Source organism: Corticium candelabrum, chromosome 10 (genome assembly GCF_963422355.1).
Source record: "Corticium candelabrum chromosome 10, ooCorCand1.1, whole genome shotgun sequence".
In the NCBI taxonomy this organism is placed as follows: Eukaryota; Metazoa; Porifera; class Homoscleromorpha; order Homosclerophorida; family Plakinidae; genus Corticium; species Corticium candelabrum.
Genome location: NC_085094.1, coordinates 3,717,502 through 3,828,271, shown reverse-complemented (window position 1 = coordinate 3,828,271; position 110,770 = coordinate 3,717,502). Strand labels below are relative to the sequence as shown.

General features: G+C 42.6%; 19 protein-coding genes and 2 long non-coding RNA genes across 23 annotated transcripts; 12 read left to right on the top strand and 9 right to left on the bottom strand.

The window, feature by feature from the left end:
• Window positions 1-10,658: 10,658 nt before the first annotated feature.
• On the bottom strand, window positions 10,659-14,297 carry LOC134185248 (uncharacterized). Its single transcript, XM_062653029.1, has 5 exons — window positions 14,040-14,297; window positions 13,758-13,971; window positions 12,099-12,436; window positions 11,883-12,032; window positions 10,659-10,763 (listed from the first exon to the last, which is right to left on the bottom strand). Exons 1-5 carry the CDS (start codon window positions 14,295-14,297, stop codon window positions 10,659-10,661), a joined length of 1,065 nt encoding a protein of 354 aa, XP_062509013.1.
• Window positions 14,298-14,966: 669 nt separating this feature from the next.
• Window positions 14,967-16,617, bottom strand: LOC134186072 (uncharacterized). The gene is made up of 3 exons (XM_062653981.1): window positions 15,614-16,617; window positions 15,282-15,540; window positions 14,967-15,216 (listed from the first exon to the last, which is right to left on the bottom strand). The coding sequence occupies exons 1-3, from the start codon at window positions 15,697-15,699 to the stop codon at window positions 15,004-15,006; spliced, it is 558 nt and encodes a 185-aa protein (XP_062509965.1). The 5' UTR covers window positions 15,700-16,617; the 3' UTR covers window positions 14,967-15,003.
• Window positions 16,618-28,947: 12,330 nt separating this feature from the next.
• LOC134185507 (RNA-binding protein pno1-like) lies at window positions 28,948-31,344 on the top strand. The gene is made up of 7 exons (XM_062653309.1): window positions 28,948-29,121; window positions 29,213-29,362; window positions 29,438-29,521; window positions 29,699-29,759; window positions 30,878-30,995; window positions 31,059-31,129; window positions 31,185-31,344. Exons 1-7 carry the CDS (start codon window positions 28,987-28,989, stop codon window positions 31,250-31,252), a joined length of 687 nt encoding a protein of 228 aa, XP_062509293.1. The 5' UTR covers window positions 28,948-28,986; the 3' UTR covers window positions 31,253-31,344.
• A 60-nt stretch (window positions 31,345-31,404) lies between these two features.
• On the top strand, window positions 31,405-34,802 carry LOC134185506 (uncharacterized). Its single transcript, XM_062653307.1, has 2 exons — window positions 31,405-31,612; window positions 34,032-34,802. The coding sequence occupies exons 1-2, from the start codon at window positions 31,598-31,600 to the stop codon at window positions 34,785-34,787; spliced, it is 771 nt and encodes a 256-aa protein (XP_062509291.1). The 5' UTR covers window positions 31,405-31,597; the 3' UTR covers window positions 34,788-34,802.
• Window positions 34,803-43,638: 8,836 nt separating this feature from the next.
• On the bottom strand, window positions 43,639-53,436 carry LOC134185755 (uncharacterized). Its single transcript, XM_062653622.1, has 7 exons — window positions 52,774-53,436; window positions 51,410-52,711; window positions 51,199-51,348; window positions 45,998-46,326; window positions 44,785-45,939; window positions 44,462-44,720; window positions 43,639-44,402 (listed from the first exon to the last, which is right to left on the bottom strand). The coding sequence occupies exons 2-7, from the start codon at window positions 51,599-51,601 to the stop codon at window positions 43,947-43,949; spliced, it is 2,541 nt and encodes an 846-aa protein (XP_062509606.1). The 5' UTR covers window positions 51,602-52,711; window positions 52,774-53,436; the 3' UTR covers window positions 43,639-43,946.
• Window positions 53,437-53,948: 512 nt separating this feature from the next.
• Window positions 53,949-56,703, top strand: LOC134185247 (52 kDa repressor of the inhibitor of the protein kinase-like). Its single transcript, XM_062653028.1, has 2 exons — window positions 53,949-54,280; window positions 54,341-56,703. The coding sequence occupies exons 1-2, from the start codon at window positions 53,989-53,991 to the stop codon at window positions 56,701-56,703; spliced, it is 2,655 nt and encodes an 884-aa protein (XP_062509012.1). The 5' UTR covers window positions 53,949-53,988.
• Window positions 56,704-57,935: 1,232 nt separating this feature from the next.
• LOC134186191 (uncharacterized) lies at window positions 57,936-58,377 on the top strand. Its single transcript, XM_062654110.1, has one exon. It carries the CDS (start codon window positions 57,967-57,969, stop codon window positions 58,363-58,365), a length of 399 nt encoding a protein of 132 aa, XP_062510094.1. The 5' UTR covers window positions 57,936-57,966; the 3' UTR covers window positions 58,366-58,377.
• Window positions 58,378-59,375: 998 nt separating this feature from the next.
• Window positions 59,376-61,092, top strand: LOC134185246 (uncharacterized). The gene is made up of 2 exons (XM_062653027.1): window positions 59,376-59,790; window positions 60,111-61,092. The coding sequence occupies exons 1-2, from the start codon at window positions 59,492-59,494 to the stop codon at window positions 61,090-61,092; spliced, it is 1,281 nt and encodes a 426-aa protein (XP_062509011.1). The 5' UTR covers window positions 59,376-59,491.
• A 453-nt stretch (window positions 61,093-61,545) lies between these two features.
• Window positions 61,546-62,437, bottom strand: LOC134185245 (transcription factor Adf-1-like). The gene is made up of 3 exons (XM_062653026.1): window positions 62,183-62,437; window positions 61,984-62,120; window positions 61,546-61,927 (listed from the first exon to the last, which is right to left on the bottom strand). The coding sequence occupies exons 1-3, from the start codon at window positions 62,435-62,437 to the stop codon at window positions 61,546-61,548; spliced, it is 774 nt and encodes a 257-aa protein (XP_062509010.1).
• A 1,359-nt stretch (window positions 62,438-63,796) lies between these two features.
• Window positions 63,797-64,619, bottom strand: LOC134185244 (uncharacterized). Its single transcript, XM_062653025.1, has 2 exons — window positions 64,139-64,619; window positions 63,797-64,060 (listed from the first exon to the last, which is right to left on the bottom strand). The coding sequence occupies exons 1-2, from the start codon at window positions 64,382-64,384 to the stop codon at window positions 63,797-63,799; spliced, it is 510 nt and encodes a 169-aa protein (XP_062509009.1). The 5' UTR covers window positions 64,385-64,619.
• A 182-nt stretch (window positions 64,620-64,801) lies between these two features.
• LOC134186015 (uncharacterized) lies at window positions 64,802-66,239 on the top strand. The gene is made up of 2 exons (XR_009970890.1): window positions 64,802-65,746; window positions 65,805-66,239. It is a non-coding gene; the product is annotated as an uncharacterized LOC134186015 (long non-coding RNA).
• A 1,557-nt stretch (window positions 66,240-67,796) lies between these two features.
• On the top strand, window positions 67,797-68,202 carry LOC134185243 (RNA-binding protein PNO1-like). The gene is made up of 2 exons (XM_062653024.1): window positions 67,797-68,000; window positions 68,047-68,202. The coding sequence occupies exons 1-2, from the start codon at window positions 67,797-67,799 to the stop codon at window positions 68,200-68,202; spliced, it is 360 nt and encodes a 119-aa protein (XP_062509008.1).
• Window positions 67,835-70,347, top strand: LOC134185518 (RNA-binding protein pno1-like). 2 transcript variants are annotated; one of them, XM_062653321.1, is made up of 7 exons: window positions 67,835-67,954; window positions 68,047-68,196; window positions 68,271-68,347; window positions 68,486-68,546; window positions 69,833-69,950; window positions 70,015-70,085; window positions 70,142-70,347. In XM_062653321.1, exons 3-7 carry the CDS (start codon window positions 68,333-68,335, stop codon window positions 70,207-70,209), a joined length of 333 nt encoding a protein of 110 aa, XP_062509305.1. In that variant the 5' UTR covers window positions 67,835-67,954; window positions 68,047-68,196; window positions 68,271-68,332; the 3' UTR covers window positions 70,210-70,347. The 2 variants fall into 2 exon arrangements, with proteins under 2 accessions (XP_062509305.1, XP_062509304.1); XM_062653320.1 differs by having other exon boundaries at window positions 67,838-68,004; window positions 68,067-68,196.
• Window positions 70,340-73,767, top strand: LOC134185517 (transmembrane protein 104-like). Its single transcript, XM_062653319.1, has 3 exons — window positions 70,340-70,570; window positions 72,133-72,951; window positions 73,015-73,767. Exons 1-3 carry the CDS (start codon window positions 70,340-70,342, stop codon window positions 73,558-73,560), a joined length of 1,596 nt encoding a protein of 531 aa, XP_062509303.1. The 3' UTR covers window positions 73,561-73,767.
• An 836-nt stretch (window positions 73,768-74,603) lies between these two features.
• On the bottom strand, window positions 74,604-81,097 carry LOC134185912 (uncharacterized). Its single transcript, XM_062653794.1, has 7 exons — window positions 80,987-81,097; window positions 80,745-80,876; window positions 80,552-80,622; window positions 78,999-79,219; window positions 78,687-78,932; window positions 77,940-78,185; window positions 74,604-77,879 (listed from the first exon to the last, which is right to left on the bottom strand). Exons 1-7 carry the CDS (start codon window positions 81,088-81,090, stop codon window positions 74,775-74,777), a joined length of 4,125 nt encoding a protein of 1,374 aa, XP_062509778.1. The 5' UTR covers window positions 81,091-81,097; the 3' UTR covers window positions 74,604-74,774.
• A 1,067-nt stretch (window positions 81,098-82,164) lies between these two features.
• On the bottom strand, window positions 82,165-84,002 carry LOC134185843 (uncharacterized protein C19orf44 homolog). The gene has a single exon (XM_062653725.1). It carries the CDS (start codon window positions 83,969-83,971, stop codon window positions 82,334-82,336), a length of 1,638 nt encoding a protein of 545 aa, XP_062509709.1. The 5' UTR covers window positions 83,972-84,002; the 3' UTR covers window positions 82,165-82,333.
• Window positions 84,003-84,041: 39 nt separating this feature from the next.
• LOC134185242 (uncharacterized) lies at window positions 84,042-91,046 on the top strand. Its single transcript, XM_062653022.1, has 4 exons — window positions 84,042-84,242; window positions 84,794-86,002; window positions 86,544-86,795; window positions 89,657-91,046. Exons 1-4 carry the CDS (start codon window positions 84,051-84,053, stop codon window positions 90,872-90,874), a joined length of 2,871 nt encoding a protein of 956 aa, XP_062509006.1. The 5' UTR covers window positions 84,042-84,050; the 3' UTR covers window positions 90,875-91,046.
• Window positions 91,047-91,707: 661 nt separating this feature from the next.
• On the bottom strand, window positions 91,708-92,147 carry LOC134186247 (uncharacterized). Its single transcript, XR_009970937.1, has 2 exons — window positions 91,915-92,147; window positions 91,708-91,815 (listed from the first exon to the last, which is right to left on the bottom strand). It is a non-coding gene; the product is annotated as an uncharacterized LOC134186247 (long non-coding RNA).
• A 1,423-nt stretch (window positions 92,148-93,570) lies between these two features.
• Window positions 93,571-94,935, top strand: LOC134185241 (uncharacterized). The gene is made up of 2 exons (XM_062653021.1): window positions 93,571-93,776; window positions 94,320-94,935. Exons 1-2 carry the CDS (start codon window positions 93,571-93,573, stop codon window positions 94,564-94,566), a joined length of 453 nt encoding a protein of 150 aa, XP_062509005.1. The 3' UTR covers window positions 94,567-94,935.
• Window positions 94,936-97,463: 2,528 nt separating this feature from the next.
• LOC134185951 (uncharacterized) lies at window positions 97,464-101,636 on the bottom strand. 2 transcript variants are annotated; one of them, XM_062653844.1, is made up of 15 exons: window positions 101,529-101,636; window positions 101,279-101,456; window positions 101,091-101,206; window positions 100,989-101,026; window positions 100,751-100,846; window positions 100,410-100,475; window positions 100,283-100,349; window positions 100,155-100,225; window positions 99,998-100,049; window positions 99,889-99,938; window positions 99,765-99,827; window positions 98,441-98,565; window positions 98,329-98,376; window positions 98,081-98,261; window positions 97,464-97,702 (listed from the first exon to the last, which is right to left on the bottom strand). In XM_062653844.1, the coding sequence occupies exons 11-15, from the start codon at window positions 99,811-99,813 to the stop codon at window positions 97,530-97,532; spliced, it is 576 nt and encodes a 191-aa protein (XP_062509828.1). In that variant the 5' UTR covers window positions 99,814-99,827; window positions 99,889-99,938; window positions 99,998-100,049; window positions 100,155-100,225; window positions 100,283-100,349; window positions 100,410-100,475; window positions 100,751-100,846; window positions 100,989-101,026; window positions 101,091-101,206; window positions 101,279-101,456; window positions 101,529-101,636; the 3' UTR covers window positions 97,464-97,529. The 2 variants fall into 2 exon arrangements, with proteins under 2 accessions (XP_062509828.1, XP_062509827.1); XM_062653843.1 differs by having other exon boundaries at window positions 100,155-100,222; window positions 101,279-101,634.
• A 2,899-nt stretch (window positions 101,637-104,535) lies between these two features.
• On the top strand, window positions 104,536-106,917 carry LOC134185240 (uncharacterized). Its single transcript, XM_062653020.1, has 5 exons — window positions 104,536-104,594; window positions 104,684-104,815; window positions 105,249-105,319; window positions 105,508-105,728; window positions 106,302-106,917. The coding sequence occupies exons 1-5, from the start codon at window positions 104,536-104,538 to the stop codon at window positions 106,653-106,655; spliced, it is 837 nt and encodes a 278-aa protein (XP_062509004.1). The 3' UTR covers window positions 106,656-106,917.
• Window positions 106,918-110,770: the final 3,853 nt, after the last annotated feature.

Below are 110,770 nucleotides of genomic sequence, written 5' to 3'. Positions count from 1 at the left end.
CGATTGGTTTCACTACAGAGAATGGATGACGTGCTATTTTGACGTTATATTTCTATATGATTACGAATGACGAACAGAAACGAGCGATATTCTTGACGGCATTAGAAGCGGCAACTGAAATTGCCTAGATGAGAGAAAATCCAGCAATTAAAGTGGGAAGAACACAAGAGTTTGGGAATAGTGTTAATGAACGTGCAAAACCAGCAACAAAGATCAACCCAAACTCGGAGCGGTATATCGTCGAAAGTCAGTGATCAAGCTTAATGAGCATGAATTGGTTAAAACATATCCCTTAGATTGGAAGGAGATGTTCCAGCTACATAGACGTGAAAGACTAAAAAAATACTAGCAGGCACGGCAATAGTATTTAGTGAAGAAGTGGGGACACCCAGAGGGATGACAGCTAAGATCACAGCAGACCCTCAATCCACACCCGGCACTGCGAAACAAGGTGGAAGAACAATTATTTAAACTTCAAGAGAGAGGAATAATATTCCTTGTGCGTTTTCAGACTTGGCTGCGTCCATCGTTTCAGCTCTAAAAAAGACAGGACCATACGTATTTGCGGTGGTTACAAACTGACAGTAAATAGAGCATCGAAGGTGGATACTTCTTTTATCCAGACATCGAAGACTTGTCGGCACAGCTAGCAGGAAAAAAGTTATTTACCAAACTGTACATGAGTAGGGTCTACCACCAGTTAGTCCTGGACGACGCTTTTCGAAACTATGTTAACATTAATACCCTCATGGGACTCTTGAGATACAACCGGCTACCTTTACATGATGCACCCGCGTGCCCGGGGTATTTCAGCAAGGATACTAGGAATGGTCGTGTATTTGGATAACGTCTTAGTAACTGGGGGCTCCTGGCAGGAACGCCTGACACGGCTGGCGACAGTGTTGGAGAAATTGCGCCTGTCTGGATTACACTTTCGAAAGGACAAGTGTGAGTTTATGACGTCTGCGGTCACATACCTGGGGTACACAATTGACTCAGAGAAATTCACCCTAAAGAGAAAGTTTAAGCCATACTCCAAGCACACAGACATTAAGGACCTACTGAATTGAAAGCATATTTTAGTATTCTCACTACAACAATTTCCCAAGAGTCCAGCAACAGTCTAATCCCCCTTGTACCTCTTACAAAGAAAGGAGACACCCTAGGAGTAGAGCAAAGAACACAACAAAGCTCAAGGGTCGAAACAGCTACTCACTACTGCGCCAATGTTAGCACACTACAATTCCAAACTACCACCACTCATTGTTGCTTGCGATTCTGGAAATAAGAGCAGTACTGTCACACCAATTGGAGAATAGCAATAAACTACCAGTAGCGTTTGCATATTTGTCGTTGACCACCGCGGAACGAACTACTTGCACATTGATGGGGAAGGATTGGCGGTTCAGTTTAGAGTTAAAAGATTTTGCAGGTTTATTTATGAACGACACTTTACATTGATTTCTAGCCATAAATTACTGATTGGGTTATTCGGAGAGGATAGGCACATAACATCGGCGATCTCTGCTCGCGTAGTACAGAGGTTGGCCCTCTCCAACTGGCCGGACGGAATGAATGCTCATACAGATGCTTAAAGCAGACTTCCATTACCAAGGACGCCAGAAAGTGACGGTTCCCCGCTTGAGGTAGTACATGTCTTATTAAATCAGTTGGGAGCCACACCGATATCAGCTAAACAAATTAGAGGTTGGACGATAGAAGACCCGGTCCTTCAGCTAGTCAAAGACAACAAAAGTCAGGGTTGCCCAGCAGAGTCCCAGAGGGGCTCGAGCCGTATGCAAAAATGAGACTGGAGATGGACACGGAAAAGGGATGTTTGATGCTAGGCAACAGAATGATTGTACCACCACCAGCTTTATTAAGCGACCACTTTGGACGAGTTATCAATCAGTCCAGCCTAAAATATCCCGTATAAAGGGCTGGCTAGAGGGGTGGTTTGGTGGCCAAAGATAGACAATGACATTGAACAAGTGGTGAAACATGGTGAAACATATCAAAGACACAGGCCCGACCACCTCTGGCTTCATTGCACACTTGGGAGTGGATCGGAAAATCCTGGTTCCAGGTACATGTAGACTACGCCGGTCCATTCTTGGACCACGTGTTTTTATCTTGTTTGATGTTCATTCTACATGGATAGATGTATACAATACGGTTAAACTGTCAACAAAGAAGATCACCATTTTGAGTGCAGGGAAGCGATCGTAACACAGTCTGCCGTACGCCATTGTTTCAGAAGCAAACTGTGGTCCATTATCAGAAATAAATTTTTCTGATATTCCGTACCGAGGAAAATTGACTTCAGATGGCTGATTACTGCTGGGGATGTAGTATTGGATAGAAGAGCGATTTCTATATCTCTCGAATAGTAATCAACTACAAGCAAGTATGATCGACTGTGAATTCAAACAAGTCCATAGCCACTTGTTGCCACGAATATTCCGGAAAGGTGTATATATCAGTGGCTCGGCTGGAATTCTCCGTTTCCTTGCACACGTCTCGCAAATAGCAACTAAAGCTTCAATCTACGAACTTTTGCCCGGCCACCAAACCGCCTGTTTAGCCCTCTCTCGACATTTGGAGATCCACTGGTGGCTGCAGTGAATTGCATCTAATCACTGTCTCTCAGTGCAGGAGGGATGACTATCCTGGATCCCTTGAGCAGTGGGTTGTCATAAATATGCAATTCTTCGCGACGGTTCCAATACGGTTTGAGCTCCACTTGAAGTATGTGAAGTTTTGGCCAAACAGTTGAAACGTATTTGTTCACCCTGCTAGTAACTACGTCGTCGTCCTGCAATGTTTTGATTTGTTCAAGTCTTTCTTCTAATGCAGCTAATGATTCAAATGATGTATGTGTAAAGTCTTCTACAGCGTCCTGTAAAATCTGGTCTACTGTACTAGGGAATTCTCCGGGTTGAAGCATCTGCGGTAACAAGCTCTTTTCCAGGCACATGGATCATGGAAAAGGAAAATCTGAAGAGTCGCACGGAGAACCTTTGAATACTGTGTGGCAGATCACCTAAGCCCTTCGATCCCAACGTCGGTACTAGAGGCTTGTGATCGGTTTCGATTGTGAAGTTCTTCCCAATCAAGTGATGTTGAAATCTTTCTGTGGCCAGGTGACGGCCAGTGCCTTTTTCTCGATTTGTGCGTAGCGGCGCCGTTCGGTATCCGACAACAACCGTGATGCATAAGCAGCGGCTTATAACCACCATCTGGATGCTGTTGACGCAGTACCGCCCCAAGTTAGTACGATGAAGCATCTGCTGATACAACCGTACCTTTGTTTGGGTCGTACAAAGCAGGAACCCGTACTTCGGTGATCTCCTTTTTGATTCTTTTCAATGCCTCTTGTTGTTGTGTGTCCCAGTGCCAGTGGCTGTTTCGTTGTAACAGAGTACGGAGAGGTTTGGTCTTCTCCGCTAAATCATTTGTGTACTTGGCTTGTTGATTGAGCAACCCTAGAAAGCGACGCAGTTCTCCGATATTTGTCGGAGCATCCATCTTAATGATGGCACTCACATTGTCCGGGTCCGGGCGAATTCCTTCTTGTCCCACTATCGGCCTAATAAACTTGACCGATGGGACTGAAAAGACACATTTCTGTCTATTTAGAGAAACCTCTCTGCTGCACGAATTCTTGTAAGAACTCGGCGAAGACATCGATCATGTTGTTCTGGTCATCACCAAACACCAGAATGTTGTCACCGATACAAACGACCCCGTCCAGACCTTCTACTCTCTGTTCGCGTTGACTTTGCGCTTTGAAAATCTGTAATAACTTCTACGCAATAGGGCAGACAGTGACGATCTTGGTATCGTTCGAAACCGCAACTTCCCAGATTTTGTATAGTTAGGGTAACGACACCGTATGTATTACACAGACGGTTTGTTAAGGCTTTTGCATATCAAGAGTCCTAAGGGTTCTTAACTTATTAAGAAGGTATGACCTTACAACAAGAATGCTGCTAATAGAGAAAGCAGCCAATTAACAAGGTCACTAAACCGTCCGCTGCCTTGACATCAACTCTCAGTTGCTCTTGTTTCGCAAGTAGTTGCTTGATATGTCTGACTCCTCTTCTCTTTCTGCTGTATGACCTCTAGAATGCATAGCTAATGAGATATCACTTAACATCTGTGTGTGGTAAGCAAATACAGATGCGTCATTAGTCACTTCCGAACGCAAAGTCAACGCGAACAGAGAGTAATATCTTGGACATTCGTTTTTGAAGTGTTCTGGTGCCGAAGTAATTCCAAATGGCAACCAATGAAAACAGTATCAGCCAAATGGTGTCATAGGGGTAGTTAGCGGTGATGACTTTTTGGATAAACGCACTGGCCAAACCCCGAATTAGCATCCAGTTTTGTGAAAAATCTGGGCATTTCCTAGCTGAGTCAAAGTGTCTTTCACAGATGGAAGAATCTGACCCTCTTTCGTAACGCTCGGATTTAGCTTAGTAAGATCCACGCAGATGCGTACTGTGCCGTTAGCCTTGGGGACGACCACCACCGGCGCGCCCCAATATGTTGGTTCCTTCTCTTTGGAGATAACTCCAAATGACTTCATTCTAGACAACTCCTGCTTTACTTTTGGTAAGACAGGTACTGCAATTAGCTTTCTCTTTCAGGCATATTTGATAGTCCCTTTGAAGAATTTCTAATCCCTCGAAGACATCTAACTATTTGACAGCAATACGTAACATCGAACCACTTAAGCTAATAGATTCGATTCTGGAGTGAAGGCCTAACTTCTAAATGACAGTTCGTCCAAAAAGAGGGTGGCTTAGATCCGCACCACATACACTCTATCCTTTATTGTGCGATCGCCCTTTCTCAACTGACAAACGACATAACCAGCAACGTCCAAGATACTCTGATTGGGATCTTTCAAGGTTCTGTCGGAGGGTATCAGAGTTGTAGAGTAATGGCTATAGAACAGTGAGGCCGACACAACAGAAACATCAGCTCCCGTGCATATTTTGAATTCTACTGGAATTTGTTCCATCAACAGTGAAACCGTTTTCAGGAACGACTACAGGGCTTCGTAACGGCTCCGAGGAAAAGACTATCCTCTATGTTGCCCTAATCTGAACCAATGTAACTGACGTACTTGCTACTTCTTACTGCTCCGTAATGCCCTGTCATATGACATTTTGAGCATTTCCCTTCTCGCGCTGGACAACTAGCTCTGTTATGACCTGGTGATCGTCCACATCTTCTACACGTCACCTTGTAATTGGGTACATACTTGCCCTTTCCTGCCTTATGCTTGGGTCCTACGCGTATAGTAGGGTAGAGTACCGGTTCTAGGGCACTTCTGGTCTGCGCTACTCGCTGCGCTCGTAGCACATCCCGTAAGTTTGCCAGAATGCGGTACTCTACCCTAATACCTATAGGGCAATCCTTTAATACATCTATTTGCGCCAGCTTTGGAAAATAGTGTTTTTTATTAGAGAGGTGGTAGCCGAAAAAGTTGTCAAGTCGATGGTTGCAAAAACAGTTTTCCACTCCTATAACATATTTTCTATCTCATATTGAACGTCCTATTAGACTAATAACATTATAGTATATACACAACGGAAGCATAAAATCCGTTCCGAGATCTCCTTCGGCTCCAGCTACTTTGGTGCAAGTTGTGACTACCATCATTTTCAATACAAATGGCTATTTTTTCAGACCTTGGGCTACCACCTCCCGAAGTTTCGACTGCAATCCCCCCAATACAACGGCTATTTGCCGGACCAGCACACTCCAACGAGCCGTTGCACTGCACTCCCACCACTCGTCGCACTTCGACGACCCATGCATTGCACTGCGATTGCTCGCTTCCAACCCATCTCACGATACTGACCAATCGCACTGGCACACGATCTTCCCACCCTCGAGCCGATGTGCACCACCCACCCTCTACGGCCATCATGGAATGTCTAGACAAATGGCTACAGCCTATAGTAGCCGGAGCCGAAGCATTCGACCTCGACATGGCAAAGATTTCCAGTCGTATATATAGTAACTTGGGAAGGCATTTTTATGTAGACCTAGATAAACAGTATCTGAGAATGGAGTTTGTTACAGGTGCTAAAAACGCCGTGTAAAACATGGCTTTTGGCTACCAGGCCACCGAGCAATACACCAACTCGAAAGATCTGGATCTCCGCACTGCCGGCGAGCGTATGGACCGCCACGTCGTACTACAAACTCTGTACAAGAACAACCTGGCGAGCAATATCGCAAAAGTGGAATATCTACCAGTTGGGTGCCAGGATGCTCTACGAACAAATCTGGAATCAGTATCCGACGTCTTTGTAGAGGACCTCTTCGTATGGCGTCTGCACTCTAAAGACTAGGTCTCTAGAACCAGAGTTGGAGGAACGTCCGTGTCCCACTGCGGTTGCAGTCGCAAGAGCAATCCTCGCCCAGATTCAAGCACACGCGGACATGGTAGGACTTTCAGAACGTCTACACGTGCAGATTGTGGCCACCTGTCCATACGAGGGACACGGACACTCCATATATCGGAACACGGTAAGATCCTTGCCGACGACGACAAGGTGCTACTTCTGTACAATGGGAAGTATCTAAACACCACACCGACTGCGATTATGTTATGCAGGATTGATGTGGCGGACATTCCGATCGAAGAGCTCTCTAGGCGACTCGGCCAGATTTTCTGGAAGGACTACAACGCAACGGAATCGGGTTGTACTACATAGAATGTACTCGAGACTACTCTTGCTGTCTGGATAGGAAAGCACTCCTAACTCAACTCGTCTTTGAGCGCTTCCTACCACCGGGAGGTATAGGAGACAACCAGAATAGGATTCTATTGAACAAAGAGGTTGTGGGCACAACTGCTTGTCATTCCAATGCAGAGAACCACCCTGTGGATCGCTATGAAGAGGTAAGTTCTACAACCAGTTCGTATGCTAGATCGAGTTTGCAGGCGTCCAAGAGAATCTGGAGAACGACGTGGCCAACTACTGCAAGTTCTCCGACAAGAGGCTCGACGAGGCGATCGCCCACACGGACGTACAAGCTCGTGGGATATTTTGCGTCGATGTGTTCGTTGTACTGAAACGACAGGAGGAGACGTGCTTGGAAACAGCGGAAGAAGCCGTCTCGCGTGTACACTCTCTAACGATGGATGCTCCACTATCTTGGGTGCAACATCTACGCAAACAATGGAAGGCCCTAGCGTCGGCCATACATTGCACATGGCTCTCCTGTCGAAGCAGACCAAAACGCTCTACGCTGTCTACTGGGGCCACACGACCACCGACCGTATCTTCGAGGTGTTAGAGGACTACACAGATCGAGAAGTCAAGATTCTTGAGAAGGGCTACCTTTCGTTGTGGATATCCGCATTCGGGTTTGTAGGTGTATCCATCCATGCCGTGGTTCTTGAAAAAGACAACGAGGGAGTCCACACTACGCTACGCACCTATCGAAAACAGGCAGGTGGAACGTACCTAGCTTGCAGCAAAGCCCCGTTTGCCCGACATCCTCAGGAATATTCAGAGCCGACACAGGGCCTCTCTACTAGACACCGAATTTGTTCGATGGAAGTAGAATCGCAAGATTGGGCACGGCGATCGCGGCTTACATCCATTCCCCTTGAGGAGGATTCTAACACCCAAACGGTTTGTCTGTTCTCTACTCGAAAGCGTAGGGACATGTTGGTAGAGGAAGCTCTGCTACTCCAGGAGTACAACTGGCGAAGGGCCGTGGCCGGGAGGCGAGAAGCAGCTCTGCAAGCCGAAGAGGTCGAGCAAGCCACGATAGTGGCCAGGCGGAAGGAAGTCCGACGGCTATTCCAAGAAGCACAAACCCAAAAAGCTGAGATCGACGCCAGGTGGGAGAAAACCGAGAGGCCATCAATGCGGAAAGTCGAGAATTTCAATTTCAACAAAAGACGAAAAAGCTGCTCGATCTATGGACTTACAGAGTCCAACCGTTTGTGCCGGCACACCTTGAGATATATTGGGCTTCCAGAATTTGCTCAAGACCAACCACAGGCGTACGAATCCACTCATCTCGTCGCACATATTTCTCGGACAGACGTTGGTACACACTGGAGGACGATCCGATGGTCTGTTGGGTTCCAACAAGCATATCCAGACTTTTGTTTGATTCTTGAACGAGTCGATACTACCGATGCGAAACCAACCGCCGACCTCCATTCCATATCTGCAACGAACGCTATGCACCATTTGCTTTCGACATCAAAGGATTCGACGCTCCTTTCGGTCCGTATCGCAATCGGAAGTCATACTATGCAGAGTACGCGTACCAAACGAAGTGGGCGAGAGGATGGAAGCTATTCTACGTGAATAAATAGAGTTAGAAAATACCGAGCAGAAGCTCGACTACGCAATGGCACGACACGACCGCCGCGGCAAGATGTGGATACTACCCGAAACAAAACAGATTGAATTTTTCAAACTGGAAGTGCTTACGGAAGACACCGAATTCCGCGTCGAGGACTATGCCGAATGCAACTTTTGTGGTGCACGGAAGTACGCCTTCCAGATCCAAGGGTGCATGTACATGTCCAACACCTTCGTGGAGGACCTGGTCCAAGCCGATTCAAGCCTCTTGAAAGCCCATTTACTTTGCGTCGAGGCCTATGCCGAATGCAACTTTCGTGGTGCACGGAATACGCCTTCCAGATCCAAGGTCGCATGTTCATGTCCAACACCTTCATGGAGGAACATATCCAAGCCGTTCCAAGCCTCTTGAAAGATCCTTTACTGTTGCGGGTTCTACAACCGGCGACGACACAATACAAGCACAAGGTCATGCGCGTTGCACTCGAGTCCGCTCCGTACGAGCAACCCGCCGCACTCAACGAGCAACTCGGACCGATGCGGGTATTGTGGACACCCAAAAGAAAGCAGAGCAAACGACGCGCACATTAGACGTTCCCCACGAGTACTACGTAGAGTCCTACGGCACGTACATCTGCCTGGGTGTCGCAAAGTATGCACTGGAGATCGAAGGAGAGGTGTAGGCTTCAAACGAATTCATCGAAGTAATACTGCAAGGCGATCCATCCTTGCCAGCATATCCCATGGTGTTGCGAACGCTCTATGTTTGGACGACAAAAGCAAAAACAAGGCCTTGTGCGTCGAATTCGTTCCGGCTCCTATAGATAGACCCCACGGAAGAGCGAGGATGCCACAACGAGTTGTACAGAGAGTGCTACGGCGAGCACCACAGAGGACGTTGCAGAGGTTGCCAAAGAGAACCTCGTAGAGGGAGCCGTAGAGGGTGCCACAGTGAGTGCTGGCGAGAGTACCACAGAGAGCGCCACAGAGTCCTCCACATCCCCACCAAACGAAAGGCGACTTCTGGACCCAGACTGCGAGCAGTGTATGGGGCTCGAGACACTCCCAACCGGCGGTCCATACAGAATTGAAGCTAGGAGGATACGTACAGGTACGCACTCGAGATCCATTTCAGGCCGTACAAGTCCAATACTAGTATCGAACACAATATACGGTGCAAACCGAAGCTCTTGGAGAACCACATGGAGATGGGCATTCACAACAACAGATACTCGAAATAACGCAAAAGGCTCCATCTCCTCTCCAAGGCAAGACCTTGCCAAGAGGAAAGCCAAAAAAGATAGAACACACTTCTAGACAAATGGGACAAATTTGTATACCAAGGTCTGGGTGCCTACAATATGTCGAGATACCAAGTTGTATGGGACGAGGAGGACGTACAACATGGAGCCCCAAGAGAGCTATTTTCGGATAGGGAGACGTGGAGGAGAATGTTGGAGAGAGCGGCCAAAAGCCCAGAACAACCTTTCCAGCGCAGGATTCGTCCTCCGGATGTTGCAGCGATCTACCAATTTCCGCATGAATACGGGTCGGAACTCGTTGGCTACGTTTCCTCAGAAGATATACAAGATCGGATCGCGCTCGACGAGATGGAAGGAAAGAATGCGTATATAGTACGGCAACGTCTCTACCCCGGCGAAGAATCCGAATTCCCCTAAGGACCCGTGTACTATGCCACTGTTGGGGTTTCGTTCTAGCTTGGACCTGGGACAAGTATAGAAAATCCAAAAATATAACAGACAGGACAGAGAAAATTCAAAAGTACAGACAGTAGGCAGGCAGACAGAGAAAATTTAAAAATACAGACAGACAAAGAAAATCCAAAATGCAGGCAAACAGAGAAAATCCAAAAATACAGATAGGCAAAGAAAATCCAAAAATACAGGCAACATTTTCGGCTCTCCAATACAAAAAAAAATTATTTTTCCAAAGCTGGCACACTCCCGATCTCTCCAATACAAAAGACTATTTTTTCAAAGCTTGCAAAAATGAATGTATTATAGGATTGTGCTATAGGTAGTAGTGTAGAGACCGCGTTCTGGCGAACTTACGGGATGTGCTACGAGCGCAGCGAGTATCGCAGACCGGAAGTGCGCCGGAACCGGTACTCTACCTTACTACTCTTACGGTGGGTTTTTTGTATTGTTTCTTCTTGCCTTTCTCCACAGCACTGATGGTCCTTTTCGAGTGTGACAGCTGATTCCTCTAGGAGATGGCTACGTAATGTCTTGTATTGTTGTTTGACCACTTCCGTTTGTGTAGCTGTTGTTACTGCATTCTCCAGAATTAATTCCTGGTCGATTTGTATCTTTCTGACAACCGATTGTCCTTCAATCCAATTACGATCCGATATCGTATCAAATCATCATGCAGTGTGCCAAACTGACAATCCTTAGCCAAACTAAACAGCGACGTTATAAAAGCGTCCACGGACTCACCCTCGTCTTGTTGTCGTTGGTTAAACCGAGGCCGTTCATAAATAATGTTCTTTCTTTTGATGAAAATGGCCCTCAAACTTCTTCGACAGTTTCATAGTTCTTCATTTGGTCTGCGGACAAGGAAAGCGCTGTCAGAATATCTCCAGCTTTGTCTCACATTGCGTAGACTAATGTTGAGACTTGTGCTGGACCTTCCTTTCTAATTCAGCTCATTTACCTTACGATAGCGCTCAAATCTTTTTATCCATCTGATCCATTCTTCTGAATGGCTGAAGTCGAATGGTTTAGGTAGTTGAAACGTCTCGTTCGCCATGATTAACTCGCCTGACTATTTCTGTCACCATGTAGTGTTAGCAATTGGACCAGAATGAGTCGATGCAATTCCACGTGCTCTATTGTACGGACTCTAAGCGCATGCGTGCCACAAGTGTTGTATACGGGAACTACTACTACACGAAGGCAATGCAATTACGACCTGGTATTACATCCAAGCAAGCACAACAAAAAGCAACAGCATGATCGGACAGCACAAGAGCTACATGTCGACGTAGCTACAGGAGATTCCGTAAACATAGGTTCCAGGCCAGTAAAGTTGAGGCGCTCTGCAAGAACCGTCAAGGCGCCAGACAGACTGAACCTCTACACTAGAAGTAGTGATTTTTGTATTTTTGCTGTTGCTGTTTGGGGAAGAAGTATAGTAGATACGGGGTTTTGGTTCGATCCGGGAAACTACCGTAGTTGATAACCTGCGTGAAACAATTAAGTTGCAGTCACTACAAGCATCAAGAAAACGGTGCATCAACCGTGCACAGACAAAATTACGTGGTAGTGATGAACCAAGACTTGTCCATTGTCTATACTTCTATCTATACTATGGCGTTGTACAGCACAGCTGGTCAGCAAGCAGAGGTAAAAACAGCACGAAGATGTACATATATACAGACTATTTATTATATTACAAGAATTTAATTAGGATTTTATATTCTTGATGTCTTTTGGAAATGTGTTTTGAAGTTAGAAAAACGTAAAGTTTAGAAACAAAACAACACATTTGGAAATGCATTAATAGTACCTGTGCTGTCTCTTCTGCTGCTCGGGTAGCATCCAGCATGTAGATAAAGCCACATGCAGCACTACGTTGACAATTCTCAGTAATTTCTCGTGTTGTGGAGCTTTCTGCATCATCTTCTGTCACACCAGGGCTGTCAACCAACGTAAAATTCTACAAATATTATTAGATCTTTTATCTATTTATAAAATTCTACTAAAGATCAATATCGATGTATACCTGCAAATACTCATTGGGCCAGAAAATTGAAACGCGTGAACACTGAGTTGCTCTGCTTGAAGTCTTTGGGCTTTCTTTGCCAGAGAGATCTGCTTGGAATAATCTATTGCTGACGTGTTCCTTTTTGTGACTTACAACTTTTCTAAGTCTTTCCCGTCCTTCATAAGTCGTTAGATTAATCCATTCTTTAATTGTCATTTCATTATGAATGACAGCTTCTTTCTTCGTGCCAAAGTTGATGTCACAAAGCACTTTTGTAGCTGCACTGTAATCCATTGGAAGGATTTCTTCTCCAAGCAGAGCATTAAGCAAAGTACTCTTGCCAACAGAACTGCTACCTAGTTTACAGAAAAAGATGAAAAGCAGTATTGTATTGGGTTATAGTGCTAGTAAGGCTATAGGCTTATGGTAGGGTCACATGACAATTAACGTGTGCTCTGATTGACAAGCAAGTAACTGTGCTGTACAAGTAATGACGTTGAAGACGTTTAATTACAAATATGGACAGTGATTAACTAAATGTTAAGCGTAATTAATGTGGTTTTGTCACATTTTATAGTAGCAGTTTTTCTGCTCATGTACAATTTTAGATTTAGAAAAGCAGCCAGCTATCTGTTATGCAATCAGTAGTTATATAGGTTAGACGCTATTTGTTTTCCTGTAGACTCTACATGTAATTGTTTTCACAGCATTTAATGTTGTAAGAAGCTCAGTTCAGTACGTTGCTTATTTTGGGTAAATTTTAAAAAACTAGATTTACGTACAAGCCACAAATTTTATTGACTCCAAACACAGCGACTGTGCTGCAAACCTCACCGTAAGGTTTTCACTAGGTTTAGACCACTAGCAATAAGGTAGACTTACTGAGTCACTAACCCCTGTTAATTTAGTTAAACCTTATATATTTAAAACCATGCTTGGGTTTGTGGCACAGTGAATGAGTAAAACTGAACGTTTTCTGATTTTTGATCAAGTTCTAAATTTTGTGACCCGTGAGTGCAGACACCAGTGTGTGCATGTGTAGCCTCGCCCCAGATGCAGTGTGGACTGCAGCTACGGATGTGCTGCCATCACCACTAGTGATGATAAGTAGTGGTGATGGCAGCGCATCCTGGGCTGCAATACACTCTGCGTCCCGGGCGAGGCTACTGTGGATGTACGTGTACTCAACTTGCATTGCTAGTCATTTAATTAATTATTAACTTAGGATACTTTTAGCAAAATCTGTGTTTTCAAAAGCATTAACTTTAAGTTATCGTTAAGTTTGGTCGAATTTTGTAATCGAGTTTTTGCCTCGTATAAGTCACGTGGCAGAATAATAATGTGAAGTCGTGGCATGAGCGACATGGGCCTCTAATTAGGACAATTGAGAGTTACGTAAGATTTCATCATGACAGCTAGCCAGGGTAGAATGTGCTAGACTATAACGTTGGTAGGTCAACAGAAAGCAGAGAAGTTACAGTCCGTTAAACCACTGCAGTGTACTACATACGATATGTAAGTTGATACATAATTGCTATAGAAACGCGTCGCCATTGGTACTATCGGTCCACTTGTTATCAGTTATTCTGATTGGTCGCAACAACTAATTAGTGACATTCCTGCATGGTTAAGATATAAAATACCAACACATAACACTTTGACAAATGACCAAATTACCTGCAACTAGCAGCATTGGTTTCTTCTCACATTCTTCTCTAATTTTTTGAAAATCCGCTCGCTTCACCCAAAGTTTGTCGTTAGTGATGCGAAGTTTATCAAACCACTCGTGATCATCTCCATAAACGAAGTCTTCTGTCTTGTTGACTAGCTCTACGAATTGTGCTTTTGTATCTTTGTTTTGTTTGAGTAGCGATTGAGCTACGGCGATAGGCTATAGATGGGACAAAATATTCTCGTTACTTGTCTAGATTGGTGACACTATACATCGTAGTAACCTACCGGAGCCTCTGCTCTGTCTACGCGATACGATTTTTTGACATGTTTGAGAAGGATTTCTCGCATCTCCTCCACATTCGTACAGTTTCTCAGTTCCTCTTGCTCAACGTTTAGTGGTTTGGACAAGTGTTCCATGTCATACATCGACTTTGCGTTCAAGATTGCTTCAACAGGCACAGGACATGATGGCCGAAGACGGGGGCGCGTTCTTGGAGCTGGCATCGGTGTTCTCTTTGACGCTTCATGTAGCTGCCTAGACATTGTTGGTTGAACTCTTGAAGCAAAGAAAGCAGTACAACTTCAAGATTGAATGCGTCGTAAATATGAACAAGCTGTGACTTCTGCTAATTTTAAATTAGCTCTTAGAAAAGCTAATTAGCGTTTTGGGACAAGGTGGTCTTTGGGTCTCGAGGGAATACCAAACGACGCGGTTGTTTTTAGAAGAAACGCGGAGCCACATATTACTACATAACAGTAAAACGTTCCAACATATAGCTAGGGTGTTCCCACCTTTTAGGTATTGTACGTACATCTCTCTAGATTATACTATTGTTGTTACGTAGGAGTGCAAAATGTGGGCGGAAACCCCAGTACGAAAGCTTTGCCTCCGTTTCGCGACGAAATCGGGCTGTTAATGCAGTCAACCCAACACGTATGCGCAACTGCATGGAACGCGCCGTTTTCGGTTAGTACACAATTTCCGCAAATCGGCGATGGCACGTGTTCACTGGTATACTTTACAGGATTTGCATATATAGAATTCACATACAACACAATCTTAACTGAATTAAGGTGTGTGTGTGTGTGTGTGTGTGTGTGTGTGTGTGTGTGTGTGTGTGTGTGTGTGTGTGTGTGTGTGTGTGTGTGTGTGTGTGTGTGTGTGTGTGTGTGTGTGTGTGTGTGTGTGTGTGTGTGTGTGACACTCGCAGCGTATGATACTGCCACATTTGGTTTTCAAGACTACACATTACATGTCAAATTTCCCGTTTTGTAGCACAGGCTTGAACACTGACCACATGATGATTCCAAAACTGAACAGATCCACTGACCGCGTGTAGGGCTTTCCGCTCATTATCTCAGGTGCCATATGTGCATAGATTTCACACACAGTACTCTTTGCTTGCCTTATGTGATTGGCCAGACCAATATCTGCACGCTTGACTTCGTTTCGAGCAGTAATCTATGACATTACATAACAACAATACAATGACATTGCTGACTGTTTGAGCCCTTTAAATTGCTTACCAGAATATTTTCTGGTTTTAGATTTCGATGAATGACATTGTTTCCATGCAAATAGTCTAGACTTTTCACTATATTTAGTGCAAGATCTTGAGCATATGAGAATCCTGTTACTGTATACGCAGGTTCTCGTTTGACATCTGTAATGACGTTTGCCAGGCTTCTGCTGTCACACAATTCATAAAGCAATCCCAGTTTTAGTGGGTTTGCTAAGACCTGTATTGTTCCATAAAACTTCACAATGTTTGTGTGACTGCACTTGCTGCCAGACAAAACAAAGCAAACAAATCATAATTGATAAACACTATATATTGATTCCAATTAAAGGTTATTACCTAGAAGTGTCCAGTTCTCTCTTGAACTCAGGAGCTTTTGCATTTGTAGTGACATCATCTGGAAATTTTAGTGCAGCTTGCTTCATGCCAGGAAGAATGACTTTATAGACTGCACCAAAACTGCAAGAACCTATTGGTTTATCATGCTGGGACCATGTGAGATCGCTTGCGGTATAGCGGTGAACATAAAATTGCAAGTTAAACTTTGCCAACTCAAATTTTTGCTCTTGACACTTGCACTGCAACGCCTTGTACCTTGGAATATGAACTTCCTGTTGCTTCTCAAGCGCAGTCAACTGTCCGCGAATTCTGCGTAGTTGATCAGGAATGTCTTTTCTGACAATTTCACAGAAGCACAGGAATGTTCTAGTAAAATCAAAATGAGGTCATGGAGATTTTTCGAGTCTTTTGCTTAGCATTGGTTTAGGAACTCATCATATGTGTCACTGCTGCTTTGAAGGACTTCTGCTTTACAGACTGAGCTAGCTTTATCAGTGCATAGAAAGGAGTGGCAATGACCCCAACAGCAAGTGCAACTGGAGCGGCTGCAAGTAACAATGGCGCAGCTCCAACAGCTGCAGCTATTTCTTAGTAGTCCATCTTACATCATTATAATCATCATTGATGAAGATGGCATCAGCAAATGTAACTGTTTTGTTAGATGTGTTTCCACCACTTACATCTAAGTTCAGAAAGTTCAATATTCTCTGTGCTTTCTGGACATCTTGAACAAAGCTGCCATTTGTCCACTGACAAAGATTCTGGTAGCCTTCACTGCCGACTATTTCTTGAGAAAGTCGAAGAACTAAAAACTCGTGTACGTTTTGTCTATCGTAGCTCTGTTGCTGCTCATGTTGTAACATGGATGTTTTTCATTTCAGGACGTTATTACGCCCATTTTCTGACCTGAAATGATGAACAAGATCAGTCGTCAACTTACGAGACCTTCCTATCAATTTGTTTGTCAATTCGTGACAGGTACTCGCAGCTGCTGATTGCTGTGTCCAAAGCATGCTCTGCATAACTTATGAGGCTGCACGGTTTGCTGTAAAATGCAAAACACAGAAGTAAAAACAAATTCCTGTAATTGCAGTTTTGTTAACATGCCTTGGCAATTGTTTTGTCCTGTTCTCAAGAGCTTTGGGAAGCATTCTTTGATTAATTCACAAAGCTTGTTGAAATTTGGAGAAATTTTGCCAAAATCCTGAAACAGCAGTGCTTGCTTTGAGTTCATCTTCAGAAGTTGTCGTCTTTGGAATCCTGGCCAGTGAGTCTTGATCTCTTTGGCTGCAAGAAGTAGTCCTATTGGTCTAGGCTAGATAATGCAAACTGTTCTCGTTACGTGTCTAGACGGCACTAGATGATGTTAGCATACCGGGGACCCGTTCCGTCTATGTGATATACGATCTCTTGATATGTTTGAGAAGTACTTCTCTCAACTGGTATACAGTTGTACACTTGTTTACTTCCCCTTTTCAACAATTAGTTTCATAGACAAGTCTGCCATCTCCATCAGCGATTCCGCGTTCAAGACTTTCTCAACGGGCACAGGACTCAGTGGCCTACGAGGAAAGAAGCGTACCCTTGGAATTGGCTTCGCTTTTATCTTCGACGTCGACGCTTCATGAAGCTGCCTAGACATTGCTAGTCGAGCTCTCGCAGACAAAACAGCGATAGAACTGTCTGGGTCATAAATACGTGCCAGCTGTTATCCGATCGCGATTAAATTAATGTACGGATGCGTGTCTAGTTACAGAGAGGCGTGGGTCTCGACGGAATATCAAACGACATAGTTGCCTTTTGTTAGAAGGGAGACAAAGCCACACATCACAACTCGAAGAAAGTTAAGGTGCTTTCAACAGTGGGCACTCAAAATAGTCACATTTCGGTTACTTTATCGTACGTGGGCGGAAACAGACTCTACAGCACCGCCCATGCACTGCAACTAAACTACAAAGTAGCTAACGTTAGCTATTGCGCACGCTGCATGCCACTAACACTGCCTTCTCTAGTGTAATTGGATTTGAGCATCTTGACAAGACACGTCTAGCTAGTTGAGTTACTCCTAAAGATAGGGCGTGGTTTTAAATTTCCTTTACACAACTGAATAGAAGCTAGAGCTCAGAGCTTAGTATAATAAAATTGCAGAACTCCGTATAGATCTAAAAGTTCAAACTTTACTAACTACTCGATCAAAGTGCCAAATTCTAGGTGGCAGACCGTCTGTCGGTGAAGATCGCCAATTACGTACTGTACAGTGTATGTAATTTTACGTCTTGCGAGATTGCTGGTTTTACTTGCCAAAAGCAATGAAAGCACCGCGAGTGCGCCCAATGGCATGCCTCGGTACCGAGTAGCCCAAGCCGACGCGGCGATAAGGTCTGGCTACGCGAGACTCTTGTCCCGGATCGCATTTCGCATCGCCTTATCTCGAACACCTGTACGCCTTTTTTGCTCGCTGCAATCTGCATTTGTTCTTTTGCTGTATCGCTAGCTCCAGTGTTGACCAACTTCGTGACTGAGAAATGTCGGTAACTATTGTACCGTTGTTCCAACAAACCTCTCAGAGTGCTTTCTTTTACACTCGAACGCGCGGTATCTAATCTCGGACGACTGCTCCCATGTGGGGAGGACTAACGGTATCAAATCACCGGTTAGTTCGCGTTTGAGAGGTACACGTCTCTTCTTTCTTCGACCGTCATATCTTTACTCTATTGCTTTTCTTTCGTTTCTCAGACTCGCCGGCAGGATGCTGGCTCACGTAATTCAATCTCGGACACAACTTCACTGAACCAGTGTAATAGTGTTCTGCTAGGAGGAGGACTGGGTACGAGTCTAGTGTTCTGCGACTGTGGAATGACAACACTGAATATTCTAGTGATTCGATGGGTTTATTCAAGTTGGTAGGAGCTTGTTGTGAACAGTTAGACCGAAGCGTGGGCAATAATGTACGGGAACTTGAGGATAGACAGAGACTTGTGTGGGCGCAGAAAGCTTGAAGCGCGAGATCAGGCTATTTTTGAGACTGAAATACTAAGATCGAATTGTCACTGTTAGCCGGTCACTTGGATTGCCTCAGTCCACTAGGGAATGACTGCATCTAGCAACAGAACTTCTAATTAATTAAATTAATTATATTTTAACTATTGTACTTGCACTATCTGGTGACGTTATGTGGGCACGCCAATGAATACATGTTGTTGTTAGCAGTGAAAATACCATAGGTATCCTTGTAGGTACATGTACTGCATGTACATGTACAGCTAGTCAGCAAACAGTGTAGACAGACTTTGATAGTCTGCTGTAATCAGTTGTCAGTTGGATGTCATAAATATACTCCTAGTGATCCTGTGATACATAAAGATACACCAATGATGCTGTGCTTGTCCATTTGTACATTCCTATTTTAAGAGGGAGGTGACTATTTTTAGACATGATGTGAAAGAAAATTCAATAATAATAATAATAATAATAATAATAATAATAATAATAATAATAATAATACGGATCTCAGCAGCTCGATCGGCAGACCAGAAAGCTCCTGTCTATGGACGGTGCATAATAATAATAGTCACCGCCATGGCTTAGTGGTTAGCGACAATGTCTACCACTCCATGGTTTGGGGGTCCAAACCACAGTGACAACAGCAAATTATGAACGTTGTCTGTCTGTCTGTCTTTCTTTCTCATGTTTCTCTAGCTTTATCCATGAGACTATGACTCGTTTCAGTCGTTGGAGAGTTCCTGTGGTCTGCCGAACGGTCCGTTGACGATGACGTCCAGTGCTTTCCTGGTGGTCACTGATATTCACTAGGCGTGCTGTATCGAGTTTGCATTCACCGTAATGCATGCAATCTATATTGAATTGGCTAGTCATTGATCACCGTGTGGACTACACGGAAACATGTACCCTGCTGGGCTCACCTGCCGGGTTGGTGGGCGCCCAGATGGGGGTAAGACCCCACTTGCCCATCATAGAGGGGCATAGCGACACATAATGGATCTACTCGAATCCTTCGTAAAGTCATGTCTTCTTTCTAGACAGCCGTGATAGTCTAAGTACTTCTGAAGCAGGGTTTGCTTCCGGTACTTGTAATAGACTTTACAAGCCAGACTGATCTGATTGACCATGACATAATAGCAGGTACAAGGAGATTTCAATCTTAACTAACTTAAATTCTTTCAGTATGTTCCTTTGTGTTGGTTGTCTTGTCCATTATTGTTGCATACTAAAGTACTGTATAGTATCTGGTAAACTGTGATAAATTAGGCATGATGTGACAGCAGAACAAGATATTGTCTGGTTGAGACGACCTACTCATTGTCAACCCACACGATGTGGTACATGTATCTCAATATACACAGCCCTAGCACACTGAAACATGCTTCCCGTAGAATACGGATACTCTATGGCACTGGTAACGGATGTTCAATTTTCTGTTAGTAAGGTCTGTCAGGAGGAATTGAGACAGTCTACATTCTACTAAGCAACCCACTTTTCACCTTCCATGCATTCCAGAGGTTGTTCACAAGGCTGCAAATACACCAGAAACTAAAGAACATCTTGACCAGTGAGGACAACTTGGCAAATAAGATTACAGAAAAAGCAAGAGAAAAGCAAAAGCAAAAGAGTAAATGTGAAAAGAAGAGAGACAGGCAAAGGAGCAAAAGGAAGAACCTAGAAAGCTGTCAAAGGAACAAGTCGAATATTTCACACAAGAACAAAAGCAAAGCCACAGCCACTGAATGGCACAAAGAGAAAACTGACTGTTCCTCCAATATGGATTATTGTTCTTCTAGAATTATTTTTGTATATGGTGTTTGCTGAGTTAATGACCAGCTGCCAAATATTTCAGAATTTCATCACACAAACGGAGCAAGGTAACTGCTGTAGAAAGCACCTGATGTGAGTTACCCAACACTTTGGTTGTTTCATTGAATGACGGTGGTAGGTTAGACGTATATAGCACTCTCCATGTGCATAGGAAATCTGCAGCCGACCAACAGCTGATGATTGGGATATTTGCAGAAAGTGTCGCCATCTTGGCATGGAAAATGTACTACTGACATAAAAGAGCCCTTTTGTTGTTCAATCTGTAACTATAATTAATTAGCTATGTAAATCTTATTCATTTCGAGCACCTTATAGTTAATTAATATTTTTAATTACCTGGCACTTTAATTATGAGTTAATTAAGGACTACAGAGCTAGACACTAAGTTATTAGTGTTTACAAATAAAATTTAAAAAACACATTAATTAATTCAATTTATTACCTGCAGCTGGAAACAGACCGAAATAAAAGAGAATACGGTATAGGTTAGAAATGGCATTCCAACATTTACCAGGTATAGTAGCCTAGCAATCAGTTTTGGCACTAAAACAAACCACAACAAGGCTCCTGGAGAATCCCATCAATTGGCATGAACCCATCGAGTCACTCAGACACTGTGTGTTGCAATTTTGTAGTTGCAACTCATCAGAATGATTCAATCAAGGTGTCCAAGATTAGGTCACTTGTGTAACATGCAGGCCGAGGTCTGTATACGTACACCGGCTTGTGTATAGCAAATCTATTATATAATTGAGTATCATCTTTGTATATGTAGGCATACTTAGACTCCACCCCTTACATCCCCTTTCCTCTAAAAAACAGGTTTGAAACAATGAAACGTCTCTCAGCTGCAACTCTAGATTTACCGTTCTAAGTAGACCACAAATTAGCTAGTAATTGCACACATAGTCTTCCAAGTACTTTGGCTTAGTGCTAACTCGTCCACTTCTAGTAGTTTTCCTCATTGCTGGTATCTGTTTCTTCATTGCTGAGGTTGTTTGCTGAGTTTGATCTTGACTCTTGGGTTGTTTTGGTTCTTTAGTAATTGATGGCTTCCTGGTCGATGGTGTCTTCACTGGCTGACCCACTGATATTTTCAAAATTGTTTCCTTGGATGGAATTAGATGTATTCTGTTTCGTCTGTACGTTTGACCTGGTGTAGTTGTCACTTCGTACGGTCTATTTGGGAGAACTTTGCTTACTATTCCTTGTTCCCATTCATCGGTGCCTGGCAGTGGTTGTATTTCTCACTGTATCATTTGTCTGCAATTGTTGTTTGTCCTTAGCTTTCTTGTCATAGTAGTACGCTTGTCGTCTTTTGACTACTTCTAGTTGTTTGTAGTCGTCAGTCACTTTGGGTTTCAAAAGTTGAGTTGTTGTAGGCAGCAAGACTCTTGTCCGCCTGCTCATTAGTCTCTGTGCTGGGCTCGTATTTGTTTCTTGAGTTGGTGTATTTCTAAAATCTAGCATCGCCAGGTACGGGTCTGCTTTGCTTTGATGGCTTTCCTCATTAATTGTTTAGCTGTTTTCACTGAGTTCTCAGCTTTACCATTCGATTTCGCATAGCCAGGGCTGCTATTGTGGTGTTGAATTCCCAGTTCCTTGTAAAAGATCTGAATTCATGTGATGTGAACTGTGGCCCATTGTCTGTCATCAAAATATCAGGGATACCATATTGGGCAAAATGTTGTTTGAGTATTTTGATTGTTGATTTTGTTGTCGTATCTGTCATTGCATCTACTTCCCAAAAGTTACTATAGTAATCTGTTGTTAGCAGATAGTCTCTTCCTCTGAAGTGAAAAAATCAGTTCCCACTTTGGCCCATGGTTGGTTGGGTACTTCATGACTCTGAAGTGTTTCTTGTTGCTGTGAACATCCGTATGTGCAACAAATTTCACACTTGCTGACATAATCTTTATTTTAGACGTGATTCCTGGCCAATATACACATTCTCTTGCTCGAAGAATACAGCTGTTGGTTCCAAGATGTGAGCTATGGATTCTAGACATGAATTTAGCTCTCATGGAGGTTGGTATTAGAAGTCGATTTCCTTTGTAGATTACTCCATCTTGGCATACTGGCTCATCTCTAGCATGAAAATATTGTCTGCTGTTCCATGGTACTTGTTGTTTATAGTCTGGCCATCCTGTCTTGATGGTCTGCAGTAGCTGCTGTAATGTTTCATCTTCCTTAGTAGCTACTTTGATTTCTGAAATTTTCTCTGTTGTCAATGGTATGTGCTGGCTCAGGTCAACTTGCTCGAATGTTTTCTCTATCTGATTGATACTTGTTGAATGATCAGTTATGTATGCTCTTGAAAGAGTATCTGCTAAAAGCATTTGTTTCCCCTGCTTGTATTGAATATTGATGTCATATTGCTGAACTCTCATGAGCATTCGTTGAAGTCGTTTTGGGGCAGTATGTAACGGCTTCCTATGAATCGTTTCGATTGGTTTGTGGTCGGTCTCCACAGTAATTCTTCGTCCGTAGGTGTAGTTGTGAAACTTGTCTAATCCATATGCAATCGCTAACATCTCTTTCTCAATTTGTGCATATTGCTGCTCTGTTTCTGTAAGGGCTCTGCTTGCATATGATACTGGCTGGCCATTCTGCATAAGCGCTGCTCCTAATCCACATTGTGAAGAATCACATTGCAGTGTTGTCTCATCTTTCGCGCTGAGATACTTCAGTACTGGCGTTTGTGTCACTGCATTCTTGATTTTCTGCATGGCGTCATCATGTTCTGCAGTCCATATGCATGTCCACTTATCTTATCTTGTCAGTTGACGTAATGGTTCACATAGAGCTGATAAGTTTTCTAGAAATTTGGATAGGTATGTTACCTTTCCAATGATTCATCTCACACCAGCTTTATCTGTTGGTCTAGGCATCTTCTTGATTGCTTCCACCTTGTCCGGATCTGGTTTCAGTCTACTGGATGTCAATACTTGACTCATGTATGTAACTTTGTCAGTTGCAATCTTACACTTGGCTGCAGTTAGTAGTACGCCTTTTTCTTTGCATCGATTTAGTAGCGCGATCAAAGTAGCATCGTGATCTTTTCTGGCATCAGTGTCTGTTGTACCTTTTCCAATCACTAGAATATCGTCCGCTACTGTACATACTCCAGGTATGCCTTGCACTGCTGTGTCGAACCATCTCTGAAAAATTTCTGGTGCGTGTGCAATACCGAACGGCATCCTGTTCCACCTGTACCTACCATAAGGCGTTCCAAATGTTGTGAGCTTGCTCGAGCTCTAATCTAATTCGATATGCCAGAACCCATTTTTGACACTGAATATCTTTGCCTCAGTCAGTTCTGGTAGAAAGTCATCCAGGGTTGGCATCAAATATCGGCTTCGCTTCAATGCTTTATTCAATGGCTTCGGGTCAATACACACTCGCAATTTACCATTTGGTTTCTGAACGAGTGTCAAAATAGACTGTCAATCGGTTGGTTCATCCTCTCTCTGTATGATCTGCAGTCGTTCCAATCGTTCCAGTTCATCTTTCAGTCTGGTTTGCATTGCTAGTGGTATGCGTCTCAATGGCTGTCGTGTCGGTTCTACTGTAGGGTCTACCTGTAGGTGTAGTGTTCCTGATAGTTTACCAACAGTTCCTTCAAAGACAGAAGGATAGATCTTGACAAGTCTGTTTTTTGTCAGTTGATTTGTCATATCAGTATAAGTTTGTTGAGTGCTACCTGAGGTAGACTCGAGTACAGCTATGTTTTCGAATTGAACCTTCAGTAGATCCATCGCCTGAGATGCTGCTGTGCCAAGGATAGACGTTGCTGCGTCTTTCACTACAATGCTTGTTCTTGGGTTTGTCACTTTCACAATCGTCTTCCCAAGGGGCGTCATCTTCGTTCCGTTGAACAATGTGAGTACTTGCCTTGTTTGCTTTATTGTTGCTTTCTGTGGCAAGTCAGAATGTTTCAGTACATTGGATGTTGTGCCCGTGTCTATCTGAAATTTGACTAGTTTCCTGCCCAACTTTCATTACAGCGTACAGCTTCCCTTCATATGTCATGCTATTTCTGACTATTGACTTCCTCTGTCTGGGGTGTCAATGTCATGGTACTAACGACATAGTCATCATGACTGTCAAACTCATCACTGTCTGTATCAGTCTCAGTCTGTGACTCTATCACATGCAACTTACGCACTGTACCTTTCAGCTTTCTTTTACTGCTGGACTTGCACATGCAGGAGAAGTGATGCATCTTCAAGCATTCCCTGCATGGCTTCCCGTAAGCTGGAGAGTAATCTTCCCCACTGGTGGTCTTTCCCACAGTATTTGCACTTTCTTTGTTGAGGCTGGTACCTCGCTGTCTCTTTAACTTTGCATGTCTCGTTTCCCTGGGGGAGTTGAAGCGTCTTCTTGCAAGCTCCCAAAGAGTGTACAGTGGCATCCTTCATTTTGGTATCTCTCATCTGATTAATTCATACACTGGGTAGGTGTCGATGCATTCTCTGAATGACTGGTCTTTCTTCTGCAGTAGTTGTTTACGTAGACCGTCGTCTCGAATGCAAACAACTACTCTGTCTCTCAGCATGTCATCCTGCATTGGACCATACTAGCACGTTTTCGCTAGCTCCTTTAGGGCAGTAACATATTGATTGAACGTCTCACATTCCGCTTGTGCACGCGATTGAGCATGAACCTCTCATAGATAACATTCGTTTCACCCAAACAGTGATGCTCCATTAGTCGCTCTTTCTCGAATGGGAGTGCATTGTAAATCCTCAAGGCTTCCTGTCCCACACATGTGATGAATGTTGCAATCCGAACTTGTGCCGGCTGTTGTTCAGATTGGAAAGTACTTCATACGATTCCCACAGTCGTTTCCACTCTCGCCACGTCTGTCCCACATTTCCAGTAAGGCATAACGGTCTGGGAAGTGGTATTCTTCCAAGCATTCGCATCGGTTGATACTGCTGATCGATACCCATTCGTGCATCCACAGGTATGAACATGTAACATGCAGGCCGAGGTCTGTATACGTACCTAGACCGGCTTGTGTATAGCAAATCTATTATCTAATTGAGTATCATCTTATTTACGTAGGCATACTTAGACTCCACCCCTTCCAACGTGAGTCTGACGTCTACTGAGGAAAGAAACATTACAGTACAAAGAGCATAATTTAAAGTAAAGAAGAAGAGACGTGTAGCTATCAAATAAGACAACTTGCGTCTGTAACCAGTTTGTAGTTCCAGCACTGGAGTCGACGTCTGAGATTACATACCCAGCGTCCGGCCGACTAGAGACGTTGTTCCTGCTGGAACAACCGTGTAGCAGCTGCCCACAGTTCTCATATATGTGGTAGCTAAGCACCAGGGCTAGCGATACAAAATCAAATCAAAAGTAAATCACAACGAAAATAGGCAAACAGGGTGTCCGAGTTATGAAAGATATTTGATCCGGTGTCACAGGACATAGTATCCCCCGGACAGAGTATCCGGGGGATAGTCTAGACTATCCGAGGGATAGTCTAGATTATCCGGGGGATAGTCTAGACTATCCGGCCGGATATTGTAGCCTAGGACAAAGTATCCGGTACCAGTCCATACTATCCGTGTTGATATAAAGTAAACCGCAATAGTGTTTCCCCGCCGTTTTCGAACAGTGACATGAGCAAGTCTTCCGAACTCTCTGAAAGTCGTTTTCAAGTGCTAGTAGATTACCTACGCAGTCATAAACGCGGACAACCGCAGTATCCACCTGAATTTACAGCAAACGATAAAAGAGGTCTTCGTCAGCAAGCAGACTTTTTCAAAGAGCAGGATGGAGTGCTCTACCACAAGCAAGTAGACTCTACGTCAAACACTATCAACCTTCAGCGGGTAATAGTGTCAAAAGAAGAAAAACTGCGCGTCATTCAAGCTTGCCATGATGGTATTGATGGTTGTCACTTTGGTCGAGACAAAACCCTCAGCAAGGTAGTCTTTATTTTATGTAATTACAATCAATAATTAATTTACCTTGTGCAAGTTTCAGCTTACTTATTCATATAATATTCCACAACATAAAATGCAATGTGTTCTCTGTTCTATTGAACGAAAACTTCACACATGATATTCATAAACAAACAAACATTACAATGTGTCTGCTAAATAAATATCTTTAAGACTTTTCGCAAGGCTGATCGACTCAGTCAATTGATTCTAAAAAATTCAATGGCAACCATTAACTAAATAGAATTGCAAGTCAGAGTATATGACAATACAACTTTCAAAACGGTAACAAAATGTAAACATGCACTTGCTGTACTTGGTTTGACAGAAACAACACTCCATAGAGAGAGGCAATTACATGTGAATTCCTTGCCTACTGTACATACTGTACATACATACATACAGTACATACGTACATACATACCTATATATACCAATACATGTATATATGATAATGGAATGAATAGTTGCCACAACTGAGCTCAGTTATATTTAATGAGTAGTCAATACAAATGAGCTCAATTATGACTTTGTACATGATGTATCCATAAATTTGTGCTGTGCAGAAGCAACCACATTAGTCACAATGCAATTGCAAAGGAAATTTTTAGTTTGTCCTTGTTTCACCTCTTTCAACTAAATTCAGCCATCTCACACAAGTAACCAACGTGCAAAAGCATGGATAATGGCTTCCAGTGCACATACATACATACATACATACATATATACATATATACATACATACATACATACATTTTTTTGTTGTAAGGACCCTTAGGGCCGAGGTTACTGCAAACACTACTAAGTACTTGCTACGATACTTTCTACCAGACTTTCTACGATACTTGCTACGATACTAGTATACAATTGAACACACTATCAGCAGTCACTGTCTATATGTAACTTCTTCTTTGCTTCTTGGACAGAACCTGACACTCCGGAGAGCGAGGCAATTGTATACATACATACATACATACATACATACATACATACCATCATACGTACATACCGTGATACGTATATACCTGTATACATACATGCATGCAATCTACACAATAGCAATAATAATAATAATAATAACAATATATTTTTATCACACAAAATCTGGTGTAGTTCCCTCATAGGGGCAACATAAAACACACACACACACACACACACACACACACACACACACACACACACACACACACACACACACACACACACACACACACACACACACAGCTATACACTTCCTAATTGTAATGCTTGGACAACGTAACTGACATGTGCTAAAGTTAGTTGAAGTAAGTATACAAGTAACACTAAAATGTTCCAAACAGACAAATGGCACTGTATCCATTTGACATAGATCGAATCGAGACTTTAATGTGACTTTTCAAATTTGATATGGCACATAACAGATTTGATATGACTGCAGAGCATGAAATAATGGCCGGCCATTTTTCAGGATGAGTGTCTGGCTGTGACAGACAACCGTTAGTACATACACAATACAGGGCATTTGTACAATTACGCAGGCAGCCGATGGGCATCACACAACAATAGTGAATATCGGATATATAGGTGAACTGATTAAATATTCCTTTTTAATCACACTGTTTAGCATAAATATATCCAGCTTAGGAAACACAAATCACATCACTCTACCAGTTATGACATGGATCAGACTCAACGAAGGGTTATGTAATTAGTCATTCATTTCTCAAAATGGCGGCTACAGCTCTGAGTAAATGGCCGATCAATTTGAAATCCTTATTTCAGGGTCTGTGACTGTAAATAAATTCGATTCGACACATCAATTCCGATTCACATAATTTGATTAATATATAAATTTGATCTCACATTATGTAAATATAAAATAAGACTTGTGCTTAAAATAAATTTGACATAACAAAAATATGAAATAACAAAGTACGTGTGTATAAATGTAATTTGTCATAACAATTGGGAACTCCATTACTGTGGTGATGCAATAGAAATAAATATTATATAATAATAACAACAACAACAACAATAATAATAATAATATATTTTGTTTCATACCGCTACAGGTACAGTGCTCAAGGCCAGACAAGATACATACACTAACAAGTAAAAATAGATAGTCACAGAAGAATATATAACGAAACATAATTAATTAAATGTCTAATTCGCACGCACACGCACGCACGCAAGCACGCACGCACGCACACACACACACACACACACGCACACACACACACACACACCACACTCACAAGCTCGCGCGCGCGTCTCAGACTGTTTGTAAATGTACGTACCTAGATAGTTGCCATGTTGAAGTCATCGCATCCAGCTGCCTAGCTCAAAGCATCCTTCTAGAAACACAAAAACGTCCAAAAAAAGAGCGACGTTTGTGTTTGTTGACCGTTTGTTGACCGCCTTTCTTGTCCATGAAATTCTCTAGCACGCATTCACGATCTGTACCCGGATAGTTTGTCCGGATAGAGGATAGTGTAGCCTAGGACGAAGTACCCGGCCGGATAGTCTAGACTATCCGGGTAGGATACTTTAGACCCGGATAGTTTGGACTGGGACACCGGGACCCTACCCTCTATCATGGAAGAATCGGAGGCGATGAGAGTTGTCACGCGGAAGCGTAGAAAGGACCCCGAAGTGGCCATGGAAGCGAGCGAATCGGCGAGCTCAGCAAAAAGACCGCAATATCCACCGGTCGACGTCTCGAAAACGACAGTAGGTTCTCGACTGGAGTCATGCATGCACTCTTCCTACTGTCCATTATTGTGTAGTCCACGCGTTGTCATTTCTGTGTATGTGTATTTAGAATAGCAAGTCTGAATTTAGAAGAATAACCGTACCACCACATCGATTTTCTCCCCTCAAAGAGAGCTGGATGAAGATCTTCACCCCTGTTGTGGAGCATTTGAAACTTCAAATCAGACTCAATTTGAAGACGAAAAATGTGGAACTGAAAGTATGAAATGTGATGAATACAGCACAGAGTAGTCTAACCGAAAATATTTAATTTTTTAATTGTGTGTTCATGTAGACTTCAGAGGTGACAACTGATCCTAGTGCATTGCAGAAAGGAGCAGATTTTGTTAAAGCATTTATGTTGGGATTTGAAGTTGATGTGTGTGTGTGTGTGTGTGTGTGTGTGTGTGTGTGTGTGTGTGTGTGTGTGTGTGTGTGTGTGTGTGTGTGTGTGTGTGTGTGTGTGTGTGTGTGTGTGTGTGTGTGTGTGTGTGTGTGTGTGTGTGTGATCTATATATTTGAGGGGTTAAACTCTAACGTATTTTGGTGTTTTCAGGATTCATTAGCTTTAGTTCGCTTAGATGATCTTTATCTCGATTCTTTTGAGATTCAAGATGGTGAGTTTTAATTGTTATAGATGTACGTCATTTAGGCGGCAACTTGTTTTACTGGGCAGTTTTGTTTCTTTGGTGTGTTACAACTGCCTTTCCAAGTTTAGCAATGCTGACATTATTGATGATCTTCGGCATTGTTGTGTCATATGAGAACCGGGCACGACAGTGCGAGAGGGTCCGGTACGAGGCTATATAGCCCAGTCTAGCCCATGCCACGCTATGCCCGTTATAATTATTAATTATGTGACATAGTTAATTTATTTGCATCTACCGTTTGTCAGCTTAGCTATTTTATAATTACAGGAGCAGCTGAATGTCTTGCTTGCTTGTTGTTTCTTACTAAAAAGTGCTTGTGCTAGATACCTACTTTCGTATGCACATATATTATGTAATTTTATTTATTACCAGTGTTCGACCAATACTTGTACATGTATCGGTATTGGTATCGGCACTGACACTGGGATTGGACAGTAGTATTGGTATCAGTACAACTTTGCTTACCAATGGGCCTACCTCGCACATGGGTTTAGGCTGCTGGAGGATTCAGAAAAGGGGTGTAGACAAGACAAGCAGCAGTCAACGATACAAAGCGATGCAAACAGGACAGCAGTATGTCTTCAATCATCCTCGGGCTCGGCAACTTCATCATCTTATTGGGAAGATGGTTGCCGTAGATAAGCAAAGTACTAATGTTGAGGTGAAGACAAGGCTTTTATTTTGAGTCAATGCTCTTTCTGATTTAATTAACAGTTATTGGTATTAGTATCAGTATCTGCTGATACTGGGAAACCGAGGTATTGGCGGTTGGCAAAACTTGGTATTGGTGGAAGACCTTTCTAGAGTGCATGCAGTTTATGGTCACTTTATCAGGTTACAGAAGTTGTTCGTAGCATTGCGTAGTATCCCTTTATTTTATTAGGGATACCCATTGAATTGTCTTGTCAGTTGATGTCTGGCAGACACATAGGTGCATGGTGTTGGAAATACATGCTGCATATGTTTAGATTTGCCTTCATGTGAGCAATTGATTTGTTGTTGTTGTTGTTGTTGTTGTATTAACAGTATCATGTGGGTTCTGTTTGTGTCTAAGTACATGTATACATAGGATGTCCTCTTTGTAGTGAAGCCTTTGAAGGGTGAACATTTATCAAGAGCTATCGGTCGAATAGCTGGCTCGGGTGGAAAGACAAAGTTCACAATCGAAAATGTGACCAAGACTAGAATAGTACTAGCCGACAGGTACAGACTTCTTCAGACACTGATTTGCCTTTAAATTAACAAAATATTACGTCACCTTTACAGCAAAATTCACATTCTTGGAGCATTCCAGAATATCAAGATTGCTAGACGAGCTGTCTGCAGTCTTATCTTAGGTTTGTGATGTTGTCATTTTTAATATTAATGATATGATTTATCTATTTCTGTTAGGGAGTCCACCTTCGAAAGTTTATGGTGCGATGCGGACAGTGGCAAGTCGGTCATCAGAGAGATTTTAATGTCTTTTCTATTGCAACGACATTGCTTGCTAGAAATCTGGAGATACATGCTACTATAGTGTCATTTGTGATTAAGATCATTAATTGCCGAGCGCCGGTCTTGCCACGCGAGGCGAATAAATCACAGTATGGATGATATGAGTGTTAGCAGAGAGCCAACTGGGCGAGGGATAGGCACACACGGCCTTGCGATTGGTTTCTTCAACACCGTCAATTTTAGCGTCGGTAATTGGCTTCCTCAATCTACCGCGTTCTTTCTACAATGCCGGCGTGCTGGTCTCGTGCATAACTCTGGCCGTTATCGCTTTCTTCAACGTTGTTACGACCATTTGGCTTGTAGAAACTATGTCCAGAGCTCAGGTGAGTAGGTGTGTGGGTTGCACAGCTACAGATGTAATTTGTCAGGTCGTTTTCGACACTTGGTTAGCTGCATAGTCAGGAGCATTGTTTTTGGGGGCCATGGAAGTAGCCTACCACGGGCGAGTTTGAGCCATGGGAGAGTCATGGACCCCCAAACCTTTGGGGCGTATTGTATGTCTTGCGAGCCATATATTTTATTCATTAATTGTGAAACTGATACTACACTAGAGTACATGCATGCGCGTGCGTGCACGTGTATGTGTATCTCTACTTGGTTGCTGCTGCATGCGCGTACAACTGTACTTATATAATTATGGGGGGGGGTTTGGAGGGGTGGAACGACCCAATTGACCCACTTCACTGTTCAGTCCAAGGTCCGTTCCGTACCTCTGTATAAGACCAATCTGCATGCAATATATATATATATATATATATATATATATATATATATATATATATATATATATATATATATATATATACAGTGGGTAAATCTCACCACTCTACATCTGCTGCTAAATCTAATCTATCATTTAATATTCTAGCATTAAACTGTCAAATACGAACAGATAATTGTTCTAACAAATTACTAAACGCTTGACTAAATGAAAGTCTGGTTTTTGTCATCGTTTTAGAGGCAATTATTCTTAGTGTAGCTAAACTAGCAGGTGTCCAAAAACCAAACGTTTCAACTATCAAAGGGTAGAAACATCCGCCTGCAGCTTCCACGTCTGCCATATGATGAGCATCTTTTTTCTTCCTCTCCAGCAAATGCAGCAGCTCCAGCCAAAGTTGAAGATGATATAATGTACGAAGGCTGCATCGTATTCCAAATGGAAACATCAAAATAAGCTGACTATATATATATATATATATATATATATATATATATATATATACCCTCTTGTGGTGGAATCATACGGAGTGTGGGCTGCACATATGTAGTCTGGAGGTGTTGAGATCAATCGTAAAGAAGTCTCTTCTATCATCTGGCTTGTCTCTGAGCCAAGCTTCCAGGCAATTTCACGAACAGTTATCTGTTCGTTTGTGGCAGTATAACTCAAGAATGATTAGTGACAGATTGGACCTTGTGATTGTTGACTATCTACTTAGTTATTACGATATTGCGACTTAGACTCTTTGTGCTTCCATCCTTAGGGCGGATATGTGTTATCTGTATATATATACCAACTATATATATATATATATATATATATATATATATATATATATTTTTTTTTTTTTTATATATATAATATATATATATATATATATATATATATATATATATATATATTTTTTTTTTTTTTAATATTATACATATATATTATATTATAGGTCCCATAGGGGACTAGCAGTACCATCTATATATATATATATATATATATATATATATATATATATATATATATATATATATATATATATATATATATATATATTTGCTCCAGCTATAGAAGCTATAGCTGCGAAGTGCTGGCCTGGGTCCCATGTTCAAGTATATAGCTAGATCGATGTAAGCAGATTTAGACTCCAAGACTGCAAGGCGTGAAATGTGCAGTGTACATCACATTCAGTACTACATTATGCTGTACTATGCATATTTACCAATGTCTTTCAATAGAACTGGTAATTAATATATACATTACTGATTAGAATAGAGCATTTTGAACTGACTGGGAGGTCCAGCGACTAGAGCACTGAAGAACCAACCCACAAAATGCCCCAGGTAATGAGGGGAATGTCTTGGCAGGCGTTTGCTATCACCTATGGAACAGATTTTTTAGTAATATGACAAAGTCTGTCTTGAAATTGCTTTAGCTGGTTAACCTAAGGCACACGTGTGCTAGGGTTACAGTAATACTGCTGTAGACCAATAACCTGCCAATTGGATTGCATAGCATGCTGCATGCCCTCATTGTTAGCACTGGTGGTAATTAGCATGCCAGGTGATGTGATAATGTGGCTGGTAGTTAATTAGCAGCTGTTCTGTGCTGTTACTGTAGAAATCAGTCCTAGCAGCCAGGGTTTAGCACTTTACTGCTTCTTCATTTTGAATTTTGTACTACAATACAGTAATAGCAACAGTTCTGATTTGATTATACAACATGACAGTAGGAAAGGAAACAGTGTGTTCCTATTGATTATTATTTAATTAAAATTTAATTATTGAGACAGCAAATTGCATTGATAGAGTCTAAACAATTGAAGAGAAACATTTCAATACAAAATTACAAAACATTTGTTAATTGTCATATTGAATATTTCTTGTGCAATTTATATACTATTATAATATGGTACGCTACACTGTGATCGAGGCACTCTCTGCATGTCAGATCATTGTCTTTGTGATGCAAAAATATTGTCTACAATCTGTATCTGAAAGCGGAGTACATTGTCTAAATGATGTTTTGCTTAGGCACTAGAATACAGTGGAAAGATGATCACACATAGTTTTTTGGACGACTCAGATAATCAGAAGTTGCTGGAAGAAATCAATGATGAGGGACAGGAAGATGACGAAATCAGCTTACCTACTATGCCTGAATATATTATTAGATCAGACAGGAAGTTTGATGGTCCGGAAATGTGCGAAAGCTTTCATGGCAAAATAGCGAAGTACATATACTTAGGTATTATGGTTTTGGGAGTCTTTGGATTTGTGGATCCAGGGCACTGTGGCTGCGACTGCATGGACATACCTCTTAATGTGGAAATATTTGAAAAGTGTACAAGGGACAATCTAGAGAACATTTCTCTTCATCCTGAGGGAATGTGTTGGAATACCTACAGCCTGTGTATTCTGCTGTATGCACTGATTGTTGTGCCGCTGTCATGTCTCGAGCTGAGTGAGCAGAAGTGGTTTCAAGTCGTTCTCAGTGTTATGCGACTGTTTCTTATTTTTAGTATAATAATATACTGTGTGGTGATGAAACTGATGGGATCAAGTCCTGTTCAAGACGAATCCGTTTCTGACAAGACTATTTCATCGAATAACTGGATTGGTGGATCATCGGCAGGATGGTTGGCTGCCATTCCTGTCTTTGCATTTACTCAATCAATTCAGGTCAACATTCCGACTCTCACTCAACCGATCGAGCCCAAAAGGAAACTGAGAGAATTCTACACTCGTGCATTGTTGACATTGACGGTACTGTATGTGGTTCTGGGTTAAATGTAGATAAAAGTCTTGCTACACACAGCTTCAGTATTAATTTGTTCAATTAATACATCAACTTTAAATATACAAACTGTGAACTAAGTCAGAATCTAGAACCTTAAATATTTGACAACAACGATACCTTCTATATTAGTCTCGCGTAGCCAGGCCTTCTATACTTACCTTAAATTGCCGGCTGTGTTAAGATTTCCGTCCGTCCGTGCGTGCACGTGACCAGGTCGTCCATAAGTCTCTAGTTGGCATGCACGTGCACATCAATGCACCTACAGCGATATCTCAAGTTGCTAGTTCAGAACTGCAGGCTCGTAGACTAGCCTGCAGCTGAGTCTGCAATCGTCTCCAACTAATGTTGAAGTGAATCTCCTTCGTACATCAACAACGTCAGGCTGGTCAACAGATTGGTTACGAATACGTACGCGCAATGCACAGTCGAGTGCCACCGCACTGATATCACTTTCGTCGTACAAGTTCTAGAGGTATTCGAGTGTCTCCATGGCTATATAAACGGTTATATAAAATTATTGCACCCTATTAGAGAAAACTTATGAGAAGAATGTAGTATATAAGATGTTGTGTACGTGCAAAGCAGACGATTGGTACAGTACCGTACCGTCACTTGCCACGAACAGCCAGAGGTCATTCAATGTCCTCATTGTCGGATCAGTATCCACTATGACGACGAGTGTTGGTATTGCGCCCTCCATCCTGCGAAAAAATTAAGATGGATCGAACCCATTCCTAAAAAATGTGACTGCGCAGCAAAATTTAAAAAGGTCTACGAATGGGAATACGTATGTGTGGGATGTGGTAGCATCTATAATATATATATATATATATATATATATATATATATATATATATATATATATATATATATACATCGGCTTTGTGGTGACTCGAATGCAAGACCAGAAGATGTATACCATCCAGATTTTGAGAGAGGGCGACCGACTTACTTTGACATCACAATAAGAAATTCTCTCCAACCAACATATATGGTAAAGGCAGCTTGTCAAGCAGGGGTTGCGGCAGAAGCTGGAGAAAGAGAGAAAGAGAGCTCATATAAAGACATTGTTAGTGAGAATGGAGGTGTGTTTTATCCACTAGTTGTTGAAAGTCTGGGCTTGTGGTCGCCGTCTAGTCTCCAGATTTAAAAATCAATCTGCAGAAGAACAACATTCCACAGTCACCTCACAATGAGCCAGGCCTCGTCCTATTTCCACCAACGGCTTTCTATTAAATTCTGGTTGTATAATGCAAAGATAATTCTAGAGAGATTGTCTGTAGATTGCTCTGATGACGTTCTAGACTTTTTGTAGAGTGGGGGGTTGGGTTGGTTTTGGGTTAGTTTTTAGAAAGATAATAAAAGTATATATATATATATATATATATATATATATATATATATATATGTGCATGTATGTATGTATGTATGTATGTATACGATGTAGAACGCCCGAGAGCGGGGCCAAATACCCACTACCTCCAAAGATCTAAATACGACATTATATACCACCTCGAAAAATCAATTGGAACGCTTCGATCTCACCGAGTGTGACAACAGGACTGTCGCGATAAAAATTCGACAGATAGAGACAATATTGTATAGCCTCCACCACAGAAAACTCATCAAATTGGCTTCTAGTCTATCCAAGATATTCACGCGAATGGGTCTTCCAGAGCAAGCTCAACGCTGTGCCCCCACCGACTAAATGACGGTCACCAAATACGAGCAATATGGAACACCATCGAAGATCTTATCCAGGGTGGTGAAGTTCTCTAAAGACATCCAACTGTTAAACATATCGGGATTAATTAATGATACCCCAACTTTTGCTCTGGCTACGCCGCTGCAGGCAGGCAGGCAGGCAGGCAGGCAGGCAGGCAGGCAGGCAGGCAGGCAGGCAGGCAGGCAGGCAGGCAGGCAGGCAGATAGACAGACAGACTTATTTTCAACCGTTTGACTCTTTGTCGTAGTGTTGTAGTGACTTTTAGGTTCCAATTTGTCTTAGAACTTGCTGATTGCTAGCCTATTGTAGACTGTAATAATGTTTTGTATAAGAAATATATGTATTGAGTCAATAACAGACAGACAGATAGACATATATACATACAGGAAGTTAGGTAAGCTGGCAAGCAGACTGCACGGTAAACTATCGTGTCCATGGGTCTGGTACCGCGTTGCACGCTCTGATCGTGGCTAAATAGTTATATTCTATATAGTATTGTAGTAGATACGGGATTTTGGTTTGATCCAGGAAATTATCTTAGTTGTGAAGCGCGGAACTAAGAACAAGTTGCAGTCACTGCATTGGCGGTGAGGATGACGAAGCCATGGACCCTCTCCGACGGCAACAGCAACAGCGCGTTCGGTCGCCTGGATCTCTAAGAGGAGACCACCGATGATTGGTCCCACTATACAAAGAAAGGATGACGTCCTATTTTGAAGCCAACAGAAACGCGATATACTTGACGCACTGACGTAGCGTGGTCCTCAAGTTTGAGGGAGCTGATAAATTAGACCGAAACCACGCGCATTTCTCACATGCAAAGCCACGCCCAGTTTCAACTTTTCTAAATTTTTAGCTCGCAGTTTGTAGACTTGTAAGTAAATAGTATCAATTTTAGGTTACATATATACTGCGGAACTGAGTGCGGTCAGTGTGTGTATAAAGAAGTGGAAACACTGCACAGTCCATGCCAAAAAGGTTTTCATGGCTCGCTGCGATGGTCAAATTAATTAAGTGGCATCTCGATGACAATAGATTTTAGAAGACCAATGCAGTGCAAACAGCGTTGACCAATTTTAGCATTTCGTAGTATAGCGAGCAATATAGGTCTATAGCTATAGAGTTAGCTAGAATAACATGTAGAGAAAGTACCGTGGAGTGCAAGCAAATCATTAGGTAGCTATATAGCAGAGCCGCAGAAGATTCCATTATCCGGTCAGTCGGGTTGTCGACCTTAACTAGACTTACTTGAAAGATAATTGATGGATAGGCTTCTGCATGCCTTTTTGATGCTGTCTTCTTTGACTCTGCCATTGCCGAATAGCGTAGAAAAACGCTTCAAATAAGTGATGGTCATGCGCACTTTACGTTGTCCACGACTTCTCGGCACTGGTTTTATCATGCTGAAATGATGATTTGTATTGTCAAAGAGATATAGTCAATTAATTAACGTCGTCAATCGTCAACATAATACTCTGAGATTAAGTGGACTGTCACTGTTTACTAACGTAAAATTATAGTTCTGCTTGAAACGGAGTGACACGTCCAGAACGTTGGGGGACTATAGCCTCCACCAGCTCTTCCCCTCGACGCTACGCCGGTGATTTGTGAATTGATAAACATTTGACATAACTGGAGAAGAAATATTGATGATTCTCAGACCACAAAGTTTAGGAGGAAGAGCAAGCATATTGCTTTCTATACTTGAAGGAGCTGAACGACCAGTCAGAGCAGGAATCAATTTTGATTTTATTACGTTTTCTAACGGTTTGATGACTTCAGAAAGATGCTCATTCGTTCTGGCCGTATAGGTCCATCTTCCAACAATACCATGTAAATGCAGTGTGCAGCATGTGGCTGTGACTGAGCAAATATAGAAAGCTTTTCAATTTGAATAGTTGACTCTTTGATCTTGGCTTGCAAAAAGTCACGACAAAATTTGTCATTTCCTAGTGGAGCGCCAAGACAATTTTTCCCTCTTGTAGTGATGTTTACCTTGGTGCCAAGAAATTTCTTTTTTTGCTTCTTCGAAACTTTCAGGTTTGACTATAAGCCAAGATTTACAGCCGTTAAGGTAAATAACCAAATTTGGGTCCAAGAGAACTCAAATTATTCCACCACTGCCTGAGTGATGCCAGCTTTCTGCCACCAGCAGCGTCATCCTCGTACCATACTTGACAAAGACCGTTTGTTTTGACTTTGTCGGCATACACTGCCATTGCTAGCGGATCACCCCGTGTGGTACCTTCTTGAGACAATAAAGTTTCTCCTCCCACGAATAAGTAAGATAGTCTTCGATAAGCGTTAACTAGAATTGGGTGAATAGCTGGACACAGAATGGAAATATTTGTGAGAGCAGCCTGACGGTTTAATTAAGCTGTTGAACTCATTGGTTGCATCAACTAGTAAAACATCGTCTGTGTCAGGGATTGCAAAGATGGAACGCATGGAGTGAATAACAGCCTCACATTAAACCTTTTTCCCGGCACTGAGTTGCATGGCTCCTGCAACTGATTGGATCTCAGATGCAATTGCAGATATAACTGCCTTTCCAATAATTCTGCGTACTGTCTCACATACTCCAAGAGGACGGACCTCACTCAGTCAAGATTCTTGTTTAGAGGTATGAGACGACAAGCAAGGAATGCAGCTGTACTTCTGGAATCTACAAATTCAGTGCATAAGCGACGTGTCAAAGCGGCTAAGGCATTACAGAATGTTTAGAAGAACTCTTGAACGATGAACACAAACGTTTCCATGCAATCAGAAGCTGTTATGCCCCACGGACCAGCACCGCCTTTTGATTTCAAAGCCATGCGTCGAATAAAATCTACATTAATAGTTTCAAATAAAACGGGATGAACTGAAGGAGATTGAAAGTTAGAATCTGCAACGGCGCCTGAATAAATAGGTGATGAAGTTGGATGTTTGTCTTTGAGAACTTGACGTACTGTTTGCTTCTTGGTATCAGAGACTTGGTCATCAAGAGACAGAAAACCACAGTTATTCTCATCAACAAGAAGACGATCAACTACTACTACGACTACCTACATGTGTACAGAGCAACAGTGTACAGTACTTTGAAGGCATACACACTCAGATATCTAGATCATAATCAATTGCAATAATTATCGTATAAACACTATATATAAGTAAGGTAGGCTAGATTGTTGACAAATACGAAACACATAAAAAGGTCAAAGAGCAGCAACTGGCACAGTATTAGACTTCTTGAATACGCGATCTGGACACATCATTATAAAACGTTCTAGCTAGAAGACCTCAGCACAGGATGCATTGTACGTACACTAAACAATCGATCCACTAAAACGGTAGAGCTCATCATGCACACCGGGCAGGTGACCGGTGTAGCGTCGGGGGGGGGGGGCTGGGGGGCTGGGGGGCTGGGAGGCTAGGGGGGCTGGGGAGGCTCTAGCTCCAAACATTTTGGGCGTGTCACTCCGGTTCAAGCATGAACTCTAGGTTACTAAACAATCTGCTTGATCTTAGAGTGGCATGTAATGGTGACGACGACGTTTTTACCTCTTTCATAATACGCATTATCATTTCAGTATTATCTAAACAGTGTCGAGAAGTCATGGACACGTGAGGTGCGCATGCCCATCACTGTTAACTATGACGTTTGCTACGCTATCCGGCAATGGCTGAGTCAAAAAACGACCGCATCAAATAGTGTAGAAGCCTCTATTTTTCAAGTAAGTGTAGTAAGGTCGACATACATCTTGAGATCAATCGGCAAGCCGCCACTTCATACCTATTGTCGGTACCGCATGCGTGGAATCATTGCTACAAACAGGAGACGAGACAGTTCACAAGCAACTGGAGTTTACAGTTACGAAACTAAGCCTAAGTCTTATCGAATTAGACACAATTTTGGAAAGCGGCATCTACCTCGATCGTCTTTTTTTGCAAGTCCGCAAGCAACGCACCGGTACATATGATCTCAAATCACAAGTCTCTCCAAGCCGCCTGCAAACAACTCACACGGGAGTTTCCTGACTTATGAAGGATGAACTAGGATGCTTGAAAGACTTTCAGTTGGAGATAAAGTTTAAACCGGATATCACACCGGTCTTTCACAACTCATGCTGTGCCATTTGCAATTCAGGACGACTTATCTCATGCAACGACAAAGGCAGTGATTGGAGCTTTTGGAAGCAAGTACAATTTAACGATTGCGGGACTTGAGCCATTCCAGTTCGAAAGCCACTTTCACGTAGTCACCCAAATGGAGGTATACGGGTATGTGGAGATTATATTCAGTGACGGTGAAATCAACGTTGGAGACACATTGCCAACCCTTACAACTTCTGGAAGATCTTATGCACAAGGTAGGAGGCGGCTACTATTTTTTGAAGATTGATCTAGCGGATGCATATATTAACCAGATTGAATTTGCACCACAAAGTCAGCAGCGTCTTGCACTCAGTACACTCTTTACAAACTCGCTTTCCATACGGTATCAGCTCAGCACAGGATACTTCCAAGAGATCATGGAACAGCTGACCAGCGATCTCTCAGGAGTAGCTGTCTACCTTGACGACATACTCGTAAACGACAAAGATGCCGAAGATTATTTGCACAATTTCTGAGAATTATTGAAGAGACTGGACAGCAACGGCCTCCGATGTCGACTTGACAAATGTGTCTTCGCGGGCAGCCCAAATCACATATCTAGGATACATCCTGTCACGGGACGAATTAGCCAAGGGATCAAAGGTGGACATGGTAATGCAAATGCCACCACCAAAAGACGTTCTGGCTCTTAGGTAACTTCTAGGATCAATTCAGTTTTTATCGCAAGTTTTTACCAGATCTAGCAATGTTCATGGAACCATTGACACGCCTAACCAGAAAGGACACTCGTTGGAAGTGGACCGCAGCAGAGCAGGACGCATTCGACAAATTGAAGTCAATGCTGAACAAAGACACCGTTCTGACTCACTTTGATCCTTCCTGTCCGATGGGCATCTCATGCGATGCATCAGAAGTTGAAATCGGGCCAGTACTTTTTCATCACTACTCAGACGGAAGCGAGCAAGCGAGCGACTGATTGCCACTGCATCTAAAATGTTATCACCAGTGCAAAAGAAGTATTTGCAAATTCAAAAGGAGGCTTTATCCATTACTTTTGCTTTGCACAAATTTCATCAATTCTTTTACGGGCAACAGTTCATACTGGTGACCGACCATAGACCTGTTCTTGCCATGTTTGGGCCACACAAGGAGACGCCTGTTTTCGCAGCAAATCGAAAGATTCTGCATGAAGGCCATTTGGAATGCAAAGGATGAAACAACTGCCACGAACAGCAGTCTACTGGCTGAAGAACGACGCAGATATCCAAGACAGTTGTCATCAATGCACTGCCTGCGCCGACACCAAAACAAACCTGCAAAGTCTGCCAACCATCTTTGGACGCTGCTGGAGAAACCCTGGAGTAGGATACACATCGACCACACCATCGATTTCATGGGACACCATTAACTCATGTCATAGACGCATACTCCAAATACTCATGTATCCATGCGACTAATTCTACCTCTACAAAGACGACTACACAATTGTTAGAAGAAGACTTCTCACACTTTGGCTACCCGCACGCCATGGTTTTGGACAACGCCACAACCTTTTCATCACAGGAATTCAAACCTGGTGTCATGAAAGAGGAATGGTGCATCTGATGGGAGCACGTTATCATCCAGCCACCAATGGTGCTGCTGAGAGACTTGTTCAAACATTTAAGCGTTTCTTTAAAAAGTCAAAGAAACCTCTTAAGGAAGCCCTTCAGGAATTTCTTATGCAATACAGACGTTTGCCTTTAGCAAGCAGATATTCACCTAGCGAATTTTTCAACAATCGGCAGATGCGAACAAAGATTGATACGCTGCTACCATCACTGGTCCATGAAGCTCAGGAACACCAAGCTCGAGAAACCACGAAGTCACAGGCCAAAGAGTTATAAAGCACTGTCCATAATGTCCACGTGCACTACAGAGTAGGAACACCATGTTATGCACTCTACTTTCGGCCAAAACGCACTAGTGAGCCTAGATGGGTTCTAGCAACCATAATCAAGGTACACTGTTCCCGGAGCGTGAATGTAAGGGAACATTCTCTGGACCTATCTGGCAGTGTCACGTAGAACAGCTACGAGTCAGTTATAGATGTTGAACAGACGAGGACATCAGATCAGCCGGTTCACCAGAACTTACCATACTATGGACCTGACAACCCGTGACGATCTACCAAGATTAGGAAACGGAAAGCAATTTGGGATTGCTGACGTTTACCTCTGTCCGTCTTTTGGAGACTTCAGAGCTGGTGGGAGGTATAATATATGATTGAGAAAATCAGGTAATTGCGGTTGACGACATCATCATGAACATCATCGTGAACTCTGGATGACTCACCTAAGGTTTCATGTCATGTAGGTTAACTCACATCCTACTGTGGTTAAGTGTAGAACATTCTAGAACTTAGATTGACACTATATTAGTCAGAGTGTCACCTAGATCTAACAGTGTACGTTTAAGCACAATACTTGCTACTTCAGCTATCAATTCTAGTCTTGCGTGTTACTGCAATATACGTCTTATTTTGGAAACTCTCTTCGAGATACAACACCTGTTTACTTTTACAGCATGGATGTCCGCCATTGACAAGAAAGTGAGAAAGTGTGATGGGCATGCGCATTTTATCTGTCACTACTTTTCTTGACACTGGCTTTAGCTTTCACCATACTGAAATGCTGATGTGTTTTTTCATCAAATAGTTACCAAATATACCTGTAGTGTCGTCAACACACCACACCAAGATTAAGCTGACTGTTTGGTAACCTGAGGGAAACATAGCGCTTCTGCTTGACACGCTTCCAGAGGTGGGGGAGACTAAAGTCTCCCCCACCCCGATGCTACGCCTGTGGATCTACTGACCATCTACTGACCATAGTGGCATGTGTAGGGTTTCTACACATTGTTTCATGAGGTAACCTGCATACGCACACCTGCACACGCACAGCGTGTGCATGTGCATGAGCACGTACATGTGCATACTGATATACTTTGCCTAGTGACTATAGAGACTTATATCCATGAGAATTACTGTGCTGACAGCCAGTGTTCACAATTTGATATATTGGAAGATTGCTCAAGTTTTACTTCCTGACAGCAACTGCAAACCATCGCCATGATTAATGTAGACTGAAGACTACTGCATACATACTAAAAATCCATGCATACATGGATTTAGTGTTCATCAGTCCAGCAGACATTTTGAGCATACTAAAACAAACCGCAAGCAATTTACTTCCTAAGGTTTCCAGTGCTTGCATTAATGAGTAAATACTGTTAGATATTGCTTTTGGGAGCCTTGTGGCTCACTGATCATGGATCTATAACTAGTTCATGTAGCATCGACAATACTTTCAATAGAGGCGTGCGTATCCTTTGCTGATGGACGACTTTGAGGGTCAGATGACCAGCAGACTCTAGCCACACTTGCCCATTTTTTGGCTCTATATTGGCTGAGGCTAGCATCAGGGTCACTAGCATACAATGATGATATCTCTTCACCAGCAAACGTGCCATTGTCTGGACGAAGTGTTGTGTCTTCTACGTGCTTACAGAATTCTTCGAGCGAGAGGCCCATGACCTGTTCGTCCGAATATGCTTTTTTCCCATTCCATATCTCCCACATGATGATTCCAAAACTGAACAGATCTGCTGACCACGTGTAGGGCTTGTCACTCATAATCTCAGGTGCCATGTATGCATTGTTTTCACATACAGTACCTATCAATCGGTTTATGTGCTTTGCCAGACCCATATCTGCAAGCTTTATTACTCTTCCCTTGGTCAGCTATAGATAAGCAATAATGTATAATAATGCATGGCATTACTGATTGTGTAATTACTTACCAGGATATTTTCTGGCTTCAGATCTCCATGAATGACACTCTTTCCATGCAAATAGTTTAGGCCATTGACTATATTTAGTGCAAGACCTTGAGCATCTGAGAATCCTGCTACTGTATACGCAGGTTCTCGTTTGGCATCTGCAATGATGTCTCTCAGACTTCCGCCATCACACCATTCATAAAGCAATCCCACTTTCAGTAGGTTTGCGAAGACGTCTACTGTTCCATACAACTTCACAATGTTTGGGTGATTGCACTTGCTGCCAGACAATACAAAGCAAACAAATTATAATATTGATAAACATTACTGATTTAAATTAATACCGGGAAGCGTGTAGTTCTCTCCTGAAATCAAGGGCTTTTTGTGGTGTAATTTGATCATCCATTAATTTCAGTGCAGCTTCTTTCATTTCAGGAAATTGAAGAGTGACTTTATGCACTGCACCAAAACTGCAGGTACCTACTGATTTAGTAGGCTGAGGCCATTTGAGATCGTTGTCGGTATAACGGTAGCTGTATATTTGTAAACTGAACTTTGATAGTTCACCGTTTTTCTCTTGGCATTTGTACAGCAACTCCTTGTATTTCGGAATATAGACTTCATCCTGCTCTTCAAGTGCCATCAGTCTTTGGCGAGTTGTTTTTATTTGTTCAGGAACGTCTTTTGTGACAAATTTTACAGAAAGAGAATGTTGTTCTAACAAAGTCAAAACTAGATTGTGTAGATTTTCTGCATCGTCTGTTTGGCATTGGGTCAGAAAGGCATCAAATGCTTCTGCTACTTTTGCTTTGAAAGACTTTTGCTTTACTGACGCAATCATCTTTCCTAGTGCAACTAGAGGAGTGGCAATGACTCCAATAACAAGAGCAAATGGAGCAGCTGCAAGTAACAATGGCGTTGCCATAACAGCTGCAGCTAATTTCAATTTTTTAGTAGACTGGCTGATGTCATCACTATCATCATCATCATCATCATTGAGGGTGGCACTATTGACTGAAATATCTCTGTCTGATGTGTTTCCACCACTGACATCTAGGGTCAGGATATTCAGTGTTTTTTCTGCTTCCCGGGCATCCTCAACAAACGTGTTGTTTGCCCACTCACAAAGACTATGGTAACTTTCAAGTTTGGCTATTTCATTGGTAATGCGATCTTGTAAAAACTTGCTCACATTTCGCTCATCAAAATGCTGATGTTGCTCATCGTGTAACGTTGATTTCTTCCATTTCAGAACATTGTTACGTCCATTTTCTGACTTCAAATGATGGATAAGATCGTCTGTTGTAAATTTTCGAGTCTTTTGTAACAATTTTTTTGTCATTTCATGCAATGGTCCATTTTTGTGGGACGATTCAACAGCTTCTAGTTTCTCCCACCCTTGCCCTAGTCGTATCTTCCTTTCGTCAACAGGCAATCGCAGCTGCCTGATTGTTGTTTCCAATGCTTGCTCTGCATAGCTCATTAGGGGGGTTAGTTTCCTGTAAAAACCATAAGTAAAAACAAATATATGCTGTGTACATTGTTTTGTTAACATACACTTGTAATCGTTTTATCCTGTTTTCAAGAGCTTTTGGAAGCATTTGTTTGATTGAATCACAAAGAGTAGACAAATCTGGAGTAGTTATGCCAAAAGTTTGAAACAACAGCGCTCGCTTTGAGTTCATTGTCAGAAGTTGTTCCTTTCGAAATCCTGGCCAACGAATCTTGATCTGTTCAGCTGCAAGATCTAAGTACTGCTGTCGTTCTTCTTCGGGCTTCAGATCGCTACAGACCTTGTCCCACTTGTTTATGACAAATATTGCTGATTGAGGAGATAAGCCTGAATTTCCAGTTCCTTTTACATATGCTCTCAGCAAACCACCGGCCTATTCACATAAGAGCTTATTTAGAATAAGGACAGAGACGAAGTGATTTGATGAAATTTGAGCAGAAGTTTGCACGGAGACATGAAAACAAAAAGGAAGGCAAGCAAGTTGGTCAGCAAGCAGATGTACAAGTAGCATACGAATGTAAATACGGACAGATGTAGAAACAGATAGACAATTAACAAACAGACAAAAGTAATTTTTATTCCATTACATTTAGAGGCAAAACAATTTCAACCGTAAGAGTGTACTCCTTGTGTTTTATCATTATTGACAACAGTACATGTGGCCTGCCAAACTGTGTGCAGATCTGTTTTAATAATTAGTGCAGCAATGGGTATCAGAAAGATTACAAAAATCTAATTCTGCTGCTAGTGTGTTTGTCTTGTGTTTAACTTAGAGACACTCGGGTATTGTTCGCTTTATTCTGCACTTGTTCGTAAGAGAGATATTCAACTATGAGTGCATGGTAGAATCTGTCACAATTATTCTAGACTCTACTTAAAACCAGGATTTTTTACAGTGCAAGAAAAGTAAATATATCATTTTGAACAGACTTTTCTCTTTTTTCTTTGTCTTTTCTCTTTTCTCCTCTATTCTTGCTTGTTTCCCTCTTACTTTAAATTCCTTTTTTGACTCTTTGATCTCTTCCCTTGTTTTGCAACATGTTCTCTCTCTTTTGTTTCCGATTTCTCTCTCTTTCTTTCTGCCTCTTTTTCTTCTTTCTCTTTCTTTTTCTTCTCCTCTCCTTCTAGTCTGTGTGTGTTTGTGTGTGTGTGTGTGTGTGTGTGTGTGTGTGTGTGTGTGTGTGTGTGTGTGTGTGTGTGTGTGTGTGTGTCTGTGTCTGTGTGTCTGTGTGTGTCTGTGTGCGTGTGTCTGTGTGTCTGTGTGTCTGTGTGTGTTTGCGCTCGCTCGCGCGTGTGCCTGCCTGCCTGCCTGCCTGCCTGCCTGCCTGCCTGCCTGCCTGCCTGCCTGCCTGCCTGCCTGCCTGCCTGCCTGCCTGCCTGCCTGCCTGCCTGCCTGCCTGCCTGCCTGCCTGCCTGCCTGCCTGCCTGCCTGCCTGCCTGCCTGCCTGCCTGCCTGCCTGCCTGCCTGCATTCTGTATGAAGAAAGAAGTCTTTATTGATGCAGTCAGAAAGGCTCCTAGGAGAAGTGGAGGAGGTCCTTCAGGGTGGAGATATGTGCATCTTCTATCACTTTTAGAAAGCGACTTGTGTTGTGACCTTTTGTACTTAGTTTGCTCTTTGATTGCTGAAGGTCATGTTCTTGAGGCAGCTGTACCACTTTTGATGGCTTCTCCACTCATTTCTTTACCAAAGGCTAATTCTGACGTGAGATCTGTTGCTGTAGGTGTCACTGCAAGGGCAATGTGCACTGAGATGGCTGGTTCTTTTTCATCATATTTTCACCTTCATGGCATGGTATTTCAACACCTGGTGGGGCTGAGCTTTTATTCCATCACATTTTGTTCCTTAGGGAAACCAATACTTTATTGTCCATACTCTCTACTGATGTCAAAAATCCATTTAACTCTGTTCCTAGAGATAAAATTTTGTCAGAGACCAAACTGAAGTTTCCCAAACTTTTTGGATATGCCAAGCAATTGTATGGGAGTTCAAGTACATTGATTTATACTAAGGACAGGAAAGTTGTGAAATTGCTTTCTGAGGAAGGTGTTCATCAGGGCAATCCGCTTGGTCCGATTTTATTTGCAGCTGCCCTTTATCTAATTTTGATCAAGACTCAATGCGATCACCCTAATACGACCATATTAGCATATTTGGATGATGTGTATGTTGTGGGGATGCCAGATGAAGTTTTAGTCACTCTTTCTGACCTGACTGCTTCTCTGCAACAGATTGGACTGACTATTCGAGAGTACAAATGTAAGTTGTATTTTCCAATGGCTTCAGAAACTTTCAGTACAGATATTTACATGAGCAAAGATGGTATTTATGTTTTGGGAGGAACCTATTGGCACTTCTGATTATGTTAAATTGTGATGCATAGAGGCAGCATCACATGGCAATGTTTTAACTTTCAAAGATTAACGAACTTGATGATCCTCAGTGTAGTCTTCTTTTATTGAAACATTGCCATGTTCCCAGACTAAACTTCTTTTCTAGAACTGTTTCACCTGAGAATTTATTACCATCAGCAGTAATCCATGATCGTCTGACAAAGGACTGTTTTTATAACATTCGTAACTTGAACCAGCTGGATTATGCGTCTGTGGTATCAAGCAACTCTGAAAGTGAAACTCGGTGGATTTGGTTTAACTTCAACTGAAGGCATTTCTCATGCAGCGTATTTAGCTGTTTGGGCACGCTTTCTACATGAACTGTCAAAGAGATTTGCCTGTCTTGCTAACCAGCTTAATGAATATATATATCAACTAGTAAAACAGGGTTGATTTTACATGAATTGGTGGCCCAACTACCCCCTAAGTCAAACTCGGAAGAAGAGAAGCCGCAATTTTATTCTCTGGAGAGATGATTGATAATCCTAGAAAACTTCAACATCGCTTAACTTTGGAAATATCACAGAAACAGTCAGAAGATTTCATTAAAACATAAAGTCAAATTGGGATGCTGCTAGGCTTAGGTCATTACAGGGGAAAGGTGCAGGAGCATGGCTTGATGTTATTCCCTCAACATACAAGTACGCACTTAAACCTAACAAATTTCGTTTAGCGTCTTGTATGAGATTGGGGATCAGCTTATCTTTTAGTCGATTGCTTGAGCATTGTGACTGTGGACAGAAGTTAGATCAAGAAGGTTTTCATTTGATTACATGCAAATATGGAGGCGGTCCTGTCTGGTCTCAAGATACTATTGTTGCTGAGTGGTCTGCTTGCCTAACGGAGCTGGGTATTCCTCATCAAACAGAAGCAAGAAACAGATACGTACAAACTGACGGAAGGCAAGACATTACGTTCTACGACTTGATTCTGGTGTCACCTATGAATGTGATATTTTTTGGCTCACCCTTGGAGGAAAGACATAGTGAACGGAGCTGCAAAGGCATGCGGACATGCAGGGACAAAACGGGAATCAGAAAAGTGTTACAAATATTCAAAGGAGATCTTGCCAGATGGATCTAGCCCTGAAATTGTTCGGCTAGTTTTTGAGCTCTCGGCACACAGGGATTACAAGAGGAAAACTTACTGCATCAACTGGGAAGAAAGGCATAGGCTCATTTGAAGGAAGACGAGTAGATGCAGAGTTTATGTCCTAGTGGCGATGACATTTTTCTGTGATTCTCCAAGAATGCAATAGTAAAGTTGTCTTGAGAAAAGTGTCTAAGTTGTCAACAAACACAGTAATGGAGGATAATGTAGTTGGCAGAGATATAGATACTTTCAGTGTTTCACACATTGAAATACATGTAGTTGAACTTGTTTATGAAGCACTTTCTATTAATTATTGAAAAATCATGTATTCTAGTGTGTAGAGATGCTGTATCCTAATAAAATAACCTGCCTGCGTGCGTGCGTGCGTGTGTGTGTGTGTGTGTGTGTGTGTGTGTGTGTGTGTGTGTGTGTGTGTGTGTGTGTGTGTGTGTGTGTGTGTGTGTGTGTGGAGTCTGTGCATGCGTGCGTGTGTTGTGACTTCTGTGCTTGCGTGCGTGTGTGTGGTGTCTGTAGCTCAGTTGGTTAGAAAGTTGAATTTGGAGAATGGAACATCCGGGACATTGAGGTTGTAGGTTTGCGGACGAGTACAGACGTAATTTCCTTGGGCAAGAAATTCACACACAATTGCCTCTCTTGACTCAGGAGTATAAATGAGTACCTGGTCTTTGACTGGGGTGGACTAGACCGCTGGCTTGGCAAAACTTCACACAGTATATACGGGTACGTGTGGACTTGAGGTCCAGTCCCGTGGCTGCGCCAAAGTCTGGTCACGTATAAAGGGGTTCGTCAGCGCAGCCTAAAACTTCCAGTAGTGCCGGGTTTCTACCTAGAAATGGGCAGGGGGTGCTATCTTCAGAACTTTCCGAAGGGCATATCTGTGTGTGTGTGTGTGTGTGTGTGTGTGTGTGTGTGTGTGTGTGTGTGTGTGTGTGTGTGTGTGTGTGCATGCACGCGCGTGGTGCTATAGCTCAGTTGGTTAGAGAGTCACCCAATAGAGTGTGTACATCAAAGACCCATTAGAGTTGCAATTTCGAGTTACAGACGAGCTATGGCATAAATTTCATGGACAAGAAACTCACACATAATTGGCTCTCTCAGCTCAGGAGTATAACTATTTACCTAGTCTTTGACTGGGGACCTAAGCGGCCATTGGCTGTGACGTCATGCACATCAGCCACTGGGGGCCAGGTGAGACTTCGGGTGCTTACACCACAGTTGGCTTCACTAGCCGGTGCTGTGAGTACCTGGCCTGGCTCTGGGAGATTGTTAGCTCAGGGTTCTCCTGCATGATTAGCGCACAGGATCCCATGCAGCTGTTAGTTAGGGAGCGTAACCAGTAATTGGCAGCTCCTCAGGTTTAGGTTTTTTAGATGTGTGTGTATGCGTTTGTATAAAGGAAGAGACATATAAATATGATGTAGTTTGCTATGGATATAAACAATTCGCTTTATCAGATGCAACAGTGTCATCTATTGGTTGTTTTTCTATTTAAAACCTTCATTTATGTCTTCTGCAAACCTTATATTTAATTGATTAAACTGTATAGTTGTGTGTATGATCGCACGTTGCCAAGCTTCTATGCAAAGAAATGCAGGATGCACACATTCTACAGAAGCAACGCATGCCGTGGCAAATGGCTTTTAGCTGCGAACGAGTTGGGAAGTTAGAAAAACATTAAAGTTTAGAACTTAATTCTATTTGCAAATAACAGAACACATTTGCAACTGTATCAATGGTACCTGTGCTGCCTCTTCTGCTGCTCGGGCACCATCCAACATGTAGATAAAACCACATGCAGCACTACTTTGGCACTTCTCTGTAATTTCTCGTGCCTTGGAGCTTTCAGAATCATCTTCCGTCACACCAGGACTGTCAACCAGCGTAAAATTCTACAAATATTCTAAATCGTGATATCTTAGTGATTTGCGAGAGTCTGCTGAAGATGCATACCTGCAAACATTCAGTGGGCCAAAAAATTGAAACATGTGAATACTGGCCAGTTTTATCACGACTGCCTGAGTCGGCAGAGAGACTTGCTTGGGATAGTCTATTGCTGACTTGTCGCCTTTTGTGACTTACAAATTCATGAAGTCTTTGCCGTCCTTTAGACGTGGTTAGATCAATCCGTTCTTCAGTTGCCATTTCATCATAAACAACAGCTTCTTTCTTTGTGCCATAGCTGATGTCGCAGAGCACACGAGTAGCTGCGTTGTAACTCACTGGAAGGATTGGCTCTCCAAGCAGAGCATTAATCAAAGTGCTTTTGCCAACAGAAGTGCTACCTATAGTTTAAAGAGAAAGATGAAGAGCACTGGTACAGTGTGTTTCCTAGATTCAGCTATTAGGGTCTTTCAGAGAAACATATACAAAACAAGAAACAGACCATACCATCTTACTAAGGCTATAGGGGTCACATGACAATTAACGTGTCCTCAAGATTGACAGATAAGTCTAGATAACTGTCAAGTACAAGTAATGACGTTGAGAGTATATGGTATTATTACATTTTATAGTAGCATGGATTCTTTCTGCATCATAAGTTTATGTGTTTAATTCTAAAGATTTAGAATAGCAGTCAACAAACTGTTATGCAATCAGGAATGTTAGAAACCAGACATTCGTTTGGCTGTAGACTTACTTTCAATTTTGCACAGCATTTTCTGTCATAAAGAGCTAGCGCAATTCAATTCGTTGCTTATTTGTGTAGGTCTATCTAAATACAATGCCACAAGATCTATTGACTCCAAACACTCACCATGAGGTTTTCACCCAATAACCTGTTGAAATCAAATTTATGATCATGATAGGATTTGTGGCGCCGTGGAAGAGTAACGTAAAATGAAAGTTTAGAACTAAAACTTTTTGATTTGTGATTAAGTTCTAAATTTTTTGACGCATGAGTTCAGACAACAGCCCATGGATGTTGTACGTACTCAACTTGCATTACAAGCAGTGGATGCACGCATGAACCTGGGGAGACCCTGGCCTCCCCAATATTAGTAGATTTAGCGTCCTATATTTTAGACAAGGTTTCATAAAACTTAAACCCTATAGCAGCATGGCCTCTCCAATTTGGAGGTCCATCGCGACGCCCTTGTTGCTAGTCATTTAATTAATGAATACATAGTCGTTAACTTAATTAAGAAACGATTAGCAAACTTTGTGTTAAAGCAGTAAGCTAGCGGTACGTTTGGTCGAACTTCGCAATCGTTTCTGGTTTGTTGCCTCGTGCAAGTCACGTGATTGCAGCTGCTAGAAATTAATTAATAATTAAGCCGTGTTGGTACGCGAAAAGAAAGCACTAAAAACCTCACGAGGCAGAAAGTAGTATGACGGCGACCATGAACGAGGGGCGCGTTCCATTGACCTCTTCTGGAAGAAGCTGGAAGACGGGAACTCAATCGAACGCCCTTTTATTCTGGAAGAAAGGGAGATTGATTGAGCGTGCTCAGTTAGAGCACCTAAGGATCTCAAGGCAGTTGTTGCTTGCGTAAATTGCGCTCTAGAACTGTTTGAGTATGATGAGTTACTACTCTTGTTAGATAAAGAGCTAGATGAGTATGTATGTCTTTGGGACCCCTTTTGAGGAACACGTATGGTCTTCGCGTGCCAGTACCTCGTAGACGTGACTTCGGTGTGGTCACCGTGCGCAGCTTCTCTGCTCAAGAATTTCGTCGTCACTTTGATCTTCGCGCTATACGGATGGTAACATGCAAGACTGAGCATGTGTAATCACTCCTCTCTTCCAGCCAGAGCTGGAAGAGTCTTTGGAAGAGGAAGACTGTCAATCGAACGCCTCTTTCATTCCTCCCTTGTGTTCCAGTTCTGGAAGAGGCCAATCGAACGCGCTCGTAGTAGAGTACACTCAACTGAGAGTTATGTCAGATTTCAACATGCAGCCAGGGTTGCACGTGCTAGAACACGATCGACGTGATGGTCGAAAAATAGCAGAGCACTGGCAGTGCTTACGTGATATCATTATCTAACTTGATAAATAATTTCTAGACAACTCGTTGCGGTGTTACAGTATATACTCTATCGCTCCACTGGCTGGCAGTTATTTCGATTGGTCGACAGAACTAATTAGTTAAAGGGGAACTCCCATGAAAATAGAAGTAACGTTCTCATGATAGTACTAAGTGACCTGATTATATTGGTACCTTTCTTTCTTAATAGAACTCTTTCTGAACGGAGAAATTGAGCTTCCAACGTGGGGGTGTAACCCTATGTCTGTCTGTCTGTCACAGTAGCGTAGCTCAAGAGGTTTCCAGGGGGTCTGGAAACCCCCCAAGCAACAGCCGTCTAATATCAACTCATTGTCTTACGTCACACCTTCTCCCGTACAGTTTTTGATATAGATTCGGCAGTGATTCCTGTGGTGTACTGTACACCCTACATACGCTCCGTGACCGGCAGGGACGTCAAGGCACGCCTAACGCGCGCTAGTGTTCCAACTTTGCACGTGGCGGGCACCTTTCGTAGTCTCCTGACACGTGAAGAGAGGGAATTTCCGAAAGTGACTGTGGACAATGAAGAGGCGTTCTAAAGACCAACTGACCATCAGTGCTCTCTTTGAAGCTGCTAGAAAGAGATCTCGAGGCGGGGACCCCACTCAAGAGAGTGTAGATTCTGAGCGGGCATCGTCGCATTCCATCAATTTGGAACTGAACCCAATGACAAGTGAAGCATATGAAACTGCAGACCTCAGTATAGAAGTCACTGGATCTGGTGGCAGCGGGGATCATGTAAGCGATCGTGTTGAAGTGCTTGCATTTGTCAATGGGGATGAACGTGATCCTGCTGAAGCCTGCAGAGCGATTAGTGAGTGTACTGCAGTCGGCGGCTGTACAGTAATAAATAGTGTATCGTATGATGTCGTAGGAAACGATGTTGGAGAACTGGTAGATCCAAACAAACTGCAGGATGATACAAAGCTCTCCTTGCTGTTGGGTCATTTTGTTCCAGACAGCCACTTTCCGTTTCCTCCTCGGCAAGAGAAGAAGAGTGGGCGAGATACCAAGCGCTATTTTCAATTACAATGGCTTGAAAAGTATAACTGGCTAGTTTATTCTCCAAGCCAAAATGGTGGATATTGTCTACCTTGTGCACTTTTCAGCACTGATCAATCAACAGGCCAGCTCTGCAAACAAGCAATGGTAAAGTTCACCAAAGCGTCTGAGACCCTTAGAAAGCATGACCAACAGGAATGTCATAAGGTCTGCTGTACCAGGGCCAGCCATTTCATTGCAACCAGGAGACATGGTCAGGCAAATATTCTTCAGCTTGTCGTAGACCAAGGGAGTAAGCAAAAACAGGAAAATATAGCCAAGCTTTGTGCCTTGATCAAGACTGTAGAGTTTTGTGGACGCCAGAACATTTCTTTGCGTGGCCACAGAGAGAAAGGATTTACTTGGGACCCCAACGAACAGTTAGCATGTAATCCTGGAAACTTTCTAGCTCTATTGCGTTTTCGTGTGGACGCAGGTGATGAACACTTGTTGAGGGACTTCCATATGTCTCAGTCTGCTCGAGGACTACGTGCGTCTTACCTGAGCCCAACAATACAGAACGAGTTGATTGAGTGCTGTGGGAAGGTTATACAAGAAGACATATTGAGAGATGTCAGAAAAGCACCATTTTTCTCAGTGTGTGCAGACGAATCTGCTGATGCCAGCAACCAAGAACAGTTGCCCCTGGTTCTTCGTTTCGTCGATGAGTCTGGACTCATTCGTGAAGAGTTGGCTGAATTTCTCTGTTGCTCTGATGGCACCACCGGGCTAGCTTTAGCTAATCTGCTACTGACCACAATGACGGAAATGGGCTTGCAGCCAAAAGAGAAGCTTCGTGGACAAGGCTACGACGGTGCAGGGAATATGGCTGGACCTTTGCAGGGTTGTGCAAGCAGAGTAACTGCAGAATGCCCAAAAGCGCTGTACCTCCATTGCAGTGCACATTGTCTCAACCTGTGTATAATAAGGCTAAGCAAACTGCCTTTCATCCAGTCTATGTGGTCATCATTGTTAGACGTCAACATCTTTTTCAAATATTCACCAAAGCGTGCTCATGCTATGGCTGAGATAGTTCATGAATGGCGTCAAGGAGAGGGTGGCGACTCAAAGAAAAAGTTGGTTGATTTGTGCAAAACAAGGTGGGTAGCGCGACATGAAGCCCTTGTCGTGTTTGCTGAGCTTTATCCAGCTGTTTTAACGACGTTGGAGACAATCAGCAGAAACAGGGGTGGAACAGTTACATGGAACGCTACTAGCTCCTCCTCTGCTACATCTCTCCACAATAACCTAACCCAGTTCCGATTTCTTGCAACATTTGTGATAACATCAAAATTGATGGCTGCAATTCAAAGCCTAACATCAAGTCTCCAAGAGAAAGCCACAGATGTTGCAAAGGCTTACAAACACGTCGCTAGAGTCATCTCCGTTCTTCAAGATATGCGGGACAACATCAACGACAGGCATGGTGAATGGTGGACAGACGTTCAGGCTTTGTGTCTGAAGACTGGAGTGCAAGAGAGTCTCCCAAGATATTGCAGTAGGCAGACGTACCGTGGGAACATTCCAGCGCAAACGCCAGTTGACTACTATCGCCTGAACGTGAGTATACCGCTACTAGATGACATTATTTCGCAAATGAATATCCGGTTTGGAAACCTTCAACAACTAGCTATGAAAGGAATGTCATTTATGCCGACGATTTTGCTACGTGATGCTTCAGCCAAAGCAGATATTCTTGAATTTGGAAAGGCATATCAAAGTGATTTTCCTACTGCGAGTCCGAACTTGGATGCGCTGTCTGCAGAAATTGACTTGTGGATTGCCATACTGAAATCACTGCCCATTTCAGAGCACCCCGCTACTGTAGCAGAAGCATTGCGTTTGGCAATGGGTAATCCACTAATTCCAACTGTGTCGAGGCTATTGCGCCTTGTCTGCACCTGGCCTGTGACGTCCTGTGAGTGCGAGCGGTCTATAAGTGCTCTCAATCGCGTCAAGACATCTCTCCGGGCATCCATGTCGCAGATCCGATTCAACGGACTTGTCATGCTGCATGTCCATTACAACAGGAAGTTGTCACACTTGGACGTGATCCGCTTATTTTCTGCCAGGAACCCGAGAAAGATTATTCTCCCAAACTTTGGAGAGCCATACTCAGACAGTGAACTAGCTAACACTTTTGTACTGGATACTGATTCACCAGAAGACACGTGGGACACTGAGCTAGACAGCTAAATGACTTAGTTTACAATTTTGAAGTTGTGTGAAACGTTTATGCTATTATCATATTCACTACAGATATCAAGCTCGTAAGATTTGGAAACCCCTCTGGAAACCCTTGAGCTACGCCCCTGCTGTCTGTGTGCCCGTACGTACGAGCGTCTCTCGAAGACGGCGAGTCCGATTTCGACCGAATTTCGCTCGCGCACGCCGAATTCATTCAGGTCGAAAGTCAGACCGCGGTCGTCTTCCTGACTTCTCCCACGACGACGCCGTTTCCCGCCGATCGCGCTCGCTTCCGCTCGCGCGCGAATATCTCCGGAACGGCGCATCGTGTCTCCACCGAATATAGACTGCCCGTTCCCGACGTCGGACGGTACGCGCCGAGCGTGTCGTCTATTGCCGGCGACGTCGGGAAAAGGAAGATATTCTTGCTGATATCCGGGTCTCGAAAAAATACGCACACAGTCGTTTGCCAGTCTGCGACCGTCGAAGAGCTGCCGTGTTTGATGCACCTGTTCCCCGAAACGCCAGCAACGTCTTCGAAGAGGCGACGTTCAGCGGGACCGTCGAAATGACGACAGTCGGTACGCGTCGTGACTTCGTTAGATACGGAGCTGCCGTGTTTGATGCACCTCTTCCCCGAACCGCCAGCAACGTCTTCGAACAGACGACGTTCAGCGGGACTGTCGAAATGACGAGAGTCGGCATTCGTTATATACGGGGAACGGATTATCCGGGTAAGTATTGCACGTGACTTCAACTAATCACTACGTATCTACACCGAATTTACCAGCCCGTTCCTGACATCGAACAGTATGCACTCCCTGCAGCGGAGAGAAGTGCCGATGTCTGTACAGGATCTTTCGCACTGCACATGAGAGCTTATCTCTACGGTGACGCCAACGCTGCTGAGTTTGCAAGTCTCTTGCTGCGAGTTGGGAACGGTCATATACCGGTAGTTGAAGGACGTCATACCATCTTCATTCCAGAAGATCTTGGCACAGTTACCGACTCTCCTCAGACCTTGATAGAGCGAGTGTACCCAAACTTGCAACATCACTACCAAGACTTCGAATGGCTAATGCAACGAGCTATTCTCGCACCACACAATGTCTCCATTCGTGATATTAACTGGGAGATGCTTCAGCAGTTTCCTGGAGAGATAAAGATCTATAAATCAATTGATACGGTCAGAGATGATGATGCAGTACACTATCCCTCGGAGTTGCTGGTATGCCTCCTCATAAACTGGCTCTAAAGGTGGGAATTCCTCTAATGGTTGTTCGAAATCTGGCTCCTGGGATTGCAAACGGCACACGTCTTATACTAAAGAGAATGATGAACAACTGTCTGGAAGCAACTATTGCTACTGGACCGCATAAAGCCCAGGACGTGTATCTGCCAAAGATACCACTAATTCCCAGTGATACTGGACTACCATTTGAATTCAAACGACTTCAGTTTCCAGTTAAGGTCTGCTTTGCTATGACTATTAACAAGGCACAAGGGCAGACCTTAGCTGTGGCAGGGCTAGATCTACACGAGCCATCCTTTAGCCATGGACAGCTTTATGTTGGCATTTCTAGAGTTGCCTCCAAACATGGACTAACTTTCTTGGCAAAAGAAGGAAAAACCAAAAACGTAGTGTACCAGGAAGTGCTGTCGACAAGATGATCATCTTTATATTCACTGCAGACATTCATGGCCAACATCACCTATGATGCTGGCCAACAGCGACTGAACCAGGGTTAGCTTAGAAGAGGTTGACTGTTAATAGGAGTGTGCAAGCACTCCATGACATCTCAGACTGTGGCTTTGCATGACTGTAAGTTCAGCCCAACTGAACATTCAAGACACCGCTTTTGATCATGCACACATGGTCAATTAGATAAACATTAATGACTAACGACTAAACAGACAAAACACTACAATAATGCACTAAAAGGTAGGTAGACAATATGTATCACACAGCAACAAACAGGACAAAGTAGACCGTTTTGGTGGCTGCAGCAGCTGGTGATGCATCAATTTCTCAAAGAGACCTATGCTGAAGACATCAAGCAGTACATAACGTTCAAATACCACCGGAGCGAGAGCTCCAGGTTGAGCATGTCTCAACCAATTTTTTGAGCCAGTATATGCCCTGACCTCCACGTGGTCTGGCTTGGGTTGCGCTGACAAGGGCATAAGTTAGTGTAATTGGTTTGTGCTGTGATTGGAACATTTTTTGCACAGGGATAAGAACCAACACTATACAGCAATTATATGACTTCCAGTTCTGCTCTGATAGATTTCCGAACGGGATTCGTGTCCAATACATGCCAGATTCGATACACCTGTTCCTCGCAATGGCAACAACGTCTTGAAGTGCAAAGGAGAAGCACCTGGCATAGGTTGTCCCCCGGGCGAAGCCGGGCATTGGAGCTTGTCAGAGTATATGGCGTAGCTTCCGTACAGTTTTGAGCCCGAATGTGATGACGCTGAGAGCAGTTCGAGTTCGGGAAACTCTCATGAAATTGATTCGGACACAAGGGACGGAATCCCCGAGCGCTTGGTCAACTCAGACTGGTGCACATGCGGTCAGTGTGTCGTCATGCCCACTGCCTTTGCTGCCAAGAGTTTTACGCGCTAAAGCCTGGTTTACAATATGACGCTGACGACGCTCGCGAAGACGCTGGCGAAGACGCTGGGTAGGTGTCAAAACGCTGCCGGTGACGCTGTACCATTTACAATACCTCTCGATGAGCGTCACTTGGGCGTCACAGAGACACTACGCGCATGCTCACCACCATCTTATTACATGGATAGAAAAGACTTGCTCCTTCTACTGCTAGTGTACCGTAGGCGCACTCGAAGGGCTCGGGAAGCTAGCCGCCGCCGCCGCCGAAAATGGGTGAGAACCATTTTTCAAAGAAGGAGAGAGCACGGGGACTATCACAATCTGCTAGCAGAAATGAGGCTGCAGGATGCAGAGAGTCATTACCGCTTCTTGAGAATGTCTAGGGAAACTTTTGATGCTCTGGTAGCAAAGGTAGCTCCTGCTTTGAAAAGAAGATCATATCAAAGCGTCTATCGGCCGGAGATCTCACCTGGAGAAAGGTATTCCTGTGTACATAGTTCTTTCATTACAGTCTGTGTGTGGGTGTGTGTCTGTCTGTTTGTCTGTATGTCTGCCTGCCTGCCTGTCTCTCTGTCTATCTGTCTATCTGTCTGCCTCTTTGTTGATCTATCTGTCAAGCAAATTTTCGAATCTAGAGTACAAGCAAACAGCTAACCACTGTTCTATCGCAGTGTCCCATTTTGTTTGTCTATCTGATTGTTTAGCTGCCAGTCTCTCTCTGTCTGTCTGTATGTCTGTCTGTCTGCTTGTCCACTATAGTGATACAGCATCAGAAGAAGTAATTCTTTAAATTTTTTAGATTGGCTTTGACTTTACGTTACTTGGCCACTGGCAACTCCCAAGTGTCAGTTTCTTTCAGCTTCAGAGTTGGCCGTGCAACTGTTTGCCACATCATTCGAGAAACATGTGCTGCACTGTGGCAAGTTCTTCAGCCTGAATATGTGAAAGGACCATCAAGTGAAGAGGATTGGAAGGGCATTGCCAGAGAATTTTCAAAGCTCTGGAATTTCCCAAACTGTGTGGGAGCTATTGATGGCAAACACATATCTATACAAGCTCCCGCTTCTTCGGGATCATCGTATTACAATTACAAGGGAGGACACTCAGTTGTTCTAATGGCAGTGTGCGATGCACATTACAGGTTTATTTTCGTCGACATTGGAAATTCTGGTCGACATAGTGATGGAGGTGTTCTTTCAAATTCAGAATTTGGCAGAGCACTAGATGCAGGCAAACTTGGCTTACCATCACCTACAACTCTACCCGGTACCGCCATTGAGGTACCATTTGCGTTTGTGGGAGACGAAGCTTTTCCACTTCAGCGCAATATGCTTCGTCCGTATCCTGGGAGAAATTTGGCTGATCCTGAGGCAGTGTTTAACTATCGCTTGAGCCGTTCCAGAAGAGTCATTGAGAACAGTTTTGGTATCCTGGCTGCCAGATGGCGTCTCTTTAGGAGGCCGATAATTGCTTCTCCAGATCACGTAGTGCTTTTCACCCAAGCAGCAATAGCCCTACACAACTACCTGCGAACTACTGAGTCAACAGTTTACTGCCCACGCGGATTTAGTGATGCAGAGGATGGAGCAGGGAACGTCACTGAAGGAGCCTGGAGAAGTGAGGTGGATGGTGATAATGGATTGAGCAGGATAGGCTCTGTAGGAAGCAATATGTATAGTAGATCTGCAGCTACATGTAGGGACACTATTCGCGACTACTTTATGTCCTCTGAAGGAGAGGTGACATGGCAGTACCACCACATCCATCGTACAGAATACTAGCCATGATATGTGTTTTGGGGCTTTCACCAGCTATTTTGCTGGTATTATCGAAACCTGTACTGTATGTTCAGTTCCCTATCACATCAATGTGCCCACCCTGCATCTGATTGAATTAATGCACCATTTACCTAATAAGAAGGGTGAACAAGCATCAGTTGAAAATACAACTCTCTGCTTTTGTGTCTGTTTCTCTCTTTCTCCCTCTGTGTGTGTGTGTGTGTGTGTGTGTGTGTGTGTGTGTGTGTGTGTGTGTGTGTGTGTGTGTGTGTGTGTGTGTGTGTGTGTGTGTGTGTGTGTGTGTGTGTATGTACTTCTAGGTAATGTAGACTTCAGTCTTTAGATCAGCTCTCTTTGATGATTTTGTGGCTTTTAAAAAAGCCGGTTAAAGGACCATACAGATGCTTCAATTCAAACATCTGGTTAAACGAAGAGAGCCCAGATATGCGTGGTTGCTCAATGCTGGTATTGGTGGCTGCTTTGCTGGTATTGGTAGCCAAATTTTGCCTCCAATAGTATTTCTTCGATTTTAATCTCCGCAATTGCTTTCTCACGGTCGGACAACTGTCTTAGTTTGGCTGCAATGTGTAATCCAAATAGCCCTTCTTCATCTAGCGATGGCTCAGTAGGATTGCTCTTCTGGTCGTTGATCAACTGAAGCATAGCTAAATCAACAGCTTCAGCATCCACCTTCCTCTTTTTGCCCTTGCCTCTGTTGGAACGAATTTCTCCCATAGGTGTTTGCACTACTCCTCCAGATAATGGCACTGATGGTGACGGAGTAGACTGACGTGTTGTCATTGATTGGTTGTGTTCAAACTGGTCTACTGCTACAATGCTAGGCAAAAGATTAAATAAGTTGTCAAAATTACTATTTCACTGATTCAAATGTACCTCTCACTATCATCATCATTGTCCTCCTCATCATCATCATGAACGCAACCATCATCTAGGGGGGGCACTAAAGTTGGTAACTGTTCTATAAATGTACAATGAACACCGTTCGATCCTACATACGGTACATTGTCAAACTACACGTGGTAATCATTTCTTACTGGCGATGTTTTATGGTGTCCAGGAGGAAGCTGAGAACCTCAAAGTACTCCCACAATGAGCTGTAGGGAGGTCCCGAGTCTCCAGAACGCATTGATTTAGTTTTCTTCTCTTCCCTCACGAACTTGTCGCGAAGACGTTTCCATACTTTCTGGCAGTCTGCCGCTGGGAGCCCAGTTTCTTCCGAGACCTCTTTCCAAGAGTTCTCCTTCAGACGCAGGTCTTTATACTCCCTGGACTTTACTTGCCACAGGCAGCCGTACTTACGTACACTTTCGATAAGCTTCTCTTCCATAGTTCACTCAGGGATATCACTCCCGGATTTGATAGCTGATTTGTCGACAAGAATCACGTGCTTCCAGTAGACGCTGGACCACTTCCGGTTTGGACGCTGGAGTTGAACTTGTCTCAACTTGAGCGTCAACGACGCTCACGGACGCTGACGACGCTGACGACGCTCATGACGCAACGTGCGAATGTTTACAATATGACGCCCGCCTGAGCGTCTTCGCGAGCGTCCCCGCGAGCGTCGCGAGCGTCGTCAGCGTCATATTGTAAACCAGGCTTAAGTTAGAGACTCTGTGGTTTACGGTGTGTGGTAGAACACGCAACTTTTGAGCTTGTCTGTCTCAACGACGACGTTCTGCACACTGCTGTGTTCGCAGTGGTAGATGTCACTGAAGATTCCTTCACAGAACCTCTGAATCACAAGTTTCTTGACACAAGTGCGTACGGTATTGCCATTTTGTTTATTTTCTTTCACTTTACAGGCTTTTGAGGTCGACAGCATACAGGTAGTTCACACATTGGGCTCCTAGGAGACTGGGCAGGCGTGCTAGAATGGTCATACCGTCATGTGTAGTTTTGCTATTAGAAGACCTTTCCCAGAAGAAGGCGAAGTGTACGTGGGGTTTAGGGAACATCAAGATTAGATATGATTTTGACAATAATGCTTGTAACTACCTAATTCTAGGAATCTGTGTCAACTAATGTCCCATCTTATACATGCTATAGCGTTTGTATGTCATAGTTGTATGTTCTATGTAAATCTTGTTTTACGAGCACTAACAACAGTTTCCTTGAGTGGTCTTTCACAGGTGGCAATGTTGGCTGGTAAAATCACTGGAGGTTGTCTGGCTTTGTGTTTTCGAAGAGGTGGATTCAGCTGCCGTTTATTTAGAACTGCTTTAAGGATTCCTTGCAGATAGCCATAGCTCTTTGATTCAGTGATGGGCTTTGCAACCCAGATCTTGGTAGGTTTGGGAAAAACCACCTTGTATCTCACTTCTCCGCCTAGTCAACCTTGTACGCGTATGGCCTGAGGTAATAGTAAATGACATTACCACGCATCGTAGACGGCTCACACCCAAGGACGTTCTTAGTGAGCATCCAAGATACTGTGTTATTAGATGCTACATCCTTTCAAACTCTGACTGACCCTCGATATATCCTCGCTACGCAGAGCAACATACGCGAGTAAAATATTGCTACGTCATCATTTCAAAATGGCGACTGCCATAAGGTTACGCCCCCATGTTCGAAGCTCAATTTCTCCGTTCAGAAAGAGTTGTATTAAGAAAGAAAGGTACCAATAGAGTCAGGGCACTTAGTACTATCATGAGAACGTTACTTGTAATTTCGTGGGAGTTCCCCTTTAAATGAATGCAATACCAACACTTACGCTTTGGCAAATGATCGAATTACCTGCAACCAGCAGCATTGGTTTCTTCTCACATTCGTCTCTAATGTTTTGAAAATCTTCACGTTTTACCCACACTTTGTCGCTAGTGATTCGGAGTTTTACGAACCACTCAAGAACATCTCCATAAACAAAGTCTTCCGTCTCGTTCACTAGCTCTAGGAATTGTCTTTTTGTCTCACTGTACTGTGTGAGTAGCGATAGAGTTTCGGCAATAGGCTACAGATATAGATATATATATATATATATAAGACAAGATGTTCTCGTTATACGTGTCAAAGATGGTTCACAACTTACCGGAGCCCTCGTTTGCACGTCTAAGCGATAGGAGAGTTTGATATGTGTGAGAAGTAGTTCTCGCAACTGCTCCGTACTGTCCGCTTCGCTTCCCTCAACATTTAGTGCCTCAGCCAAGCTCAGCAGCTCCCGGTACGATTTCGCATTCAAGACTTTCTCGACTGGCACAGGACTCGGTGGCAGAGGGCGCGGTCTTGGAGCTGCCTTCGGTGCTGTCTTTGACGCTTCTTGCAGCTGTTTAGACATTAATTGCTGGTTGAACTCTTGAGACAAAGAAGCAGTACAACTTCAAGATCAGATGCGTCGACCATATACGTAAATATGAACAAGTTGTGACTACTGCTAATTATCTATGGATTAGCTCATAGAACAGCCAATTAGTCTTTTCTGACAGGGTGGTCTTGGGTCTCTCAAGGGAATACCAAACGACACGGTTGTTTCTAGAAGGGGCGCTGGGTCACATATCACTACTTAGTAGTAGAAGGTTCGAACTTAACACGAACTGAAAACGTTCATCTTCTGGATATGTAGACTATTGTTACTGTTATCTAGGAGTGCAAGATGTGGGCGAAACCTCCCAGTAAGAGGTGTCAAGTGTCGCTTCTATTTGCGACGAAAAATGGGGCAGTTAATTAACGCATGCAGCGAACCCGATGCATGATCAGATTGCCGCAAATCGATTGATGGCAAGTTTACTGGTACCAGATTTTCAAAATATGCGTCCTGTTGTCTTGAATGGACTGCGAAAACGCAGTTCCACAACGAAAAGCCAAGTCAAAAGCAGAAAAGGCTAACTTCACAGTTCTTGGCAATTGTTTGCTAGTGTTTTCGCCTCTCTCTGCCACGCCTCCGCGGTCTTTGCCTAGGGCAACTTTGAAAACAGTGGCCTGAAATTTAAAACGCCAATAGTTTCGCATAGCCAGACCCTACCCGCCATCATACTTCCGACGAGAAAGGGTTTGGTGAAATGCCTAGCAATGCAATTCTTGTTCTGCGCTCTTCCAGATTCGTGGGAGGAAAACATAGCGGAAGGTCTAGAAATAAGCAGGTGTCACGCAATCGCATTCCACTCGTGTCGCGTGTGTTGATACGGGCAATTACAATTCTAGTTAATCACAGAAGTCGTCTGTGAACGGACGTCATCAGAGAGGCTTTCGTCGATCTTGTGGCATGGGGCGTGCCTCTGTTTAGCCATCTACGGTCTTTCTTCTCCGTCTGTCCGCCTAAATTTAGATTGGCTAAGTCTCGTTCAGTTACTGCATACTTGTTGTAACGTGATGTTTGAATCCTGAGTGCCTTTAGAGTGTCTTTGTGTTATTGTTTGTGTGACGTGTGGTGGGATTGTATAAACACCCCTCTGATGCAGAGCCGCGCAATCCACGTTTTTCTGTCTCCCTAGTACGCTGTACAGATATACTGTTCAACGCGCTGGTCTATCTACGGATGAAAGAGCGAAGCTTTGAGCAAGGAGAGAAGGTTGCCACATGGAACAGACAGAGGTCTGGGTTGCGGAGTCTGAGTTGTGTTAGTCTTCTCGTCAGACACCTGTGATCGCCCTGGAGACGTCTTCCACCTCAGTTGTTTGACTGGTCGTCTTGCTTACTTTATGTAACCGTACGTAATTCGTTCCGACATAAATTTGTATCAAGTTCAGCGACTGTCGCAGGTGCCACCGGTCTGGCCGGGGAGATTGAGAAAGACACCAAATATGATGACATGTAGTGTCCTCTTATGGTGCACTCGTCTATCTTCTTGTATTGGAGCTTGGATTCGCGATCCTGCCAGCCTGGAACTTTGAGAACCATTGCTACCAAAAACAATCACTTCAAACAACACTCCGTTTTCACAGGGCCACAATAACCTTATGCAGCAGCTGTCAGTTAGCTTGTGAAAGTATAATGCTAGACTGATAGAAAGTAGAGTACTTTTAGATTCAGATGACTGTTTTTGGGATTTGCCTGTTGTGTCTGTTTCTGCCTTGTTCTAAGGAGCAAGGCATATATAAGGCATATATATATATATATATATAATATAAAAATATATATATATAATATATGTATGTATGTATGTATACAAATACATACTGTGAAACAAATGTGAAACAAACTGACAGAAAAAAGAAGCCAACAGTCAAACAAACAGATAAAGATATATCAATAAGATGAAAGATAGTAAAAAATAAAAATATATGTACGGTTAGACGGGCACAGAGCTTTTTGCAAGAGAACTTTACATGCAAGCATAGATATACTCGTTGACATTCTCACGCACGCTCTCTAACCGAAATGTGGTATCTATAATAAACAGTAATTGATAAATAACTTAACAACAATTAATGTTAACGTACATAGCTCAGTTATCTAGAGCTTGTAACCATTGGTCAAATTTGATTTAGTCAAAAGAGCTATCAAAGTTGAGGCACTCTTAGCTATCTAGGACATGCAATACCATGCATACACGCTCAACATTTTGATCATAATTTTTTATATACTTGCAACTAGCAGCATTGGTTTCTTCTCACATTCGTCTCTAATGTTTTGAAAGTCCTCTCGCTGTACCCAGACTTTGTCGTTAGTGATGCGGAGTTTTTCAAACCATTCAAGAACATCTTCACCGTAAACGATGTCTTCTGTTTTGTTCACTAGCTCTACGAATCGTTTCTGTGTATCACTGTACTAGCTGTTTGAGTAGCGATTGAGCTACGGCAATAGTCTATAGATATGGGACAAAACGTACTTGTTACGTGTACAAGTACTAGTGTAATTGGCACTGTAGATAAAGATATAGTGCTGACCTAACGGAGGACCAGTTCGATCTACGTGACGGTCTTCTAATATCATATGTGTGAGAAGTAGTTCCCGCAACGTTTCACATTCATCCACTTGTCCACTTCGCTTTCCTCAACATTTAGTGCCTCGGCAAGCGCGCCAGCTTCGTCACCGATTGCTCATTCAAGACTTTCTCGAGGGGCACCGGACTCTGTAGCAGAGGGGCGTACCCTTGGAACTGACTTTTGTTTCATCTTCGACGCTTTGTGCAGCTGCCTATACATTGATAATCGAGCTCTCGCAGACAAGGAATCGATAGAACTGCCTTGCCTCCGGCTCGTAAATGCGTGCAAGCTGTAATTACTGCTGATTTTAAAGTTCTTAGCCCACGTACCCAGTAAGGCGTTTGGGTCTCGAGGGAATACTACGCGACACTGTTGCTTTTGGCAGAGCGACACATCACGACTTGTCAAATTGAAGAAGGGGTTTGGATATTTACACAGGTTGCTTTTAGCATCGGGCACTCGATCAAGGTACAGTATTCACATTTCAGTTACTTCTAACGGTAAGTGGGCGGAAACAGAGGCTACAGCACCGCCCACTGCAGCTACGGGACAAAACTACAAAGTAGCTAGCCGAGTCCCCAAACTCTGGTGCCCGTATGCCTTAATTTGGTTTTGAGCATCTTGACGAGTAGCTAGGACACGTCTAGTTAGTTACGCGCTTTCGTCATTCCCGGATGTTCAATCCTCAGCGCACCAGTCTATCTAGTTGGTTCAAAATTGAAAAATAAAGATAAGGCGTAGTTCTTGCAAACAACTGAATTTAGAAGTTTGAGCCCATAGCTTGCAGCAGTAGATTTGGATACAGGCCACTCGGTGCGCGGCGGTATGGTCTGGCTACGCGAGACTACTGGCATGGACGAGTCGGAGGAGGTGAGGGTTGTCACGCAGAAGCGTAGAAAGGATCCCCAAGTGGCCATGGAAGCGAGCGAATCGTCGAATTCAGCGAAAAGAGCGCAATATCCACCGGTCGACGTCTCGAAAACGTCAGTAGGTTCTACGACTGGAGTCACTCTTCCCTGTTGTCCTTTAGTGTGTAAGTCCACACGTTGTCATTTCTGTGTATGTTTGTATCTAGAATAGCAAGTCTGAATTTAGAAGAATACCCGTACCACCACATGGATTTTCTCCTCTCAAAGAGAGCTGGATGAAGATCTTCACTTCTGTTGTGGAGCATTTGAAACTTCAAATCAGACTCAATTTGAAGACGAAAAATGTGGAACTGAAAGTATGAAATATAATGAATACAGTACAGGGGAGTCTAGCCGAAAATTTCTAGTTTTTAATTGTGTGTTCGTGTAGACTTCAGAGGTGATGACTGATCCTAGTGCATTGCAGAAAGGAGCAGATTTGTCAAAGCATTTATGTTGGGATTTGAAGTTGGTGTGTGTGTGTGTGTGTGTGTGTGTGTGTGTGTGTGTGTGTGTGTGTGTGTGTGTGTGTGTGTGTGTGTGTGTGTGTGTGTGTGTGTGTGATCTATATTTAGGGGTGAAACTAATGTGTCTTTGTGTTTTCAGGATTCATTAGCTTTAGTTCGCCTAGATGATCTTTATCTTGATTCTTTTGAGATTCAGGAAGGTAAGTTTTAATTACTGATAGAAGTACGTCATTTAGGCGGCAACTTGTTTTATTGGGCAGTTGTGTTCCTTTGGTTTGTTGCAACTGCCATTCCAACTTTTAACAATACTGACATGACGGTATTGATGATAATAATATTGTGATAGGGGTGATATGAGGTGATTATTGTTGTAGCTATAATTATAGTTATTTGTTATGTAACATATATAATATGTTTACGTCTACTGTTTGTCAGCGTAGCTATTTTATAATTACAGGAGCAGCTGAATGTCTTTCTTACTTGTTGTTTCTTAGTAAAAAGTGCTTGTGCTAGATACCTACTTTTCAGATGCACATCATGCAATTTTAGAGATTACCAGTGTTGCACCAATACTAGTACAGTACATGTATCAGTATTGGTATCAGCTCTGACACTGGGGTTGGACAGTAGTATTCGTAAAATTTCACTTGCTGATAGGCCTACATCGCACTTGTGTCTGGCTCTTCAAGAGTAACGGATGTGGTTGTATCGCAGCGACTCGTGCCAGTGGCATTTGGTATTATTTCGTGGTCTCAGCAGTAGAAACAGTAAGACATCATGTAAAATATGCTCAGAGAGCATTTTTGAGAGGTGGAACAAATTCAAGAACTTGCAGTAACACTTGCAGAGTAAGCACCTTGACAAGTTTAGGCTGCTGGAGGATTCAGAAAATTAGTGCAGACAAGACGATCAATAGAGCAATGCAGAAGAGGCAACAGTACGACTTCAATCATCCCCGGGCTTAGCAACTTCATCATCTTATCAGGAAGATGGTTGCCGTAGACAATCAGAGTACTAATGTTGAGGTGAAGACCAAGGCTTTTGTTTTGAATCAATGCTCTTTCTGATTTAACAGTTAATAGTATTGGCCGATACTTGGAAACCGAGGTCTCGACGGGTATCGGTAGTATCAGTAAAACGTGGTATCAGTGGAATACTACCCAATGCTATGAACAACTTCTGTTAACCTGATAGAGTGACCATGAACTGCATGCACTCTAGAAAGGTATTGATTTATTTTACCAGGATACCCATTGAACTGTCTTGTCAGTTGATGTCTGGCACATAGATGCATGGTGTTGGCAATACATGCTGCACATGTTTAGGTATGCGTTTAAGCGAGCAACTGTTGTTTTTGTTGTTGTTATTGTTGTTGTTATTATTGTTGTAGTTGTTTATGTATCAACAGTATCATTTGGGTTCTGTTTGTATCTAGTATGTTCTGTTTGTATCTAGTACATGTATACATAGTATGTTCTCTTTGTAGTGAAGCCTTTGAAGGGTGAACATTTATCAAGAGCTATCGGTCGAATAGCTGGCTCGGGTGGAAAGACCAAGTTTACAATCGAAAATGTAACTAAGACTAGAATAGTACTAGCCGACAGGTACAGACTTCTTCAGACACTGATTTGCCTTTTAAATTAACAAAATATTATGTCATCTTTACAGCAAAATTCACATTCTGGGAGCATTCCAGAATATCAAGATTGCTAGACGAGCTGTCTGCAGTCTTATCTTAGGTTTGTGATGTTGTCATTTTTTAATATTAATGATATGATTTATCCATTTCTGTTAGGGAGTCCACCTTCGAAAGTTTATGGTGCGATGCGGATAGTAGCAAGTCGTTCATCAGAGAGATTTTAATGTTATTTCTATTGCAACGACATTGCTTGCTAGAAATCTGGAGATACATGCTACTATAGTGTCAGTTGTGATTAAAATTATAATTACCGAGCGCCGGTCTTGCCACGCGAGGCGAATAAATCACATTAGTATGGATGATATGAGTGTTAGCAGAGAGTCAACTGGACGAAGGATAGGCACATACGGCCTTGCGATTGGTTTCTTCTACACCGTCAATTTTAGCGTCGGTATTGGCTTCCTCAATCTACCGCGTTCTTTCTACAATGCCGGCGTGCTGGTCTCGTGCATAACTCTGGCCGTTATCGCTTTCTTCAACGTTGTTACGACCATTTGGCTTGTAGAAACTATGTCCAGAGCTCAGGTGAGTAGGTGTGTGGGTTGCACAGCTACAGATGTAATTTGTCAGGTCGTTTTCGACACTTGGTTAGCTGCATAGTCTAGAGCATTGTTTTTGGGGGCCATGGAAGTAGCCTACCACGGGCGAGTTCGAGCCATGGGAGAGTCATGGACCCCCAAACCTTTGGGGCGTATCGTATGTCTTACGAGCCATATATTTTATTCATTAATTGTGAAACTGATACTACACTAGAGTACATGCATGCGCGTGCGTGCATGTGTGTGTGTGTGTGTGTGTGTGTGTGTCTGTGTCTGTGTCTGTGTCTGTGTCTGTGTGTGTGTGTGTGTGTGTGTGTGTGTGTGTGTGTGTGTGTGTGTGTGTGTGTGTGTGTGTGTGTGTGTGTGTGTGTGTGTGTATCTCTACTTGGTTGCTGCTGCATGCGCGTACAACTGTACTTATGGGGGGGGGTTTGGAGGGGTGCCAACGACCCAATTGACCCACTTCACTGTTCAGTCAGAGGTCCGCTCGTACCTCTGTATAAGACCAATCTCCATGCAATATATATATATATATATATATATATATATATATATATATATATATATGCACCAGCTATAGAAGCTGTAGCTGCCGAAGTGCTGGCCTGGGTCCCAAGTTCGAGTATGTAGTTAGATCGATGTAAGCAGATTTAGACTCCAAGACTGCAAGGCGTTTAATGTGCAGTGTACGTCACATTCAGTATTACATTTATACTGTACTATGCATATTTACCAATGTCTTCCAATAGAACTGGCAATTAATAAATAGATACATTAGAATAGAGCATTTTGAACTGATTGACAGGTTCAGTGACTAGAGCACTGAAAGAACCAACCCATAAAATGCCCCAGGTAATGAGGTGAATGTCTTGGCAGGCGTTTGCTATCACCTATGGAACAGAATGTTTAATACCCGTAATATGACAAAGTCTGTCTTGAAATTGCTTCAGCTGGTTAACCCGAGGCACACGTGCGTTAGGGTTACAGTAATACTTCTGTAGACCAAGGACCAGCCAATTGGATTGCATAGCATGCTGCATGCCCTCATTGTTAGCATTCGTGTTAAATAGCATGCCAGGCGATGTGATGATGTGGCTGATAGTTAATTATCAGCTGTTCTGTGCTATTACTGTAGAAATCAGTCTTAGCAGCCAGGGTTTAGCACTTTACTGCTTCCTCATTTTGAATTTTGTACTGCAATACAGTAATAGCAACAATTCTGATTTGATTATACAACATGACAGTAGGAAAGGAAACAGTGTGTTCTTATTGATTATTATTTAATTAAAATTTAATTATTAAGACAGCAAATTGCATTGATAGAGTCTAAACAATTGAAGAGAAACATTTCAATACAAAATTACAAAACAGTTGTTAATTGCCATTTTGAGTATTTCTTGTGCAATTTATATACTATTATAATATGGTACGTTACATTGAGGTAGAGGCACTCTCTGCATGTCAGATCATTGTTTTTGTGATGCAAAAATATTATCTACAATCTGTATCTGAAAGCGTAGTACATTGTCTAAATGATGTTTTGCTTAGGCACTAGAATACAGTGGAAAGATGATCACACATAGTTTTTTGGACAACTCTGATAATCAGAACTTACTGGAAGAAATCGATGATGAGAGACAGGAAGATGACGAAATCTGCTTACCTACTATGCCTGAATATGTTATTAGATCAGACAGGAAGTTTGATGGTCCGGAAATGTGCGAGATCTTTCTTGGCAAAATAGCGAAGTATATATACTTAGGTATTATGGTGTTGGGAGTCTTTATGGATTTGTGGATCAAGGGCACTGTGGCTGCGACTGCATGGTCTAGTAACATACCTCTTAATGTGGGAATATTTGAAAAGTGTACAAGGGACAATCTAGAGAACATTTCTCTTCATCCTGAGGGAAAGTGTTGGAATAACTACAGCCTGTGTATTCTGCTATATGCACTGATTGTTGTGCCGCTGTCATGTCTCGAGCTGAGTGAGCAGAAGTGGTTTCAAGTCGTTCTCAGTGTCATGCGACTGTTACTTATTTTTAGTATAATAATATACTGTGTGGTGATGAAACTGATGGGATCAAGTCCTGTTCAAGACGAATCTGATTCTGACAAGGCTATTTCATCGAATCACTGGATTGGTGGATCTTTGGCGGGATGGTTGGCTGCCATTCCTGTCTTTGCATTTACTCAATCGATTCAGGTCAACATTCCGACTCTCACTCAACCGATCGAGCCCAAAAGGAAACTGAGAGGACTCTACACTAGTGCATTGTTGACATTGACGGTACTGTATGTGATTCTGGGTGTTGTCGTCACAGCCTTTTTTCAGTCATCAGTAGACAAAACACTTACACTCAACTGGGTAAGCAACTTAGTTTATATTATCAGTCTGTGAGTAGAGTGTTTGTTTGTCTTTGTGGGTCAGGAACCGTTGACATCGCCAGAACATAATGTTTTTCTTCGGATTTGGGCATACTTTGTAGTCTTGTTCCCATCTTTCGATGTCACGTCCGCGTTTCCTTTAGGAGTTACAGTTCTAACAAACGTCATTCACTCGGCTTTGGGTCACGATACTCCACAGAATTCCTTGCTTCACAGTCGGTCAACACGAGTAGTGTATCGACTGGTCTTTGCATTGATTCCTCTCATCGGTGCGACGTTTATCACCGAGTTAGAAACTTTACTTCGATATGAAGGCTTATTGACATACATTGTATTTTGGGTATTTCCCGCTCTAATGCAGTACTCATCAATGAAAATGTGCAGGAAAGTTTTTGGCTTGCAACGATGTATTTCCCAGTCTATTTCCAAGACTAGATCTGATGTTGCTTGCGTCATCTCTGTCAAGCCAGGTGATGAGTTAAATACCCCGTACTCTACTCGTTTCAGCAATAATTGGATGGTTGGTTTGGCTCTCTTGTTTGCCTGTTTTCTTATCATTGCCAGCATTGCAGGGATTATTCTTAAATAGTGAAGGGACTTGACTGAAGATACAAATCTGTGTTTATCATACGTGAATTATCAATTGATCTTGCCTGCTTTCAAATTGGAAATAGTAAGATTGTTAATGCCGTTTGTGTTTTGGAACAGTTAGCAAGTGTAGACATGTGATTGCTGTCAAGATTAGTCGAATGAACTTTTTACAGTAATTCTCAAAGCAATAGAATGAATTCGAACACGTTTACTTGTTTGGACATTTGATTGACTTATGCAACCCTTAATGGCAAGTAATGCCAACAGAATGTAGACAATGATTTTATATACTATTTATGCATGTTTGTGTGCTTGCATGTAAAATACTGCTTTAGGTTCGTTGTCATTCAGAACCTTTGAGCCTGAAGAATTAATACAGCAGCATTGTCTTTGTGAAAATAAGAGTAATGGCTTGCAGGTGAAACAGTAGGAGTGGACAAGAACTTCGCAGATCGTAGAGTTTGTGTCAAACTTGGTTAGTTTATCAGTATCATTGATTGATCTTATGTCATTTATGCTGTGTGTGTGTGTGCGTGCGTGTGTGTGCGTGCGTGCGTGTGTGTGTGTGTGGTTGTAGTGCAAATTTAGTGGGTTTCTAGAGAGCAAGAACACTAGCAGCCTCACAAACTTGTCATCCTAACTTGGTCCATAGATTGTAGTTGCGTGATAAGAGGCAAAGCAAACCGCATTGGTTATATTGATCGACATTGCACAAATGCATTTCCTCACATCTGAACAAGTGCATCTATCTGCAAATCGGCGAGAACAACTGTATGGTTGAATAATAATGGACCCAGTGGGGTAATAAATCAATTAGCAATTTGTGGTAACCCCAAGTATAGATGATGTACAATGTACAATTGTATGCTACAATGTACAATTGTATGCTTCACATAGATATAAGCCTTGCGCTTATACAGGAGTCAGTTAGTAGTTGATACCAATTACTCTACCAGTAATTTACTGATTTTGGACCGACTACTATGCTTCAAGCACGGAAAGAAGTTGATGGACCTAAGCCTCATTGCAAATGTGGTGGCCTTGAGAGACTGCAAGAACACTCCTGTTGGACATAACAAACAGCGCATGCGTGACTAGGACTACAATATCGCACTACACGTATACGATCGCAGCAGCAAATTTGAAAATGAATTATTCATGTTGATAGAATCTGACGGCTCTTTTTAAGACCCGGTTGAAGTCGGGCGTCTCCTACTTAAACGGCCCTCGGTCAAACGGCCCTGACTCAAACGGCCCTGGCTCAAAAATGGATGGCTCAGACGTGGCTGGCTCAAACGTGGATGGCTCAGACGTGGCTGGCCCAAACGTGCCGATAATCGAAACGCCATCAGAACTTACACAAGTTTCCATTCCTGCTCGATTAGTGGCACAGATTGTCCCGTAGTATTCCATCTCAGGGTGTAGAGTAAGCATATCTACCATGTATGAGGTTTCTGTAGGGTCTACTTTTCTGACGGCAGTCTCTCCGTTTCCGGGTCGGGATCTCACGCTCAGAACCAGAGACTCGATTCCGGACTCTGGATCGACAAACGCATCCCACCTATAGGACAATACCGTAGGTTGGAGTTGGTAATCGATGTCTCTGTTGTGGATGAATCCGTCGAGCAGGGTGCCCCCTTCAGGTGCAGTCGTATCGACCAGAATCCCGTCCGACGTCGCACGGCTATTCGCTCCGGCTCCGTTCGTGGCTTGAACGGTAACACAATAGGTCACGTTGTGTGTGAGATTCAGTCCTTTAGCGTAGACGATTGGATCACTCGACTCCAGGGGAAACATCCGGGGGCCGTCTTTTTCGCCACACGGACCGTACGTCCACGCGTAGCGCGAAATGCCACTCTGGGGATCACTAAAGCCAGACCATACAAACTTGAGCGCGTCGTCGTAGGACACATAGTCGATGTCATTCTTCGATTCTTGTCCGGCGTGAAGGTCGAGGACTCGACCGATTATCGGCGGTGACGCGTCCGCCATGATGCCGTCTGAGAAAGCAACCGCCGACGTTAAGCCGGCGTTACTCGTGCACCTGACACCGGCGTAGTACGTCACAAAAGGACGTATCCGAGTGAGAGTAGAGTAGCTACGATCAGGTGACGTCACTTCAACTTCAGCGACTGTATCTCCTAATCGTTTTACGTCCTTACTCGTACTTAGAGACCACATGCAAGACTTAGTCTGACTGAGGGACTTGAATTCTTCCCATCTTGTTTTGACTTCCGTCGTTGATAACTGGTAGTCGATATCTTCATTAGAGCTGTTGCCATTCTCGTGTACTGGTATATCCGTTACTTTACCGACCTCCGGTGGCACGGAGTCGATCAATACTCCGTCTGACGCTGCCTCAATGGCGTTTCCAGCCTTATCAACGCATATGATTCTAACGTAATATCTTTTGCCCGTTGACAGGGCTAGTTGGTCCGATGTCCAGTTACCAGAAGTCGGAACCGTTTCATTGTTGGTAACTGCTATTTGGTTTACTGTTCCGTACTCTTCGATGCCCGTCAGGCGGCATGTACCGATGCCGCTTGCGCTGTCTCGGAAAGCGGTCCACGACGCGCTCAACTTGCGGCGGTCCGATTGGTAGTCGATGTCCGCGGTGGTCGGACCGTCTAAGATCTGGCCCTTAATCGGTGGATAGAAATCGACTACAAGGTCGTTTGAAACTTGCTCGATGTAAGAGCCTGCTCTGTTTCTCGCTGAGACGTGTAGCTGGTACACATAGCCATGCATGAAGCAGCTATCCGTTATCATATCGTTTATTGGAAGTCGAACGTTCAGCGTGCAGTTGTGCTGGGCGCAAGAAAAGTTCGAAGACCTAAGTCGGCTGCACGATATTGTGAGAGGGTCATCAATTGGTCTCTTGCAGAGTTTCCATTGGAACAGGTCGATTCCACTTTCCGCGTCGATAAAATCGACAACGTGGGCTACGACACGGCTACCGCAGTCCGATAAGTAATAGGTCGGACGAGACAGGGAGTCTTGGAACGTCACCGAACCAGCCACTGGAGGCGAGACGTCGACAAGGACCCCGTCGGATGCCACGACACGCCTCAGACCGACTCGATTCGCTATCGACACGCTCACGTAGTACCGTCGATTGTGAACCAGCTTCAGATATTTCGCGAATCCGTGGTCGCTCTCCGCCGGCGCGAAGTCGCGAACGTCGGTGAAGAGGGGGCTTGTACCGACTCCAATTGCGAGTGACGACATGTCGCAGCCGCTTTCGGGGTCGCTGAAGTCGTCGGCATTCCAGTAAGCAAACAGAACCGAGTCGCTCTTTTGGTACTGTACGTCGACACTCGGGTGTCCATCGAGTATCTTTCCGGTAAAAATGGGTGGAGTGAAGTCGACTAAAATAGGATCAGACTTGGCTCTTTGAGAGTCGGATCGAACATTTGAGGCGGTAACGAGTACTCTATAGACGCCGCCGTTTCTTAAATTTAAGCCCGTGATTGTGACTGTGCCGTTGCCGTCGCTGTTTGAGGTTATTCCTAGAGAGGCGACGGCTGTTTGGTTGTCTTGAGAATTCTCTTCCACTAGTTGGAGAGAAAACTTGACCCCACCACAAGGAACGGAGAAATCGCTGAGGTTTACGGTAACGCTACTGTTCTGCGTTGTCACCACGTAGTTTTGTAACTCTTCGATTCCGTATGGCAAAGAAGGAGACAGCGGTGATTGGAACTGTAGAAGCCTGATGTTGCCCATTGCGATCTTTACCCCGGTGATCGGTTTGATGGCGTTCCGAGGGCACGTGACGTTCTTTCCGGAGCAGAACTGGTCAGGCCAATCGCACTCATCTTGCTGTTTATAGCAGACATAGCTAGACGGTCTGTACGAGGTGCTGCAGCCTTTTCCGTTGCATATGCTATAGTAAACGCACGCGTCGGTCGAAGAACACTCGAATGGAGTTCCTCGGCAGGTGCCGCTTTGGCATACGTCGGTTCGAGTACACAGACGTCCGTCCGAACATTTCTTGCCGTCCGGGACGTCGACCCAACCTAATGCGTTGCGGCGGAAATTACACTGACGGCACCAGGTCTGCACCGTTCCGTTCGCATAGCATTGGCCGTCGATGCTGCATCCGCACTTGCCGTTGGTCGCGCAGCCTTGCGTTTGTCTGCAGCCGAAGTCTCCGTTGCACGTCTGGCAGTCGCTCAAGCAATTGTAAGGCGTGCCGACGCAGCGTCCGTCAGAGCTGCATCTGTCGTCTCTAGTGCATTTGTTTCCGTCTTGGCATCGATTTTGGACTAGCGAGTAAAAGGTAGTGCGGTAGATGAATCCTCTGTCAGGATTACATGTCTAAATAAATTAATATATTTAGGTAGGCGTAAATCTGTTTTAAAATTAAGAACCACGTACTTGACATTGCGGAGAGTTGGGATTTCTGTCATATTTTGTGTAGCAATGACCCTGAATAAGGCAATATCCCGGACGTGTTATGCAGCCTCCATTGGCGCACGTTTGACAACTTGGACACGAGTAGCGCGTTCCCGAACACACTCCGTAACTGCAGCGGTCATTTTTCGTGCAGGCATCGCCGTCGTCGCACGCGACTCCGGATCGAAGGTTCCACTTGGTGCGGTCCCCTGAAAATATGTTGCATATCTGTAGACATGCATGCAGAGATACTTAGTGAGTATACAACATCATTTACAAGGACGTCAACAGTAGCGTTTTGTGTTTAGTTATTACAGGGCGGTAAGGTTAATCCCTCCCTCCCTCCCTCCCTTCCTCCCTTCCTTCCTCCCTCCCTTCCTTCCTCCCTCCCTTCCTCCCTCTCTCCGTCCCTCTCTCTCTCTCTCTCTCTCTCTCTCTCTCTCTCTGACACACACACACACACACACACACACACACACACACACACACACACACACACACACACACACTACCACCAGAAGGCTAAAGAAAGGAGCTTGGTTTTATTTAATCAATAGAAGACATGCACTGATTGTTTAAAAGTTTGAGTTTGTAGCTTAGGGTTAGACAGATCAACCATAATACATGACTGTCACGTGACTGGCTACGTCCGTTAGCGCGCGTTAGACCGGAGCAATTATTTCTTTGTTGACCCCGTAATTTAATTAGCGATTTCTTGCCGCTGATTACCTGACACTGTGGAGAGTTCGGATTTTTTTCACCGTGATCGTAGCATCGACCCTGAATATAGCATTTGGTCGAACGCAGCTGACAGCCTTGACCGTCGCAAGTCTGACAACTTGCACACGAGTAACGAGTTCCAGAGCAGACTCCTTGGCTGTTGCAGCGATCGTTCTTCGTGCACGCCTGTCCGTCTGTGCACGTGTACCCGGAAAGAATTTGCCAGCGATATCGGCTTGTAGCTACATTGCATCGCTGCAAGCAGAAACGTATTAGGCAACATGTCTGCAAGTAACAAGTCTAGCTGTTTATGTTTCTAACTTTGCACCCGTTGGAAGAGGTGGCCAGGTGTTTATAGCAATGGCCGTTAATGAAGCAGACTTTGGAGTTGTACGTTGTTCTTGATCTCGTGAGGGCGGGACAGCTGTTTCCGTTGCCGACCTTGCTGACGATTACTCTTCTGCTGCTTGTCTCTCTCGGTGCAGTGCAGCATGCGCCTTCGGAGCAGGTCCAAGTGCTCCACGCACTGACCCTGCAGTCAACTACATGCAACACAAATCGACACTAGTTAACATCAAACAGGCGGAAGAATGGGTTGAATAGAGTGTACATAATCTCGGCAAGTGGCGTAGCTACGAGGGGTTCAGGATGCCTCAGGCCCCTTCAAATAGGCGTGTCTTATATAGAGTTTCTGGACATCGCCTACCGTGTACATGCAACTAGAACCTGATTGAATAGCGCTCACCATGTATATGACAATTACTGCCTGCACTGACACTCCTCTGTAATAGACTGACTACATTTTTGGATGGTGAGATCTTTTAACCATGCAGGTACTGTACTTAAACGGTACCATGAGGTCTAACTATGGAGGTACTGTACTTGCACGGTACCATGAGGTCTAACCATGCAGGTACTGTACTTGCACAGTACCATGAGGTCTAACCTTGCAGGTACTGTACTTGCATGGCACCATGAGGTCTAATCATACAGGTACTGTACTTGCACGGCACCATGAGGTCTAATTATGCAGGTACACTGTACTTGCATGGTACCATGAGGTCTATACCATGCATGTACACTGTACTTGCACGTACCATGAGGTTTTAAACATGCAGGTACTGTACTGGAACAGTATCATGAGGCCTAACCATACCGGTACACTGTACTTTCACGGTACCATGAGGTTTAACCATGCAGATACTGTATACTTGCACGGTACCATGAAGTCTAATCATGCAGGTACTGTACTTGCACAGTACTATGACGTCTATACATCTTAGGTAGCAGTAGGCTTCCGGATTTGCTGCAGTATATAGTGTACAAAGTGCATGCAGTGTTCTATGCGAAATGTTCGTGAAGCGCTATAGGATCGTCTGACAAACGGCCAAGAAGTGACATTGTGAGCATAGTGTAACTAAGGAATGCTTAAAATTTTCTAGAAAATATAATGCGGCAATGCTACTTGTGAATTTGCAATTTTCCCTGAGTAAACGCGATAAACGATATTAGCCACAATGAAAATAAAATATTGATATTAAATTTCCATTAGGTTTTTACGGCACTGCGATGTGTTTGGACATAACATTAGAGGTTCTGGTCGAAGTGTGTGACGTAATATCAAGAGAAGTCCTCGATCAAGGGTACATGTCACCGACAAGTATGTGTAGTAGTCACGATTACGTACAACGTACGTGTTACAGACAAGTCCCTCCCTTTTTCGGACACTTGGCTGACTTAGACAAAGCAATTAATTAAGCCACTAGGAATATTGCAGAAACTTGGTGCTACGTTATACTGATAGACACGCGTAGATACTGCACGTCTGGTAAAGAGTTCGCCTCGCCACGTCTCGACTGATATGCGCGTCTTACTATTACAGTCTCTGCAGCCGCTTCTGTACGACGTTCTGCTTCTTTGCACACTCTGCCTTCTATACGCCGTTCTATAAGCACAAACAGAGCAATCGCATTTCCTGTTGCTGCTTACAACTCAAACAAGCTAATTAACACTTGAACTGGTGAGTATGAAACGCAACACAGGCTAACAAGTGCACTTGTTGCTGACCTGTATTCGGTGCATCTAAACAGCTTCAGGGCGTTCCAACATCTCATTTTATAGCGCTCAGAATACTTGATACGCTGATAGGAGGAGGAGTATGCCGTATATCTGACTTGTTCCGTGCATTTGAGCGAATTTCTACGCAAACAATGGCTTAGAATGGGCAAGATGTGCAGTCACATCAAGCATGGAGCCGGAATATGGCATACGCTGAACGAACGAATGAATGAACGACGCAGCAAACTTACCCCGAGCATCCACCTTGTCCGTATTCGTCAGCATCAACCAGTAGTATAGCGGTGTAGACTAGGAAAACGACGAGTATGCCAGTTCTACGTCTTGCAGTGTTCATGGTGTAATCTCAGACGGTTGCACTAGGAGCATGCGCTTAACCTATAGGCGACAGAAATGTTAACTGGTTTGAGGCGGTCGACGTTTGACCGTATAGCTACGAGCTCAAGTGTATAGAGTCATCGTCTCGGCTCAGATTGAAACACAGTGTAAAAGATTTTTCGAATTCTAGACGACTAGCATAGTCTGACTGTCACTGCAAGTAGCATGTGATTGTCATGCTATCGTCGAACCATCAACAACTAGACCGGTCACCCGCCCATTCAAGATCAGGATTCTCCAAGACTGAGTATACTTGAACGTGTTTTGTTGCTATTCGAGCTGCGTACCTAACGGTTTTATCTCTACGAAACTACCATGGACCCGTCACCGTCACCGGTACCGTGCAGGCGGTCACGGTACATTCCCGAGGTGCGGCGTGAATTGATACGGTCTGGTCTCTAGAGATTGAACTTTCTGCTTTTGACAATCAGTGATGCTAGATTTGAAATAGTTTCGTACCAGACCCTTTCGCGTGGTTGTGCCCGCTTCCGTAAGTTACTACGACAATCCTGGGAAGAGCGCGAGAGAGTCTTGGGTACAAGGCGAAACGACAAAATTTGCTAGAGTGTATAGCTCTAGTATCTAGATTTTATAGTTTATTTTAGTATATAGCTAGTTAATTAAACTATATAATTAATCAAACTATAGTCTAGCTAACAAACTGTAGAGTTGACTTCGAAAATGAGACCTGGTCACCAGTAATCTCAGTCCAACGATCTCACATGTACTATTGCATTGAGTGTAGACGATTCATGCAACTGGTAAGTATCTGCTTTAGCTAACACTTTTTCTACTGCTAGAAAGTGTTGTTCTTTGTGTTTCAGTAATATATTTGGCCAAAACGGCCTAGATTACTAGTCTATAGTTCTCTCTTGCTAACAAGCTGCATGCAGTCCCGGATGTTGAATTTAAATCCCGGATGCGAATGGCACTGGTGTGTGTGTGTGTGTGTGTGTGTGTGTGTGTGTGTGTGTGTGTGTGTGTGTGTGTGTGCGTGTGTGCGTGCATCAAACAATTTTGTACCATAGGTAATTTCATTCTTAATTAATTAAGGCATTGTAGATACTGCTTACAATACACAAAAATACACCTACATAAAAGAATAAATTATACATACCCTAAATGTTCAGTATTATTTTCAAGTCTATTAATAAGAAATTCAGCATAAAACAAACAGACTAGTTGTTCTCCTAATAAAATATTCACTTCTTTCTAGTAACCTCCTTCATGGCCTCTTCCATAGTTCGCACTCGAGGTTTATGTTTCCTGATGTATTCCTTTGTCGTTTCCAATGTCGTATACTGATAGTCAGGTTTGCACTCGTCTCTCAAAGCCGATGCCAAACGAGAACATCTAGCCACAAATGACTTCGTCAGTACAAGTTGCTCCTTCATAAGTTCATGCAGTGCAAGAGCAGCTGGCGTGTGGCTACACAACGCACCCAGTACAGAAGGCTCAATAGTGACTTGTCCGTGTCCGTGTCCAACCAGTTTAGGACTAGAAAATGCAGGCAACGAAAATTGATTAGAATCAGTCTGAGTTCCACACTCAACCATTTGTCGTTTAGATATCAAATTTGAATCGTCTAACGATGTAACATCAGACAAGTTTCTTTCAGTTTCTATTTCTTGATCGTCGACTAAGTTGGTAGTCGCTTGTCTCTGACTACTTCCCTCACAACTCACAGCTGGGCTTCCGCTATCTGTTGCACCTTCTTGTAATGCAGTTTCTCGTTCTGACTGTGATGTTTGACTGTGGGAGTCATCAACTTTAAGGGACTGGGAAGTTGAGTTAAATTTAGCAATACTCTGCATGGTAGGATCAGCAAGGTTCGAACAAGATCCCACCCGCATCTGATAATTACTTGATGGACCTTGCGAGTCACTTGCAAATGACTCTGTATATTCATAATCAGATACCTGTTCTGATCTCACTGTCTCTTCCATGGTATTTCTCAACAAACGATCATCTACAGTTAATGTGCTTGATGCTTGTTCTTGTTCTTCAGTAATTATATGATCACTCACGTCCATTTTCATTGGTGAGGTATTAAGACTATCTTCAGATTTCTTAGACGCAACTAATTCCTCGCTGGCACTACACACATTTTCTAGCTGATCAACAGTCATCACCACATCAAATTTACATTCATCTGATTTTCTATCACCCAATTTTTGATTGCTTTCATCTTCTATTGGATTTAAATCATCCACAGTTAGCAATGACCCTAATCTAATAAATCCCTCGTTATTGATGTTATCAGAAGCAATACTTTCATCTTCTTGATCAGAACTCGATGACAGCAATTCCTCGATAGCATAAACGTTGAGTGCAACAGGACTTCCAAGACTATCATCACCATTACTATCATTTTCAACATCATCACTGATCAAACACGAGTCCACAAATTGTACACTTGGTCTCACAGAATTCCCCAATAAAGCGTCCGATTTCAAGCCAACATCCGAGAGATTGAGAGAACTGGTATCACATACAGAGATGGACGAGACATCATCACTATTCCCAACGGTCACTGTGGCTTTAGTCACACTTGGAGGCTGGGCGGTCTTCAAACTCGCTATTTCATTGGACCGTTTGAAATCTTTGACGTCACTGACACCAGTTAGATCGTCGTTTTCAAACGCTTTCGACCAGTCGATCTTCTTTTTGCCCTTCCTTCTCTTCTTCGCTATTTCAGCGAGGTAATCGTCTAGCTCTGCGGTCTCCTCGTCGGATTCGTTACGGTAGTCGATCTTGTCGAATGAGCTGTGACTACTTCCGAATTGACGTGTTCCAAAGTTTCTCAAAGCAGATTTCGACTTTGACACAGACGTCGACATCTCGGTTCTGATTGAGTTTCTACCTGGTAAATATCCGGGCTTTTCTTACGAAGACACGTGATTTGCCCAGCAACAAAAGATGGCCAAGACTTACAGTCCGTTTATAGGATTTTGCTTCATTATAAACGTAATCGTTGGGACTGGGTTTCTCGGTGTTCCCTACGTCTTTTGGCATTTGGGGATCATTGCTGGAATATTACTTCTAGTCATTATTTCTTATTTCATCACGTTCCCCGCGTTGTGGACCTTGGAAGTTATGGCAAGAGCACAGGTATGCAAGCTCAGTGTAGACTGGCAGTTTTTCAGCACGTGCGTTGAATAGATAATTAGCTAATGAAAAAGCAAAGCACGTGGTCCCGCACGTGACCTTTTCGTAGGGTGGCTGGTCATGAACTACAATTTGGTGATAAGTATACTGCGTTGAGTAGTCTACTCTTGCATGCATCAGTATTTGTACATAAGCTGGTTGATACTTCCTGAGAATGTGCAGTGAAACCAATTTCCTCTCAGAATCTGTTTCTCTCTGTTTTTCTCTCTAAAATTTTATAAAATGAGAGCAGATTTTGTATTGTTACCTAGATCGACCATTAGCTTCAAAATCTCATTATGACACGTAGCTCATATAAACAAGGTATATGCCACTGAAGAGAGATCTGTTTTCTTAATTATTTCTTCACTACATTTTTATCTGCTTGCTTGCTGACTGGCTGGTTTGCATACATTCTTTTTGCCTGCCTGTGTACTTGCGGGTTTGTAGTAGATATTATACTGGTGATCAAGCATAACTATTATTTGGTATTTGCTGCTTTTCTTGCTTTCTAGGCTTTAGAATCGCAAGCTAGTAGTATTCAAGAAAGTGTTAGAAAATCTCCTCCATTTCAAATATCTACTGCAAGGCGTTTTGAAGTGAGAGAGCTTTGCTCAATTTTTCTGGGCAAACGTGTGGGTAGTTTGTACCTGGCCATTTTGGTTTTTTATCTATGGCTTGCTCTGTGGGTGAATGCACCAATTGCAGGCTCGGCATGGTCTACCCTACTTCCACTGAACTTTGGTGTATTTGAACAATGCACACAACAGGATTTTATTGGAAAATATCGCCCTGAAAATGGCTGCTGGAACTCGTATGCTCTTTGTGTTGTCTTCTTCGGCATCATCGTTGTTCCCATTTCGTGCTTAGATATCAAAGAGCAGGAGTTATTTCAAGTTGTTATGTCTTTTCTAAGATTTGTTCTAATTGGTGGATTGGTTCTTTACTCATTTGCTGCAGAGGTGAGTGGCTTTCATCCCGGTGCTTCATTGGGTGATTCAGAGGTAATATCAGAGTCACATGTACGTTGGACAAAGTTCAATGTGGATGGTCTGCTTGCTGCATTACCTGTTGTTGTGTATGCACAATTTCTACATATTGCCATACCAACGATCGCTCAACCCATTTCGGATAAGACAAAACTCGTATGGGTGATTTCTTTGGTTTTCGCAACTACGACTAGTCTGTATGGTCTATTGGGTTTGACAGTTGCCATACATCACAAAGATGCGATCAACGAAGTGTGTACACTGAATTGGATGAGTCTTATATCGCACAAGAGCTTGTTACTGCGGACTTTTGCATACTTTATTGTACTTTTTCCGTCTATCGATGTCTGTTCGGTCTATCCGTTGACTGTGATCGTGCTGTCCAACAACGTGGAGTACTTGATAACAGGAGATGCAAGGAAACCTTCGGGTCGTGTCACTCGAACAGTTCATCGACTATTCTGGGCAGTGACGCCACTCGTCGGGGCATTCTACTTGTCAAACATTGTTGAGCTGACCAGGTATGCTGGATTGCTAGCCTTTCTTGTTGCTTTCTGGTTTCCTGCTGCTCTACAATTTAAATCCAAGCAGGTCTGCTATAGAGTTTTTGGTCACAGCAATACTCTCTACTCATCATGGTATAGCACTACATTGTATATCAAAACCGTATTTACTATAGGAGTCATTGTAACTACAGTCACACTTTTAGGACTTTTGCTTTCTAGTAGAATGTCTTAATTATTTCAGCTATGAACCATAAAAACGGGAATTTGTAAAGGTCACGTGACTTAGCAAATAGTATACACTAGAAGATGGCTTGAACGACTCTCCGTTTGTGACTGTGCGTGGATGTGGGGATGTGTGGCTATGCTTGTCATGCTCAGGAAGGTGCCACGCCTTCAAAAGCGCTAGGATTACAGTAACACTCCACGACTAGCCAGATGTGGGCGGTATTATCTACTCTGCGTAGTTTAGTTGCAGTAAACGGTTAAATGAGAAACAATTACATTTATATATAACTGGTGTAGAACTGTAAAATTATGAGGAAGAGAACAACTGGATATTAGCGGAGGGTTTAGCGCGCTTTAGTGCTACCTACTTCACACCTTGAGACGACACGATACGTGCACGTGAGTGTCAAAGTACTTTGCCTAGAAATATACCTGCCTGTTATTCTTAGTGCACGTAGATGTCATATAAAGAGGTGCATTATGTTACATGCGCGTAAACATTTCGCCAATTTCAGACATCCGGGTCTTGCGCTTAATGTAGTTAGGTCGGATGTCACGTGGGAATGGACTCTCTTAGTGCTTCAATGTCGGGTGCTCATCGCGAAGTGGTGAGAACGTACAGTCCTTTCGTTGGATTTTGCTTCATCATCAACTACATTGTGGGGACCGGCTTTTTGGGTATTCCCTACATCTTTTGGCACACTGGAATCGTAGCCGGTGTTATGACGTTGACGGCTGTGTCACACTTCATTACCTTTCCTGCTCTGTGGACGCTTGAAGTCATGGCGAGAGCTCCGGTTAGTTAATCTAGAGATAATTGACATTATGGTGTGAAACGGTTGTACAATTAAGACACCTACATTGCAGTCCTGGGAGGAAAATAAGAGTTCTCTATTAATTAATTAATTAAAGGAATCTGTAATTAATTAATTAATTAAAGGAATCTGTATGGTGTGTAGTGTGTTATGGTGCATTTCCTTTACCTAATCCAGCTAATCCGTCTAATCCACGTATGGGCTGGATTAGCTGGATGAGCTGGATTAGCTAATCCATCTAATCTGGATTAGCTGGATTAGGTAAAAAAGAAATGCACCCTTAGTCTTGTATATTCTCTTTTCTGTGTCTGCTCTAATTTAGGGAAGCATTAACTAACACACAAATCGCAAATGGATAGGGAGTTGCCGTTCGTTACGTTTACGTCTCTCAGCTAGATGGCTGGGTTCCTGTGCACTACGCAGGAGCACCGACTGTGATGCCAACTGTAGTGTGGGCACCCAAAGTCCCACCAGGGCCCCAGTGGGGCTAATGGACTTTGTTGCAGTCAGGAGCCTTTGCCACCCCAGTCAATGACCAGGTACTCATTTATACTCCTGAGTTTAGAGAGGCAATTGTGTGTGAGTTTCTTGTCTAAGGAAATTATGCCATAGCCCGCCATCACTGTGACTTGAACCTGCAACCCTGCAAGGTCTCGGATGTAATCACTCCATAAGATGACTCTCTAATCAACTGAGCCATTGCACCACACACACACACACACACACACACACACACACACACACACACACACACACACACACACACACACACACACACACACACACACACACACACACACACACCTAATCCTAAAAATCCTAAATGTCAGGAGCTGCCTCTCAGAGGTCAAGCCCCCCAGCTGTTTAGCTGGGCCCTGTGCGCTACTCAGGGAACTCTGGGTCTGCACTAGCAAACTCCTGGAGCCGGGCCAGGCACTTGCAGGAGCACTGACTTGTGAAGCCAACTGTGGTGTGAGCACCCGAAGTCTCGCCAGGACCCCAGTGGCTGATGTCACCTCACAGCCGATGGCTGCTTAGGACCCCAGTCAAACCATTTATACTCCTGAGTCAAGAGAAGCAAAAGTATGTTAGTTTCTTGGTTAAGGAAATTATGCCATAGCTCGCCATCACTGTGACTTGAACTTGTGACCCTTCAAGGTCCCGGATGTAAACACTCCATAAGATGACTCTCTAACCAACCGAGCTGTCGCACACATACACACACACACACACACACACACACACACACACACACACACACACACACACACACACACCTTATGATTTGTTATGTTGCCAACGATGTCATGGCCATAGGAATATGTTCAACTGATGTCTTGCCAGTTGATCCGCTGTTCTACACTTGGGGTGGATGGATGTCTGTATCTTCTTCTATTTTCTATAGAAAGGCTGTGTAGGACAGGTTAAAAATACAAATATGATATCCATAGGTTGGAATTCTTGTGCTAGTTATGTTAGTTACATGAAGTACAATGCATAGAATAGCCAGGATGTGACGGCCAGCATTTACACAGTCTTAGTCTAACTCTTAGACAAGCACATTGACAAGCACACGTTTACTGTCAAAGATATCAAGATGTTGTGATGAGATTTAGTGTCATTGAATTTGTGTTGTACATAGCTGTATGGAGCTTTTGTGCAGTGGTAACTTTGTTTAAATTGCAAGCAACTTGTCATAACATTTTGACTTAATTGAGTTTGTGCTACAGCTATACTATACAGTAATTTATTGAGATATTAACTATTAAAGAACCAAAAAAATCATGGCATAAATTCACCTGTGGCAGACTTCTATGACAGTGGTGACAACGAACTATAATGATTTTGTTTAATAATAACAGTGATTTTATATATACAGTAATATCAGAGTTGTAGCCACAAATTGTGACAGCCGGCGACCAGGCAATCAGTACTGGCTACACCCACTGCAGCCTATCATCTAATAATAACAATACATTTTAATTTGTACCATTTCCTGTTGATTAAATATATTTCCAGACGAAAAAAGAGCCCTCCGTGGTAATAATCCTAAAATGAGTAAATGAGATCACACACTCTTGGACAGGAGCTGAAAAATTTTAGGGATAAGGCATCTGCATATCAACTTTCCTGCAACCACTAATCATTAAATGATCTTTACACTGCTATTTCATTAATTGAGCTAAGGTGTTAAACATTACGTCATTGTCAGTAGTCTTTGTATATACTGGCAACACAGTGCTAGAACAAATGCAATTAAAATGAAACTACGTCAAGTAGAAATAACAACTATATGTATTAAAAGAAAAAGACATATATAGTGTCTCTGTACACTGGATGTTTACAATGATATATACCTAACACCATTTGCGTTAATATAATTAACAATAAAGATGTTAATTTGTAGCACTTCCTACTCATTATCTACTTCTGTTCAGTCAACTCAAATGGAGAGTGTCCCGAGGCATCTCCAATGCAATATTTAGTAGCTTGTGCTAACGGCGGAGCATGCTACTAAACACTACTTTGTCTACAGTCTTCTTTGGAAAGAAGTACTTATACTGATCGCTTTGCTGTACACAACCATAATTTGAACTACAGAGGCAGTGCCGGCTCTCTGGCCAGAACAATCATAGTTAGGCCCTCCAGCCGGCATTCTGCTGGCATTGCTGGAGCTGGCTAAAACTCTAACTGCTGATCTTAGATCATGACATATGTTTCTAAGACAATATATGACATTGTTACATTTAAGTGCTTTCTATGGTCACATTTGGAGATATTTGAACTATCATTGCATTTCTTTTATGATATATTGATATTCTTTGCATTGTTGTACGATGTAGGCGTATGTCGAGAGACAAGAGTCGATTCAGGGAAAAGAAAGAGACGAAAGTCGGTCTCCAACATTCGAAATAGGTACTAACAGACGGTTTGAAGTCAGTGAACTGTGTCGAATCTTTCTTGGCAAATACGGTGGTGCAGTTTACCTTGGGATGGTTCTTGTCTACTTATGGATCTCTCAGTGGTTGACAGCGCCGGTAGCCGGAACTGCATGGGCCAGCCTACTTCCTTTGGATACTGGCGTGTTTCGTCAGTGTATCAACGACGAATTCAAGAACGTCAATCATCCCAGTGATGGTTGCTGGAATTCGTATGCTCTTTGTGTTCTTTTCTTCGGTGTCATCGTCGTTCCCATCTCGTGTCTCGACATCAAGGAGCAGGAGATATTTCAAGTGTTCATGGCCATGATGAGATTCGTTCTTATATTTTGTATTGTTATATACTCCATTGCTAAAGAGGCTGTCGACTCGAGTGGTGAACATCATGGAAACAAAACGGTGGATACACGTCCTTCTGTTCCATATTTTGGCTTCAACCACAATGGCTTTCTCGCTGCTATTCCTGTTATAGTCTACGCCCAGATGCTACACTTGGCAATCCCGACTCTGACTCAACCAATTTTGAACAAACGCCGTTTGGTTCGATTATACTTTGCTGTCTTTATAACGACGAGTCTCATTTATGGTACGTTGGGAGTCACGGTCGCTATATACCAACGAGACAACATCAATGAAGTCTGCACATTGAATTGGGAGGGTCTCACCAAGGCCGGCAATATAGGAATTCGTATATTGTCATATTTTATTGTACTCTTTCCGTCATTCGATGTGTGTTCTGCCTATCCGTTGACTGTCATTGTGATGGCAAATATGGTTGATTACTTGATCACCGGCGATGCCAGTAAGGTACCGGATCGTCTGACTCGCACCGTGCATCGGTTCTTTTGGGCCGTCACTCCTCTAATTGGAGGCGTCTACTTGTCTGACATCGTCGTGCTGGACAAGTACAGCGGTCTGTTGGCGTTCTTTGTCGCATTCTGGTTTCCAGCTATTCTTCAGTATCGTTCTCAGAAGCTGTGTCGTGACGTGTTTGGCTACAGCGACACTCCCTATTCATCCTGGTGGAGCAGACTACCATTTGTGATTGGTGTCTTTGTCATTGGAGTTGCTGTTACGATAGCAACAGTTGTTGGATTTTTTCTTCCGGGCACTTTGTCGTGATTAATTTTATCATATTTTGTGTGTGCTTTGCTCTTTATGGTCTGTTGAGTTGTGGTCATTAATTGCTTCTAGAAATGTCACTGTAAATGGTAGCTGAAGAGTCAGCTGTGGTATATATGGATTTATACCAGATTTAGATGTAGCACAAACGCTTTTTGCTAATAAAAGAGAGAGCAAAGTTTGCATGTCTCTCAGCCTCGGCCTCCCAGACTCAATTTTGAATCAGCGCTACACGGCTCTGGGTCTGGGAGGCTGAGGCTACGTGTCTCTAGCTTTGATTTGCAGGCCTGGTTGACTTGGGTCTAATCCATTGTATTGTGTTATCGTATTGTGTTTCATTCTGGAGGTCTTGGTTCTTTCCATTCCTTGGGGTGGTGGTTTCCACAGTTTGTAGAGAAGCAAGCAGGAACAACTTGATGTGTCCCAAACTGCAAAGTCACGTATACACAATCACACGTTTAGGTTTTTTCTTTTGATTTGTGTCAGTGTCAGCCTAGACACTAGCCTTAGGGAACTTTATTCTCCACTTAATCCGGTTGAGCTCACCCAAACTCCACAAACTAATCCAGTGGGACGGTGGATTAGTTTGTGGAGCTAGGATGAGCTCAATCTGATTAGGTTGTGAAGAATAAAGAAATGCCCCCTAGTTTCTAACCCTAGAAAACCCCAAGGCGAACAAGCATGACTAACGTCTCAATTCCTCTTGTAGGAACGCAATGAAAGCGAGTGACGAAGATATGATCCCGGAAATCAAGTATTTGTCTCTCATATTTCACGCTCTTTCGTAACAACAGTACAGTACAATGAGCGATAACATCTCACCTCAGGTATAGTAACACTAGCCACTAAAGAACGTCTTAGCTCTGAGTCTGACGAGAGAAAATCCCTCGAGATCACGAGTCCGAGATTGTGTCCCATGAGTCATCCGTCTTCTTTGTTGTCTGCAAGAATAGAGACATTGACAAACAAAACCAAAAGTTTGGTAAAAGAAAGCCTTAGCTACGATGAGCCTATCGCTATAGGCATCATGCATGACCTACGTCTCAAACGAAGTTGTAGAGACGGCAAGCCTCTAGAGTTGACCGAGATATGATACTCTCATGATCAGCTGTACAGTACCGAGAATATAGGTACTAGAGTACAAGTTCTACAGCAGCAACGTTAGACGGATACCGATGCGACCTGCTCTATCTAGTTGATATCCAGTAGGACTCTAGATGACGATACCGTAGCAGCTCTAGTTACTAGGTCAGGCCGCAGCTCTTTGGCAGAGAACAAGTGACCGATCGAGATAAAAAAAAAACGACCGCAAGATTAGCTAAGAAACGACCGAGACTAGACAATTTACATCCAGGACAAAGAGTTGCTATACCAATAGCTTAGTAGTACGTCCAGCTATACGCCAAAACGTTTCTTCCGCTTTCTTTGAGGTTTCTTCCGTGATCATTGAGGTTTCTTCCGTAATCATTGAGGTTTTTTCCATGATCTGCATGGTTTCCTCCGTGATCTTTGTGGTTTCTTCCGTAATTTTTGAGCGATCCTTGACGTCGTTTCTCCCGTGATCTTTGGCACCAATCACACGCCATCCAGATACCTACATATACGAGGCACACCATCGCAACTCTTCATACTTCGCATAGTCTCCCAGCTCAATCGATGGCACACAGTCGTCTCGTTTACTGTTTTTTGTTAGCCTCGATGTTACTCGTTCTGCACTGCTCTCTTGCAGACGAGTACAGACAAGGAGGTTGTGGCGGGTACGTGAGCTAGTGTAATACCAAACTGCCTGCTGATTTCGTCTCATGCAATCTCATTTTCTGTGTACAATATTATTGTGGTGTTATAGGAGTCGCTATCAGTGCAGAGAACGTGTATCTTATTCTGTCAAAGCTTCCCGATACAAGCAAACGGCTTATCGAGAGCACTACCGTTACGGGTGTGGATGGTTTAACTGGGTTCGCTGCACAGGTTACAGGTAGGCCAACTACCTAATTAGTTAGCTATCTAGGTGCACAATCTCGTGCATTATACCGTATATAGTTGTTACAATGTCAGCTTTTGCGCGTCTAGAGCTTTAGCAATTTCTTTACTCTGCAAGACGTATACGCTCTCGTACTCTCAGTAGGCAAATCTCAGTAGGCAAACTTAGCTATAGTTGATATATCTATAAGATCATGAAGGAGTATCGATATGCATTTGCATATGCATGTTTATCGACCCTAAAACTTACTACTAGATTGGTCTGATACAGACACAGCCTCGAACTCGTAGCCTGCCAAGTAAGACTTCTTTGCAGTCTCATGCACCAAGAAACATTATAATATTTGCATATACATACATATCTATATCTAAAAGGTCAATCTGTTTGGACAAAAGTTGTACAGTCTAGGTATGTGCCTGCAACGTATTTCTGTTGCTATAGGACGAAATACAGAAGCAACATCGTGTACTACACGAGCACTGCGTACCGATACCAATGCCGACCGTGCAACAGTAAGAAATTAATAATTTCAAAGCCAGTTAATTCATTAACCTAATAGCCTCTAGCTACTACACTTAATAAAATCAATTTTTTGTTATTTTTAGATTAGACTATCTATATATGTATTATGCGCGTGCGCGTGCATTTCTGTGAAATATGCAGAATATGCGACGTAGTTAGCGCTTACTCTATTCTCTAGTTGATTGTCGAGTGAATGGGTGGTCGTCATGGACCTGCACTGCTCCCTGTTGTGTTGCTCTGCGCGAAAGAAGAACTCGTACCTTGCAAGTTCCTCAGTCTGGATCGGGAAGAAGTTGCCCTAGTCTCGAAGAAAGGCGAACTCGATACGATGATAACAAAGCGTGTTACATCGATGGAAAATGCTACAAGCAACTCGAAAAAAGCCCCAATGGCTGCAATGTGAGCTTCACGTGATGAGAACTTATCGAAAGTTATAATTAAACATTTTTTATGTTATTTTTGATTTTGATTTTGATTTTAATATTATTTTTCTTTTCTTACTGTTTTGCTTAATTTATATTTTATTCTTTTATGTTAGTGTTTAGTTATTTTTACTTTTGTTTTAATTTTTATATACTTCTGTATTTTTATTCTGTATTATTTCTCTATTTTAATTTTTTCCTTTCCTTTCTACTGTTTTACTTAATTTTACTTTTATTATTTTTATGTTGTTGTTTAGTTATTATTTTATTTATATTTATTTGTTTTTGTTATTTTTAATTTTTTGTTTCTTTTTTTACTGTTACTATAAAAAATTAATTTTATTTAGTGTTTAGCCATTTTTATTTTAATTGCTAATTCTTATTTTTATTCTTATTTTTTAATTTATATTTTTTATTTTATATTATTTTATATTAAATTTTTGTTTATTTATGTATGTTATTTTGTATTAACTAATTAATTTATCTATATTTATATTTACTAATTAATTTTACTGGTTAGCAATGCCAAAAGGACTATTCAAGAAATTATTGGAAAAGGCTTTCCCAAGGAACATGCGACGACGGCAACAGTTGCACGGCTAATGATACCTGTCAGTCCGGATGTTGCATCGGAAAACCATACGGATGCCTCCACTGCCAGAGGTGCAATGGCGATGGCACTTGCGGTCTTGCGTTTGGTTGCCTCACGTCACCGTCTACGTGCGGTTGCCGCATCGGCAGTGACTGTTACCGCGACGGTCAATTGAATCCAGACAACGGAGTGCAAATGTGCGATTATAATGAGAGTGCCCAGAAATGGTCGAATGTGTCGGCAGGATATGACACTGTCGTGTTGCCTAATCCTAATGATTGAGGCGACTGCTGCGCTGTTGTCATATGCCTAGACATACCTAAATTTTGATGGCGTTTGTTGTTTTTTGACTGTTCAGCGCTATAATCAATCTTTTAGACATGACGTTTGGATTGGATTGCGTATATGATGTTTGCTCTCTAGTGTACATGTGCTAGTGTGACCTTAGCTTATTGTTTGACGTTGTTGACTGATTGTGGTAATTACAAATTGTGTTTTTAACTTTGTTTACTGCAGTATAATATAAAATTTGTGGGTTTGGGCTTCCTGGACTCGATGGTTTACAAGCTTGCGTTCATCTCAACTATACAGGTTTCATAGCGATGGAACCGAAAGGGGGCCATGGGGCACAGTGCCCCACAAATTCTTGACGATACATACATACATACATATCTTCTCTAATAAGTGCAATAACCATACTAATGCACTCACTAATTCTGCAATTATTTATACATACTGCTCACACACATGCAGACACAGTGACACACACACACACACACACACACACACACACACACACACACACACACACACACAACAACAACAACAACAACCACAATAACCACAACCACAACAATAACCACAACAACAACAACAAAACACAACTGAGAGGCATCAATAGACTCATACCTTCGTTGTTGTGGGTATTTTGTGCTGTCGCTACCTAACAGTAACATCATGCTACTGGTATATCAGCTTTTACAAAACGTACTACATTATACCTTTTTTCGACCTTCTGTAAGAAGGTCCAAACTCCGTCTTACATCTGCCTTTACAGCACTGAGTTGCTCCGCCAGGTAGTCCATTGTAATCTATAAATTGACAAATCAAATGCAACTGTAAACAGGCTCAATACTGACTAATACATTGCCACAGTGCATACAATGAAAGAGAAAAAACAAGCAGACGGGAGGAAAAACAATCACAAACCCAACATCAGTGACAAAAAAACTATCAACATACATATGTACTGTGACTATGCGCGCGCGCGCACACACACACACACACACACACACACACACACACACACACACACACACACACACACACACACACACACACACACACACACACACACACACACACACACACACACACACACACACACACACACACACACACACACACACACACACACACACACACACACACACACACACACACACACACACACACACACACACACACACACACACACACACACACACACACACACACACACACACACACACACACACACACACACACACACACACACACACACACACACACACACACACACACACACACACACACACACACACACACACACACACACACACACACACACACACACACACACACACACACACACACACACACACACACACACACACACACACACACACACACACACACACACACACACACACACACACACACACACACACACACACACACACACACACACACACACACACACACACACACACACACACACACACACACACACACACACACACACACACACACACACACACACACACACACACACACACACACACACACACACACACACACACACACACACACACACACACACACACACACACACACACACACACACACACACACACACACACACACACACACACACACACACACACACACACACACACACACACACACACACACACACACACACACACACACACACACACACACACACACACACACACACACACACACACACACACACACACACACACACACACACACACACACACACACACACACACACACACACACACACACACACACACACACACACACACACACACACACACACACACACACACATTGAATGAACAGACAACCATGTGGACACCTCTCAAAAATTTTGCACTCAGTTGTTGGATTTATCTTGCAATACCTAGATTGGATATCGTTCAGGTCAGCAATAACAACCTAGCTAGTACAAACATCGGTGAGCTTTAAGTTTAATAAAACACAGAAATTAAGATGTGCAAAGACAAAAGTGACATTGTCTGCATATACATTGTACGTACATATGAATACATACATACATACATACATAAATACTGCACATACCTTTATTCTGTTTCTTATTAAAGAGTATAAAACTCAGTGTAAAATGCTTAGTTGCATGAAAACTGTACTTAGTTACATGACAATTAACAATGTAAATAAATTGTTAATGACTACAGACAACATGAAGTAAGTACAAAAGATAGTAAGACAACATGAAGTAAGTACAAAGGTGTTATGTAGCAGAAGCAATCACACCTGCACCAACAGTCTGTCAATAGGACCACTAAAATAAAGTCCAGCAGGTGTTTGCATATCTAGGACACCAAACAACATGTACATAAATAGTATTTTAATGGAAACAAAGATTGGGGCTTATGCACGATTGACAACTAAGAGAACGAAAAGTCGACATTACTGAAAGTGATAACTATATATCCCGGGTTGAAGTTCTTGGGCAAGGACTTGGCCTAGGCAAGTCCTTACAAGGACCTGCCCCAGATCTAGACAAGACTTACCAAGTCTTGGTAAGTTCTTACCGAAATCAAGCAAGGACTTTACAAGTAGCAGCAAGTCCTTACCGAGATCAACCAAGGACTTGACAAGTCACAGCAAGTACTTACTAAATACTCGTCAAGAACGAGCAAGGACACCCACGAAAATGTTGCAAACCGCTGGCGCATGCGCCAAAGTACTGACATGTATATATATATATATATATATATATATATATATATATATATATATATATATATATATAGACCTTCTATTCTTCATCAAACTCTCCAACACAACAATGTTCTAAGTATAGCAATTCTCTAGTCTCTACTTCTAATCATCCTCCCCTGAACTGTATAGACTGTGTCCTGTTCCTGCTAGTCCGTCTGACTCAGATTTCAACTTGACGGCTACTGTTGCCTCCCTACACTTCTGACTGAGGCTTTCTCGTATGACCATCTCGTTCCTCTCCAGCATCTCCTTGAAGTAAAGCTTCTCAAGGCAGTCTAGAAAAATGCAGACATAAGTATATGCATTATAGAAAATGAAATGCTCCTTTAATTAATTATTTTACATACCAGCACATATACCAATTCAATGTTACTTCATTCCTTCACTAACATTAACTTTTATGAAAATTTCAGGTTTTGTGGAAAAGCCGTAACAGGGGGTTATGCGTAATCACTGTAACCAATAATGGATGAAAATCTTCATTCACCATAGACCTACCCACGAATCGGGCATAGCAAAAGTGACCACAAACTCAGGGTGCCAAGTAGATAAGCAGGTACCTGACAGGATAGTGCAGCTATAGCTATGCATGTACTATAACAGAAATGACCAACTATAGCATGAAACTACTACACTGTGCATTGTTGCCTTACTTGTAACAATATTACACCGAGTCGGAGAAAGCTCTTTCCGTGAAGTTGGGCCAACTTTCCTGAATATGCTATGACTTAATTCTTTCTTTGAGAAAAGTTGGCCTACAACTTTCCTAGCGTACTTTTGTGGTGAAGTCTTGCTTGCATAGATACCCGTCAAGTCAATGCCATTGTAGATAACCTGTCACAAGAACATGCAAAAGTTCTTACACAATAACATAACAAACTGGACTGAAATGTATGGCAACCGGAGAAGAAACTTCAAGTTTTGCCTCCTTCTTAATAGGTCGATAGCTCTGTATGTTACAAGAAAATACATCAAGTCAGACGGCACTCTTTGCTAAATACAAACTGCAATACCTTTACTCTATACATGTCCTCGTCCGATTCAGTTGGACATGAAATGGCATCGACTTTCGACTCTATTCTCTTCAGAGTCTCCTCTATTCCACTTAGAAATGGCTTCAAGTCTTTGCAGAAACAGTCTACAAAAATGGCATGTTAACAATGATACAAGTAAAACATAGCCACAGACTGATTGTGAGCTGCTATTATTAATACCTACGGTTCACACTAACACATGAGCACTTGCAACGGTTTCACTCAAACTGGTTGCTAACTTGTGTCAGTGAATTGTATGTGTCATTCATTACTTTTATCTGTCACTAACACAGGCTACAGCTACATGTACACTAATAAAACCAACTTACACATAACCGACATGTACACCAACAAACCAGCTTACATATAACATACACCGATATCAAAAACAAGAGTCTAGATGTACATGGTGCTATGTCAAAGTTTTAGAATCAGATTGAAGAAAGGCTTGCAAGATAATGTCTTGCTGACTCTGGTGGAGACAGCTCACAAAACAGCAAACCAAATAAATAGATCAATCATTTCTGTTAATTAAATACCACTCCAGTCACTATACTTCATCCTAGACTTCACCTTTAATAATCACCAACCTGGTGTTAAATTGTGCATCTCAATAGAATAGAAAACTTAAGAAATTGTCCAGATTAGGCACCTTTCATTAGGCTATTTCCAAGAGCAGAACTAGCCGGTATCAGCACTTCATAGTTTTATTCATGTTAACTAAATGCTGTTCATTGCCACAAAATGACAAACAGAGATAGCATAAAGTACTGTTCAGTATGACTATGACCACCGTCCACCATAAAGTGAGAATGAATGAGAACTATACATAAGGCTATACAGCTTCTTCCAGATTCCATGCTGCGTATTTTTTGTATTTTCACTTAGTTGCTACTTCAGTTTGCAGTGTACGACAAAATGTCTCATCTCCAATCCCCCCCCCAGGCAACGATAAGTGAAGTTATTAGTTGCCGGTCCTTACTCTGCATGGTTGCCCATACACTAAATCCATGACCGTTACTGCATGCTATGGTGCTATAGTTGATTTATATACTTACAGGCAGGAAAATTACAGATAACAGACCGACAGACAGTGCACATAAATCTTTTACAATTTAACACATGTATTAGCATTGATGTCTTAACTTTGTTGTGTAAAAATGCATTAACAGACAGACAGACACACACACAACTGAGTGCTGACAAGACGAGTTCAAATATTACTGGACGACTCGATTCTCAATTGTGATGCAGCAATACAATGTAAGAATGTAACTGTATAGCAGTCTACAGTACAACTTACCACAGAATGTCTTTGTCAACCTCGAACTCTCAACATAATCTTTGCTCATGTTCTTAGTTGCTTCTGAACACAGAAATAACGCCTAGTGTACCAACAACAGAACAGCTGATTTGCTATTTCATACTAGCAACAGGAGTAGATGTATTATGATCTTCAACAGGAGCGTGGCTGTTACTATAAGACAAATAGATAGTTAGTCCGTAGCATATGATGTAACACGTCACTGAAATAACAATGCAAGAGCTCTTGCAGCGTTCGCTGACGTCACTGGACCAAAATCAGGATCTTAGAAAGAAATACATAACAATGGCTTAGCAATATGTTAGCATTATGTGACGTAAAATTACTCGTAATCATGCACTCAAGCATAACCTGCAAATAGGAAGTTACCTCCAGTGGCAACAGTGTGGCTCCGCTTCGTCCCTCTCCTATTTGCTTTATTTGTACCACTAAACTGACTGCTAAGCAACAAAATAGTACTGCAACTTCCAGAATATACGTTACTGCTACAAAATAACCTCAAAATTGACTGAGACTCCAAACCAGGACTCGGAGACCTTGTGGAACTGCTAGAATCATTTTTTCCTTATACAAAACACAGGTTTATTGCAAAATTTTCTTCTTTGACGTGAGCAATCTAATCACCTTCATAATTTGGTGACAAGCACCTGTACTCATCAAAATGACGCTGGCTATCCTTCTCTTTGTTTTCTACAACAACCAACCAGTTTTCATAACATGCATAATAGAAATTAACATCAGTACATTCAAATTTGTCTATTAAACGTACCAATATGTATTTCATAAAACAATAAACCAGACAAGCACACAAAAGGATTTGGAAATTTGTCAATTGTTTTGGTGGTCACGCTCTTTATTACTAATTAAAAAGTCCGAGTTATATCAAGTGTAATGGTTTCTAGTACGACATTCATACAGAAAAGACAATATATTTATGACATATTCAGGGGAACAGTAATTCTTACTTGGTATCAATGTGTCCGTATATCTGTCCCATAACTGGCTCTTTGATGAAGGCAGATGCTCAGACTTTTCTTCAGCATTCCTTTTCACACATTTCTCTACAATCCAAAAGGGCCAAGTTAGAAAGAAATAAGGAATAATTCTCAACTATTACAAAACCAAATCAATTTAAAATTGTTATATGTCCTAGACAGTAAGCTTATGTCCAAGTCTTTTAATAATTGTGACCGTTATTTATACTTTTTGAATGACGTTGACGAGGTTCTTTGCCAGATAGACTGCAATGAAGACCAGATACCGCAGCATATTATAAATAGTTCACAGTTAATTTCTTGCAAATACCTCTCTGTCTACACAATCAGTAGCTGCCTCTCGCTGGCTCATTTCTAGCTGGCTCACATTAGTTGTAGAGTTTTCAACCAGGCGAGCTAGTGTACTCTCCATGGCTGCCTTGCATCCTATTACAAAAAACCTTTACACCATTGTTGTACATAAATAATTAATCTTGGTGCGGTTATGCTGCGGCTAACCTTTGGACAGTATCTTGCCATCGTACTTCACACTCTGCCCACGTGAACCTGTCGCCTTTTACACACACGCTGCCCCCAACCAGAAATGGTGGTTTGCTCTCGATCTTCTTTCTAGGAACGACGGTGTAGTGGCCCGGCTCATCGCACCACTACACGACAAAGCACACTTTCTCCGAATCTGCAGTATCATCATAAAACGTATACAAAAGATTGGTTACTACAAATCTCTACTTGGCCATGGATTACAAACCACGTCTTGAAGACCACTCCGCTTGTCGCGCACTACAAGACATGAAAATCGCAATAATGTTGGAACGAAGAAATAGGACGTTTTTAAAACGTGGCCGACTGCTAGCTGAGAGGATAACTGAACGCTGATTCGTTGATCTTGCTGCTAATCTCATTTGCGTCCACGCATGCGCTGTAACCAACGCGGAGCAACTCGTGTTTGTAGTCGACATGCCTACGAGGGACAAGTACGATGTCAATCGGGTGTATGTGGATAAGGAAGAGCATGTAGGAAGTACACTAGAAGGCATAGAAATCGTTACCGATGCACCGCTAGACCGCTGGAATCATGAACATCCACCAAATCGTTATTCTCGGGCAAAAGAAGAAGGCAAGAAAATAATGTAGGTAGGTGGGAAGCATGTAGCTTTCTTGCAGGTCAACTACACTTTCTTGGTAAACTAAAAGACGTAATAAACGGTATAATGGGCTTGGAGTCCAGACTCTTCTATCATATATAGAGATCTGGAAAAACGAGAAGTCGACGAGAGTTTCGTGCAGCCAGACGGTGATGATGAGGATTTTGAGGATTACTCGGTAAGACAGTGACAGAACAGTGTTTGTCTATGATATTTGTGGAGGTTACATTTTATTTGTTATGTTTGCCTGCTGACAATTGGATTTAGAAAAAATTAGTGGCAGAAATCACTGAAGCCAAAGCTTCAAGCCTTCTGGAACACAGTACATCACTCTGAGACGAAGCCAGAATTAGATCTCTAAATGGCAATGGCACAGGGGCATGGTCATCAGCCATTCCATCCTCATAAAAGTTCGCATTTGTGCTTGGCGGCTTTGTTCAGGCTTGGTCTCCCATTGCTTCATAGTGACAATATTCATACCTGTGATTGTGGAAAAACTATCACTGACTCAAGTGGATACCATCAAATAACATATAAGTCAGGAGGTGGGCCAGTTTGGATGCACAACAACATTGTGTCTCTGTGGTCTGACTGCTTAATTAAGTAAAATAAAAATACATTGCAAGAGAGAACCAAGAGAAACATGCCACTTCAGACAGTCAACAGGACATCACAGTGTTCGACACTGGAGCTGGATCCAACATGAATGTGAAAAGACAATGCTGTTATGTACCGTGCTGATGAGGTGGATAAATCCCAATAAATCGATCATTTACACTAACACTCAAGGCCAGCAAAAATATCAACTGTTACAAGACTTTTACGATTTCTTGAAGTCCTAGGGGGCGGATGGACAATTCCATTTGTCATGACTGTTGTCATGATTATAATATTGGGATGTGACAGATGAAGACTTGATAGTTGATTGACATGAGGAGCACATGATGTCGCCATGTGATTCTGACTATATATTGGTTGTAATTAGTTTTGTAGAGAGGGTGTGAGTGCTTGCGCTTGTGATTGAGTTTCTTTAGTAGAATAAATAGATCATTTGAATAATCAGATCGAGTGTGAAATACGATTATGATCACAATTACAAATACAATAACGACCAGCTAGGATTACGAATAGAGAGAACAGAATTCCAGTCCTGAAAAGTTGGCACTGAGAACAGGGATCTGGGTCTGGGAGGCTGAGGCTACGTGTCTCTAGCTTTGATTGCCTGGTTGACTTGGGTCTAATCCATTGTATTGTGTTATCGTATTGTGTTTCATTCTGGAGGTCTTGGTTCTTTCCATTCCTTGGGGTAGTGGTTTCGACAGTTTGTAGAGAAGCAAGCAGGAACAACTTGATGTGTCCCAAACTGCAAAGTCACGTATACATAATCACACGTTTAGGTTTTTTCTTTTGATTTTGTGTCAGTGTCAGCCTAGACACTAGCCTTAGGGCACTTTATTCTCCACTTAATCCGGTTGAGCTCACCCAAACTCCACAAACTAATCCAGTGGGACGGTGGATTAGTTTGTGGAGCTAGGATGAGCTCAACCTGATTAGGTTGTGAAGAATAAAGAAATGCCGCCTAGTTTCTAACCCTAGAAAACCCCAAGGCGAACAAGCATGACTAACGTCTCAATTCCTCTTGTAGGAACGCAATGAAAGCGAGTGACGAAGATATGATCCCGGAAATCAAGTATTTGTCTCTCATATTTCACGCTCTTTCGTAACAACAGTACAGTACAATGAGCGATAACATCTCACCGCAGGTATAGTAACACTAGCCACTAAAGAACGTCTTAGCTCTGAATCTGACGAGAGAAAATCCCTCGAGATCACGAGTCCGAGATTGTGTCCCATGAGTCATCCGTCTTCTTTGTTGTCTGCAAGAATATAGACATTGACAAACAAAACCAAAAGTTTGGTAAAAGAAAGCCTTAGCTACGATGAGCCTATCGCTATAGGCATCATACATGACCTACGTCTCAAACGAAGTTGTAGAGACGGCAAGCCTCTAGAGTTGACCGAGATATGATACTCTCATGATCAGCTGTACAGTACCGAGAATATAGGTACTAGAGTACAAGTTCTACAGCAGCAACGTTAGACGGATACCGATGCGACCTGCTCTATCTAGTTGACATCCAGTAGGACTCTAGATGACGATACCGTAGCAGCTCTAGTTACTAGGTCAGGCCGTAGCTCTTTGGCAGAGAACAAGTGACCGATCGAGATAAAAAAACGACCGCAAGATTAGCTAAGAAACGACCGAGACTAGACAATTTACATCCAGGACAAAGAGTTGCTATACCAATAGCATAGTAATACGTCCAGCTATGCGCCTTGAGGTTTCTTCCGTGATCATTGAGGTTTCTTCCATAATCATTGAGGTTTTTTCCATGATCTGCATGGTTTCCTCCGTGATCTTTGTGGTTTCTTTCGTAATTTTTGAGCGATCCTTGACGTCGTTTCTCCCGTGATCTTTGGCACCAATCACACGCCATTCAGATATCTACATATACGAGGCACACCATCGCAACTCTTCATACTTCGCATAGTCTCCCAGCTCAGTCGATGGCACACACTCGTCTCGTTTACTGTTTTTTGTTAGCCTCAATGCTCCTCGTTCTGCACTGCTCTCTTGCAGACGAGTACGGACAAGGAGGTTGTGGCGGGTACGTGAGCTAATGTAATACCAAACTGCCTGTTGATTTCGTCTCACGCAATCTCATTTTCTGTGTACAATATTATTGTGGTGTTATAGAAGTCGCTATCAGTGCAGAGAACGTGTATCTTATTCTGTCAAAGCTTCGCGATACAAGCAAACGGCGTATCGAGAGCACTACCGTTACGAGTGTAAACAGTGGTGGAAATGGGGTCGCTGCACAGGTTACAGGTAGGCCAACTAGCTAATTAGTTAGCTATTCATGTGCACAATCTCGTGCAGTATACCTTATATAGTTGTTACAATGTCAGCTTTCGCGCGTCTAGAGCTTCAGCAATTTCTTTACTCTGCAAGACGTACACGCTCTCGTATTTTCAGTAGGCAAACTTAGCTATAGTTGATATATCTAGAAGATCTTGAAGGAGTATCGATATGCATTTGCATATGCATGTTTATCGACCCTAAAACTTACTACTAGATTGGTCTGATACAGACACAGCCTCGAACTCGTACCATGCCAAGTAAGACTTCTTTGCAGTCTCATGCACCAAGAAACATTATAATATTTGCATATACATACATATCTATATCTAAAAGGTCAATCTGTTTGGACAAAAGTTGTACAGTCTAGGTATGTACCTGCAACGTATTTCTGTTGCTACAGGACGAAATACAGAAGCAATATCGAGTACTACACGAGAACTGCGTACCGATACCAATGCCGACCGTGCAACAGTAAGAAATTGATAATTTCAAAGCCAGTTAAATCATTAACCTAATAGCCTCTAGCTACTACACTTAATAAAATCATTTTTTTGTTATTTTTAAATTAGACTATCTATATATGTATTATGCACGTGCGCGTGCATTTCTGTGAAATATGCAGAATATGCGACGTAGTTAGCGCTTACTCTATTCTCTAGTTGATTGTCGAGTGAGTGGGTGGTCGTCATGGACCTGCACTGCTCCCTGTTGTGTTGCGCTGCGCGAAAGAAGAACTCGTACCTTGCAAGTTCCTCAGTCTGGATCGGGAAGAAGTTGCCCTAGTCTCGAAGAAAGGCGAACTCGATACGATGATAACAAAGCGTGTTACATCGATGGAAAATGCTACAAGCAACTCGAAAAAAGCCCCAACGGCTGCAATGTGAGCTTCACGTGATGAGAACCCATTGAAAGTTATAATTAAACTTTTTATGTTATTTTTGATTTTGATTTTGATTTTAATATCATTTTTCTTTTCTTACTGTTTTGCTTAATTTATATTTTATTCTTTTATGTTAGTGTTTAGTTATTTTTCCTTTTTTAATTTTTTAATTTTTTATATACTTCTGTATTTTTTCATTCTGCATTATTTTTCTATTTTAATTTTTTTCCTTTCCTTTCTACTGTTTTACTTAATTTTATTTTTATTATTTTTTATGTTATTGTTTAGTTATTTATTTTATTTATATTATTTTTTGTTTTTTGTTATTTTTAACTTTTTATGTTTCCTTTTTTACTGTTTTACTATAAAAAATTAATTTTATTTAATGTTTAGCCATTTTTATTTTAATTGCTAATTCTTATTTTTATTCTTATTTTTTATTTTTTATTTTTTATTTTTTATTTTTTATTTTATATTATTTTATATTAATTTTTTGTTTATTTATGTATTTTATTTTGTATTATCTAATTAATTTATCTATATTTATATTTACTAATTAATTTTACTGGTTAGCAATGCCAAAAGGACTATTCAAGAAATTATTGGAAAAGGCTTTCCGAAGGAACATGCGACGACGGCAACAGTTGCACGGCTAATGATACCTGTCAGTCCGGATGTTGCATCGGAAAACCATACAGATGCCTCCACTGCCAGAGGTGCAATGGCGATGGCACTTGCGGTCTTGCGTTTGGTTGCGTCACGTCACCGTCTACGTGCGGTTGCCGCATCGGCAATGACTGTTACCGCGACGGACAATTGAATCCAGACAACGGAGGACAAATGTGCGATTATAATGAGAGTGCCCAGAAATGGTCGAATGTGTCGGCAGGATATGACACTGTCGTGTTGCCTAATCCTAATGATTGAGACGACTGCCGCGCTGTTGTCTATGCCTAGACATACCTAAAGTTTGATCGCGTTTTTTTGACTGTTCAGCACTATAATCAATCTTTTAGACATGACGTTTGAATTAGATTGCGTATATGATGTTTGCTCTCTAGTGTACATGTGCTAGTGTGACCTTAGCTTATTGTTTGACGTTGTTGACTGATTGTGGTAATTACAAATTGTGTTTTTAACTTTGTTTACTGCAGTATAATATAAAATTTGTGGGTTTGGGCTTCCTGGACTCGATGGTTTACAAGCTTGCGTTCATCTCAACTATACAGGTTTCATAGCGACGGAACCAGAAAGGGGCCATGGGGCACAGTACCCCACAAATTCTCGACAGTAGCTATCTATCCATGTTGTATAGATAGCTATACATTTTTTTTTTGTTACAAGGGCCCTTAGGGCCCATATGCGCGCGTACATATGAATACATACATACATACATAAATACTGCACATACCTTTATTCTGTTTCTTATTAAAGAGTATAAAACTCAGTGTAAAATGCTTAGTTGCATGAAAACTGTACTTAGTTACATGACAATTAACAATGTAAATAAATTGTTAATGACTACAGACAACATGAAGTAAGTACAAAAGATAGTAAGACAACATGAAGTAAGTACAAAGGTGTTATGCAGCAGGAGCAATCACACCTGCACCAACAGTCTGTCAATAGGACCACTAAAATAAAGTCCAGCAGGTGTTTGCATATCTAGGACAACAAACAACATGTACATAAATAGTATTTTAATGGAAACAAAGATTGGGGCTTATGCACGATTGACAACCAAGAGAACGAAAAGTCGACATTACCGAAAGTGATAACTAGAGATCTGGAAAAACGAGAAGTCGACGAGAGTTTCGTGCAGCCAGACAGTGATGATGAGGATTTTGAGGATTACTCGGTAAGACAGTGACAGAACAGTGTTTGTCTATAATATTTGTGGAGGTTACATTTTATTTGTTATGTTTGCCTGCTGACAATTGGATTTAGAAAAAATTAGTGGCAGAAATCACTGAAGCCAAAGCTTCAAGCCTTCTGGAACACAGTACATCACTCTGAGACGAAGCCAGAATTAGATCTCTAAATGGCAATGGCACAGGGGCATGGTCATCAGCCATTCCATCCTCATAAAAGTTCGCATTTGTGCTTGGCGGCTTTGTTCAGGCTTGGTCTCCCATTGCTTCATAGTGACAATATTCATACCTGTGATTGTGGAAAAACTATCACTGACTCAAGTGGATACCATCAAATAACATATAAGTCAGGAGGTGGGCCAGTTTGGATGCACAAAAACATTGTGTCTCTGTGGTCTGACTGCTTAAGTAAAATAAAAATACATTGCAAGAGAGAACCAAGAGAAACATGCCACTTCAGACAGTCAACAGGACATCACGGTGTTCGACACTGGAGCTGGATCCAACATGAATGTGAAAAGACAATGCTGTTATGTACCGTGCTGATGAGGTGGATAAATCCCAATGAATCGATCATTTACACTAACACTCAAGGCCAGCAAAAATATCAACTGTTACAAGACTTTTACGATTTCTTGAAGTCCTAGGGGGCGGATGGACAATTCCATTTGTCATGACTGTTGTCATGATTATAATATTGGGATGTGACAGATGAAGACTTGATAGTTGATTGACATGAGGAGCACATGATGTCACCATGTGATTCTAACTATATATTGGTTGTAATTAGTTTTGTAGAGAGGGTGTGAGTGCTTGCGTTTGTGACTGAGTTTCTTTAGTAGAATAAATAGATCATTTGAATAATCAGATCGAGTGTGAAATACGATTATGATCACAATTACAAATACAATAACGACCAGCTAGAATTACGAATAGAGAGAACAGAATTCCAGTCATGAAAAGTTGGCACTGAGAACAGGGATCTGGGTCTGGGAGGCTGAGGCTACGTGTCTCTAGCTTTGATTGCCTGGTTGACTTGGGTCTAATCCATTGTATTGTGTTATCGTATTGTATTTCATTCTGGAGGTCTTTCCATTCCTTGGGGTAGTGATTTCCACAGTTTGTAGAGAAGCAAGCAGGAACAACTTGATGTGACCCAAACTGCAAAGTCACGTATACACAATCACACGTTTAGGTTTTTTCTTTTGATTTTGTGTCAGTGTCAGCCTAGACACTAGCCTTAGGGCACATTATTCTCCACTTAATCCGTTGAGCTCACCCAAACTCCACAAACTAATCCAGTGAGACGGCGGATTAGTTTGTGGAGCTAGGATGAGCTCAACCTGATTAGGTTGTGAAGAATAAAGAAATGCCCCCTAGCTTCTAACCCTAGAAAACCCCAAGGCGAACAAGCACGACTAACGTCTCAATTCCTCTTGTAGAAACGCAATGAAAGCGAGCGACGAAGATATGATCCCGGAAATCAAGTATTTGTCTCTCATATTTCACGCTCTTTCGTAACAACAGTACAGTACAATGAGCGATAACATCTCACCGCAGGTATAGTAACACTAGCCAATAAAGAACGTCTTAGCTCTGAGTCTGACGAGAGAAAATCCCTCGAGATCACGAGTCCGAGATTGTGTCCCATGAGTCATCCGTCTTCTTTGTTGTCTGCAAGAATAGAGACATTGACAAACAAAACCAAAAGTTTGGTAAAAGAAAGCCTTAGGTACGATGAGCCTATCGCTATAGGCATCATGCATGACCTACGTCTCAAACGAAGTTGTAGAGACGGCAAGCCTCTAGAGTTGACCGAGATATGATACTCTCATGATCAGCTGTACAGTACCGAGAATATAGGTACTAGAGTACAAGTTCTACAGCAGCAACGTTAGACGGATACCGATGCGACCTGCTCTATCTAGTTGACATCCAGTAGGACTCTAGATGACGATACCGTAGCAGCTCTAGTTACTAGGTCAGGCCGCAGCTCTTTGGCAGAGAACAAGTGACCGATCGAGATAAAAAAAAACGACCGCAAGATTAGCTAAGAAACGACCGAGACTAGACAATTTACATCCAGGACAAAGAGTTGCTATACCAATAGCATAGTAATACGTCCAGCTATACGCCAAAACGTTTCTTCCGCTTTCTTTGAGGTTTCTTCCGTGATCATTGAGGTTTCTTCCGTAATCTTTGACGTTTTTCCATGATCTGCATGGTTTCCTCCGTGATCTTTGTGGTTTCTTTCGTAATTTTTGAGCGATCCTTGACGTCGTTTCTCCCGTGATCTTTGGCACCAATCACACGCCATCCAGATACCTACATAAACGAGGCAGACCATCGCAACTCTTCATACTTCGCATAGTCTCCCAGCTCAGTCGATGGCACACAGTCGTCTCGTTTACTGTTTTTTGTTAGCCTCGATGCTACTCGTTCTGCACTGCTCTCTTGCAGACGAGTACAGACAAGGAGGTTGTGGCGGGTACGTGAGCTAGTATAATACCATGCTGATTTCGTCTCATGCAATCTCATTTCTGTGTACAATATTATTGTGGTGTTATAGGAGTCGCTATCAGTGCAGAGAACTTGTATCCTATTCTGACAAAGCTTCCCGATACAAGCAAACGGCTTATCGAGAGCACTACCGTTACAAGTGTGGATGGTTTGGGTGGGGTCGCTGCACAGGCCGCAGGTAGGTTAACTAAATATTCACAATCTCGTGCAGTATACCTTATATAGTTGTTACAATGTCAGCTTTCGCGCGTCTAGAGCTTTAGCAATTTCTTTACTCTGCAAGACGTACACGCTCTCGTACTTTTAGTAGGCAAACTTAGCTATAGTTGATATAGCTAGAAGATCATGAAGGAGTATCGATATGCATTTGCATATGCATGTTCATCGACCCTAAAACTTACTACTAGATTGGTCTGATACAGACACAGCCTCGAACTCGTACCATGCCAAGTAAGACTTCTTTGCAGTCTCATGCACCAAGAAACATTATAATATTTGCATATACATACATATCTATATCTAAAGGGTCAATCTGTTTGGACAAAAGTTGTACAGTCTAGGTATGCACCTGTAACGTATTTCTGTTGCTATAGGACGAAATACAGAAGCAACACCGAGTACTACACGAGAACTGCGTACCGATACCAATGC

Coding starts and splice junctions, on each gene's coding strand:
- LOC134185248 (XM_062653029.1), bottom strand. CDS start 14,297: ATGTCTAGGCAGCTACATGAAGCGTCAAAGAGAACACCGATGCCAGCT. Junction 12,437..13,757: donor ACCAATGCTGCTAGTTGCAG/GTAATTTGGTCA, acceptor TCTGTAAACTAG/GTAGCAGTTCTGTTGGCAAG. Junction 10,764..11,882: donor CAGCAGAAGAGACAGCACAG/GTACTATTAATG, acceptor AGTTTGGCTAAG/GATTGTCAGTTTGGCACACT.
- LOC134186072 (XM_062653981.1), bottom strand. CDS start 15,699: ATGAAGCAAGCTGCACTAAAATTTCCAGATGATGTCACTACAAATGCA. Junction 15,541..15,613: donor AGAGAACTGGACACTTCTAG/GTAATAACCTTT, acceptor TTTGTCTGGCAG/CAAGTGCAGTCACACAAACA. Junction 15,217..15,281: donor TAAAACCAGAAAATATTCTG/GTAAGCAATTTA, acceptor GTAATGTCATAG/ATTACTGCTCGAAACGAAGT.
- LOC134185507 (XM_062653309.1), top strand. CDS start 28,987: ATGGAAGAATCGGAGGCGATGAGAGTTGTCACGCGGAAGCGTAGAAAG. Junction 29,760..30,877: donor TTCTTTTGAGATTCAAGATG/GTGAGTTTTAAT, acceptor TCCTCTTTGTAG/TGAAGCCTTTGAAGGGTGAA. Junction 30,996..31,058: donor AGAATAGTACTAGCCGACAG/GTACAGACTTCT, acceptor TCACCTTTACAG/CAAAATTCACATTCTTGGAG.
- LOC134185755 (XM_062653622.1), bottom strand. CDS start 51,601: ATGGCAACTGAAGAACGGATTGATCTAACCACGTCTAAAGGACGGCAA. Junction 44,721..44,784: donor AGAGAACTACACGCTTCCCG/GTATTAATTTAA, acceptor ATTGTCTGGCAG/CAAGTGCAATCACCCAAACA. Junction 44,403..44,461: donor TGAAGCCAGAAAATATCCTG/GTAAGTAATTAC, acceptor GCTTATCTATAG/CTGACCAAGGGAAGAGTAAT.
- LOC134185247 (XM_062653028.1), top strand. CDS start 53,989: ATGAAGAGGCGTTCTAAAGACCAACTGACCATCAGTGCTCTCTTTGAA. Junction 54,281..54,340: donor TGAAGCCTGCAGAGCGATTA/GTGAGTGTACTG, acceptor ATGATGTCGTAG/GAAACGATGTTGGAGAACTG.
- LOC134186191 (XM_062654110.1), top strand. CDS start 57,967: ATGGTTGTTCGAAATCTGGCTCCTGGGATTGCAAACGGCACACGTCTT.
- LOC134185246 (XM_062653027.1), top strand. CDS start 59,492: ATGGATAGAAAAGACTTGCTCCTTCTACTGCTAGTGTACCGTAGGCGC. Junction 59,791..60,110: donor GAGATCTCACCTGGAGAAAG/GTATTCCTGTGT, acceptor TAAATTTTTTAG/ATTGGCTTTGACTTTACGTT.
- LOC134185245 (XM_062653026.1), bottom strand. CDS start 62,437: ATGGAAGAGAAGCTTATCGAAAGTGTACGTAAGTACGGCTGCCTGTGG. Junction 62,121..62,182: donor CATTGTGGGAGTACTTTGAG/GTTCTCAGCTTC, acceptor TACCACGTGTAG/TTTGACAATGTACCGTATGT. Junction 61,928..61,983: donor AATGATGATGATAGTGAGAG/GTACATTTGAAT, acceptor TCTTTTGCCTAG/CATTGTAGCAGTAGACCAGT.
- LOC134185244 (XM_062653025.1), bottom strand. CDS start 64,384: ATGTCTAAACAGCTGCAAGAAGCGTCAAAGACAGCACCGAAGGCAGCT. Junction 64,061..64,138: donor ACGTGCAAACGAGGGCTCCG/GTAAGTTGTGAA, acceptor CTATATCTGTAG/CCTATTGCCGAAACTCTATC.
- LOC134185243 (XM_062653024.1), top strand. CDS start 67,797: ATGGTCTGGCTACGCGAGACTACTGGCATGGACGAGTCGGAGGAGGTG. Junction 68,001..68,046: donor CTCTTCCCTGTTGTCCTTTA/GTGTGTAAGTCC, acceptor GTTTGTATCTAG/AATAGCAAGTCTGAATTTAG.
- LOC134185518 (XM_062653321.1), top strand. Junction 68,547..69,832: donor TTCTTTTGAGATTCAGGAAG/GTAAGTTTTAAT, acceptor TTCTCTTTGTAG/TGAAGCCTTTGAAGGGTGAA. Junction 70,086..70,141: donor TGTCTGCAGTCTTATCTTAG/GTTTGTGATGTT, acceptor CATTTCTGTTAG/GGAGTCCACCTTCGAAAGTT.
- LOC134185517 (XM_062653319.1), top strand. CDS start 70,340: ATGGATGATATGAGTGTTAGCAGAGAGTCAACTGGACGAAGGATAGGC. Junction 70,571..72,132: donor AAACTATGTCCAGAGCTCAG/GTGAGTAGGTGT, acceptor TGTTTTGCTTAG/GCACTAGAATACAGTGGAAA. Junction 72,952..73,014: donor AAACACTTACACTCAACTGG/GTAAGCAACTTA, acceptor TTTGTGGGTCAG/GAACCGTTGACATCGCCAGA.
- LOC134185912 (XM_062653794.1), bottom strand. CDS start 81,090: ATGAACACTGCAAGACGTAGAACTGGCATACTCGTCGTTTTCCTAGTC. Junction 80,877..80,986: donor GGACAAGGTGGATGCTCGGG/GTAAGTTTGCTG, acceptor TTGTTTGCGTAG/AAATTCGCTCAAATGCACGG. Junction 78,933..78,998: donor CCTCTTCCAACGGGTGCAAA/GTTAGAAACATA, acceptor TTCTGCTTGCAG/CGATGCAATGTAGCTACAAG.
- LOC134185843 (XM_062653725.1), bottom strand. CDS start 83,971: ATGTCGACGTCTGTGTCAAAGTCGAAATCTGCTTTGAGAAACTTTGGA.
- LOC134185242 (XM_062653022.1), top strand. CDS start 84,051: ATGGCCAAGACTTACAGTCCGTTTATAGGATTTTGCTTCATTATAAAC. Junction 86,003..86,543: donor TGCTTTCTAGTAGAATGTCT/TAATTATTTCAG, acceptor TAATGTAGTTAG/GTCGGATGTCACGTGGGAAT. Junction 86,796..89,656: donor AAGTCATGGCGAGAGCTCCG/GTTAGTTAATCT, acceptor TGTACGATGTAG/GCGTATGTCGAGAGACAAGA.
- LOC134185241 (XM_062653021.1), top strand. CDS start 93,571: ATGGGTGGTCGTCATGGACCTGCACTGCTCCCTGTTGTGTTGCTCTGC. Junction 93,777..94,319: donor AAAGCCCCAATGGCTGCAAT/GTGAGCTTCACG, acceptor TTTACTGGTTAG/CAATGCCAAAAGGACTATTC.
- LOC134185951 (XM_062653844.1), bottom strand. CDS start 99,813: ATGAGCAAAGATTATGTTGAGAGTTCGAGGTTGACAAAGACATTCTGT. Junction 98,377..98,440: donor AGGACATGTATAGAGTAAAG/GTATTGCAGTTT, acceptor TGTAACATACAG/AGCTATCGACCTATTAAGAA. Junction 98,262..98,328: donor AACTTGAAGTTTCTTCTCCG/GTTGCCATACAT, acceptor TTCTTGTGACAG/GTTATCTACAATGGCATTGA.
- LOC134185240 (XM_062653020.1), top strand. CDS start 104,536: ATGCTCCTCGTTCTGCACTGCTCTCTTGCAGACGAGTACGGACAAGGA. Junction 104,816..105,248: donor GGTCGCTGCACAGGTTACAG/GTAGGCCAACTA, acceptor CTGTTGCTACAG/GACGAAATACAGAAGCAATA. Junction 105,320..105,507: donor CCAATGCCGACCGTGCAACA/GTAAGAAATTGA, acceptor TCTATTCTCTAG/TTGATTGTCGAGTGAGTGGG.